This window comes from Fistularia commersonii, chromosome 31, assembly GCF_037954325.1.
Source record: "Fistularia commersonii isolate RoL2024-O1a breed Wild chromosome 31, RoL_Fcom_v1.0, whole genome shotgun sequence".
Lineage (NCBI taxonomy): Eukaryota > Metazoa > Chordata > Actinopteri > Syngnathiformes > Fistulariidae > Fistularia > Fistularia commersonii.
The window spans coordinates 4,514,838-4,659,016 of NC_141314.1; the positions used below are offsets into that span (position 1 = coordinate 4,514,838).

The 144,179-nt window shown below is 41.9% G+C and overlaps 6 protein-coding genes and 1 long non-coding RNA gene across 12 annotated transcripts in view; 4 read left to right on the plus strand and 3 right to left on the minus strand.

The window, feature by feature from the left end:
• Nucleotides 1-5,906, plus strand: part of slc25a48 (solute carrier family 25 member 48) — a 7,329-nt gene extending 1,423 nt beyond the window's left edge. Inside the window, exons 2-7 of the mRNA XM_086139310.1 lie at nucleotides 258-301; nucleotides 685-756; nucleotides 878-1,136; nucleotides 1,927-2,214; nucleotides 2,346-2,479; nucleotides 4,441-5,906. Of these exons, the coding sequence (XP_085995436.1) occupies nucleotides 258-301; nucleotides 685-756; nucleotides 878-1,136; nucleotides 1,927-2,214; nucleotides 2,346-2,479; nucleotides 4,441-4,545 (902 nt within the window). The 3' untranslated portion in view covers nucleotides 4,546-5,906. The remainder of the gene's footprint in view (nucleotides 1-257; nucleotides 302-684; nucleotides 757-877; nucleotides 1,137-1,926; nucleotides 2,215-2,345; nucleotides 2,480-4,440) is intronic.
• Nucleotides 5,907-13,401: 7,495 nt separating this feature from the next.
• Nucleotides 13,402-38,233, plus strand: cplx2b (complexin 2b). The gene is made up of 4 exons (XM_086139311.1): nucleotides 13,402-13,535; nucleotides 25,029-25,189; nucleotides 31,960-32,135; nucleotides 32,837-38,233. Exons 2-4 carry the CDS (start codon nucleotides 25,159-25,161, stop codon nucleotides 33,032-33,034), a joined length of 405 nt encoding a protein of 134 aa, XP_085995437.1. The 5' UTR covers nucleotides 13,402-13,535; nucleotides 25,029-25,158; the 3' UTR covers nucleotides 33,035-38,233.
• Nucleotides 26,304-43,038, minus strand: thoc3 (THO complex 3). 2 transcript variants are annotated; one of them, XR_015104184.1, is made up of 7 exons: nucleotides 42,853-43,038; nucleotides 41,436-41,592; nucleotides 41,046-41,250; nucleotides 40,602-40,763; nucleotides 39,990-40,090; nucleotides 39,483-39,778; nucleotides 26,304-26,426 (listed from the first exon to the last, which is right to left on the minus strand). XR_015104184.1 is itself a non-coding variant. In XM_086139309.1 (6 exons), the coding sequence occupies exons 1-6, from the start codon at nucleotides 43,030-43,032 to the stop codon at nucleotides 39,615-39,617; spliced, it is 969 nt and encodes a 322-aa protein (XP_085995435.1). In that variant the 5' UTR covers nucleotides 43,033-43,038; the 3' UTR covers nucleotides 39,434-39,614. The 2 variants fall into 2 exon arrangements, 1 of the variants encoding a protein (XP_085995435.1); XM_086139309.1 differs by lacking the exon at nucleotides 26,304-26,426 and having other exon boundaries at nucleotides 39,434-39,778.
• Nucleotides 43,039-44,046: 1,008 nt separating this feature from the next.
• shtn3 (shootin 3) lies at nucleotides 44,047-66,576 on the minus strand. 4 transcript variants are annotated; one of them, XM_086139303.1, is made up of 17 exons: nucleotides 66,233-66,576; nucleotides 61,652-61,712; nucleotides 57,794-57,888; nucleotides 56,924-57,098; nucleotides 55,007-55,104; nucleotides 54,705-54,786; nucleotides 54,533-54,627; nucleotides 53,937-54,083; nucleotides 53,632-53,785; nucleotides 51,237-51,408; nucleotides 51,001-51,071; nucleotides 50,798-50,901; nucleotides 49,919-49,933; nucleotides 49,381-49,443; nucleotides 49,139-49,268; nucleotides 47,935-48,190; nucleotides 44,047-47,137 (listed from the first exon to the last, which is right to left on the minus strand). In XM_086139303.1, the coding sequence occupies exons 1-17, from the start codon at nucleotides 66,293-66,295 to the stop codon at nucleotides 46,987-46,989; spliced, it is 1,932 nt and encodes a 643-aa protein (XP_085995429.1). In that variant the 5' UTR covers nucleotides 66,296-66,576; the 3' UTR covers nucleotides 44,047-46,986. The 4 variants fall into 4 exon arrangements, with proteins under 4 accessions (XP_085995429.1, XP_085995432.1, XP_085995430.1 ...); XM_086139306.1 differs by lacking the exon at nucleotides 66,233-66,576 and adding an exon at nucleotides 63,508-63,608; XM_086139304.1 differs by lacking the exon at nucleotides 66,233-66,576 and adding an exon at nucleotides 63,248-63,491.
• Nucleotides 66,577-67,085: 509 nt separating this feature from the next.
• On the plus strand, nucleotides 67,086-76,661 carry gm2a (ganglioside GM2 activator). Its single transcript, XM_086178917.1, has 4 exons — nucleotides 67,086-67,328; nucleotides 68,073-68,225; nucleotides 70,847-71,029; nucleotides 75,791-76,661. The coding sequence occupies exons 1-4, from the start codon at nucleotides 67,227-67,229 to the stop codon at nucleotides 75,944-75,946; spliced, it is 594 nt and encodes a 197-aa protein (XP_086035043.1). The 5' UTR covers nucleotides 67,086-67,226; the 3' UTR covers nucleotides 75,947-76,661.
• LOC147215636 (uncharacterized) lies at nucleotides 67,222-84,168 on the minus strand. Its single transcript, XR_015109249.1, has 3 exons — nucleotides 84,056-84,168; nucleotides 82,154-82,382; nucleotides 67,222-67,360 (listed from the first exon to the last, which is right to left on the minus strand). It is a non-coding gene; the product is annotated as an uncharacterized LOC147215636 (long non-coding RNA).
• Nucleotides 84,169-86,525: 2,357 nt separating this feature from the next.
• pcdh12 (protocadherin 12) lies at nucleotides 86,526-104,165 on the plus strand. Of its 2 annotated transcripts, none has more exons than XM_086139312.1 (5): nucleotides 86,526-89,578; nucleotides 92,711-92,802; nucleotides 96,780-96,931; nucleotides 100,493-100,657; nucleotides 101,242-104,165. In XM_086139312.1, the coding sequence occupies exons 1-5, from the start codon at nucleotides 86,708-86,710 to the stop codon at nucleotides 101,508-101,510; spliced, it is 3,549 nt and encodes a 1,182-aa protein (XP_085995438.1). In that variant the 5' UTR covers nucleotides 86,526-86,707; the 3' UTR covers nucleotides 101,511-104,165. The 2 variants fall into 2 exon arrangements, with proteins under 2 accessions (XP_085995438.1, XP_085995440.1); XM_086139314.1 differs by having other exon boundaries at nucleotides 86,708-89,578; nucleotides 92,714-92,802.
• Nucleotides 104,166-144,179: the final 40,014 nt, after the last annotated feature.

Consider the following 144,179-nt stretch of genomic DNA (forward strand, 5'->3'; position numbering starts at 1 on the left):
TTTTTTAATGTTTTTTATTTATTAACATTCATTATTTTGAAAAAAAAAACTCAGCACTGAGTTTTAGAAAATGTTATTTAGTAAAACCATATTTTAAAATGTCATTTCCTTCTAATGCTTGAGTTGTGAAGCAGGTGTGTGTGTTTGTTTATGTCTTTGGGGGGGTTATTGAGCTCATACCCCCCTGCACTCCTGGCACATTGAAAAACAGCGCCCCCTGCTGGCCTGAATGTTACATGACTGTCTTCTGTCCACAGGGGCATCCAGCGTGGTGGTGGGACACCCCCTGGACACCGTCAAGGTACCCTCAACTTTTCAAATACATCTCTTTAGGGACTTAAGATTTCAGCCAATTGGTTATTTTTTTTAATTCATATTTATGTTGAAAAAGTGGCAAAGTTTCATGTTTTTTTTCTATTAATTTTCCGATTTTTCTAAACACCGTTCATGAAATATCTGGTTAGGTTTAGCCTGGTTTCTGTTTTACGATGCATTTTTTTAAAATAAATCCAGTAAATCTTTTATGAAATGATATTTGATATATTACATATATATATATATATATATATATATATATATATATATTAATTCTTTTTAAAATCTGTTCAAGCAATTTTCCGTTATTGTTAGTGGTGAAAATTTGGTTGGTATCCTCTAATCGTAAGGGTTCATTTTGCCCTGTAGACGCGCCTGCAGGCTGGGAAAGGTTACAGGAACACGCTGCACTGCGTCCTGACCATCTACAAGAAGGAAACGGTAACTGACCTCCGGGGATAAACCCCCCAAACATCAACATGTTTTTGAAAATGAAAACTTTATTAAATTCAATTTTAACCCCCATCGGCTCCGTCTGATGCCGTGTCCTCTGGTCTCCTAGGCGATGGGCTTCTTTAAGGGCATGTCCTTCCCGCTGGCGAGCATCACGCTCTATAACTCGTTGGTCTTCGGCTTCTTCAGCAGCGCCCAGAGGCTGATCAGCACATATCGTTATGGCGACGGGCGCCATCCCTGCGGTCTGCTGGACGTGACGGCGGCCAGCATGCTGACGGGGCTGGTGTCGGTGGGCCTGGGGGCGCCGGTGGACCTGGTGAAGATTCGGCTGCAGATGCAGACCCAGACACAGACGCTGGTTGCCGGTGAGTGACCTCTTATTTATATCAAAAACGTTTATTCGACGTTGATGACGTAAGATGAGGTACCACTTTTTAGTTTTTAAATAAGTTTTTTTTTTTTTTTTAATAGCTTGGTCTTGTTTCCAAATATATTGAGTAACTCTTCCTGGAGGAAAATCACAGTGTTGTTTTTCATTTCTTTTTTTTTTTTTTTGAGTAGCTTCTTCAATATTTCCCAGTTGTTTGCTAATTTCTTTAGTCTTTTATCATCAAATAATTGTCACGGTTTTTAATTCTTATATGTTTTTGATTAATCAATTAATGACTAGTTTCAGGCTGAGTTTTGTAACCCAACATTTTCTAAAGAAACATTATCACATGTTTAACAATGTATTTAGTTTGACATTTATTGACTTGAGGGCTTTTCATACCAAAGTTAATCATTTCCTGATACGGAAAATTGACACAAACACACACAGACACACACACTGAATGCAGATGTAATCAGAATATGCAGAGTAAATCAAAATGTTTCTTGTTAGAAATTTCTTGTGTCCAAATAATTTTCAGGTTTTTAAATTTTTAATTAATTTCTTCTGTGATCAATAATTAATTTATGGGTATTTTTTGATAAATATTTGTTTTCTAATTCTTAAAAAAAATCCATTTGATCCATCTTTTACTACTGTTTTAACGTGTCCTTTTTTTTGGTTAATTGATTATTTTTGGGGTCGACTGTTGCTGAAGCGGAGGCCCCGAGAGGGGCCAAAAATAGAGGCGAAAAAAAATGAATGTAATTCTGCACGCCTTACAGAAAACCTCCAGCTGGCTGGGAACGTGTCCGCCGTGTCCCTGCGGCGCGTCCACCTGCAGGCCGCCCCACCCGGGCTCCCGTATCGCGGCCCCCTCCACTGCATTAGCAGCATCCTGCAGAGCCAGGGCCCCCAGGGCTTGTACCGGGGGGCGGGCGCCATGGTGCTCAGGGACGTGCCCGGGTACACGCTCTACTTCCTGCCTTACACCCTCCTCTGTGACCTCATGACCCCCGACCCCGCTTCCACCCCCCACCCCTGCTCCATTTGGTTGGCCGGGGGCCTCGCAGGTGAGAACCCCCCCCTTCATGTTTATCATTTCAAAAGATGTTGAAGTAGTTTGTCCCTGTTAACCCCCCCCCCACTGGCCGACTCCGCCCCCTTCTGACCTCACGCCTTTTGATTCCGGTCTCCAAACCAGGCTCCATCTCGTGGGTGACGGCCACGCCGGCAGACGTGGTGAAGAGCCGGATGCAGGCGGACTCACAGCTGGACAGGAAGTACAGAGGCATCATCCACTGCATCGTCCACAGCTACAGGACAGAAGGGGCCCAGGTGCACAACACACACACACACACACACAAGCTTAACGTTTTATTCCTTTTACGTCAAGAGACAAAGTCACTTGTTTTTTATTCCTATGAATTGGGACAGGTGAACCTCAGGCTCAATAACTGGAGCCTTTTTTATTTCACTGATTAATTTTTTTAAGTTTATTTTATTTTATATCTTTTTTTTTCTTTTTCAATTTTATATATTTTGTATTATATATTATTGTATTATTACATTTTCATTTACTTCATTCATTTTAATTCTAATGAAATATCAAGAAGTGTATTATTACAATGGTAATGAAGTAACTGTCAGTGTAACTTGGGTGGAGCTGGTCTTTCTGTAAACCAGCGTCTCTCACACACACACACGTTACAATCTCACACACGCACACGTGTGTACTAAGATTGCTCATCTTGATTTCGAGGATAGCTTCACTGCCCCAGAATGGCAAGCAGAAAGTGGAGGAGAAACTTTTTTAAAAACAAACATGAAAAACAATAGTTCTCTATTTCATATATATATATAAAATAAATATATCTATTAAATTTACTTTGACATCATTTATCAAACTTTAAGGACTGAAGGCAGCTTGAAAAGACACAAATGGGCATTTCTGAATAGAATTACATAGTTCCACAAATTTACAATTTCATTGTAAATTTGGATGAAATAATTTTCATCATTTTTTCACCATGTTTTGTTGACTTCAAGAAAATTCATTATTAAAAAAGGTGTTTTTTGTTTTTATCAAATTTATATAATTATTATCTATGTTACCTAACTTTTGGCTACTTTTATGTCCTTTTTAACTTTTTTTTTTACATTGGTGCCTTTGTCCAAATTAAATGAGAATAAACTTAAATAACAGTAAAATAATGCAATAAATTGAAATAGATAACGCTATAAAATGAATTTCTGAAAGATATCTGCATTAGATAAATAATCCAGAAACATCCAGCACGTGATTATACCTAGCAAAGTAAAATGTTTTTTTTTATTTAATATAATTTATAGATAGTTTTCAAGAAACAAATTAACTAATGTATTTATTTATCCCCCTTTTAAAAATATTGGTACATGGATATGTTTGTCAGAATTAAATTGAGAAAGTAAAAGCAAAACAATGCAATAAATTCAATTTTACAAGAATATTAGAAATAAAGAAACGCAACAAAATGAATATCTGAATTAGATTAAAAAAAAAAAACAGGAACAATTGTTTTAAACAGTTTTTTGGATTTAATACAATTTATTAATGTTTTTAAGTAAACAGTGACCTTACTTTTTAATTACACTTATCTCCCATGGATCATTTTTTCTGAATTAACTTAGAATGAAATAACTAAGAATAAATGTCTTCATTAGATAAATAAACCAGAAACAATCATATGATAAAACCGACCACAGTAAACATTTTTTTAATATGATTTAAACAATGTAAGTTACAAATCACCCAACTTTTAAAGACTTGTATCTCCTCTTGAAAAATATTTTCACATGGATGCATTTGTTAGAATAAACTTTAAAAGAATTAAATCAGAATAAACCTGAATAAAAGTAAAGGCAGTTTTATAAAATATTAGAAAAAAAGTAACTCTCATAAATGTCTGAGAAAAAAATCTGCATTAGATAAATAACCCAGATATAAACGAATCTGCGATTCACCGTCCCGATCGGGGGCGCACATGTTTTTCCCATTTGGCGTCGAAAGTGGACACCGACCGGGAATAGTATTCCCAGGAACGTCTTCGGGAAAGGCAGACGACCCGACCGCCTGTTTGGGAAATTCTCGGGTTTCAAACCAGGAGTAAAAGGAAAACGTCAACAGCCACGGGGTTAGGGGGGGTCGGGGGTTCCCAGACTCAGATCCGGGTCCCCACAAGCAAACCAGGCGACCTAAAATAATCCAGATAAGGAGATGTCGATCTGACCCCCCACCCCTTTCCGTTTCTGCGTCACAGGTTTTCTTCCGAGGAGCGTCAGTCAACGCCATCCGGGGGTTCCCCATGAGCGCCACCATGTTCCTCACTTACGAGCTCTCCCTGCAGTTCTTCAGGAGCCTCTAGAAGGAAGGAGCGGGGTCATGTGACTGTCTGGACGCCCTATCGTAGCCCGTCAGGCGAGAAAAACAAGGGGAGTGAGAGGAGCCGTGCTAACGCCAGATGCTAAGCTAGTTAGCGAACGAGCTTTGACCGAGAAAACTTATTTTTTTAATTTTTCTAAAATGTATTTAAAATAGAAAATAAGATAAACGTTTTATTTTTTAAAAATAGAATCAACTATTGCGCCAGTAACATGTCGCTAACATCAGCATTAACACTTAGCATTAATAATTAGCATAAACATTCGCGCAAATTTGAATTAGGAAAATTAAATAAGGGTGAAATTACAATTTTATAAAAATCTCAATTCAGTTAGCTTATGGATTTATAAAACTGTACATGATATAGCATGTGACTATTATGGGATGTAATGTCACTAATTTAAAAATGGCTGCCTGTGTGAAAAGGCGGTTTTCATTTGGACGGCGATCCCAGTGCTGGCCCCGCCTCCTCTCATGTACATAAAGAACTTATTTTGCGTTTCTTATATTAAGAAAAGAGTTTTACAAGTTACTTTTAACTTCATCTTAACGGGAAAATATGTTTTCTACATGTCTCGTCGCCGTCCTGGAGCTTTGAAGTAAATGTACATATTTTAATATAAAATGAAAACTATGTTTACATAATTTGTGTGTTTTAGCACCTTCGGGTTTTTATGTTTGTAACAAATATTTCAATCATTTATGTTGAATTTTCTTTTTTTTTATTACATTTGTTTTTTTCACCTTTACATATTCAGACATAAACACATTTAGTGGTAAAGTTACTGATAATGATCTTGAAATTTTGGATGACATTTTCATGAAAAAATGGATGGGATTATTATTAAAATGAAAAATGATTTACCTTTTGAAACTTTCCCAAAAGTCCTGAAATTTAGAAATGATCAAGTATTTTTCAAGTGTAATAACCACATAATTACATAAGCATTATTTATTAAATACCTTCAAACTTTGGAACCATCAAAAAGAATTAAAAAGACAAACTGAAATTCATCAAATTGTAATTGAAATGGAGGTTAAATTACTGATAAAGTCAATAAAGGTTGGATTCAAGGAGAGAAACCAGGGAATGGTTTGAAAGAACTATCTGGCTCCTGGCGTCTTTCCTCATCTTTGTCCCCTTCTATTTGGATGTTAACCACTTTTATTTTTATTTTTACTGCAACCCGGAATTCCAAATATGAATAAATTTAAATGGAGTTTGTATTTACTAATATATGAATTTATATCTAAAATGAGCTGTTGCATCTTGATTAAACCGGCGATCTTTCTATTCATAAACAAACAAACGAACAAGGAAATAAAGTTTGTTATTTTTACTTATCTAGTGTTTTTTGTGCTTTCTGTGTCAAAACACCAGAGCCACTTCTTTAGCCGTGTGTCCACTAGGGGGCGCTGTTTCGCACTAAGACGTCCCTTTAAATCAGGGTTTCCTGCGGATTCATTTCTAGGTCATTAGAAATAGTAGACAGTTTATTTCATTATAAAGAGAGGAGAGATCCGCAGTTAAGTTTTAATAAGATCTAAAAATCAATTATGTAAATACATCTTCATAAAATAAGCTTTGAAGTAAAATTTCAGTATACAAATACATACATTTGAAGTAATAATTGAGTATACATATATACATATGTTTATGCTTGTTTTCTGTGTGATTTTGGGGTTGCTGGGAATTTTGTGAGTCTGGTTTGTGATGAAATGAATTCTGTTTTTTTTTTTTTGTAATTAAATGGAAACAGTTGTATTGCAGGCCTTTGTGGCGTGGCTGGGGCCAACATGAGCTACTGCTCATCAAATAGACGTTTAACTGCCACCCGGGTGTTTCCCTGACTAAAACACTATAATATGTGTAAATCGTCTTTACATCTACATACATTTAAGGTGGATTTATTCCTATGATATGATCTTTATCATCATTTTATGTCGTATTTAACAGTACATGTATAAAATCTTATATTCATTATTTTTAGTATCTGGTATTTTTGTTATTTTTAAAGTTTTTTTCACAGAAGTAATACTCGTGATCGAATAATTAATTTAATATAAATATTATAGAAATATTAGAAATGAATAATACATTAAAAATAAACTTGACTAAAACTAGAACTAGAAGAAATAAGTAGAAATACATCTTAATACTATTAATTAATACTTATATATTACACCTATTATTCTTCATGGAAAAAATATCATTCAAATGGGGGAAATCAGCAGTCGAAGAGGCAATAAGTTAAAAAAGGATAAATAATAGAAAACATTAAGCGAAACAAAGCTTTTTCAAGTTAGAAAATTAAGGTATACTACATCAAAATAAAGAGAATTAGGTACGCTGTCAGGATCTCCTCTCGGCAGCCGAGAGGAGACACGGCTGGGATTAATTTGTAATCGGTGCCAGCGGCAGCAGCTGCCGCTAATCAAGAGCCCTATAAAGGGCAGCGGCACGCTATGTCTGCGGCTGGAGGATTGTGGATGTTCCAGACCACACTGGACCCCTGTCACACTGGACCCCTGTCACACTGGACCCCTGTCACACTGGACCCCTGTCACACTGGACCCCTGTCACACTGGACCCCTGTCACACTGGACCCCTGTCACACTGGACCCCTACCCCGTTACGACCGGACCCAGCCGGCCGGTGTAACATCTGACCCAGCCCGAGATCCTGCCTTGACCCAGGTGAACCACCAGACCCTGCATGTAGACCGGGACTCCCTGGTGGACCACCGGCCCTTGACCCAGCCTGAGATCCTGCCTTGACCCAGGTGAGCCACCAGACCCTGCCCTGCTTTTACCCTGCCATGACCGGACCCCTACCCCGTTACGACCGGACCCAGCCGGCCGGTGTAACATCTGACCCCGTCCTGCCATCACCCTGCCTGGGCCCCGTCCTGGTGAGATCCAGGAGTGGGCCAGGGGCTTACCAGCGACACCCTACCTGCTGTTTCAAACCAAATAAAGCGCTTTCAATCGAGATTCCTCCTCTGAGGTGTGGCTCCCTGCCCGAGTCCGCCCCCGCGCCTCGTGACATACGCAACTGGAAAACAAAACCATGACAGAAGACTAAAAAAGAGAAGAAAAAAAATGTATCTTCTTTCAACTTTTCCCTTCAGGGGTCGCCACAGCGACTCAACCTTCTTTATAGAACCCTATTCTCTATAGCCTCCTCTCTCACACCAACTACCTTCATATCCTCTCTCCCTACGTCCATAATTCTTCTCTATGGTCTTCCTCTAGACCTCTTGCCTGGCAGCTCCAATTCCAGCATCCGTCTACCAATATATTTACTATCCCTCCTCTGTCCATGATTGAACTATCTCAGTCTGGCTTCTCTGACCTTCTCTCCAAAACATCTTCTTGATCTCCACTCCCTGTAGCCTCACCATTCCACCTGGGCTCCTCTCATTCACACACTGCGACTAGCCTTCATTCCTCTACTTTCCAGAGCATACCTCTACCTCTCTAGATCCTCGACCTGTTTCCTGCTCTCACAGAAGATCACAATGTCATCTGAAAACCTCATGGTCCATAGAGATACCTCATCTGTCAGCCTGTCCATCACCACTGCAAACAAGAAAGGGCTCAGAGCTGATCTCTGGAGTCCCACATCCAACTTTAACTTCTCTCTTACCCTACAGCACACCGTACCACTGTCTCACACCTGGCATACATGTCCTGCACCAGTCTAACACTTCTCTGCCACTCCACACTACTCATACAATACCAGAGCTCCTCTCTTGAACCCTGTCATATGCTTTTTCTAGGTCCACAAAAACACAATGCAGCTCCCTCTGGCCTTCTCTGTGCTTCTCTATTAGCATTCTTAAAGCAAATACTGCATCTGAAGTACTCTTTCCAGGCATGAAGCCATACTGCTGTTCACAAACGCTGACTTCCGCTCTCACTCTAGTTTCCACTACTCTTACACTAAACTTCAGTGTATGGCTTACTAATTTTATCCCACTATAAGTTGCCACAATTCTACATATCCCCCTTATTCTTAAAAATAGGCACCATCACACTTTGTCTCCATTCTTCTGCCATCTTCTCACTCTAAGATCCAGTTGAATAATCTAGTCAGGAAATCTACCGCTGCCTCCCCGAGACACTTCCACACCTCCACAGGTACATCATCAGGACCAACTGCCTTTCCACTCTTCATCTTCTCCAACACCTTCCTCACTTCACTTTCCCTTATCTCTGCCTCTTTGTGGTCTATGATAGTCACTTCTTCTAACCTTGCCTCTCTTTCATTTTCCAAATTCATCTGCTCCTAATGTATTCTTTCCATCTTCCCATCACTCTTCTTGCATCTGTCAATACATTTCCCTCTCTATCCTTAATCACCTGGACCTGTTGTGCATCCTTTCCATCTTTATCTCTCTGTTTCTCTGACCTGTTTAAAGAAGAAACATGTATGAAAATCCCTAAAATTCAACATGGAATTGCAAAGAAAAAACAGAATAAGGTGTTTGTAAAGCATCAAACGATTAAAAAAAAGAGATAAAACATCATTAGGTTAAATCCAAAATGAGCAACCGAACAGCCTTAACATAAAGTTCCAATTCTAACCAATAAACTCTAACCAATAAAATTATGAACGAATAGATTTGAGTAGGCAGAAATTATCACTACAATTCAGCAAGATTTCATTCAGTCCTTTAAGTATTTTACAATGCTTAAAATATGACAGACCTTATAAGCTTAAAAAAAAAGGAATAAACTCCCATAAAACCATGTCCTTTTTATCATTATTATTATTATCATTATTGTTTTAATGTTTAAATTGGCTGCAGTATATCCTTTCTCCTGCTTGACAACAGTGTTTCATCACATGTGGCTGTTTGTTGGAACCTGCTGGGGTCCTAAATCTGTCTACTTCTTTTCATATTGCTTTTTCAAGTTTTTATTTTATTTTATTTTATTTTGTGGAAAGCATGACTATCTCAGTTAATAGCTATGACATCATCACGCCCGAAAGGAACTGTGGTGCCTCAATTTGTCCAGTAGAGCACAGTGTTTGTCTACAGTTGGGAAACACTGGAAACTATAAGTAAGACAGGAAAACATAAAATGCAGGGTGATAATGAAGCTATAAAAAAGTTAAAAAATGATTGGCATTTAGCAAGATATTAGATTAAAATAAAATCATAATTATCACAGGCAATTTTTTAATAAAAAGCTGCAAAGTGTGTGTGTGTGTGTGTGTGTGTGTGTGTGTGTGTGTGTGTGTGTGTGTGTGTGTGTTCATATATATATATATATATATATTTACGTCATATCGAGGCCCTTTTAAAAGACTAGTGAAACTAGTCTAGTGAAATTTAGTATTAAGTGGAATAAATGGAAACTACTACTACTAGTAATAATAATACAAACTACATAAATAAGCAAAGTATCTTTTAATGGTTTTTGATCAAATGAGATTAATTACCATCACGTTTTAACAGAGAAAATACCAGGTGAATAAAAAGGCATAAAAAAAAAATCCCTGCAAAAGACTTACTTTCAAAATAAATCCCCTAAGTATTAAACAGGAAATTCATTTGAAAAATAAACAGGAAGTGACAGAAAAATATATTTTTCAAAAAATCAGGAAAAAAATCGGACAAAAAAAAAGCTACTATACAAACTTCTGGTGTGTTATCACATAGCTTTTAACATCAGGCTTTTAATTTGAAATCCAAGCTTTTGCTGATCAGAGGCGAAACCATCAATAATCACAAACACACTGATTGACGGTCAAGTGATCCAGACCGATCAATCAGCTCCTTCCGATCCCCCTCCTTTCAGATCAGCTGTGTCTGTGTGTGTGTGTGTATGTGTGTGTGTGAAGATGATCCATTTGCTTCAGTCAGATCCAATCAGTGTTTGATCCATTAAAAGAAACTTCCAGAGGCTCTGCTTCATCAGGATTCATCCTCCTAGAGTTCAGTCACGTTTCACATACGATATATTTAACAACGCAAAGATTTGTGATCAATAACGCTATTGATTTTCATTGAAATGGCGGTAAAACTGCAGTCAGCAGAGCAGCAGGGGGAGAAGGTCAAATCAACGCGAAGTGATGAGACGGCCTGAAATACCAGGGAATATAGTGAAAAAAAGAACAACTAAAATATTTATAAAAATGAACAAATAAACATGAAAACTTAAACGTGAAATGTAATATAATAAAATCAATTTAATTTGTTTTTAATACTTTGCAACAAATATCTGTTATCACAAAATTATCATTATTATTGTTTATTTATTTATTTTATTCTAGATTTGTTTAGTTTTATTTTATTTCATTTTGTTTTAGTTTTGTTTACTCTTCCCTGATCTCTGCGAGACAGTGAACAGGTGTTTGAATAAAGGCAGTTTCTTTTTCTTGATTAACCACAGGATCATGTTTCACAAGCACACACACACACACACACACATACGCACGCACACATGCTGGACCAAAATAATAATTCAATTTGTCATTTATATCATTTTGTGTCATTTGTCTCTGTAATGTAAAAATGAATACAATAATAGGTCAGCGTGTGTGCTCTTCGTGTGTATCATGCTTTCCGTGTGTGTGTGTGTGTTGGAGTGTGTGTGTTCCATGTGGAACACCATGAGGCTGCTGTGTTTGCAATGTCATTAGTGTGACGTGGCAGCACCTGCCGTCTGTTTGCCCCCTCGGCGTGTGCATGTGTGTGTGTTTGTGCGCGTATGTGTGTGTAGCCGCGGAGCTTCTGGACTGCTGAGGACAGCTTAACAATGAAAACAATTAGCAGGGATTAAATCAGCTGGAAGCACAGGACAGAAAATAACGTCGACACCTGAACACACCACACAGAACCATTGTTTTTATTAAACGTCATCAATTCTGCTTCTTGTTTTTGGACAATTTTTTATCGAAATGGACCAAAAAAAATGTTTGACTTCCTGACCTCTGGTTTTGCGGCGGTGGAGAGTCTGGGGGCAGTTGTGTCTTCCAGAACCAACAACAAAACTGGATGTCCTCAAACAAGTAGTTGGTAATTGCTATCAGGACATAAGCATGTTGCTAAGCCCAAACTATTCTTATTAGTAAAATGTTCTTTTTGCCATAAATTAAATAGGAGCTAAAATCTATTGTTCTCACATGAGGATGCAGGGGTCATAGGTACTTCCTGTGTGGCAGTGTTGTAGCTTGTAGCTTGCATTATTGTTCTTTATTATTTTGATTAATCAACTTTATTATCATAATTTATAAGTTGTTTTTTTTTGCTTTTGTTAAATTATGAGCTTTATTTCAGTCATGTTGCTGCACGTTTTGTTCATTAGGTTGTCCTTTGTGATCTATCAGCATCTAAACAAAATATTAGGTCCTGACGTACTCAAACATGCACTTCCTGTTCACCAGTGTTGCGGCTTGAATTGTTGTGCCTTATTTTCTTTATTAATCAAAGCTATTGTCATCATTTATATTTTTTAAATTATTTCCCACTGTAAATTATAAGCCTAATTTTCTTCCTATTGAAGCATATTCGGTTTATCTGATTGTCAGACGAAATCTAGTCAGCATCAAAACAAAAACATTAAGCACAAACATTTAAATATTAATGCCCTCATATAAGTGCTTCCTGTTTAGCAATGTTGCACCATTGTGCTTTGTTATTCGACTTCATTATTAAGAATATATTTCATTACTTTCCTTAGTGAATTCATTCTTTTTTAATCATAATGATGCATGTTCATCTCATCGGGTTGTTTGTTAAGTACCAACGTCCTCAAACGGTTGCTTCCTGTTTAGTACTGCTAACTAGTATCGCTTCACATTATTTTCTTAATTAAGTTTATCATTATTATTTTTGATCTCATTTATAAAAAAAATCCTCCGTAAATTGCAAGCTTTCTTTTGTTCACATTAACTAAAATTCAAATAGATGTTTTTTTTTCCTGTGCTACATCTTCTTTGTCCATAAGATAAGATAAGATGAGATAAGATGGGCTCTCTTGATCCCGTGATGGGGAAATTCAGTTCTTACAGCAGTGTTTAAGATAATCCAAATAGCAGTAATGGAAAATAAAATTAACAAATCAATGATATTTATCTATAGATATGTATATATCTATAGATATATATCTATAGATATGAAAAAGGTTGATTCGCTGAAGGGAAAAGGAGATGTACATATTTAATATGTATACCATTTAATATATATATATATCTATATATGTATATATATATATCTATACATACAGATAGATAGATAGATAGATAGATAGATAGATAGATAGATAGATAGATAGATAGATAGATAGATAGATAGATAGATAGATAGATGGATATGAAAAAGTTTAATTCGCTTAGGGGAAAAGAAGAGGGAGATATACATATACATATTTAATATATATAGCATTTAATATATATATCTATGGATATATACATACATACATAGATAGATATATATATAAATATATATATATATAATATTAATATATACATAAATTTAATACACATATATAAATATATATATACATGTATGTATATATATATATGTATATATGCATACGTATACATAGATGTGTATATATATCATATAATAAAATAGCACAGGACCCATTGCAAAACCTGCAGAACGCAATGACAAAATAGAATATCATATCAGCTGATTTGTCTTCAGACATTTAAAATTGAAATACGAAAAAAAAACAGAATAAGGGAAAGAAAGACGGGATAGCCTCATCTTCTTCCTCCTCTTCTTCTTCCTCCTCTTCACCATATGCTCCCTCTCTCGGCGGCTGAGGTAATAAAATGCGCAGGAGGAGGTGGAGGGAGGAGGAAGCAGAGAGAGAGAGAGAGGAAAAGAGAGAGAGAGAGAGAGAGAGAGAAGGGGGAAGAGGAGGTAGAGGCTGCAGGACGGCGTTCACTCGGTGGTCGGGGCTGCAGACCGGTGGTCACCGGATCCTTCCACGCCGCTTCCGACGCATCAGGTCAGTAACGAATAACCGTAAAACAAGAAGAAAAGGAGGAGGAGGAGGGGTGGAAAAGAAGAAAAAAGAGAGAGAGAGAGAGAGAAGGGGAGTCACCGGAGCTGAAGGGGCGGATGTTGTTTCGGGGTCTTCTCCGGTGCCTGCAGGTGGATCACCGGCGACCGGTCACCTGGCGGAGGGAGGGAGGGTTGGGAGGAGAGGGGGGCGTTAACTGCGTTAACGGCATGCTTACCGTCAAAATATCACGGTTATCCCTTCCTCTCTCTCTCTCTCTCTCTCTCTCTCTGTTCCCCCTCTTCCTCTTCCTCCGCACCCCCTCCTTCCACCGGGGCGCCCCGCGCTCTCCTGCCCGCCTCCCTCGCTCCTCTCCCCGGGCAGCTCGCAGCGATGAGTCGGGAGGAGGAAGAGGAGGGGGAGGAAGATGCAGCCGCTGCGGCTGCAGGGGGGCTGTTTTTATTTTATTTTTTTTGTTTTCTTTCTCTTTTTTTTTTGTTTTCTCTACCCTCCTCCTCCTGCGGTAACCGTCGCCGAGACGGACGGTACAATCAACGGTGCCCGGTTACCGGGGGCCCCGCTACCGGGAGGGGGGGGGGGGGGTGATTATTTATAGCAGCCGTTGCATCGATCGGCTTCATGTGATGGCGCTTTGACTGACGCTGTGCGTGTGCGTGTGCATGTGTGTGCAGAGGTTGGTCGTGCTGTTGCGCGCGAAACAACATGAAAAGGGCGTGAGAGGCGAACGCGCCCGCCGCAGCAGCCAATCACATCCGGGCGGCTGCACGTTTAAAGGGGGGGGGGATTCTGCACGGAATTCTGCAGATTCTTTATTGGATTTTGTGAGTTTTTCATTTTCTAAATTGGGTTCTGCGAGTCCTGCAGGTTCTGCATTGGATTCTGTGACTTCTTCATTTTCTGAATTGGGTTCTGCGACTTCTGCATGGGGTCATGCAAGTCCTGCAGGTTCTGCTTTGGGTCTACGTTCCTCCCGTGCACCGGGCCCGAAATCCGGTTCGTTGCAGGAATCTATCAGACGAACCGAAACCCTAATCGCCGATTAATCTCGTGACGGACGTGAAATGTGGAAACTTGGCTGAGTTGTCTGGAAACGTCCGGAAACAGCAGATCCATGAGGAGGGTCAAGTGACCTCAGAGCCGACGAGGACTTGGTGACGGTTCGTTCGCGAGCTTTGCAAAGATAGTTGTGGCAAGGAGGGACTGCAGGATTTGCAGAGATATACAAGAAAGTACTTTAAAAAAATCAGCAATTATGTCATTCATTCATTCTTGCAAAAGAATTGGACAGAAAGTGATCTAAGTATTAGAAAGTGGAAGGAGAAAAAGGCAGAAAACAAAAGAAGAGGATTTTTATTAAAGGGCCCTGAAATTATCCCTAAAACTACCCTTAATCTGCTCTGAAATGACCCTTAAATGACCCCTAAATTTACTGCAAATGTTCCATAAATTACCCCTTAAAATGCCCCTTTAAATTATTCCTCAATTTTCCCTTAAACCAACCCTTAATTTACTCTTGAATCACCCTTAAGTTATTAACTTATCCCTTAATTTACCCACAATTACCCCTTAATTTACCCCTAAATTATCCAGAAGCTATCCCTTTATTAACCCTTAAATTAAGTTATCCTTTAATTTGCTGTGAAATTACCTTTAAACATAAAAAGAAGGAAGCGGCAGAGAAACACTGGTGCACTGTGGATCATTTCCCGCCAGGTTTAGGTCATCTAATGAGCGCACACACACACACACACACACCCCTTAAAATGCCCCTTAATTTGCCTTTAGATTATTCCTCAATTTTCTCTTAAACCAATCCTTAATTTACTCTTGAATCCCCCTTAAGTTATTAAACAATCCCTTTAATTTAATAATTACACACACACACACACACACACACACACACACACACACACACAGAGTAAAACCAGCAGCTGCCATGGACGGATCTGAAAGCGCTGAAGATGGAGAAAGGGGGCGGGGCTTAACCCGGACAGGTCAGCTGTCAATCAAAGAGGCCGATTCAGCCGTCTTCAGTGGGAGGGGGACAGAGAACACGCCTTCCTTTTTGAAAGAAAAATAATAATGATATAAAAATATTAGATAATATGTACATATATACTTGACCTTTTCAGGTTATAGGCCCTGTTCATTACACAAATGTCATTAGCAGGAGTGTGTGTCTATGTGTGTGTGGCTGTCGCCACGGGAACAACTGCACATCAGTGGGAATTCGAATGCTACATTATTTATATTTGAACTGCTTGGAGGGGGCGGAGCCAGGAGCTCAGAACCCTCACCGCCGTCGCCGCCGCCGCCCTGAACCGGACCAACCTGCCGTGCGCCTCTGATTTATTCATCCTCGTCCTCATTTGAGTGCGTCAGACGGCCATGAAACATTTAAGACTCCGTCTGCCGTTAAGACCGAGGGCTGCTGGGAGTCGGAGGCCGTCGAGAAACGCTCATGTCATGTGTTCGCTATTGTTCTCGCACGGATATCTGATCGGATCCGCTATGTTGCCACGGTGACGAATCGGCCCGACGTATGCCTAAAGGATCGTGGCCTTTTCGGTGTGAGACACCCGCTGTGGTGACATTAGCGCCCCTTTAGCGGCATCTTTTTTTAGTGCCTCGACTGAGAGAATCGCCTCAGGCTGCACTGATGCTAAGCTAACCAGTGCTAAGCTAACAGATGGCTAAAGCTGTTGGGGTTCAACCACATCGCCGCTGATATGGATGAACAGCTGAAATCCAACCGTGGATCGGAACAGGATGAAACGTGTGGGTTGTGGAGACACATCTGTGGAACCCAAACACACACTCACTCACACACACACATACACACACACACACACACACACACACACACACACACACAAGCTAATTAGCAGTTTGATGGCGAGGCAGAGGCTTTTGCACCTGCTGCATCAGACCCGAGGTCAGAGCCTGTTGTTCTGTACGCCCAATGGAACACACACACACACACACACACACACACACAGTGTGTGAATGCATTCTAACTCTCATGAAACGTCATGAAATTTTGAGATTGTGTTTTCTTGGCGATATTTATTAGCTAATTAAGGTAATTGTGAAGCTAATTTCTTAGCAGTTTGTTAGCATCTTTAAGATACTTATAAGGTTATTTGAATATATATATACACATATAAATATATATATATATACATACGTATATATTTGTGTGAATATATAATGTCAGTTTTTAAAACTCTTACTAAGTGAAAACGACCTTTTGGTGCCTGTTGCCGAGGGCAACGGAAGCGGAGAGGAGAAGAGGAACAGCTTGGGGATTTTTTTTCGTGATAACTTGAGATTTTTTTTTTACATGATTTAATCTATTATTGTATTAATAATTGAAATTCCTTTTATAGTTCCCTTTATATTTTTTTTAATTTCTAATGCAAAATATTGTGCTGGGGGACCTGAAATTATTTCACCACATTGTAGAGACATTAGCTCAATTAATGAATACATTTATTTTTCATAAAGTAATTAAAACAGAGCATTAACTAAAAGAAATCAGCAAATTCGATACCACCAATAAGATAGTCATAATATATAATACTTAATCATATAATGAATACACAAGAAACTGTAATTCATAACATTTTTTTAGAAAAATTATCAATTACAAATCAATTAAAACACAATTGTCAATTGTCCTGAAGGGCCATTAGAGGTTACCTTGAATTCTCCCAAAAAAAGGGAGACCGTCTTCTTACTGTCCTTTTAGAATTTAAAGCACTTTTACTACATTTCCTTGCTTTAAATTTTTGCAGTTTTTCGGACCTGATTTCAGGTCCTTCTTGCGTCTTGTAAAATGTCACTGCTTTTTCTACTGATATATATTTTATCAGGTATTACACTGTCATAGATATATATGTGTTTGTTACCATGGAGTCCACAGCTATTTGCTCCGTTGGTTTGTCGATAGTGAGCTTTAATTCATTACCCAGCTGCCCCCCCGTCCCTCCCATCCCTTTCCCCTGTGGCTTCAACAACCCTGTTATCAAATAAGCTGATAGCCTGTCAATAAATTCTAATCTGTTTCTCAAAAACATACAAGACAGTTATTGATTTTTTTTTTGATTCTATTCTCCTTGTTTGTTTATTCATCAATTTTTTGTTAAAATTTTGGCCTATTTGGGGAATTTCTGGATGGCTCTGAGTAATTTTTTTTTTTTTTTGATTTTCGCATGGATTTTTTTTCTGTTTTTTGCCAATTTTCTCTCTGAATAGATTAATAAATTGAGAAAAATCATTCACTTATCTAGTCAGTCATTCATTTTTTTTCACAGATTTTTTGATGTTTACAGTATTTATTTATCTATCTATTCATTTATCTTTTCTGTCATTCATTCATGTTTTATGATTTCTCATTTATTTAATTTTTGTGTTTTTTCCTACACATTTATTTATGATTACATACATTTATATATGTATTTATATGATAGTATGACTGAATTAGGATTCAGATTCCCACCATCTTAAGGTCCAGGTCCCGGTTCAGGTCCAGGACCTCGAGTGAAACCAAAAAGAATAGAACCGGCTGATTTCGTATAAATTTATCCCTCCGTCCTCGGCTGGTTTGTGTCCGGAGGCGTAGTTAAGGAGAAGCAGCTACGCCGAACACATCCATCAACTTCATGTCCGTTCGGGGCCGGCGGGGCGGGGGGGCGGGGGGGGTGGGTGGGTGGTGGTTTGGGGTCTCAGAGCGCCGTCAAGCCTCGGTCAGGTGACCTGTGGTCACAGCGGCGACTGCTGCAGGGCCATCCGTCCAAGTTTTACTGCATTTTGTTGCGCGTTTCATAAATACCAGTCAGGACCGTCACCATGATGACAGGAGCTTATCCAAGACTAAGATGCAGACTCCCCCCCCAAACAATATGAAAAACATCCCACCCAACCACTGTCTACCCTCCCCGCTCTCCAGACAGGCATCCAGGCTTCCTCCTAGCGTCCAAAACCAGACACGTCAATCAAATCGAGACGTTTCAGTCAAACCCAGACTCGTCAATCTGATCATGGGCGGACTCGTTGGTGCGGCGCCCTGGGTTTTGTGCGCCGCTGTTTGGAGAACCACGCTTGCAGATTCCAAGCTGATTCTTTTTTTTCTTTTTTTTTTGCAGATATTTCAATTTTTTTTCCAGATTTTTTGAATATTTTTTGCAGGTTTTTTGGGGAGACTTTTTTTTTTTGCCATAGATTCTCAGAAATGTATTAAGAATAAGAATAAGAATAAGAACAACTTTATTTATCCCGAAGGAAATTGTTGTGCCAGTTTCAAGTAAAACATAACAATAATAAATAATAGTAGGACATTTTATAAACAGTAAAAAAATAAAAAAAAGGAGGGAGAATAAGAAATACAAATAAAACTATAAAGTGTCAAAGTCAAGGCTATAAAGTGTTTTAAGGTCTTAAGTACAAGTATTGTCGATTAGTTTATGTTTTTACATGTTTTTTTGAAGGATTTTTTTGCAGAATTATTCTTGCACCTTTCTTGCCAGTTTTTATTTATTTGATTTTTGATTTTTTATTTTCTGTTGATTTCATTTGAGTTTTTTGATATTTTAGGAACTATGTGCAGATTTCTTTTGATGAGTTTTAGGATTTCTACTGTTCAAGTGTATATTTTCGGCCAAAATCAAGGTATGTTGAAAAGTCTCTATTCTTGTTTGAAAAATAACATCCCAACTGTCCGATTGAATCACTGGTGAATTTTTCTGAATTTTTTTTTTTTTTAAAAAACTGCAATAGTTTAATGTATAATAAAAAAAGAAGCTACTCTAAAAGTTAGTAAACACATTTCACAATCAATAAATTGAGAAATTGTTTGAGAATTTTGGATTTAATAAAAAAAAAAACTTAAAACAGGGTATATAAAGCCTTCTGTTCTGTTATGATTTTTTGATGCTTTTTAGTAATTTATTCGAGATTTTGTTAGAATATTTTTTGCTGATTTCATCAGCATTTTTTTGTGTGTTTTAGACACTTTTTGCAGACTTCATAAACATTTTTGTCGATGATGTTTGGGATTTGTTGATGATTTTGGAATATAATTTAAAAAAAAAACAGCAGTAATTCAATGTAAAAGAAATGAAAAATGAATTAAAAATGAGTAAATTACAAAAAATTGATTCATTTGAAAATCAGTGAATTAAGAAACCGGTTGTGTAATTGTTATTTAAAAACGTCAAGTTAAAAACGTGGAAATAAAAGCCCTAAATGTCATCTTTAATATCAGCCTTTGGTCACATTCACTCCTCCATCTCTCCTTTTCCTCCTCCACTCTTCCTCTCCTCCTCATCCCCTCCAGAACGCCACTCGCCACTTCAACCACCCAACAACACAACAAATGGGCACAGTTTTGGTGGTTTTCAGGGTTTCTTTGCAGGTTTTTTTGGAATTCAATCAGAGATTTTGGGAGAGATTTTTTTCCTAATTTAAAGGCAATTTTTTGAGTGTTTCGTTTGGAAGATGTCCGTGATTTTTTTCTGATGACTTTTGCATTATTTAACATTACATTATTTGATACATTACATTATTTGAAGACCTTTTGTGAATATTTTTGCAGACTTTTTAGGCATTATTTTAATGTTCAAGGATTTTTTTTTGTAGATTACTTAGACATTTTCTGGAAAACTTGGAAATTTTTTTTGAAACTTTTTCAGGAATGAGATTTCAGGAAATATTTTTGCTCTCTTTAATGGCGTTTTTTACTTTTTGGTGGATTTTGTTGATTTTTTTTTTTTTTAATCATTTTGAAATGTCAGTTTTTTTTGCTGATTATCAGGATATATCTTTGTAAGAAAAATTCATTTTGCTAAGTGCACAAAGCTGCTTCCACTCGGCTTTTGATTTTCAAAAAATCTGATGTTAAATATAACATATCAAGATCTAATAGGACAAAAAATCTCTCTAGATTTCATAGATATTTATTTAGATTTTTTTGTGATAGATCAACTTTCAAAAAACTAGAAATTTTAGGTGAAAAAATGTCTGTGGTTGTAAAATAAGATTTGACATAAAAGAAAGAAGAAATTTCTTGAAAAATTAGTGTATACTAATTTCTTGAAAAATTAGTATATTGTATGTTCAAGGGATTTTTTGTAGATTTCTTAGACTTATTTCAGTCATTTTTAGGCCTTTTTTGGGAGGGAATATCATTTTACAAAAATCTGCAGAAATTTTATGTCAAGTAAATGAAAAATGACTTACAAAAATATATACATTAGAAAATCAGTAAGTTATTAATTGTGTAATTGATATTTAAAAACAGCAACTTAAAAAAGTGAAAATAAAAGCCCTAAATGTCATCTTTAATATCAGCCTCTGGTCACACTCCCTCCTCCGTCTCTCTTCGTCCTCCTTTCCCTCCATCTTTCCATCCTCCCCCTCTTCAACCACCCAACCACAAAACAAATGGACAAATGCCTCTGCGGTGATATATGGCCTTCCTCCTCCTCCTCATCCATCCTCTGTGGCCTGAGGGAGGAGGAGGAGAGGGTCTGCAGCCACACACACACACCCACACACACACACATAAGTGCGCACACACATCCATGTACTGTAAGGAGTACTCTGGGTATCGGAGTGTGTACAGTAGATGGACTGGATTTATAAACGTCCCTGTCCATCCCATCAGGACGGGTGGCTTCAGTTTCCATGGCGACTGGGTCTTTCCCGTCCTCTGTGTCCGTCCCGTCCTGACGGTTCCTCATTTTCTGGGTTCTTCATGTTAATATGATCATGTGATCCATGTTCCTGTTCTTTTTTCCACATGTTTGCTATGTTTTACTGCTGCTACATTTCACTGCTACTGCTATGTTGAACAGGAAGTGTTTGTGACTGCGGATTCTGTAAATATGGTAGACATTAAAGGTGAATGTTGGCTTTACAGTGTAATAACTGCGTAATTACCATGCAGACAAACATGGAGGGGGTCAGGGGTTAAAACGCTCGTGTCAACAAAGTTGTTTGATGTCCCGGGGCCTTCGGATGTTTGTCGTGCGGACAGATGGCGGTACGTCCTGCATCTCGGAGACTAATGAGCTCCATTAGTGACATCACACGGGACCTGCAGCTCCCAGAGCGCCACCTGCCGGTCAGCAGCTCCCTCGCCAGCCTACGGCCGCCTTCCATCTCCATCCTAGGGTGGAGTCGTGAGCTGGTTTTTCCACTTTGAGCCCCCCCCCCCCTGCACATTCTCTCCCCTCTCCTCCCTCGTCCGTCCTCCTTCCTCCCTCCTGGCAGCCTGAGATGAGGGTATAATTCACTGTTGCAGGGTCATGAATAAGTAACGGTGGGGGCTGGGGGGGGCTGGGGGGGGCAGAGGGTGGCAGAGGCTCATCATTAATACATCGGAGCTCCGCCACGTTTCCATCCTCCACCTGCACCGACGTGAGGGTGAACAGGGACGGGACAACGGGGCGTTACACACAATACCAGAACACAACGGCAATGCAAAATAGTCATTTGTTTTATATGTATGGTAAATATTGTGTTTACAGCAGGGATATTTATCCCAGTACGCAGAGAGTAGTATGCTCGTACTGCTACTGCGCCCCATTTGTACTGCACTGTGATGGAATCTACACTCTAAATTTATATTTGTTAATATTATTATTATTATTAAAACATAGGTATGGAAACCCAGACATGGTTCTACAGAATGAAGGTAATTTTAAGGCTGATTTTTTTTGCAAATTTTAAGCTAAAATTTTGTTAAGTTAAGCTAAATGATTGTGATTTTTTTTTCTAATTGTATGCATTTTGTGCTAATTATGCACAAAAATTGTGCATAATTAGCAATAATTGCAATGTTAGGCTACTAGTAAGCTAAAGTTATGTTTTTTTTTAAGCCCTTTTTTGACTGATTCTAGGCAATTCTTTGTTAATTAAGGACTATTTTATGCTATTTTAGAATTTTTAGAATTTTAGCTCCTGTTTTGTTGTTTTTTTTTTAATAGATTTTCGCAAACTTTTTCCAAGTGAATTTTTAATTTGCAGGTCTTTATTAAAGTTTAACATCATGAATAAAATTCTGTCATTAAAAAGTAATTTTTTACATGAAATATTTTACACACATTTTAAGATTTATTCTCAATTCCAGATTTTTTTTCCTAAAAAAAATGTGTCTGGTTTTAGATTTTTTTCTGCGCATTTTCAGTTTGGATTAGTTAAATTTTCATTAAATATTGAGAGATTTCTAAGTGACATCTTAGTTTACTTGCGGTTCGAGAAACAACAACATCATCAGACGTGACATCACTTCCCCTTAACCCAAGTCCCGCGGCTTACAGGTTTATGTTCAGCTCTGATTGGCCATTTCCATGAAATGCCAGTGTTTCAAGTCGTTTCCTGCTGGTTTTAAGGTCATTTCCTTGCCCGTGGCTTCAGGCTCCATCCTCCTTCAGAAACCTCCCTTTCTGCCGAGCCACAACCCCCCTTCTCCCTTTGTCGAACGCCGGAGACGACTTCCAGTTAAGTGGACGGCGCCTCGGCCTGCTGCTCGCCGCCGATAACGTCCCTCTCCGCATCACGGACCCCGGCGGCAGCGGGATTAAGGCGGGGGAAGCAGGGGGACGGTGGGGGGAGCTGGAGGGCCGGGTGGTGCCGCTCGCTTGACGGCGTCTTTGTGCAAGAGGGCGGTTACGTAAGGTTTTCCGGAACCGCCATCGGTCTGCCCGGTACGATAAGCCCGTTATGTAATCCGCCGGGACCGAGTCTGGCGGCCATGATGACCGTTTTCTCCACGGTGATATCTTGGTATCACTCACATTTTTATATGTAATATTCTATACAGATTTTGAGATTAATTTACAGTTTCAGAAAACTTCCCTCCCCCCAAAAATAATTTGTTCATGCATTTTCAGTGTTTTTTTTTTTTTTTTTTTTACAGATTTTCAAGTTGTTGTTTTTTTATTTTCTGATAATTTTGAGCCTGGTTTGAATACTGCTAATCCTCGATGCTCATTGGCTCATTTTTAGCTTTACTCCAACCTTATCCAATGGGATTGTACCAACGACTTCCTGACTAGGTTGGACCAATACTTGGAAAAAATATGTTTAGACATGTGAAGATTTTGAGGATCTTTGTGTGTTTGTGTGTGTGTGTGTGTGTGTGTGTGTGTGTGTGTGTGACGGTGATTGACGTTTGTTCCTGTATGGATGTGAGTGAATGCCTTTTTGTCTGAGTATGTGTGTGAAGGTGAATGATGTGTGTGTGTGTGTGTGTGTGTGCATACATGAGTGTGTGTGTGTGTTTTGTGTGTGTGTGTGTGTGTGTGCACGCTTCTCTGACCGCGACATTTTTCCTTTATTCCATTTGTGTCCTTGAGCCTGTTTGTGTGACGATAAGAGAACCACTCAGCTGCCGCTGGCCACACACACACAAACACACGCCCACAAAGACACACACACACACACACAGACACACACATTCACACACACACACATATTGTTAATCCTCTGCTAAAACTTGTATTTGCAATAAATTGTCCGCCTTTACTCATTCACCGATTGATGTTCATGATAAACCAGATGATCCCTATTGAAATACATTTTAAATGAATAAACAAATCGATAAGAAGGCAAGAAATCGCTTAAAATGTTATAACAAAAATGATAAAAATATTATCTATAACAATGATATATTAGTATGATGATATGAATTACTGTATCATATTTAAACTTAGAGGCCATCCTGTTGTTTGGGGATCGTTTTTTTTTCTGCACTGATTTTGATGATATCTGTTGCCACGGTGACTCGGGAGGTTACAGAAAGTGGCTTACTACTGGTCTCGGTTTGGCACGCTCCTTTTTTTGGCGTGCGCACGGTGGATTCCCTCCAATAAACTTGGCAGACATAGATATAGTCCTGCTCTGCTTGACAAGCTGGTGCACAGTTCCCAGGAGGCACGGATGATGTCACTGGACAAGTATGATGTCATGTGACGTCAGGTGGCATCCCAGGACTTGTACAGTGTCCCTGGACACGTATGATGCAACTTGAGTTGTGATGTCATACAACGTGTCTGATGTCATGCAGCATGCACGATTTAGGACGAGCGTAATGTAACATGACACATGGAGTATCCTAACATTTGCACGGTATCACCAATGTATGATGTCAGTGGACAACTATGTTGTCATAATATATGTATGATGTCATAGGCAAGGTATGTCATAATACAATTATGATGTCAAAATATATGTATGACATCATAGGACGTATTCCACAGGACATGTATGATGTTATAGGACATGAATGTCGTAACATAATTATGGTGTCAAAATATATGTATAATGTCATAGAACATGTATGTCAATACATTTTGGATGTCAAAATGTATGATGTCATATGACATCTATGATGTCATGGGACATGTACAAAGACACTGAGAAAGGAATTTGTCCACCTCATTGGCTAAACAAATGCCCGTTTGTTTCCTGCAGCTAGGAGTCACCCAGGTGAAGACGAGAGGGAACAGCGAGAAGGTGCACACGTCCACAGACCAAAACCCACTGGATTCATGATCAGCCACCTTTGACTCGGAGAGGAATATTGAACATATCAGCAGGAAACATGGATTTTGTGATGAAACAAGCTTTAGGTGGTGAGTGAACGAAAAAACGTTTGTCTTTTCCTCGATAAGTGTGTAGTTTTACATGGGTGTCGATGGCAGGACAAGACCATCGCAGAGCCAGCTGGCTAGCTTAGCATAATCAGTGGCAGCCTATGGTAACTGTTAGCCTTTCACCACATGACGGCTCGTCAGCCATGTCATACGGGAGGAGCTAAATGCGGAATTGTTTCTTTGTAATTGCGACTAAACTGAGAAGAATGACGCCGAAAGTATGGCGACGTCGATTCAAATTAATTATTAAAAACTGTTGTCACTTTCGATCACATGATCACAAAGGAGAGACTCTAAAAATGTGTTTTCTGACATGAGTTTGGTTGCTCTAATAGATGCTGCTACTGCTAATAATAATAGTAATAATAGAAATAATATTGAAAATAAAAATAGAAATAAAAATGTTATTGTCTGGTTTCCAAATGGACTTTGGTTGCTTTAATAGCAATACTGCAACTACTACTACTAATAATGATAATAATAACAATAATCACAATTAAAGCTATAATGATAATAATAAATATAGGAATAACAATAATAATTAATATTAGTGATGTCAATTCATACAGATTTTTTAAAGTTGTCATTACATCCAATCACATGACCACAGAGTAGACTCTAAAAACATCTGTTTTCTGAATGGGGTTTGGTTGCCATAATAGCAATAGTACCATTACTAATGATAATAATAACAATAATGCTAAGAGTAATAATGATAAAAAAGAACAACAATAATAATAATAATGTTATTTGTACCTTTAGTTGCACTTACAAGCCTGACTGAGTGCTGTGGTCATTGGGGAGCTCCTAGGGGTCAAAGGTCAAGGTCACTTGAAACCAAACCTCTCATTGGTCTAATCAGCTGACAAGTTGAAGGCAGGAAGTAGAGATGTATTCCCCTCTCTCTCTCTCTGTTATTGTGCATCCCTCTATCCTCCACTACCACCCCAGAGGCGGCTCTATCCTCCCTCTCCGTCCGTCCCCCATCTTTCTCAGCCCTTTCACTCCATCCTCCGTCATGCTGCTTTGTCCTCCCGATCGCCAGTCTCTGACCGGTCCGTCGCTTCCCTTCTTCCCTTCATCCCTTCATCCGTCTGTCCTTTCATCGCGCCGCTCCTCCATCTCTCCCCAGTTGAAGTCATTTTACCTCTTATTGAGTTTCTGTCAATGTGACCTTTTCCCTCGCAGGATGGACGTTAATCTTATTGAGACGCAGCTGCTCCGTGGACACACACAAATGAACACACTTATACACTCATTCACACAGAGAGACACACAGAGAAAGATGCAGGCACACACACACACACACACACTTGAACACACACAAACCCTCTGCTGTAGGTACCCGTCTTTTCCACTACTCTAACAAATAAAACCATATTGAAAAATATGAAATGAAAAAATATTATTTAAGGTGGACTGTTATTTAAGGTGGTATTTTTCCACCAATATTTTTGAATCCTGGTTTTTCAATCATGATGCTGAAATGGGGAGTGGGTAGAAATCTCACCATCTCGTCTCCGTGACGCCGCCCGCCGCCTCCACCGCCCCGGTATCTAGGCATCCATCCGGTGGTTTGGACCTCCGCAGGATATCAAGGTGCCCGTGGGCCGACGGCGGCGGGCGGCGCTTCATTTCCGGTGCAGGCGGCAGGAGGACGGTGTAATAACGGCAGGTTAATTACAGCGGGGGGGGGCGTACGGCTGTCCAGGTCCTAACCCCTGGAAGAAAGAGAAGAAAACTGGCGTTCCCTTCACTGCAGCTTACCAGGTGTGTTCTTTTGTCTCATTGGAGAGACTATCAGGCAGCTTCTGTTCATGTCAGGCATATTTAATCTAATTTAATTTCATGTTATTTTATTTTGTTTTACTGTTTTTATTTTTTTCAGATTTAACCTGATTAATAGAGTTTCTGCTTTCTACATTTTTTTTTTTTCCATTTATCTATTTAACGATTCCTTTATACGTTTGAGAGCAGTAATAGCTAAGACGGGAGAAGCTGGTTTTCCATGATATACTGTGAAATGAAGCATCGTTGTCAACCAGAAGCTGGGGGACATATTTTATTTAATTTTGTTTTTATTTCCCGGGTGTCAGAGGATGTATTTTATATTATTTTATTTTATTTTTCAGGTTTAATCTGATTTAGGGATTTTGATCTTTGTGCATTTTTTATTTACCTATGTATTGATTGATCCATAGGTTTTGAAATCAAAAATTAATTGGAAGTGAGAAGCTGAATTTCTGTGAGATAGAGTAACAGGGCATCATGGAGCAGACACTGGAATTTCATTTTATTTTTTTTCATTTTATTTTATTAGATTTTTCAGGTTTAATCTGATTCTTTGTGCATCATCAATTTATGTTTCTATTTATTGATTCATTCATAGGTTTTGAAAACAATAATAGATAAGACAGGAGAAGATGACAGGTGTTGCTATCGAGCAGATAATGGCATTTCATTTTATTTACTTTATTCTATTTTATTTTTCAGGTTCAATCAGGTTTAATGTGCATTATCTATTTTTTTATCTATTTGTTGATTCATTCAGAGGTTTTGAAATCAACAATTAATCATAATAAGAAGAAGCTGATTGGCTTTCAGATTTCCAGAAATGAGGCATCATCGTCGAGGAGAAGCTGGTATTCAATTTTATTTAATTTAGTTTTATGTTATTTTTATGTTATTTTTCAGATTTGATCAGGGTTATGGATTTTTTTTTCATGTGCATTATTTATTTATTGATTCATTCATAGCTTTTGAAATCAATAATTAATCATAATAAGGAGCTGGTTCACCGTGAGATTTCCAGAAACGAGCCGTCGTCGTCGAGCAGAGGCTGGATTCAGTTTCCTCCCATCGCGTCGGTGATGGGAGACGAGGATGGAGGAGGGGATCCACAGTGTGGGGGAGGGGGCCCGCCAAGACCAGCGTGGGTTTAGAGGGAGCGGGGGTGGCGGGGGTCTCTGGGGAACAACAGCGATGGGCCCATTTCATTAACTTAGCGCAGCATTTCTCCTTCTCCTGCTCCATCCCTTCATTTCTACCGGTCACACACACACACACACACACGAGTATGTGCAGGGTCGTCTGGTAACAAAGAGGAGTGCTACAAAACGTATTAATAAAATAAAATAAGATTTAAAAAGGCGGCACAATACGGTGTCTCCATGTTCTCCTCGCATCTACGTGGGTTTCCTCTGGGTTCACCCCCCCCCCCCCCCCCCAACCCCGACTGGATAAGTGGTATAAATAAATGAATTAATGAATAAGAAAAAAAAAAAAAAAAAGAAAAACCTGGAAATGTGAGGAAAAATATCAGGAAATTATATAAAATCACCCTAAAAAAAAAAAACAAGGCAGTAACAAAAAATCAGATGAATATTTTGAAAAACTAATTACATTAAAAAAATGGCTTTCCTGGGATGGACCTCCAGAATAAAATCCTGCGTACTAATGAGATTCTTGGTCTCTATCCCAGGTGGAGGAAAGACGGTTATAGGCGGGGGGTGTTTAATGTCAATTCTGCCCCCCCTCAGACGCCCCCGCTGTGAAAACGAACCCGGCCTCACACAGTGTCGATCTGCACCGTTTAACGCGTGAAGCCTCCACAGTGGACATACTGACCTTAACCTGCTCCCGTTCCTCCTCCCCCCATCCACGGAGGAAAAACACCCTCACCCCTCACCAGCTGGGAGATAATCTGTCATCCTTGGGTTTGTTGCCACATGAAGCCGCAGGGGCAATTACCAGCCACGGCATGGGTCCGTGCAGAGTGATGGGATCGCTAACCGACCCCCCCCCCACCCGCCCAGCTACATGCACACACACACACACACACACACACACACCTGAGTCTTGCAGACCCAGCCCGGAAATTCAACCGGATTCTTAATGAATCTGGAAAAGCTTGCAAACCAGGCCATGACGACTGGAGCTGATATCAAAATGCGATTCTCCGTTTTTTTTTTTGTTTTTTTTTTCTGTCCCAATATATCGTGATCGATCAATAAATCGATAATCTGATAACAGGCTTGACACAAAGTGGTGCAAAAAAAAAAGGTAAATTGGAAAGAATTGATTTGCTCAAAAATGAAAATTCACTTGAAAATGGTAATAAAGGGTTAAATTTGGGGTCAGATATGCACCGCATTTACAAATCGTGATATAAATTATGGAATAAATATTATGATTTTGCTGCGTCAGTGTTTAAAACTGTCGTTCGTTCACCAAAGATGGCGAGGCCTCACTTCCCGCCTTCTTCACCGTCCGCGCCCTGGACGTCCCGGCGTCCTCACAGGAGGACGATCGATACGAACGCTGATGAAGTTCTCTCCCTGCCACGGCATCCATAATTCATACAACCAGGAGGTTGCGTGTTCGCCATCGATCCTGCCGCCGCGGCAACGGCTGCGAGCTGGGATGGAGGGGTGGGGGGGTGATAATCGGGCGACAGTCAGACAACGACACTGACAACACATTCGGACAGCGAACAGAAAACAGTCACACAGTGAACCGACAATGTTCCCACAAAAAATATTAAGATGGTAAAAAGACAGCGTTCACACAATGAGCTGACAACTCACAACATTAATTAGCAAATTAGCAAATTCAAACAGCAAACTGACAACATTCACACAGCGAATCCAACATTCACACGATGAACTGAAAACATTCAGACAAGCAAATAGACAGCAATCACACAGTAAATTAAACGTTTACACATAAAAAACAACACTGTCATGGCAAATAGACAGGTAAGAACCTAACAGCATTCACACAATGAGCTGGCAACAAAAACAACCAGTAAAGTGACATTCAGACAAGAAACTGACAACATTTTGACAACAAATTTAACATTCACGCAGTGAACTGACAACATTCACACGCAAAAAATGACAACATTCAGAGAAAAACCTGACAACATTCACACAGTGGACAAAAAATAATACGCAAACCACCAACATTACGACCGAACCATTCAGAAAATGAGGCGTCAAGATTCAGAAACAAACCAACGTTCAGGCGAAACAACAACATTCACACAGCAAACCAGCACTTACAACGAACCAAGTGCGATAGGAACCAGCAAAATGACAACAATCAAATGAGAACCTGACAGGATTCACACAGTGAACCAACAATAATACACAAAGCGACCAATTCAGGCAGAAAACTGATAACATTCAGACAACAAACAACATTAATGCTGTGAACCGACACAAAATATGACAACATTCAGAGAAGAACCTGACAGCATTCACACATTGAGCTGACAACTCACAACATTCACACAGTGAGCAGACATTCAGATAGCAATCGGTAAACATTCACGCAGTGAACCGACAAGACAAAAACGGACAAATTCAGACAAACCTAACGTTCTCACAAAGAACCAACAAGGTTACAAGAAAAACCTGACAACATTGAGACAAGCCAACAACATTCACACAGCACAACAATATTCAGATAAGAAATTGACAACATTCAAAGTGGAAACTTTAAGACAGAAAACAGACATTTAGAAAGCAAACCGACAACATGCTTAGTGTTACTGTTCTGTATATTTCCTGTGCATCGTGTATTTGCAAGTGTATTTGCAGTCCCTTTGTCCTCTATTGTAAGTCGCTTTGGATAAAAGCGTCTGCCAAATGCAATGTAATGTAATGTAACATTCACACAATAAACCAACATCGAAACAACAAACCAACATTGAGACGGCAAACTGACACCGTTCACGCAGTAAACTGACAATATATAGCGCGTTTTTATTGATCCAGACAAGCAGATCCTTTTCTCAGCACTTCTGTCGACAGGAACTCCGCGGTATGCTTCGTATCAGCTCGGCTCAGGGTCTGTGATGAGCAGCTCGGGGCGACACCAGGAGGGTCTGGGCGGGCAAACGGACAAACCCTCCCTCTACCTCGCATCCTCTCTGAAGCGCCTCCAGCTGGCGCCTCTTCCTCGCTCTCTTTCCAGTCCCACCCTCCCCGAGTCGCCTCGAGGAAATTCAGGGAACCCCACAGTAGTTTAAGCCTCGGAAACACTCGTTTTTTTTTTCCTTCCTGAATGAAATGTTTCTTGACTGTGTGGATTTCAATCCGAGGCGGGAGGATGTTTGATGCCGAGAAACAGGAAGTGCTTCCAGCCTCTGATTCATGTTGGAGCTTTGTGTGTGCTCAAATTCTAACGAAAACCCCTTTTATACCACTTCTGAGGGGGATTTCGGTAAAAACAAGGGGGACAAAAGGAAACGACAAACGCTTATTTTCCCTGGTGGCAAAACCTTGGAATCGCAATTACAACACAGGGGATTGAAAGGAATCCCCGAGGCATTTTGGTAAACAAGGTTATGACCGAGGTTCAGGGACATCTGTGACATTTTGAGTGTAATTGTTTAGGCTGGATTGGGAGGTACTTCCCTTGGGGGGGCGACCTGGACCTCATGCATCTAAGTTCCATAGATCAGAGAAAAAAGCTTTTATTTTGGGGGGTCTGAGGTCAACTGAATGCCCGAGTCAAACGGCAATATCAATCAGAAGGCCAAGAACTTGTCACAGACGATCCAAAGGGGATCAGTATGTCATTGTGTGACTCGGGTATCAACCAGGGAAGTGCCTTCAGCCCAAAATCCGTCATGGTCGCCATGGCGTCGATGATCAGACTGGAACCTCCCTGGGACTTGTTTGCTTTCACTTTTACCATCCCCCCCCCCCCGCTAACCTCGCCGTATTGCCACTGCTGTCCAGGTGCCACCAAAGACATGGGCAAGATGCTGGGTGGGGAGGAGGAGAAGGACCCGGACGCAGCCAAGAAGGAGGAGGAGCGGCAGGAGGCACTGAGGCAGCAGGAGGAGGAGAGGAAGGCCAAGCACACCCGCATGGAGGCGGAGAGGGAGAAAGTACGGCAGACTATCAGGGACAAGGTATGTTCCTCCGACTGAAAGACCAACGGCGGGGATCATCCAGGTCACTTGGGATTGCCCCCATCCTTTTTTGGTTATAAACAAGTCGCTCGCTCAATCTAGTGCCTTGAAAAATCCGATTGTTGACGAACACCAAACTACTTCGGGGGGAAATGGTTGATGTTCTAGTGCAAACCCTGGAAATCCCTCTATGGGATAGCATACCAGAAGAGCCTAGATCTCTTTGCCAACCCATTTCTTTTCCTGTCCATTTTTAAGGAGAACAGCTGACCAACGACCACAATGGTTTATAAATGGCGTATCTGGTAACGGACCTGGCATATGAAGTCGACTTATCACCAAGCACAGACGTCCGTAAAATATGGAACCCTAAAAAAGACCCTGCCTTGGAGCAGAACCTAAAGTGGTTCTAGAAACCCTATTTGAATGCAACAAGAAGTAGCCTAGCTCCTAAAAAAGAACTAGGGGCTATTGACAATATTTGGGGTTATTTTCTGATCATTTTTATCGGCTTTTTGAAACACGGACAAGGCTGTGACTGAATTGTTCTGCATTTCTGTCTCTGACCAGTAGGGGTCAATACATGTAGCTCTATGAAAGCCTCCACAGCAGGTAATTCCCTCCTGTCCAAATTTCTCAGCCTGCCTCTTACCCCTTGTTGTCTGTCCCTGTCCTTCGCTGCCCATGTTTTATCCTCTCAGTATGGACTGAAGAAAAAGGAGGAGAAAGAGGCGGAAGAGAAGGCAGCTATGGAGCAGGCCTGCGAGGGCTCCCTGACCCGCCCGAAGAAGGCCATCCCACGGGGCTGCGGGGACGACGACGAGGAAGACGAAGAGAGCATCCTGGACACCGTCCTCAAGTTCCTGCCGGGGCCACTGCAGGACATGTTCAAGAAGTAAAACGGGGGCGGGGGTGGAGCCGATCCAAAGGGACCCTAAATTGAGGGTCTGGTCCGGGCCAGGCTGTGGGGCAGATGGGGATCTTTGTGTTCGGGCGGAGAAAAGTGAGCGAACTTTTAGAAGCGGAGGCTCGGGGAGGCCATACATCTTGGGTGGGGGTGGGGGGTTCCGGAAGGGTGATAGCTAAGAGGCTGGGTTCTGATTGGAGGCTCGGGAAACGTTTAGATTATCAGAAGATAAACAAAATTTGGGAAGGGGACGTGGGGGTTCTTGCCAAACTGTTAAGAGGCTACACACTGCCTTTCAAAGGAATCTTTAGTCACTTTCTGTTCCTCCACTTACTCCTGCCCCTTTTTAATTTCCCGCAAATACTGTCCAACCTGACAACTAGCACATTTTGTTACAAATAGGAATTCCAGTGCCCCCCCCCCTTTTTTTTTCTTTTTTTACTACGCAGAACATTCCGATTGGTTGGTCTTCCACTGGCGACCAACTACGGCAGGTCAGTATTCTCTCGGTGAAGGGCAGTGGATGCTTCGTCCTCGTGCCACTGTGGTCTTTTCAAACGGCGCTGCCGCCATGTTTTCCAGTAGACGGAGCACATTTTTCATTCTATTTCACCGAGTGTTTTTTTCTACTTTTATGAACCGGATGTAGATCTTTATATCAGGGGGAGAAAAGAGGTGATCCTTTGTGAGGTTTTTTTAGGACTCGTGCCTTCATATCATCTCCTCTGGCAGAGGAATTGTAAATGAGGGTTTCGTTTTCAGTCAAACGACGGCCAGTGGTCAAGCATCGGTGAGGATGCGCACAAAAACAGGACACTTTTGGAATAATGTATTTGACGTGAGGTTCACCAGATGACGCTTTTTTGCCGGATTTCCAAGAGCAGACTTGAACTCCTGGAACTCCACGGTGAAGGTCTGAAGGCCTCAAGGTTAGTTACTCACAAACTTCAATGTTTCTCAGGCTGGGCAAACAACACATGGTCCTGTTTTTAGGGTAGGTTTTTTTTTGTTCCTCCCCCAAAAAATTGTGTGGTATTCAAATTTCAAAATCCCACCAAAAATATCAAGTGGTTTTCCCGGGGGATTCTCGAAAACGGCGGGCATCCCAATTCGAGATCCGAAAACTTTGTCTTTCCTGATTGGAGAGGTCCAAGCACGACGTTAGCTTGCAGCTAGCTAGAACAAAATTCTAGAAAAAAAAAATGTTTGTGATTCGTGTCACCTCAGGCACTAGAGGAGATTCCACCAAATTATGTTAGCGACTACTAGTCCTCCATTTTGACCACAGCCTTCTGGTATAAAACCAACGGCATCCTGTTTATGCCCATGGTTCTAAAACCAGTTGGGACTCAGACCACCAACCCAAGGCGGTTCTGGGAGACTGCTGTGGTTATAGACTGTTCCAGGATCTGTCGAGGCCTGGTCCCCTTAGACAATCAATTCAAATGGATGGAAACACTTCGGGTTGCCGGGGTTGTAACTTCCTGTCATCCAAATTTCATCGCGACAGCTAGTACTTTTTTTTTTGTTTTTTGCAGCTCGCGCACAAACATGAAAAAGCAAAATGTCAACGCCTGTTATTAGCGTCAACCGCAAATCCGCTTTGGGTTTTATTACCACGTGTTTGGTCTGGCTGGAGATAAAAACCTCCAGGGCGTCTTCGCCTCGTGAGGCCAAATCTTTGCGGGATTCATCGACATCAAGACCAAAGAAAGACGGGCAAGACCTCACAGATCCTTTAGTGGCTGCCAACACAAAAACGCGTGTGACGAACTTAAGTAATATTATTATTGATGCACTTGATATTACTTATATTGGCGAGGCCGGCGGTCAGGCCGGTTCAACGTGTGCATGCGTCCAGAACACCGGGTAAGAGTTTATCCCTCCCAAAGTGTTTCCATGACTAAAGTGAACTAGATAAACTAGAATGAACCCATGACTTTGTAATAAGAAAATAAACTTTATATTCTAGGTCCAACAAAAATACCAGTGATTTAACATAATAGCGTATTAGTAGGTGTACTGTAAGAACAGTCTATTTAGTAAGAACTACCTAAATATACAGGATTTATTAACAATGAAGTGAAGCATGCAAATGATCTGGTGGCTTCCAAACCGATGTACGGCGAATACATTGTTCCATGAGTTTAGGAAAAATAAAAAGGGATTAAACGAGACTAAAAGCGGCGGCGTTGTCGTTGGCACTAAGAGGAAAAAAAAAAAAAAAAGAAAACTTTGTTCTTTTTCCATTTTCTAGCTCAGATAGGACTTTTCACTAGAAAAAGCCATATTGTTTAGATTGCAATAAAACAATTAAAAGTAGAAAACGTCGAGTTAATCGTCCCATCCTTGTTCTCTGTGCGGGGAAAAAAGGTTTATTTTGAAAAAAAAAATGGCTACTCGCATATTTGTTGTATAAATCCGACATCCCTGTATCTTAAAAATGTGCGTACAGTCGTATGCGCACATAGTTGAAAAGTCCACTGTTATTAACGTGTGTACGACATGTGTTACTGTAAACGTGTGTGTGTTTGTGTGTGTCGCTATACGTGTTTCGTGTCGTGACCCCATGTCGTCGATCCATATAGTCGCGGTTTACGTCCCGTAGGCCTTTAGGCGTCTTCAAAAAATAAAATTAAATTAAAAAACAAACTAAAAAAAAAAAAAAAAAGACTTTTTTGCATCTGCCGTGCATTGGAGCAGCAAAGCGCGGTGCGGCGCCCTCCTTGTGCCGCGTCTGGCGGGGGAGGGGGGCTGGAAAAGGAGGGCTGCAGGGGGCACAACATATATATATATATATCTTAATACTTAACACATTCCTGTCAAATGTCCAGCATGCTAACGTTTGTTTAAAAGAAGAGAAACTGCGACAGAATCTGTGTTTTTCGGGGAAAGACGGGGAGGGAGCTTCGACGGGTGCCTGAGGCTGCGGTCCCAACACTGTCCGGCATCATCTTAATGCCCATCTCAAAATCGGGGTACAAACACAAAAAAAAAAAAATACTGATTAGCAAAGCACCGATTTTAACCGGTAATCAAAAGATGAAACTCAGTAAAAGGAAATCTTATAACAGGCTTTAACTTCCGATGTACGGTCAACTTGACGTGGTTTGGGACTGAACGTAGAATTATTGGAAAGCAAATACTCCCAAATGTAAGCCAGCCCTTTTAAGAATAAAAGGGGCAGGGATTGGGAGCAGATTTCAGGGAGCAGAAGAAGGAAACTTCTTGTGGGAGCAATAGCCAAATCAAAAGAATGTGGCATAAATGGTGACGACTATTCAAGAAGCCAGACAGCGGTCAAATACGGAGGTTTGGTTTTAAAGAACTCATTGTAAAAGCGATGCTCATTCAGTACTTTTCATGTAGTACTATTCGATATATACATGAGAATTAGGAAGTTCAATCTTAGAAACTGATGGCAAATAAATGAGAACATCTGGGCCATCAAATCATTTCATTGGTTTCCGTCAAGTGTTTCCCCCAATTAGAGCCGGCTGGGGTACCAGGGTCACAATATCCAAGGTACTTTTCATCTTAATTTGAACCACCGGTTGGATCGCAGCCTTGGGAACATCATTTAAAAATGAAATCGGGGCGTGCAATTGAAAAGAATTAAACACGAGATAGGGTGACTAGAACATCTGCCATTTTGGTGTGGAGCGCCGGATATTTAGGGGGTTTCTCGCCGTTGCGTTAAAATTGTCCAACTCATCGCGCAGATATGTACGTCTCTACCTGCGGAGATATATTTTACTGCGGTTTTCTTTGTTGTTGTTTCCTGTCTGAATTCTGGACTCAGCACGCCGACGCACTATCTCGGCGCGTTTTTTTTCTTTTGTTCCCTTTTTTTCGTTTGTCTGGGGGCGTCACGGTGCGTGACCCGCCTTCGAAAAGGGCTATTACATGTCATCTGTGCGTGAGGTTGGCAGGTGCCTCGTCTGTCCCCGTTTTTTTATTTTTTATTCAGTTTATTCTGGATGCATGGGATGCTTCAGTGCAGGGGGCGTGGGAGGGGGGGTGGGGAGGCTTTTACTGTTTACAGCTGAAGATAGAAAATAAATGTGTTTTGTTTCGACGGGCGAGCGCAGGGGAAGGAGGGGAGGGGGATCTCATAAATTATAATTATAATCTGGATTATCCTGGAGTCGAGGGGATTTCTAGTAGCGGGAGAGAACCGGTATCACTTTACATTGAGGGTTTATTAACATCAGTTAATGCAGAAATAAGCATTTGTGGTTATTTAATTGCAATTAAACAACATTCATGTTATCTTTACCTCACAAAGTTATTGCGTCATGGTTTACTGCAATGCAGCCATCTTTAACGTGTGATACAACAAAATAAGAATTGTGAACTAAAATGATTATAACAGGTAAACCAAACATTTGGGTTATTTTGCCAGGTTAGTATTGTTAGCACTAGTTAGCGCTGTAGTTTCAATTGATGATTAGCATTATTTGGTTTTATTTGTTATATGTCTTAAGAAACTTAGCAACTACATTAATACAATTATTTACCAATATAATTCATTGGTCTTCAATAGTTTAATTACCACTCAAGACAGTCATTGCTGTTACTTAAAGATTTTGAACACATTAAGTCATGTTAATGGTCATACCATTATTGTAATGTGATACCGTTTCAACCTTAACAAATGCGCAATTTGGAGAGGGTGGGGGAAGAACCTTCAGCGTCCTTCTGAACTTTATCGTTGGGGTTTGCCAAACAGGGCGGGGCTTCGTGTTGCCCGCAGCGACGCCACAAAATTTGTCTCACTGCTGTCCAGACCTCACTTAGGACCAAGTTGAGGCGGTTGCATACCAAGTTTTTGTTACCGAAGCTACATCAACACAAGTGTTCTACCAACATATGCTTACCAGCAGGTTGGTTGCCTTTGACGAATCACAATACGCACCTCGCTGAAACCCTCATGCGAGTAGATTGTTGTGAGGCCAATGTTACCTGTTAGCACAACCATGTAGAGAAATACTCAAGTACATTCCAGTCCTTTATCCATTTTTGCACTCGTTAAAACACTTTTTCGGGACAAACATTGTGGTGACTCTTTGCCAAAATGATAAAGTTGAGAAGGGGTTTAGCGTGACGGGGATGGGATCAAGTACCCGGCAGTAGTCCCTTTAGCTTGGTTGGTCTTTCCAATCAATTAAAAAAAAAAAAAAAAAAAAAACAACTATGTTTACAGTTCTGCAGACGATGCAACGCTGTTCTGAGGCGTCGGCTAGCCAGCTGAAATGTCACGGGACGCGGTGCACGGCTACCAAATAATTTGCCAAGAAATTGAGATGAGCATTTGGAGCATCTTGGGAGGAAAAGAAAAGGTTTTAATTACTAAGAACATTGATTATTTTTTAGGTTCCTGACACCGAATGGAGAGGGAGTTCTTTTCTTTTAATTCAGGGTACAAATCATTTCAGGGTTCAGAGGTCAAGAATGTAAAGTACAACTTCTTATGCTACTTCTTTCCTGAATTGCATGTCATTTTCTCTGTGTGGAGCCCACATCCCTGTAGAGCTGTCTCATCTCTAGGAACCGAACGGTTCTTTTTTTGGGAGGGGGGGGAATTACACTAGCAAAATAAACAAAAAAATAAAAAAAAATAAAAGCTTCCTGTGCTTTTTGCTTGTGTTTCCTTGGAATTCAATTGGGTTTTTGTATTATAAATATGAATTAATTTCTTGTACTCGCAATGAATTTCCCTTTCATTTCCAGGTAATTTCTTTTCAACACCATTGGCTTCATGAGAAGGTAAAAGGGGGATTTCTTACGTGCATTCTTGGCTGACTGACTTGCTAAGGAAGAGGAGAAATAAGGGACATAATTAATGAGGAACCACATTCCAAAGTGTAAATGTAATATTGAGAAATTGTTTTTTTTTTTCCCAAATCACAAGCAACTTCCCTTACCATCATGTCTTTTTAAAGCCATTGAGATTCATATGTTGGTTTGTTGGCGGCTGGTGTGAGGAAACCTGTGTGTGGGTGTATTCGCAAGCTGCTGCTGTTGTTCCCAGACCTGCCTCTTCTATTTATGTATCAATAGCAGCGGGCAAGCAGCAATGGTTCAAGGTCCAGAGTAATTAAATACAGTGAGCGTGTTTTTCATTGCTCTGGCCTGCACGCCACCCTTCTCGCCTCAAGAGACACTCCGTGGGCATCACGCCCGACTCAAACTGAACCCGTGAGCCGTTTTATCCATTCAAGGATCTGACCTCCGTGAGCCAAAACCAGAATTAACATCCCACGCAATGTAGCCTGTCGGTTTGTAAAACAGTTAATTAGCCCTTTCAAAAAAAAAAAAAAAAAGTATCTCTTAAAAAATTTAATTGAAAGAGACAACAAAAACCTTTAGTGATGAACCGTGTCACACATTTTTTTTTTTTTTACAAAAAGACAGATTTAATATCAAAGAATGGATACCTGACAGAAATATAACACTATATTACAGCACACGGCCTGTTTGGATGCACTTTTCTCAGACTGTTAGCAGCGGCGCCCCCTGGTGGCGACAAAGTACACTGGACCACCCTGGTTGGGCTCTGACCTGAGCCCTCAGGAGTCGTTGGGGAGGCCGAAGAGCTTGACGGTGCCGGCCTCGCGGTTGCTGTCGTATTTGCCCTCCTTGTCGTCGCAGGCGTACGCCAGCAGGGGTCTCTTTGGGTGCCAAGCCACCGTAAAGGTGGGTGAGTCGCACTGAACTTCCCACAGCTTGCCACCTGTACACACACACACACACACACACACGCGCACATAAATTCTAGTGGAAAAATACCAATGACAACGAACCCAATACAAAAACCAGACTGCAGATTTAGAAAATGGGCACGAATTTTAGTCGGCATATCACTTCCTGGCTGCACCTGATTTGTGACATCACCTGCCTGTAACCTCCCCCTTTCCCAGCGCTATTGACTGAGTTTTCTCTACCTGTTTCCACCTCGGCGATGTCGATGAAGTGGTCCTCCGATGCCGAAGCCAGCATCTTCCCGTCATGGCTGAAGCTCAGCGTCCGCACTGGCCAGTCCAGCCTGACCACGTGCAAGCAAACGCAAATAATTTGAAACATTTCATTTACACCCCAAACACACATACACTGCAGTAAATACATGCACAGTAGGGTAAGTCTCCAAACAGGGCGACATTTTTGATTAATTATTAATTTCCCTCAAACTTCCTGCTTCATAAGAGCAAACCTCTTTCATGTGCATTTGTCAGTCATTTTATTGTCTTTTATTTCTACATATTTTTCATTTTGTTTTGTTTTTTTTCCCAAGTGAAGACCATCCCCCCTTGTGTTCCCAGAGGAGGAGGGGCAAGACACAGCACAAGCTGGGCCGTGATTGACAGCTGCTCCAGATCTAGCTTTTAAACTGTTTTATTTTAATACTATAAAAAAAAAACTCCATCAGGATTCAAGGATGCATTTAATCCTCCTCCCGGAGGAGCATTTTATGCAGTTATTCATCAGAAAAATAAACAAAAGGGGATTCTTTGTTTTTGTTTTTAAGTGAATTAAAACACTGACGACGAAGCACTCACCTGGAGAAGCAGCGCACGCACACCAGCTCGTCCACGTCCCACAGGCTGACCAGGGCGTCGGCGCTCCCCGTGGCAAAGTACTTCCCCGTCGGGTCGAACTTGATGCAGATGCAGTTGGAGGGGTGGGCGTTGATGGACTGGATGGGCTTCAGCTCAGGGTAACTGGGCGCAGAGCGAGGGCCATGTTACTTTCTGGAAACTCCCACCTCTGACTGTTTCCGGTTAATTTAATTTGGTTTTTTTTGGGAAACATCTCACTGCTCTGACAACTCAGGGGTTCATTGTCAGGAGATGACACCTCTCCATTTGTTTACATATTCCTGGTGAATTTCTTGCTAATTTCAGTCAAACGGTGAATTTCTAGTCGTTGAATTCTTATCAGTGATTCTGTGGATATTTCCATGTCAGATCAGGCGGCTGAACCAGCACATTAGTGCGTCACACCTCAGAATGTTGATGCAGCCGTTGCCGTTGGTGAGGAAGAACATGTCGTTGTCGTTGTTCCAGGAGATCTCGTTCACCTCGAACTTGAACTGCTCCTCGGCCTTGGAGCGGTGCGTCTTGGCGTCGATGAAGGTCACAATGTCGTCCTTGTTGCCCACGGCGATGGTCTGGCCGTCGGGGCTCCAGCAGATGTTGATGTTCTCACCTTTGAGGAATGAGGATGACCGATCTTTCCTTAGCGAGGACCATGGTTGATAATTACCTGCCCCTACCTCCGCACCAAAACCACTCAGCAGAGTGAAGATTGAATTGTCCGTAGGTTTTCGATTGACCTCCTACTTTACTAGTTTGACACAGCCCCAATGTGCTTTGCTCGAGCAAAAAGCCTACCTTTGGTGTTGACGGTGGCGATGCATTTGGTGGTCCGGACGTCCCATATCCGGATGGTTTTGTCGCCGGACGCTGTGACGAAGAGGTCTGGGTTGGTCGGGTGCCAGCAGAGCTGGTCCACGCTGTCGCCATGGCCACGGTAGTTGTTCTCCTTCACCTGCCAGGAGACGAGAGGTGGCGTCAACAGATCTTTCTTGGAGGAGCAGGGGGGAAGCCGCGTCTGTTCACAGCAAACTAATAAACTGAGAGAGTTCTGAGGTAAACAACAACTGTTGCGGTATGTAAACATACACAAGTCTCCCATATGACCATCATCACACAGCTGGATCAACGAATACTGACCGGGTACCTTCGATGAACAATTGCAGTCCCTTCACTTCCTTAAAATGGACTTGTATATCATTTTCTTGATATCTTGAATATCAAAATTCAATATCTTGAATCTTCAAATCTTTGTAGTTACAGTTAACAGTTAAGACAATTTATATTTCATTGTATTTCTTATTCTTCCTCCTTTCTACTATTATACTATTATCTATTACTGTTATGTTTTAATTTGAAACTCTGGCACAATAATTTCCTTCGGGATACATAAAGTTGTTCTCATCTCATTTTCTTGCAAGTAGCACATCATTGTCTATCAAAGTCGGACAATTTAAAAAGAAGCTCTTTTAAGGGTGAGATATGAACTTACTCATATTCCTTTAAAACTCTATCTATACTCATATTTGTTTCCCTTTTGTTGTCATAACTGCTGCTGTGACAAAGGAATTTCCCCTGTGGGAATCAATAAAGTTTATCCAATTTTTAGTGCAGTCACAAGATGGTCTTAACAGACATGATAGTCCTTCACCTCCATGGCCCTTTACCTGTCATTTTGGTTGTTATATTTTGACCATTCTGCCACTTTTATTATTTTTATTGGTCTTTTTTCAATGTGCATTTAATGTAAATATATATACTGGTGGTGTCCTTGTGTGCTGAGTTAGGCACATTCAAATAAAATATGAATATTATCAGTATTATAATAGTCACACAGTGGGGAAATTCACAATAAGGACATATTTGTTAACATCTTTTAAGATTACACCTCTACAATACTGAATTTTGTTTAACTGGGGACCAACCGTTGACGCCAAACCGTTAATTAGCCATTTATTGAACCGAGTTTGGTGGTTATCGACACCCTACGATGCACTCTTAAGCCGAGGGCGGACATGGCTAAACTTTACGATTTGGTTATAAATTATAAAAAAATATGTATATCTGGATAAATAAGCACATAAAACCGAATTTTCACATCAAACACAACACTCAAGAAAAAATGAAGTCTCTCAGGATGTCAAAATTCACGCATCCATTCAATCCTTGAATTAGCGAGGCTAATGCTAACATGCAGGCAGAGCGACGGACACACCAAACGGTCTTTTTCCAGGACGAAAACGCTGGCCGTCTTGTCGAAGGAGCCGGACGCGAGTCTCCGACCGTCACAGCTCCAGGCGACCGAGTGAACTTTGGCCGTGTGAGCCGGGAACTCGCGGCTTTTGCTGTTATTTTTGAAGCTGTCCTGCATCTCTTGATAGTACTTCGTCGCCATCTTGACGGCGGCGCAGGCGCAGTTGAAGAGGCGCTTTGCCGTCGACCCACGGGCGCGCTAGCGCCACCTAGCGGCTCGGGGTGGAACCGCAAGCTCCCGTCTTTACTTTCAAACCTGTAGTTATCAGAGCTTTATTGTAAATTTGGCGTTAATAATAATAATAATGATAATAATCTAACCTTCCAGTCTTTTTGCCTGTTATTAAAATGCCAAATATGATTGTTTTGTTCCAGACCTTTTTCGTGAGTATGAGTAATATATATGATGATAATCATGCTGTGTCTGTTTTACGACTGCAAGCTGGATGTCAGTAACTGACCCCTGACCTCATTGTTATTAAAAATACATTCATTCATTAACTATGCTGCTTATCCTGCATCAGAGCCAATCCCGGACATCATTAGGCGAGAGGCAGGGATAATCCTAGACCAGTCACCAGATGATCACAGGGCATTCACCCTCTCATTCACATGTCTGTCAGGACAATTCAGGTTCTCCAATGAACCTCCTGCATGATTTTGGACTCTGGGAGGAATCCGTAAAAACCCAGGGGAACCCTACGCAGACACGGGGGAGACCATGGAGACTCCACTCAAACAGGCCTCCCTGACGGGATCCATCCAGGGACCTCCCTGTTGAGAGGCGAGAGCACTAACCATGACCATCATGCAAAAAATCTGAAAAAAGTAATGTAAGATAAAACAAGACATATCACAAATTTCAGTTTTACTCGAAAATTGTGCACCGCCACGAAAAAAAACAATCCATTTCATTTTGAAATGCGGGACGTCATTTCCCTAAAAGTGCAATAAAGTCACCAAACCAGTCATTTAAATTACCTAAAAAGGATTTTTTTGTTTTAACCAAGCAAATTTTTTGGAATGATCTGGAATCCACCTTAAAAGTCCTAAAATCGTAAATAAAATATCTGAAGAAATAGAATGAAATAATGAAAAAAAGAAATGTTTTATTTGAAAACAATAAAATTGAAAGAAAGGAAACCACAACAAATTGTTCCAATTTGACTTGCAATTTATTTCAAGTGAAGGTTAAATGAAAATCCATGTTTTATTTAATCGTCATACTTAAAAAAAACTTTAAACAATTCATTTACACCCCAAACACACACACACACACACACACACACACACACACACGGACAGACACACACACAAACCGCCTTTATTGCAGGGCCTTTAAAGGCCCCCGGCTGTCGATATGCATCATTTTCATGCCCGCTTAGGTTTTTTTTTTTTTTTACAGCCGTTTTTCGGGTTTTACCGACGGATGGAGATAAAAAAGGTGTGTGCGGAGAAGGTGTGTGTGTGGAGGGAGACCGGCCAGGCGTGAGTGTGTCGTGCAAACGTGCGCAGTCTTGTTGCATACTTTTTGAGAAAAAAAAACAGGAACAACAAAAACAAAACAAAAAAAAAAAAAAAAAACACAACACCACCGTTGCATCAGGAAGGCGCCGGTTACATGAACGGGAAGGGACGCTCTGGGTTTGGGGGTCACCTCGTGGGGGACGGGGCCGCAGACACGGTGCAGCTGATTTGCAGAGAGGTAGACGAAGGTAGGCAAAACATTTTAAACCATTCTAATGTTTTATCATTTCTTGTTTTTTAGTAAATATCTAGCCATCCTGGACTGCTCTAATGCGTGAATATTCATCCAATTGTTTGGATCCCATAACCCCGACCTTTTTTTGGTTTTGGAAAAGACCAATCCAAATGGTTAGTGATGTTCACGTGTCATATTCATGTTCAAAAAAATAATATTTTAACCAACGAAATTGCAGTATTTTCTGAATCGAAACTTTAACAGAAAATATAGTGGGCCTAATACAGATCCTGGAATTCACTGAATAAATCGTATTGCTTATAAAGCCTTTAGCGGATCTGGTTTTTCCAAGGCTTCCAGGAAGTTGAAGCGCTTTCGAGATACGAATTCAGGGTCTCTGGAAATTTGAATCGGGAGCAGAGACAGGAGTGTGGTGACGATCATTCAAATAACAGATTAAAAAAATGGGAGAGAAAATCTAAGCTAACAATGTTCTGTGGGTGCATAGCAAGTGGATATCACCTGCATCAGCCCTCCTGTTCGGTTTCGCACATTCGTCAAACTCCTGGCGTTTCCACGGTAACACCTGCAGCCTTTAAAAGCAACAACGGATGGCCTAATTTTGTCAAGGCTACACAAATGAAACAAGCGTTCGTCACGTGTGCTGGCGTCCCCTGGATTTGCAGCTCTATCTCCAGCACAAAACCAAACAAAAAAAATTAAATGAAATTAAATTAAAAAAAATAATAAATCGAAATCAATAAAATAAAATAAAATAGGAATTGTTAACACCTCGCTCCCCAACCAAGAAATACAAAATGAAACCCTTTTTGTTCCAGATCACAATTCATGTTTGGTGTGAAATGGCTTTTTAAAGAGTAAAATCCCCAGTGTTTTTACCTCATCGCAACATCAAACCTGCAACTGCAAATGCCTCGGAATTACACTAAAACAACATCCCATAGAGCAGAGCAGCCCTCTGTACACGTATGGCTGCGAGGAGGAAGAGGAAGAGGAGGAAGAAGACACTGGATTAACAGGGTACAGCGCTTTCCTTCTGATGACACGTTCTGTGCATCAGGTGGAAAATCAAAACATCAGTCACAAGCGTTCAAGAAGAACAACTGAGGTTCTGTGCAAAAACAGAGAAGTGCAACTTTTCCTCGTACAGTTCAGTCCGTTCCAACATCCAGGATCCGCGGGGTTCCTGCTCTGAAACCTTCCCCGAGAGAACGGTCCGGCTAACGTTTCCGGTTATTAGAAAACAGCCATTGTGGGGAACACGCCGTGGCGTTTAGGATTATTTTGTCTCGTACAAATGTGAATAAAAAGACCTTTTAAAATAAATGGCTGCGTCTATGGGGCTTGTTTAAGGCTAGCTAGTCAGATATGTTGAGCTAACTCAAAGTCTAAATTCTAATTATATCATTTCAGGAACACGAAAAACAGTCATCGCCTTCTCACTAATCTAGGGCTAGTGAGTGACAGGGCTGAGCTAAAGAGGCTTAAGCCAAAAAAGTATAAACATTTGTTGCTAAATGCTGAAGCTATTTAGAGTCATTTATCTTTCTGTCTCCAATGCACCTGGTTTTCAGCTCCTGGTAGGAAATGTTGAACGTTGAAATAGAAAGGAAAAAGAAGCTACAGTCTGCTTAGCAAAAGGCTAACTATTTAGCTAGCTCTGGCTGTTGATGTTTTGTTTTCTACTCTGACATTACAGTATCGAAGCGGATTAAAATGAGCACAGATTGCACAAAAACAAAAAACAAACAAAAACATGCCATTATTGAAAACCTAGCATTAGTGACTTCTAGCAATCCCGCATTCGCTTTACAGATAATCTCATTCAGATTCATGTGTGCATTTTTTTTTTACTTATCAGCATTACTTTCAGTTTTCATAAGCATCCTTAAATATAAGCAGAATTTTTTTTCTATTTATTTCATATTCAAAACATTAGAATGATTCTTTTATTATTTTCTTTTAATTATTTTCATTCGCTTATTAGTAGGATACTTGGTTTACCTGCAAGCATTGGAAAAGGAGTATATATTGTACTGACTAAAAAATGTAATATTTTCTCTCCAGTTTGAAATTGGAAACGCATGGTGGCGTCTACATTGGCTGCCCAACTTCTGGCTTCCTCACACCAAGCTTGTGAATGAGTGAATGAAAAAGCTACGCGTTAGTCAGAATTATCTTCACAGGGCCACGGTGATTTACTCCTCAATAAATCCAGAATATTCCCAAACTCATATCCTATAATGTATGTATTAATTTTTCCACCTGAACCGTCCTGATGTTAACAGCGCCCCCTTGTGGTGTGATTATTATTACCGATAAACGTTCTCATCAGGTAACAGAAACAAGACCGGGATCCACAAACTCCATCCTTCAGCACTCGCCATCGCTGCTGCCGTTGACAACGATGACGACAGGGGCGACGGCAGGGCAGATGTCTCGTTGGTCGGCTCCCGGCTCGCTGTGGTCAATGCCGTTCGAGTGCACAGATGTCTTGACCGTGTCTCGATCGTCCTCCACGACGCTGTGAAGGCAGAAACATGGGCAGCCGGTTTACACAAACGGCGTGGAGACATTGTGTGTGACCATAATTCACAAATCCATGGACGAAACCATGCAATAATCACTTTGAAATTCACCTTGCTTTGCAAAACTAACAATAACATGAAAAGTGAATCCCAAATTTGTTGATTCACTTGACTTATTTAAGGGTTGCTAGCTAGACATGCTAAGCTAAAGCCACTCCAACATGTAGCATGATGATAATAAATAAGAAGTGGTTTCTGATGACTGCCTGAAACTTCATGCTAAATAAAGACGCATTAATAAACAATGCAGAAGGGGTCAGTACATAGTTAATAATATAGTGTACCAACAAAAAAATCATCAAATGAATTATTTGTGACTATATACTTAGATTAAAATAAAATATGATAAAAAATCTGTTTTGCTCTTTCATAATCATATTTGTCCACATGCACTTTTTTAAATTCAATATTTCAATATTTTACATTTACCATTAATTTTATTGTTTCTTTAAAATCTATATGTTGTGTATATGTATATGTCAGTATGGTGCCCTTAAGTGTTGAGTAACAAGCCTTAACTAAAATATATTATTAATATTATTATTATTATTGATATTCGATATAAAAAGTGTCAGAAAATCTAAAATTGAACAATTATTGTATTATCAATCTTTGTACTTTATCGTGAAGTGGTCATTAAATCTTGTTGCTTTTGCTGATGATCAAAAATTTGTCATTGGTGTTAAATGTAAATGAAGGGATAGAGATGCTACAGCTGCTGTGACGACCCCACCCGTCCACGCAGCCGTTTCCTACGGGGGTCCCAACGGAGTCGTTCTCAGACAAGGAGCTGCAGGACCTCCTTTCCTGCCAGGACCGGCCCGTGTCCGAGCTCTTCCTCCTGGCCACCGCGGGGGCCGGCGGCCTCTCGGAGCCAGCCCTGGACGGGGCCCCCGGCCCCTCGGGGTCCCTGCCGGAGTCACTGCTGGCGCGGCGTCCACTTAGGCTGTCCGAGGAAGACACATGGCTCATCTGGCCCTCCCGTTCGTCTGTGCAGAAAAGTACGGTTTGCTTTGTTAGTTTATTTGTTCATCCAGCAGGGGGCGCCAGAGACGAGCCCAGAAGACACCGGGGTGAGAGGCGGGGCTTAACTGGGACCGGTCAGCTGTCAATCACGGCTTCCAACCATTCACCCTCTTATTCAATGAATTTACTGTTTTTTGAACATTAGGAGGACGACAGATGACGCGGGGAAAACCCAGGAAAACAAGCGTATTCAGAGCTCGAGTAGGTCCTTCGGTCCGAAGTCTGTCGGTGGATTCGGTTCAAAAGTTTTGCAGACGAGGTCAATCAATCACGGAAAAAACGATAGATCTATGACAGCGACGCTGTGACCTCTTTTAACTGTGTGTGTGTGTGTGTGTGTGTTAACGCCGCCGCCGGCTGCCCTCTTCTGTACAAACAGTGACACGACACATCAGATTGGTATCCCTCCAAAGCGCGACATGGTTTGACAGCAGCCTCAACTTGTCTGTGTGTGTGTGTTTAGTGTGTGTGTGTGTGTGTTTGTCTGTGTGATTATACAACCTCTGACCTCGTCAGTGTTGAAGCCACATGTTGTATAATTTTGCTGACGCGATAATTGAGGCCCGGAGCGCCAGGGTCACGGGGGGACTGAAGCGTCCGAGCAGAATTAAAAATCAGGCTGTCAAAACGAGTAGGTTCCAGGCTCCGATCCAACCGGGTTCTCCATGCGTGGGTTCTCCGTGCATAGAGTAGGCTCTCTCCAGGTTCTCCTCGTTCTCTGCACGTTCTCCATCGTGCATCCAAAAGTCAGTAAGTTCACTGAAGTTCACCCGATTGTCCGCAGGCTTGAATGAGAGTGAATGGTTGGATGTTTCTATATGAAGCACTTTGATTGACAGCCGATCTCATGATTGACAGGCCCTGGATCTGAAGTTCCCTTTTTATTTCGGGGGTTGGCACTTCCTGTTTACCTCCGGATCCAGATTCCCCCGCCTTATTACGCCGGCGCCTCAGGATGACCTCCAGCTCGCTGTCCTTCTTGCCCGGCGGCGACGGCCCAGATTCCTGGGAGCCTCGGCTTGGGCTTCGCTTCACCGTCTCCTGGTGAGGTGGAGGAGGTGAGGCAAATGACCATCACTTAACTCCCTTCAGAAAAAACCCTATGACCTTCCGACATCCTTAAAATGTATGTTTATTTGTTTTTTTTTCTTACCAGGATGCCCTTAAGTTCGTCCATGGCGCTCTCCTGCTGCTTCTCCTCGCTCGCTGTGGGCTGCTGGGAACGTAGGAGAAGATTTAACCTCCATGATGCTCTGTGTCTCTTATGCTTTGGTCACATGGTATGAAAGGTGGGGCTTAACGTCAATTTTGTACCAAAAAAGGGGAGAAGATTTGGGAAGTGGCGTCCCTCACGGCTCGATTTTAGATCCTCTTCTATTTTTATTCATGTACGATTATTTGTATATTTGTTTATGTTCACTTGAAAGCGTCATGGTGGCCCTCCGTCTCATCCCTGTCACCTCACGCAAAGAAGGCCATCACATGATGGAATTTTAAAATGAGTATCTCTGTTAACTGACCTGACTTGCTGCAATAAAAGACTGGTAAATCCAGTGACGGTGAAGCACGTCTGTGTGTGTGTGTTTGTGTGTGTGTGTGTGTGTGTCCAGGGAGCGGAGGAAAAGCCCTCTGTTCACCCCCGGAGAGCGGCGATGAGATCACATGACAAGATCGACGGTCGATATACTCACTTTCACTGTGATCCTCTGCGGCACAGAAGGCAGGAGGAAACAATCAGCCAGAGAAGAAGAAGAGGAGGAGGAGGGGAAAGAAAAAGAACAAGAGGAGGAAAAAGAAGAAGGGAGGGTTGAGAAGGATGATCAAATCAAAGAGAACATAACATGCATTCTATCAATACATAATATATACGATGGATCTACAAAAATATTTAAAATAAACAGATATTCAACTTCTGTTTCATTGCTTTCATTTTGAATTTTCATCGATGTCATCCATGTCTTTTAATCGATTTCCGTCCATGTATAAAAATGTCTTCCTCTGCTGTTTTCCTTGCTGACCTTTGACCTGCACTGCAGCCGCCTGACAACAGAAAGATAGATGGACAGACAGCTAGTCTATCTATCTATCTATCTATCTATCTATCTATCTATCTATCTATCTATCTATCTATCTATCTATCTATCTATCTATCTATCTATCTATCTATCTATCTATCTATCTATCCATCTATCCATCCATCCATCCATCCATCCATCCATCCATCCATCCATCTATCTAGCTAGCTAGGTATCTAGCTAGCTAGCTATCTATCACAATGCAACCTCTGACCACAATGACTATAATTGCTTCCTTCATCTTCTCTCTTGAATTTTAATTGAAATGTGCATATTTTTTAAAAAACTTCCGCACTTGGGGCAAAATTTCTTGCTTATTAGCATTTATAAAATACATATGTATAATCTTACATCACACAAAGTATAATAGAATAACATAGTTCACATGTTTTTCATATGGTAATTTTTTTTGCGTCTTCTGTAGACGAAGACGTCCACAGACGGAGAGAAAGAAAGAAGGCGGTCCGACCCCCTACATCCACAGCGTGGCCTAACCTTGCTGTCCTGACTCTTGACAGGACGCAGGACGACGCCATGCTTGATCCTTTCCATCATCTCGTTCACTGCTTTCACCTTCACGTCGTCCACGCCTTCAGCCGCTGCAGGGGGGGCGGGGACGATGGGTGGGAGGGTTAGGGAACTGCGGGAAACTCCAATCAATGCGGTGGATGTTCAAAGAGGTCAGAGGTCAACCTCACCTGGCGGCGGCTCCACCTTGGCGGCGGCTTTGGAGCTTTTGGAGGATTTCCTCATGATGGCGATCAGAGAGCTGTGATAGAGATTTTCCAGGAGGTTAAAATCCCAGCACCATTTTTCAATAAAAATATTCCAATCAAATGCGACATGGAAGTCATTCCGGGTCTCCCAGACATGGAAGAGTTAACATTAAATAATAAATGAATAATAAAAACGGAAAGAGGCGGCCGACACTTACCTAAGGGGGTTGCACCTGGAGGGTGGCGGCGGGGGCGGGGGTGGCGGCGGAGGGGGCGGCGGGGGAGGCGGCTGTGGAGGAGGGACCGGCGGCGGGGCCACCCCGGGATCGGGAGGCGGCGTCACCACCCCGGGCGTCACCGCTGCCTTCTGGCTCTGCTGCAGCTCTTCCACTGAGGACAGGAAGTGAAAATAAAATAGTACATAATCTCTATATATTCACATTCAGATACACTGTTTTTGCTTTCCTTCTATTTTAATGTAATTTCTCTGAATTTGATTGTGACTTCGACCAGGAGGCGCCCCAGAGCCCAAAAAGCCCAGCAAATGTGAACTAGCCTACAATAAGCAATCTGTTCCTGACCTGCAAATAACAAAAGTTTCTTTTACCCTTTTTTAAAGTCCTTCTATGTCATTAAAGCTGAGAAAACTTCTTTTCTATGCTGATGACTCTCTGCTCAGTAATGGCGAATACCCGCTCCCTTTTATTGCCGATGCTTTCACCATAACATCCCGCAAAGCAAGCTCGGAAACACCTCTATCCTGGTTGATACCCCTGCAATAGAAAATCTTTGGAGGGAGCTGAAAAGTCCATATTGCCCAGCCAATGGCCCCGAAATCTGAAGGATCTGGAGAAGATCTGTACGGAGGAGTGGGCCAAAATCCCTGCTGCAGTATCTGCAAACCTGGTCAAGAACTACAGGAAACATCTGATCTCTGTAATTGCCTACAAGGGTTTCTGTTCCAAATATTAAGTTATGTTTTTCTGATGTATCAAATACTTATGTCATGCAATAAAATGCAAATTAATTACTTAAAAATCATACAATGTGATTTTCTGGATTTTAGTTTTACAGTCAGTCACTCACAGTTGAAGAGTACCTGTGATAAAAATGACAAACCTCTACATGCTTTGTAAGTGGGAAAAGTGTATCACATACTTATATGTACACATTACACACATTTGGGCCATAAAAAAATGACTGAATCTAAATTAGTTAATGTGCAGGATTAATTTAATTAACAATTTGAACGGCTCAAAATTGCACAATCCCACTCGCCGGCACGCATTGGTGCCCCAATGCTACCCGGTGGCTGAACTGTATTCAAGATAAAACTGAATTTAAGTCATTGAATGAATATTTAGGACTTGTGTTAAAGTCAGCAGCTGAGAAAGAAGGCCAAGATCCGCATCACCGTCACTAACTGCAGTATTATGGGATGCGCCAGGTGTCCAGCAGCTCCCTGCTATTTATTCCCCACGGTTCAGCTCCACGTTTGGACACAACGCTGTGAAAGAGCCTCTGTTGGTCTTTTGAACAGACGCCGCTGGTGCTCGGGTCACGTGACCCGGCCAGAACGGCAGGCAGATGTCAACTGAATCCGCCGGAAGCAGATGGTCAACTGTCACACACATACACACACACTCACACACACACACAACTGTCACACAAATATACAAACATAAATACAAACAGGTGTTGCACAAATATTGATGCAACGGTCGTTCGACAACACACAACTGTTGCAAAAATAAATACAGAGCAGTCAAAGTACAAAAATGTGACACACACACACACACGTACATGAACACACACATAAGTCACGAAAACAAACACAAACACAACTGTTACAGAAATAAACAGAAAGCAGTCGCAAAAACACAAACACACACACAAACACAACCATTGCACAACTAAACACACTACAGTAACACACACACACAAAACACATACAGTACATAAGTCACTAAAACACACACAAAAATACACAATCACACATATAAGTCACGAAAACACACACAAACACAATTGTTGCATAAATAAACACAAAGTGGTCGCAAAACCAGAAACACACACACAACCAAACACACAACAGTAACACACACACCCATACACAAAAACACATACATAAGTCATGGAAACACACACATAAGTCACAAAAACACACGCAAACACAACTGTTGCAAGAATAAACACCAAGCAGTTGCAAAAACACACAAACACACACATATATAACAGTTGCACAAATAAACACACAACATTCACAAAAGCCCTCGCGCACAACTGTTGCACAAATAAACAACAGTCACAAAAACACACACACACACACACAACACAGACAATGGCAAATAAAAACAACACTAACACAAAAAAACAACCATCGCACAAATCTCTCTGTGTGAGGACCACGCTCTGTTGCTATGGTAACCGTCAGTGTTGATGTAGAGTTTTGACTTGCTTTCGTTGGATCCATAAATAGAAACTGCATTTATGGACTCACGTTTATTGTTTTTTTTTCCAAACAAGTGTGTGTCTATGTATGTGTGTGTGTGTGCACATGTGTGTTTGTGTGTGTGTGTGTGTGTGCGCGCGCACACGTGTTCTTCCACCCACCTCTGACTTCCAGCTCCCGGTTCCTCCTCTCCGTCTGATCCAGCCGTCCCTCCACCTCCTTCTTCTCCACCTCCAGGAGCTCCAGCTGCCTCTGAAGGGCCTCCAGCTGCTGCTTCACACAGGCCTGGTCCAGCTGAGCCTCCAGGCTCTTCAGCTACACACACACACACACACACACACACACACACACACAAACATACAAAGGCAACCGTGACTTGAAGCTGTTATTGATTTTGATGTTCTGATATGATTCAAATATGGCAGCGGTCTCACATTGGAGATAGAGATGCTCTACATGGGTTTACCTCCTGCTGGTGGCGCCGCCGCTCGTCCTCCAGGGTCTTGGTGACGGCAGCCACGTCCTCCAGGGCCTTGAGCAGCTGGACGTCGGGCTCGGAGCTCTGCAGCAGCAGGACGCTCCGCCGGTTGGCCTCTTTCTGCTTTACCAGCATCTGCAGCGGCAGGTAGACGGACCTGAGATTAATTCATTCATTCATTATCTATACCGCTTACCCTGCGATCTGGGCCGTGATGTGATTGGTCGAGATGGGCGGGGTTCGCCCTTTCCCAAACATTCACCCTTTTTTCACGCGTCCGGGCAATTTTGGGTTATTTTTACAACAAATGATGTCCATTTAAAGAATAGTAACTGAAACCTTGGATGCAGAATATATGTGGAAAAAAATAAACATGGAGTAGTATTTTGTTGGTATATTTTACTCAAAGTTTCCAATTACCATATGTAGAAAAAATTTTTTGGGGGGCTGAAAAATGGGAAAAATAACAATGAAAATACTTTTAAAAATACAATAATAATCATGGAAAATATAGATGAATCAAATAGGTACAAAAAAATCAACAAACCGATAAATAAAAATAATAAATAGGTGTGTTCCTTTACCTCATGAGCGTAGCTCTCAGCCTTGACCCGCAGACTTTGCTCCAAGTCCAGCTGCTCCTTCATCCCCTCATACTCCTGCGTCGCCATCAGGGACACTGGACAGCGAATCATACACACACTTTTTTCAGAAAAATGCACAGACCAGCCTCATTGGGAGTGGCCTGGGACTCACCTCTGTTGAACCTTTTGATGGTTTTGCTTTGCTTCTCCACCGTTTCGCGAAGCTCCATCACCTCCTTCCGATCCCTCTCCGACTGCAAGCGGCGAAAAATAAAAATAAATATAAAAAACTACAATATATAAATATCATTATAAATTTTATAGAAATATAGAAATTATTATGTTATCCTAGTGAGATCAACTTCACTTTTCATAATCATTAATGAATTTTTCTGTGTTTTTTTTCCACTTATTTGACAAATTCCCTGCATTTCTCTGAAAACATATACGATATTTTTTATTCTTAGTTGTCACCTGCACCGTCAGCTCCTCTATCTGCCGCTGCTGGTCATGGATCTGACACACGAACGTCTTCTTCTCCTCCAGCAAGGAGTTGACCGTCTCCCTCAATTCTGAGACAAAGCAGACCATCACTCATACCAGGAATGCATTTTTATGTTGCTAGTTAGCTATCTAAGCATTCGCTAACATCCACAATGTAAACATACCTTATATATCCCGTGCATTTTTAAATAATAGAACTTTTTGTGCATGTTCTGACATGCCATGTTTGAATTTGAATCTACAAAAAAGTTGTTTTTTTTTTGGGGGGGGGGCGCATATATTTTAGCATTAACTCTTTTCTGAATGGGAATTAGCAAAATACTAGCCAGCTTTGGTGGAAACTGCCGGTCGTGACATCAGGTCACCAAAACTGCTCAATCAAGCTGTTGTATATACGGCGTCAAAATTTAGACCAGGGGAAAATTGACCAATCAGAAACCAAATATAGTTGGGATTAAACTCCATTAGCATTGTTAGCCATGGTCCGAAACATAAACAATTAAAAAGTCAGCAGTTCATGCAGTCAACCACATACCAAAAATAGCGTACAACCGAATGTCAACAAAGCCGTCTTCCTGATGTAGCGCCACGTGATGACTTATTTGTCTGCTCCGCACGCTGACTAGCTCCCACATGAAATTTGTTCTATTGTTGCAAATGGGGTACGTTGGAACAAGACTTGTTGGATAAATTTGTGGGTCATGGCGACGTAATCGCAGATACTATCGGCCGAGGACGTCATAAACCGAGGACTGGCAAAAGATGAAGCCGCTGGCTGTCTAATGCTACCTATACATCTAAAGATTTTCTTAAACCTACTCACATCTAAAGACCAATTTTTCGATTTTTCGACAGCTCCACTGTCATTCACATACAGCCGACAAATACCGATCTAGCAATTGTTTATCTACCGGGTTTCCTTTTTCCGGTTTCATCGGAGCTCATCTCTTGGTCGTTGATTGGGTTACATTGCTGTAGAGAACAAAGGACTTGCGATAACACATTTGTATTGATCTAAACCAGGGGTCCCCAAACTTTTTCCTGCGAGGGCCAAATAACTTTTCCCTTCTCCGACGGGGGGCCGGGCCAGTTTGTAACAAAAGTGTGACGATCGCAGGGGTGTCTAAACATAAAAATTTATTGTTTTCCAGAAAGCCACACATAATCAAATATTAACCCTTTCTGGGATATTAACAGGAAAAAAAATAGAAAATAAATAATAACATTATTAATAAATAATGTCTTTGTCTCATCTCAAACAGCCTTTTCTTTGAATTGAACAAAAAAAATAATCCTTTGTCCACTGCAGGTTAAACACCCTGCATTCTGAATCTATTTTTCTCTTACCTGATCTTTTTGCCATTATTCCATGTTATTTGACAGTGGTGTGTCCAGAATTTTTTTTTTTTTTTTTTGTGAGCAAGGTTTCAGATGAGGCACAAACTGCAGCAGGGTGGAATAGAAGGTTACGTTCTATGCATGTACAAGTCACGATTACGTGGCCAAAATGAAAACCCCAAAAAATTATGATGCATCTCTGGTATTGTTCAGGGGCCGGGCAAAATGTGGAGGCGGGCCGTATCCGGCCCCCGGTCCGTAGTTTGGGCACCGCTGATCTAAACCCAAGACTACGAATAGACCGATCTAACACTGCTTAGATTATCATCTTATACTTTACAACCGAGATGGCGGGAGCGTGCTGTGACTCCAGTAGGACTCCTAAAATTTCCTCTCAACTTTCAGTTTTAACTCTGCGACCATGAGAATCATAAGGTGTGAGCCCAGCTGCAGTAAAGTTATCCCAATCGGCGAAGACGCCGGAAACATCTGGTTCCCTGCATGTTGTAACTCATCCAAACACATTATCATCCTGATGATAAACGCTACCTTTGACCTGCTGCTGGTACTGCGTGAAGTTGTCGGGGCTGACGTCTGCGCCGTCGGCCTCGGCCTCGGCGTCAGACTCCAGCGGGATGCAGTCCGAGATGCTGGGGAGCAGCTCCTCCAGACATGGCCGTGAGGACAAGCTCAGGTACTTCAACTTCCTGTTCTCACAGTTTAACTAAGGGGGGCGGAAAGGAGGGGCAGAGACAAACATCTTGACACCTGGATTTGAAGATTCAGGCTCAAACCATCATGGTGGATATCAAATTTTATAAATATACAGGAAGTTCTAAGACCAAATCTGACAAATGAAGAAATCCAACAGGAAAAATTTTTAATTTCTCTTGGTAGTTAGGTAAGGTTATTTTCATTTATTTATTTTTTTAATGAAAAGAGAAAAAAAAAACTTTACATCTGGAATCGTTTCCAATTAAAAGTTAATTAGCAAATCAAAAGGATTAAAAATGACTGAAAAATGATGAAATTATTAACCTGACATCCCCTGATCAACTGCAAAACAACAAGTGCGCAAAATAAACCCTGACAATCAGATATGAGTAATAATTCCCCCATCAATTCTCAGCAAATTGTAAAAATTAACCCGATAGAGCGATTATTTATCCAGTCATGAACAAAATATTTTAAATGATGATGAAAATTGTATTTTGATTTGAAAATTGTGAAAAAAAATTGTGATTTGATCTTTAATTATGAGGGGAAAAAATACATATAAAGATGCAGATGTAGGATTTCCCCCTCTGAGAGAATACACATACTGACACACACACACACACACAAACACACACACACACACACACACACACGCAGATATGCACACACACACACATATTGATCAGTGACGCTGAATCCAACCTTGGTTGCCAGAGCCTCAGCATTCTCCCTACACGACTTCTCTATCTCCAACTGGGTCTGCAGGACGCTCACCTCCTCGATCACCATCTGGGACACTGACACACACACACACACACACACACACACACACACACAAACACACACATTCATTACATCATAAACAGATCTGGGACATGTTCCAGCACCCGGCCTGAGACACTGCCGTTAAACTGCCGTTATTACTGTGTTATCACAGAATTTTCATTATTAGTACATTGTTGTGTGTGTATGTATGTATGTGTATGTGTATGTGTGTGTGTGTGTGTGTGTGTGTGTGTGTCTGTGTGTGTGTGTGTGTGTGTGTGTGTGTTCGTGCATGCCTGCATGTGTGCGTTTTGTCAGCCTTGTTCATCAAGCACAAATAGCTGAATAAATTATGCCTCATCCTTTTCATACAGGGTTTTAAACAGCGTTCCGCAATTACACACACACACACACACACACACACACAAACACACGCATGCACACAAAGTACTTATGATGTCATGTGCTGTTGCTCAAACTGAGAAAATTCAGGAAACAAAGGAACTGCAGGTGATACTTGCTGTTGTTCTTTGTGTGTGTGTGTGTGTGTGTGTGTGTGTGTGTGTGTGTATGTGTGTGTGTGTGTGTGTGTGTGTTTGTGTATGATGGGATGTTGGTTAGTCGCCACCATGAGACGTGCTGGTTATTTTTATAAAAAAAACTAAAATCAAAAACGACCTAGATATGGCGAGTTTTCACTGTCGTCGACTTAAAAATACAGACGGGCTCTTTCCACGTAATTACCGTGGAATAACACCCACCCTTCACTATCACACACTGTTCGGATCACTTCATTATTTTGGTGTAATTCATAAAAATAAATAACTAAATTACTAAAAAATAAAATGGAAGTCATACATACAAGTCAAAACTTTTTTTTTTTTTCACTAATTTTGTCATGATTACTAAAACGTATTAAAACGTATTATAACGTAACGACTGCAGTGGTATTATAAATCAAAAGCATCTGAACAAGCCTGAGATAGTGAAAGAAATCTTGGAGATACAAGGACATGAAAAGAAATAAATGACCAGAAAATATGTTGAAAAAAAGGTAAAAATGAGTGATATCAACATTCTGCATGTACCAAATCTGGGTTTTAACAAACAGATCCAGGTCCAGTTAGCCTAAAATTTTCCTGGTGAAAACAAAAACTTCACAATCAGTCAGATTGTGATCGATGTGTTATCGAGGCTGAAGGCGTCTTCATCCCCCTGACAGACAGGAAGTGGCCGCCCCCACCCGTCCATTAGCGGCGACCGGCAGGATCTAAAATCAGATTAAACCTGACTTCAGCTCCGCTCCTCACAACATCTGGATCCCAGAACGTTTTCCTCCTCTCCCCTTTTCCCCTTTTAGATCTGGATCATTTTTAAATAATTTTTTAAAATATTTTTTTAACCAAAAAGCATTTTATTTATTTAAAAAGCTGTTTTTTTAATTTATTTATTCAGCAATATTTGATTTTTCTGCTTGTTAGCTTGATAGCTTTTTAACAAATGTGTAATTCCTGGTATTATTACATATTTTCAAGATAAAAGCCCAGAAGAAAAATAATAAGCATAATAATAAAAACAATAGATAAAGTGTGACCCAGTTCAGAGGTGTCCTCTCTACTGGCCACCGTCGCCATGGCGACCGGCATGACCAGCTGACCTGCATGTGTGTCAGTGAGGCCTTCGGGCTCAGGTTGCCCCCCACCCATGAAGTCTCAGGTGAACACAACACTCTGACACACACACACACACACACACACACACACACACACACACACACACACACACACACTACACTGCATACACACACACAAAGATGCATTAGATGCTTTTAGAGCAGGGTTTCCTGGAGGTACAGGAGTTATTGGTGGAGGTGGGGGGGTCAGCCATTAGATGAGGCCTGCAGGATATTAGTTTAAAAAAAAAAAGTAGAAAGCATAAGAAAAAATCCTCAAAAAACCTAGGAAAATAAAACAAACATACCAAAATATTCCAGAAAAAAACTGGGAAAAATAATGTAAAAACATTCCCCAACAACAAAAAGAAAATAACTAGACAATAATGAAAAATAATAATGATAATAATGTACAATATAATAATAATGAACATTTTAGCATTGTTAGCATTAAACACGATAGGTTGTATTTAGGGTCTTGGTCTTGTTATCAATGAGCTTCAGGATTAACACGCTGATTTCACTTAATCCGGTTCGAACCCAGGATTCCGGAGCTTGTTTTCCCTCCCGGCTTATTAGGATTACCTAACTGTAAATCAGCCGGATTAAAGTAAACCATTAACTAATCCCACAACTAATCCCACGGGTTAAATGTGGGAGTGAGAAACCTTTGTGAGATATCGGATGGATCCACACAAGTCTATGATTTTCCAGGTTTACCAGGACGTGTGTGAACCCTGGAAATGAAATAGCATACGCGCCAGCTGGTGTTTAACGGGATTAGCTCCGCCCCCTCCCTCCTCCATTGTTCTCGCCCGCTGAATTATTCAATTACACGTGAATAATTGACAGTTGTCACGTGGTCGGCGGGCCGCCGTGAGCGCCAAGGCTTCGCGCTGAATTCGGGCGACGAAACAATGACGACAACAACCCAATGGAAGCGGCTAATTACAGGAAACAAATGACCCAGATGGAAGAAAAACAAGACTTTTCTGGAGAGAAAAGTTCTAAGATCTGGAACCACCCTTGGATCTTTTCATTACTCCATGAAAGACCAACAATTAATGATGAAATTACCCCAAATTTCAAAACAAATGACATTAAGGCATCGACTAAATTCCCTGAAAAAAGCAATGATGAAAGATCAAAATTGAGACATGTTATATGGGAAAAATCCACTCCCCCCCACCAAAAAAATTCAGAAATGACCAAAAATTGGATGCAAAATTCTCTCTATTGCGGTCTTCACATTAAGTAAAAAAATAATAGGACTAATAGATGAGTAATCACCTCGTCCTGTGAGTCAGAAATTATTGGAAACTTCATAAAAACATGATTGAAATTAAAATACATTCATGTATTAATTTAAAATTTGTAATAATTTCTTGAAAACCATGGAAGTTTATTTTCAGATTTTATTTTTGAGGCTTTTAGATCCTTTTTTTATACATTTAGTTTGTGTTGGGGGGTCTTTTCTGAATATTTCCGTGTCATTGTCTTTTCTAATTTATTTTATTTATCTATTTCAGATATATATTCATATTAAGAATTATAAAACTGATTTTGAGTAACTATTTATTGTTTATTTTTCAATCGAATTTGCTGTCAAGATTGCTCGCAGAAAAAAAAAAAACACAACCTAAATTCATTATATTCAAAATTTTCATTTTAATCATTTAGCGTAAAACAAAAGTCTTTCTTTTACAGAAAAATGAAAAAATTAAACCTTCCTTGTTAGAAAATCTCTCTTGTTTTGAAAAGTAAAACCACTTCCTGCTTCTGCGTCACTCAATGCTCTCCAGTCTTTCACAATAAAAGCCCGAATAAAGACATTTCATCTGAAATAAAAGCGGCGACGGGTCTTACCTCCGAGGACCGTCATGACTTACATCCATACACACTAACACAGACACACACACATACAGTCACACCGCTGACCCCACTATTGCCATGGTAACGGGGAAACCCTGCCCTCGCCGGCATTCAGAAGGCGAGGTGTCGAGTTGTCAAGTCGACCAGGATATGGAGGTGTCAACTGTCTAGCGTGTGTGTGTGTGTGTGTGTGTGTGTGTGTGTGCGTGCGTGTGTGTGTGTGTGTGTGTGCGTGCATGCCTCACACTCACCTCTCTTGATGTGTTTGAGTTGTCTCTCAGCCTCGTCTCTCTCCTCCGTGAGCCTGGTGCACTGAGGAACACAGTAAATACTCCGTTACTACAAACACAGGATGGCCATTAACACACACAGAGGGAATCGAGTGATGGAGGGATGGATGGAAGGAATGATGAATTGGGGAACGACTCCATAATAGATGGATGGATAAAGAAATGGATAAAATGATGGAGGAATGGGATGTATGAATGGATGGATGGAAGGATGGTAAGATGATGGATGGATGGATGTGTGAATGACTTGAAGAAATAAAAGGTAGGATGGATGCATGCGTGGGTGCAAGAAATGAATGGAAAGATGAATGAATGAATGACCCTAAATGGATGGATGGATGGATGGATGGATGGATGGATGGATGGATGAAAGGTAGATGATGGATGCATGCATTGGTCCAAGAATGGAAAGATGAATGAATGAATGACCCTGAGATGGAATAATGGATGGATGGATGGATGGATGGATGGATGGATGGATGGATGGATGGATGGATGGATGGATGGATGGAGTGATGAATGACTACACGGTGAATGAATGGAATGTCTGCTGAATAAATCAATGGACGGATGGATGGATGGATGGATGGACGGATGGATGGATGGATGGATGGATGGATGGATGGATGGATGGATGGATGAAGTGGTGAATGACTACACGGTGAATGAATGGAATGACTGCTGAATAAATCAATGGACGGATGGATGGATGGATGGATGGACGGATGGATGGATGGATGGATGGATGGATGGATGGATGGATGGATGGATGAAGTGGTGAATGACTACACGGTGAATGAATGGAATGACTGCTGAATAAATCAATGGACGGATGGATGGATGATGGATGGATGGATGGATGGATGGATGGATGTGTGAATGACTTGAAGGAATAAAAGGTAGATGATGGATGCACGAGAAGGTGCAAGAAATGAATGGGAAGATGAATGAATGAATGAACCTAAGATGGAATAATGGATGGATGGATGGATGGATGAAGTGATGAATGACTACACGGTGAATGAATGGAATGACTGCTGAATAATCAATGGATGGATGGATGGATGGATGGATGGATGGATGATGTGATGAATGACTCCCTGGTGAATGGATGGAATGACATAAATCAATGGATGGATGAAATTATTATTGGATGGATGGATGGATGATGGATAGATGAATGAGCGAATAACCTCAAGATGGAATAATAGATAGAATGGATGGATAGACATAATGGTGAAGGAGTTGATGCAATGCAAAAGGAATGAATGATTTCCTGACGGATGGATGAATGGATGGAGTGATGAATGGGTGAATGACTCCATGATAGATGGATGGATAGAAGTACTGATGATACAGGATGCACGTCGGCCATGTTCCATCTCTCCCTCCGACTCTGTCTCTCTTGCTTCCCCCCCTCTATCTCTCCACTCCTCCCCTCCCTGTCTCACGTCAAGCTAAATTTAGCATCAGCTAAACCCCAAATTTTGGGGTCAGCCGGTGCACGGCGCGAAAAGACACATTCAAGGACAGACGGAGAAAAACGGAAAAACCCACATCAGGCTGTGAAAAAACAAATATCCTCTATTGCGTTGCTTCAAGCTACCAGCCAGCTGCATCACGGCTAGCTGGCGTCGCTTCCTGCCCTGCTGGGAGCGTTGACCCGGAATCTGAAGATCTTTAATCCCGATTCCAATCCCTGAAATCACCTCCTGAGATGGAGCTCTTCTGTCCAGGTGCACTCAGAGGAGGGCATCCCGTGGTCAGATGATCACATTTTTCCGACCAACGTCTAATCAGCTGTGTCAGAGACGCACCGTGCCCTCCGAGGAGACGGCAGCCCAGAATAATCACATAATAATTGGCAAGTTGGACGTCTTGAAGAAAAGAAGAAAAAAAAAAACAAGGGGCGGCAAACAAAGACGAATGTCGTTTCCCCGGCAACGGGAGACTGAAGACGGAGCCTACCCAAGGTAAACGCTGGGGTAGGGGGCGGGGCTTAACTTGCAGGGATAAACTGTCAATCACAGACATCCAAGCATTCTAGAGTCTTCATTGGTTCTCCTGACAGTATTTGGGTTGCAGGAGGAGGATGGAGAACCTGGACAGAAACCAGGAAGGAGAAGATGGATGGAGAGCCCGGAGCGGACAACCCAGTCCATCAGTCCAGAACCTGATTTTCAAGACTTTACTTTGATTTCTATTTAAATCATGAATTTTTTCCTGATTTTCATTAAAAAAATCTGAGCATTTTGGTCAAAATTCTTGAGGATTTCAGTCAAATTTCATCTGAAAAATCACAAATAATAATAATTATTTTCAGACTAATAATTCAATTTTCTGATTTTAATCTAAACATTTGGAAACAGGGTCAAAGGCCACTGGAGGATGAACACCCCCACCACCACCTCCACTCAGGACTAAGAGGTTGTTCTCTCTCTGTCTCCGTTGTGATGTATCCGGTGGGGTTTCCACGACAACGTTACATTTCGTTTTCAAAATGTTGCGATCTTTCCGAAACACAACAAATACGCTGTAGCACACCCACCAGGCCAGCTGTGATTTTTGCCATGAGCCAAAACATATGCGTAAGAGACACTTCCTGTCTCTGCGTAATAAAAAAATACATAGGTATTACAGCAAGCGTAAACACTATCAACAGCAAGTAATCGAGTATTGGTACAGAAGTGATGGTACTACCCCCGAAAAAATAAGAATATATGTATTGGGAGTGTATATACATATGTGTATGTATATATGTGTGTATATATATATGTATACATGTATGTATATACATATATATATATATGTATATATATATATATATATGTATATATATATATATATGTATATTCTATTGTAAGTCGCTTTGGATAAAAGCGTCTGCCAAACGCAATGTAATGTAATATACATATACATACATATACATATATATGTATATATGCATATATGTATATACATATATATGTATATACATATGCATTTGTATTCATATGCATATACATATGCATACATGTTTATACATATACATACATATACATACATATGTATATATGTATGTATACATATATACATACATACGTATATATGTATGTATACATACATATGTATATATGTATGTATATATATGTGTGCATATGTGTCCGTTTTTTTACATAGATATATTTATCTATGAAAAGAATCAATAATAGTAGTAGTAATAATAATGTAGCGAGTCGCAAATGTTGGGGTTTATGTTGATGCTTGTTTTCTGTGTGATTTTGGGGCTGCTGGGAATTTTGTGGATGTGGTTTGCGGTGCAATGAATTCTGTTTTTTTTTCACCTGGAATTGAGCGGGAACAGTTAGTTGTATTGCAGGCTTGAGTGGCTTGGCTGTGGCTGTGGCAAACAACATCTATTCCTCATTAAACTGACATTTTACCATCACACAGGTGTTTCACCGCCGAAATCGCTACAATAATAATAATAATAATAAATAAGAAGAAGAAGAAGAAGAAGAAGAAGAAGAAGAAGAAGAAGAAGAAGAAGAAGAAGAAGAATGGGCATCACTTCTGCCTCGCAGCAAGAAGGTCCCTGGTTCAATTCCCATCAGAAGTATGTGGAGTCTCCATGTCCCCCATGTGTCTATGTGGGGTTTGCGCCGGGTTCCTCCTACAGTCCAAAAAAAGATTCAGGAGCTTTATCGCAAACCCTGAATTGTCCAGATGTGTGAATGAGAGGGTGAGTGGTTGTTAGTCTTTGAATGTGACCCTGCGATCGACTGGTGAACCCTGCCTCTCGCCCAATGACAGTACAGATGCCCATGCAGGATGCAGGATAAGCTGTGGATTATGAATTAATGGATGAATGAATAAGAATGATCATGATAATTATTCTTATTCAGTGTTTTCAGGACATCTCTACGTGTGCAGCGTATATCCTGTTAAGGGGGTTTGGTGCACAAACACATACAAAGAGAGAAGCGAAAAACAGAAAGTACACAAATGCATACAATATGTGGCGTGGCACAAGACCACACACACACACATACACACACACACACACACACACCTGCACAAAGCACGTTCTGTTCCCTCCCCTCTCCAACCCGGACCCCTCCATCCGCGTCCTCCGACCCCCGGAGGGTCCGGGCGCCCCGCTTTACACCCCCCCGCCCCCTCCGCCATAAACCCTGACACAATCAGCGCCTTCATCCCCCCCTTTTTTACCCAACAAAAAGAAGAATGAAAGAAAAATGGTTGAAAATCCGTGTAAATCCGCGGTGTGAAAATACCGGAAGGGCGTAAAATAAAAACCGGAGACCACCCCCCCCATCCTCCACACACACACACACACACACACACCGCCACCACCACCCCGTCCGGTGCACCGGCGAGTTTAGGGAGGGGTCCGCTCTTTGATGCGCCGGTAGAAGCCGGCCGGTGAAACACACAGGTGGAAACAAACACACACACATGCACACCGGAACCGACACCAAGCTGCAGGACGGTTCGATGAATAAAAACCCGGTGATTGACGTTTCCCTCCATCCGGTGTTTTACCTGCGCCTCTCTCTCCTCCTCCTCGGCTCCCTCCATATGCACCGATGACAAACTGGGGAGCATTCCCTTTCCTTTCCTTCCCCTTCTCGAAAAAAAAAACCCAAGCAGAAAAGAAGAAAAGAGTGATGATCCCCCGCTACTTTCCTCTCCTTGGAACCGGAACTTGGGTTCGGGCAGGTTCGGTCAGCACGTGTCCGGATGGGAGGCCATTATTTCTCTCCCGAACACATGGGATGAAGCCCCGGTGATGATGACGATGATGCTGATGACGATGCTGCCGCTGCTTGCCGGTGGACAGGACCCTCCCCACCCTCCTCTTCCTCCTCTCTGCGCCCCCCAACCCCCGTCAGTGTCAGCATCAGCTGCACCCCCTCCCCCTCTTCCTCCAGTCTCCAGGCTGCGCGGCAGGCAGAGTCGGGCCAAACCATTTGAAAGGAGGGGAGGGGGTGGGGGGAGGTTGGAAGGGACCACACACAATCACATATCGGGAGGTAAAAAAAAAAAACATCTATTTTGTTCGTTTGTGAAAATATTTCTCATTAAATCGAGGTGATCTATGTATTTTTAATCTTTGAGAAAATTTATGTTAATCTATGTTCGGTGTTTTTGTGGCTGATTCGAAGAAAAAAAGGATTTTTTTTAATGATTTGTTGTAGATTGAATTTGACTTTTTTGTTTGCAGAAATAAAAAACTAAATGAGTAAAAAAACATATTTCACCCACGTTCGGGTTAAAACAGTTGGCCCACACTGACATCTAGTGGCAATTTCTACTGTCAGATGATAGAGGACGACAACAACCTCCACAAGTGCGTCGATTGGCCGGTTTCAGACCACGTGGTGTCATCAGGTGACTGAGCAAACACGGAAGCAAAACACCCGGCGGTGGCTTTGGAGGCGCTTCGCCCGTCGTTAGCGCTTTGGTTTCCTGGCGGCGGGCGGATCGCTCGTTTCCCGGTGTTCTCACCGTCTCCTCCAAACGCCGACGGGCCAGGATGGAAGCGTGGATCCTGCTGGCGGTGACACTGAGTATCACGGGAGTTGTGACCCCGGTGGACGGCGGCTTCTCCGAGCGGCGGAGGATCACGAAGGCGAAGGTGGGTTCGACATCCAGGAGCCGCCGGCGCCCCTGTAATCAAAGTATATGAAAGACAAATAAACACGCCAAATAAAAATAACATTGAAAAGAACTAACAATGTCAATATATACTCACTATTAATACACAGGACGCTCAGTAGGACGCTGCTACTATCCCTTGTGCCAAAATCCTAGGTAAACCAGGTTATATAAAGAAGTACAACAGCGAGCAAGCCAACAAAAAATATAAAATACAGTTTTCAAGTTGAAATATTATGCTATTTTTCTCAGAATTTATTTTATTTTTTCACATTTTTCCTTCCCATCTTTTATTTCCAAATGCTTATAAAAGAAATACAAATGGAATAAGTATCAGGAAATATGTTTGAAAAAATGTAGTTATAGAATTAATATGATCTATATACTCTGCGAGTGTTCAATCTCCAGAAAGGAGCTCAGGTGTGAATTAGCATTTTAAAACTCAGCAAATGATGTGTAATAACAATATCTTGTTTTTCTCATGAACTGTTTGGGTTTTGACTTAGTTTGAGTCCTTTTGAATCCCCTGAAAGTTTATTATAAACTGGTACTTATATAAATAAATTGTCCGCATGTTGCTATCAAACAAAGTTGTCAATGAAGGTATGAGCCAGCAGGTTTTCCTGGTTTCCACCTTTTCTTAATAGTAATAGACTTCCTGAAATTTGCCTGGTACGGCAGCATTCCTCCACCTCAGATGGTTAATGGCCACCCTTGTCAGCAGGTTGTTGGTTTTGCGTGGCAGAACTGTGGGCATCCCGACGCCCCGGCCGTCCTGAAGGACCTCGGCGTGTCCCCGGATCCCATCATCATCCCCGGCGAGCTGACTGTTTCTGCCTCTGGGTCCACCGCCGTGGAGCTGAGCGCCCCCCTGTCTGTGAGTCCGACACACTCCGCACACCTCCTTTCCCAGAAGTCAATTAGTATACATAAAGCCACATTTCTAAGGTAGCTGTTTATACCTACAAGCACCAGCGGATAAAATCTATCTGCATGGGGAATACACTCATTTTAGCATAATTCATTGAGCACATACAGATTGCAACATTGTGTGTTGTGATGGCAACACCTTTTGATGGTCCATAAATAAGAAAACCTCATTTCAATATTTAGGAGGAGGTGACACAGGGATGGACAATAGGTTCAAATTTTGCTAATTTTAATGACTGAAGGAGAGTATGACAGTGAGGAGCAACTTCGCCAGATCAAGAAGGTCCCACACTTTTTTCATTCATTCATTCTTTCCTTCCTTCCTTCATTAATTCATTCATGCTAGTAACATGACCATTGACACTAGTCGTAGTACACAGATATGACTCCCTGCTAGCTGCCAGGTAATCTCCTGAATATGAATGCATCTGATTAAAAATATCAACAACTGTCCTTTCATTCCCTTTAAAAGCTGCAGCAAAGCTGTCAATACAATTTAGAACATGGGTTGTATTTAAACATCCAATATTCGTTGTCCATACCGTATAGCCTGCTCTCAGGATCGAAGGAGGCCTGCTGTCATTGGGCGTGAAGCGGGGTTTACTCTGGGCTGATTGCCACATGCCCACATATAGACATAAAACCATTCACCTCTCATTCACACATCATAGAGACATAAACCCTTCACCCTTATTCATGCGTCACACATACAACCATTCATCTGCATACACAATTCATAGAGACACACAACCATTCACTCATTCACACATCACAGAGACACAACATTCACCCTGTCATTCATATGTCGCATGGAGAGACATAAAACCACTCACTCATCGTCAGCTATTAACCCTCTCATTCACATCATGGAGACACAACGTTCACACTTTCATTCATAAATCATATAGAGATGCAACCGTTCTATCTCATTCCCGAAGCATATAGACATAAATATTCACCCTCTCATTCACACATCATAAAGAGATATACAATCATTCACCCTCTCAGTCAATTGTCATATGGAGACAACATTCACCCTGTCACTCATGTCGTATAGACATACAACCATTCAGTCATTCACACATCAGATACAACACGTGTCAAACTCACGTGGGCCAAATGTGGTCCACCACACCATTTTATTTGGCCTGCAAGAACATCTTAAAATGTCTGATTGGCTTAAAATAAAGAAGTCAAAAGCGTACATTGACCATGATCTTCATCTCCCATAATATATGCCGATCATGTTACCCACGACATCCCGCTATTAGATTGGAGTGTATCCACATCAGTGGATACGCTCAAGTGGAATACAGAAATACAAATGACCCCGAAATGTCCAGGAAGAGAAAAGTTGATGCAGATGCACGGCTGTTTCAAGATTGATTGGAAGGCAAATAGATGTTTGTGCTTCAAGGAGAAAAAGCGATGTGTCTTTTGTGTTATGTGGCAGCGTCGTTTGTCAGAGAGTACAATCTACTTTTGACACCAAACACAGAGGTAAGTATGCCAAAGTTAGCCTTCCAGAAAGAAACAACAAATTGTCCAAGAATTAAAAGCCAAACTACGATGGCAACAGAATGTGTTCAGGAAAGACGCCTCCAAAAACACTGCAGCAGTGAAAGCTGGCTTTGTAACAGAGCAACAAGGAAATTTTATCTTTTTTTTTTTCTATGCATATGTATCATTTTGGATGAACAGGAGTAATAAAGTAGCAATAGATTGGAGTAATTCAGTTATTTTACATTAAGGAGTAGTCGAATTTATTTTACAGTAAATTTGTTTACATTTAGTTACATTTATACTGTTAACCGTTACATGTGGCCCTTTTAGATTCACCATTATGCTGATGTGGCCCTCAGTGAAAATGAGTTAGACACCCCTGGTCTAGAGACATACAATCATTCACCCTATCATTCATTTGTCATATGGAGACACAGCATTCACCCTGTCATTCGTGTCAACCTCTTTACACTCCTTTCCCGTGTGGGAGTAGTACTGCAGTACTGGCCACGGTTATATTTGTCAAATACTGTCAGTCCTGTAAACAGAAGAATGTCCTGTTCGTCTTCGGCTCAGTCGCTCTGTGGTTTGTCTGGAGACGTTTGACTCGATGCGGCGTTCCGTTTTGAAAAATTGAATTATGCAACGTGAAGCTGTGAGAGCTGGACCTCACCGCAGAGGACTGAAGTTTGGACCCCGGAAACTGTGTGGGATTTTTTTTCCAGATTCCAATCACGTTTTTCATTGGAAAACAAAGCAGCTTTGAACGTTTCTTTGAATGCATTTTCTCCTGCCTGGGTTCTCTCCAGGTTCTCCTTCCTCTGGTTCTCTCCATCCTCTCCTTCTTGGGTTTTGTCCATCTTCTCCTTCATGGGTTTTCCGCCCTCTTCCAGAAGTCCAAAAACCAGTCCGTAGGTGCGAATGAGAGAGAGAGAGTGGTTGGACGTTTGTGATTTACAGCTGACTCGTCCAGATTAAGCCTCGCCTCTTTCCCAGTTCCATCTGGGATCACACCATTTCCTCCATGATGAATGATGGATGACCGAATGATCCTCCTTCTCCCAGCTGAACGTGACCCTGGAGAAGGAGGTGGCCGGCTTCTGGGTGAAGATCCCCTGCCTGGACGATATCGGCAGCTGCCACTACCGGGACGCCTGCGACGTCATCGCACAGCTGATGCCACCGGGGCAAGACTGCCCTGAGCCGCTGCACACCTACGGGCTGCCCTGCCGCTGCCCCTTCAGTGCCGTGAGTGCACACACATACATGCACGCACACACATCCATTAGAAGTACCACACAGTTCCTGTTTGTACATCACACTGCAGAACCATCCTGACGACTACTACTACTAGTAATATTAGAAGTATTGTATGCTACTTCTTCTTCTTTTTTCGGCTTTTCCCGTCAGGGGTCGCCACAGCGAGTCAACTTTCTCCATCTAACCCTATTCTCTGTATCTTCCTCTCTCACACCAACTACCTTCATATCCTCTCTCACTACGTCCATAAATCTTCTCTTTGGTCTTCCTCGAGACCTCTTGCCTGGCAGCTCCAATTCCAGCATCCGTCTACCAATATATTCACTATCTCTTCTCTGTACATGACCGAACCATCTCAGTCTGGCTTCTCTGACCTTCTCTCCAAAACATCGAACATGTGCCGTCCCTCTGATAGACTCATTCCTGATCCTTTCCATCTTGGTCACTCCCAAAGAGAACCTCAACATCTTCATCTCTGCAACCTCTAGTTCTGCCTGCTGTCTTTTGGTCATTGGAACAGTTTCTAGTCCATACGTCATCGCTGGTCTCACCACTGTCTTGTACACCTTTCCTTTTATTCTGGCTGAAAGTCTTCTATCACATAGTACCCCTGACACTTTTCTCCACCCATTCCAACCTGCTTGGACCCGTCTCTTCACCTCTTTTCCACACTCTCCGTTGCTCTGGACTGTTGACCCTAAGTACCTGAAATCCTCCAGCTTCTTGATCTCCACTCCCTGTAGCCTCACCGCTCCACCCGAGTTCCTCTCATTCACACACATATATTCTGTCTTGCTGCGACTAACTTTCATTCCTCTCCTTTCCAGAGCATACCTCCACCTCTCTAGATTTTCCTCTACCTGTTTTCTGCTCTCACTACAGATCACAATGTCATCCGCAAACATCATGGTCCTTGGGGATTCCTGTCTAACCTCATCTGTCAGCCTATCCATCACCATTGCGAACAAGAAGGGGCTCAGAGCTGATCCCTGATGGAGTCCCACCTCCACCTTGAACTTCTCTGTTACCCCTACAGCACACCGTACCAGTGTCTCACAGCTAGCATACATGTCCTGCACCAGTCTAACATACTTCTCTGCCACTCCAGACTTCCTCATACAATACCAGAGCTCCTCTCTTGGCACCCTGTCATATGCGTTTTCTAGGTCTACAAAAACGCAATGCAACTCCCTCTGGCCTTCTCTGTACTTTTCTATTAGCATTCTCAACGCAAATACTGCATCTGTAGTACTCTTTCTAGGCATGAAGCCATACTGCTGTTCACAAATGATGACTTCTGCTCTCAGTCTAGTTTCCACTACTCTTTCCCATAACTTCATTGTATGGCTCATTAACTTAATCCCTCTATAGTTTCCACAATTCTGCACATCCCCTTTATTCTTAAAAATAGGCACCATCACACTTTGTCTCCATTCTTCAGGCATCTTCTCACTCTCTAAGATCCTGTTGAATAATCTAGTCAGGAAATCTACCGCTGCCTCTCCTAGGCACTTCCACACCTCCACAGGTATATCATCAGGACCAACTGCTTTTCCACTCTTCATCCTCTTCAATGCCTTCCTCACTTCACTTTTACTAATTTTTGCTACTTTGTGGTCTACAATAGTCACCTCTTCTACCCTTGCCTCTCTTTCATTTTCCACATTCATCAGCTCTTCAAAGTACTCTTTCCATCTTCCCGTCACTCTTCTAGCATCTGTCAATACATTCCCCTCTCTGTCCTTAATCACCCGGACCTGTTGTACATCCTTTCCATCTTTATCTCTCTGTTTCGCCAACCTGTATAGATCATTCTCACCCTCCTTACAATCCAACCGAGCATACAAGTCATCATAAGCCCTTTGTTTTGCCTTTGCTACCTCTATCTTTACCTTTCGCCGCACCTCCCTGAACTCCTGTCTGTTCTCTTCAGTCCTCTCAGTATCCCACTTCTTCTTCGCTAACCGCTTTCTCTGTATACACTCCTGCACTTCCTCATTCCACCACCAAGTCTCCTTATCTACTTTCCTTCCAGATGACACACCAAGTACTCTTCTACCTGTCTCCCTGATAACACTAGCTGTTGTTGTCCAATCATCTGGAAGCTCACCCTGGCCACCCAGACCCTTTCTCAACTCCTCCCTGAAAACCATGCAACACTCCTCCCTTTTCAGCTTCCACCATTTTGTCCTTTGTTCTGCCTTTGTCCTCTTCATCTTCCTTGTCACCAGAGTCATCCTACAAACCACCATCCTATGCTGTCTGGCTACACTCTCACCTACAACTACTTTGCAGTCACTGATCTCTTTCAGGTTACCCCGTCTATACAAGATGTAGTCTACCTGCGTGCTCCTACCTCCGCTCTTATAAGTTACCCTATGTTCCTGTTTTTTCTGGAAAAAGGTATTCACTACAGCCATTTCCATCCTTTTTGCAAAATCTACCACCATCTGTCCCTCTGCATTCCTATCCTGGATACCAAATCTGCCCATCACTTCTTCATCCCCTCTATTGCCTTCACCAACATGTCCATTGAAGTCTGCACCAATGACCACTCTCTCATTTCTGGGAATATTCTGCATCACTTCATCTAACTCATTCCAGAACTTCTCCTTCTCTTCAGATTCACATCCCACCTGCGGGGCATAGCCGCTAACAACATTGAGCATCACAACTTCAATTTCCAGTTTCAGACTCATAAGTCTATCTGACATTCTTTTCACCTCGAGGACGCTCCTAACAAACTCCTCCTTCAAGATAACTCCTACTCCATTTCTCTTCTTGTCAGTACCATAATAGTACAACTTAAAGCCTGCTCCTAAGCTTCTAGCCTTACTACCTTTCCACCTGGTCTCCTGGACACACAGTATACCCACCTTCCTTCTCTGCATCATGTCCACCAACTCTCTACCTTTTCCTGTCATAGTCCCAATATTCAAAGTCCCTACTCTCAGTCCCAGACTCTTTCCTTTCCTCCTCTCTCTCTGCTTCCGAACACGCACTCCTCCTCTTCTTCTTGTTCTTGTTCTTGTTCTTCGACCCACAGTAGCCCAATTTCCATTAGTACCCTGTAGGTCATCAGTACCAATGGCGGTCGTTGTTAACCCGGTCCGCGACCGATCCGGTATGGTATAGTTTTGGTTGACTCGCATATTTGGTTTTGGCAAAAGTTTTACGCCGGATGCCCTTCCTGACGCAACCCTCTGCATTTATCCGGGCTTGGGACCGGCACAGGGAGACACTGCTCCGTGCCCCCCCAAGGCAGGCTTGGAGAGGCACGGGCCAGTGCCGCCCTGAGGCTGCATTAGAAGTATTGTATGCTACTAAGAAGAAGAAATGTCTCTATCACATACAGTGACACATAAAGCACAACATAAGTGAAATTTGACCACTGCATTTAAATTTAACCCATCGTGGATGAACCATGAGCAGAAGGCAGCTGAGGAACAGTACCAGGGGAGCAGTTACAAGTTAGGTGTCTTGCTCAACAACACTTTGACTGCCAAGGAGGAGCCATGGTAGTGTTGCTCTAACCCTCTGCGCCAAGCCTGCCCCCAGTGGCAGTTCTGCTACTACTATTAGCAGATACTCCTGCTACCATAAAATACTCTGTTAAGTGACCATCCAGCATCTTCATTTGTACTTTATGCTAATACTGCTAGGACTGCTGCTAATACATCTACTCCTACTTTTAGTGTTGCTACTGCAGCACTTTTTTATCATTCTGCTACTGGACTACTAGCACTACGAGAGGTAGTAGTACTGTTGCTGCAATAAAATACTCAGTCAAGTTGTCTGACAGCATATTAATTTGTACTTTATGCCAACGCCGCTAGGACTACTGCTACATGTACTCTTCTTACTGGTGTTGCTACTGCAGCACTTTGGTATCATTCTTCCTCGGGTACTACTGTCATACTACTTGTAGTAGTTGTAGTACTGCTGCTTCCATAAAATACTAAGTCAAGTGGTCCTATAGCATTTTAATTTGTACTTTAAACTTATACTATTTGGACTGCCACTACTACATGTACTTCTAATACGAGTGTTGCTACTATTGCCAGTATTAGTTCTGCTTCAGCTACTGGTTGTACTACTAATACCATTACTGCTATTATACCCACCGCACAGTTACACCTGCTACGTAAAGTATTGCTGCTACTTTTACTGCTACAGTTTGTACTATGAATACAAGTACTGCTACTGCCACAATTACTCTGCTCTATTGCTAGGAGAATTACTACTGCTACTATCGCTGCGACTTCTATTGTTTGCACTACAAGTACTGCTACTGTTACCTTAACTACTGTAACAGTTACACCTGCTACAAGTACTGTTACTGCTAAGGCTGCTGCTATAACCAGTACTTTTACTAGTACTTCTAATATTACTTGGGGTTAATGGGGAAAATAACTAGCAATCGGCAATAAAATTTCCAAAATTGGAAATAAAAATCCTAGACTTTGTCACAAAACAAGAAAATCTGAGAAAAAAAATGACCGAAAACCTGCCCTAAAACCTGGGCAAAAATATCGTTCTGCAAAAAGGCAGAAATTCAGAAGAAAAACGTACATTTGAATACAGTGACCTTGGAACCCAAAAACAATGAACAGAATAAAAGGAATTAGAAAAACCATAAGGGGTCGTACGAAAGAGGGTGAAAACATCTGGTAATAACATGTTTACAACAGGGGTTGACCAAAACCAGTCTGGTGGGTGCATGCTAACGTGCTAACGTTGTCTCCTTAGGGCTCGTATTTCCTTCCCCGCTCCGACTTCGACCTGCCCTACATCCGGCTCCCCTACTGGCTCACCAACGGCGAATACCGGGCGCAGGGCGTCCTGGGGGGCGCAGAGGGCGAGCTGGGCTGCCTGAAGGTGGCGCTCTCCCTTCGCTCGGACTGAGGGCTGATGGGCAGTTTTCGGTCATGTCACCAAGAATACTTTCTTTTTATTTTGTCAGGCGGGTCAGGCTGCAACCCGACAAAATAAAAGCGGCCCTTGCTGTAACGCAGCATTCAGCACCACGAACGTTCTGCCTTATTTCTAGTCTTTCCTTAAATTTCCTTTCCTTTTAATTTGAAATAACTGTGTAGATGATTTTCATAAAAATAAATAATCATAAATATTCAAATATTCATAAAAAATAACTCACATTCTAGGTTTAGGACAATTAATTTTTTAATTTTTTTTTTTGAGTGATTTCCAAATGTTTATGTGACTTCCTGCTCATTTTTATGGTTTTCTCATTTAACTCATTTAGACAATCATGTTTCTGATATTTGGGTTGATTTTAGATTTTTATTTTCTTTTTAATGTTTACAGAATGATCAGTATTATTAAGCTGCTTTTCTTAAAAGTTTTTTTGGTAACTCTTCATTTGTGCCAGAAAGAAATGTGTGGATTGAATTAGCTTGAGATGGAAATGTTTTGTAAATTAAAAAAAATGGATTTAAAAAAAAATAAAATGGCACAAATAAGACGCGATGCTATTTCTTTAGTTCTGAAATGAACTTTGTCTATAATCTGGTGTTTTTTTTTAAGATTATACAGATATTGATAATGATAAACATAAATGATATCAAAAGCTTTTCAAAATGAAATAAAAACGATAAAATTGTTTTTTTTTGGTCACCTAGTTTTATTTTTCTGCTTTTTTTTAAATTAATTTAATGTTTATATATTTTAGATGTAACAACCTTCATTCATTCTCATTGGCATTTCTGTGCATTCACTTATAATGAAATTATTTATTACTTAGAATTAATAATTCAATTATCCATGCATCCTGACCAGATGTCCGAGCCACTTCTTAAGGCTCCTCTCTATGCGGAGATAAATACCAAATTTGGATGACCAAATTTCGCACCGTATCTCTGAGGGAGAGTCCGGCCACTCCGCCGAGGAAACTCATTTCAGCTCCTTATATCTGCCATCTTGTTCTTTCACTCACTACCCACAGCTCATCAACATAAGTGAGGGTTAGATTCAATTAAATTATTATTTTCTAAATTCTGACCTGTGGTAGTCTTGACCTGGTAAAAGTAATTTTTGTTCTATACACATTTTTCAATATATGGTTTAATAAACCATAGATTTATGTAAGAGCTTTGAAAATAAAGGAAGGAAAACCACCTGGGGCATAAAGTAGTGTAAAGTTCCCTACCTGTACAGTACCCGGAGTACTACTTGTCATTAGTAAGTATATTATAGTGAAAATGAAACACATAAATATGTAGAATATATCTCATGAACACAGACATTATAAAAACACTTGAAAATTCCTCCTTTTATAATTAATTTGCAAATATTGAGGTGTTAGAAACTCACCCCGGTACTGTTGCTGTTCTCGCTTTATCCACCAGATGGCGACATTTCACTCTAAAGAAGCTTTCACTGGCAGAGGAAGAGAAAATCACATTGAACTGGAACATTAAATAAAGAAACAAACTTCCCTGAGCTGGGGAGCCGCCCCTGTTGTTGTGATGTTATTTTATATACATATATATTATTTTCTGGGGACATTTTAAGGGTAATGAAAAAGTAAGTGTGACAGAGTTTCCACCAAAAAGTGTAACCTTTGACTTGATCTATCCAAAAAAGTAGAACTTGGATTAATGCTCCGCGTTTGCGGCTCTTTGTGCCAGGGATTCATTTTATTAACTGCCTCTTTTATCCTGACGGAGTAAACAGGAAACATTGACCTGCTTCTCCGAGTGGTCAAAGTGGGAAAGGACCATGCGTGAGGTTGCTGCAGACCTCCAGACAGCAGTTTCTATCCAGACCTGGGCATTTTACGGCCCGCGGCCCACATCAGGCCCGTTTTGCATTTTTGTCCGTCCTGCCAAACAATTTTCTTTGAATATTTTAACATGTATTTTAAATCAATATTGAATTTAGAAACTTGTTTTCCTCCTATTTATTTTTTTAACCTTTTTTTTTTTTTTCGTCAACATGCCAGTTGGTACATTTACATCATTATTAATGATTTTAAAATTGAGATAAAATGACAAAAAAATTGCAATTTTTAGATATTCATTTTGTTAACCTTGTTGGCCCATGCATAAAAATTAAATAAGAAATGACAGCCAAAATAATTGCTCACTCCTGTTCTGGACTCCACCCATCATAGGTCTGTTTTATTGGTCCTCCAGGCCACCAGGGGCGCTGTTGTCGGAAACATGGCCTTTAATTTCTGTTTTTGGATGTTTGTGTTGCCTTGAGATGTCAGAGAGGGATTGACATCCAGGCTCGCCACGACACACAACGACACACTGTCATACACACTGACACACACTAATACACACACTAGTACACACTGGTGCATGCAGACACAGTGATACAAACTAACATACTCAAACATACTGACACACAGACAAACACCGATACACGGACACACACTAACACACACATACATACAAACAAACTGATACACAAAAACAAACACAAGTTCACACACACTGATAAACACACACAGACACACTGGCACATGCTAATACACAAAGACACACACTAACACACACTGACACACATTCAGACATACAGACGCACCCTGATACGCACAAACATGAACGCACACTAGTACACACAGACACACACTAATGCATTTAACGCACACATACATGCTGACACACACTAAGCCAGCCAGACACACACTGATACATACTAACAAACTGATACACAAAGACACACAGACAAAAACTGACACACACTGACAGACACATGCTATCACATGCGTATTAGCATGTGATACACTGATACAAAAAGACACACAAACACAAACATACACAAATTAACACACACAGTTACACACTGAAAGACACTAACCCACTGATGCATGCTGTTACTACCAGTCATACTGACACACAAACACTGAAACACACACACACACACACACACACACACACACACACACACAGAGGTTTGAGCAGAGATATTTCTATTGATTGACTGTTGATTGATCAACAGGGAAACACTGCTAAACCCAGAGGGTGGGTAGTGTGTGTGTGTGTGTGTGTGTGTGTGTGTGTGTGTGTGTGTGTGTGTGCGTGTGTGTGTGTGTGTGTATAACAGCTGCAGACCACTTGCACCCGGTCTAATCATTGGCAGGAAGTTCACAGCTCAACCGCAGAGCTAATGAGGCTTTGGTTAGTGAGCATATGGACACACACACACACAGATACAGCAAAGATACACACACACACACACACACACACACACACACACACGGGCATAGTGCACAAAGAAACGTAGTGCACCACACACACACACACGCGGGCACACAAACATGATACACTAACACACACATTGTAGGATGTGTGTCAAAATCAGACAGGCAATTGTAACAATTGTGTGATAATCAATAACCCTTTTCATCCCGATACAGGACGGGCGGGTTTTGGGATCGTTAATATTTTTCTCTAATTTAAGAGTGAAAACCCGAGTTGTGTTTTCAAAAGGCGTTTTTCACCCCAAATGAGGTCAGAATTCCAGCCGTTCTTTATCGAGGCCAAAAATAACCGCGGTGAGAAATTCAATTTCCGCGGTCACGTGACTTCCCTTTCTCTTCTCCTCTGATAATTCGATCACCCCCCCCCCCCCCCCCCCCCCACCCGACAGTCTGAGAATCAAATTCAAGTTCCTCGGGTTTTCGGCTCAGATGGATGAAATTTCAAGAATTCCACTTTTTTTTTCGCCTCGGATACTGTTTTTTTTATCTTTGGCGCCGGGTTTCAGAAAGGATCGATTAGTTTCAGGTCCGTCCTCTGATGAACTCATTCAGTCATTTCAATTATGAAGTTTTTTATGTGTTGTTTTTCCATCACTCCCCCCCTTTTTTGGAGTTGATTTATGTCTAACAAAGTTATTCATTCGTTCAGTTTTTTTTATTTATTTATTGTTCTTTTCCTTGCATTTTTTTTATTCATCTTGAAGTGTGTGCTTTTGGCTAATTCTAGGACATTTTTAATTTTATTTTTTGCCCAATTTTTTTCATGATTTATTATTATTACTATTATTATTATTTCAAATTTCAGGTTATCTATTTCTGTAAAATCACATCCATTTTTAAATGTTTTTTTTTTTAAAACATTTACTCAATTTCATATTGAGTTTCAGTAATTTTGTTTTTGTGTCTCAGAATCTGAAAGTGTGTGATGTTTGTATGTTTGTGTATGTATACAATATTTTGTTTGTGTGAGTGCAAGTGTACGTGTCTATGTATGTGTTTACATACACTATTCTCTATTCTTGAGTGTGTGTGTGTGTGTGTGTGTGTGAATGTGCATAGTTGCAATGAATGAAAATCTGCGAAGAAGCGACCTCATTTTTATTTTATCATTTATATATATTTTTAAACAGGGGTGGGCAATTATTTTGGCCGACGGGCCACATTTCTTGTTCATTTTTTATGCACGGGCCAACTAGGTGTAATGGACATTGAACAAAATGAAAATTGTACTTTAGATATTTTAATTTTTTGGTATTTTATTTCAACTTTAAAATCATTCATGGTCATATAAATGTGCCGACATTATTTCGCTTGTAATCATCCATACAAAATTAAACAAAAGGAAAAAATAAGGAGTTCCTAAATTCAATATTGATTGAAAATACCTATTAAAATATTCAAAGAAAATACTTTGGCGGGCCAGATAAAAAAGCAAATGGGCCGGATGTGGCCCGCAGGGCCGTAAAATGCCCAGGTCTGTTTTAAAGCTTTATGACCCAAGTAGCGATTGCACTTTGATGTGAGACAGACACGGCGAGATGCAGAGAATGACGCTACGTTTGCTGAGCCAATCAGAACACAGGATACAGAACACCATGCCCTGGTTGGTCGCCACTCTGGCAGTTATCGGAATTTTAAAATTTTATTAAAATTTGTTTATGCTGCAAAACATGTGGTATAGCAGAAAATACGCGATATAAAGTGAAATCAAAAAAAGAAAAAAATATCCCGATGCAGGGATATTGTCATTCTCCTGGAGTCTGGTTGTTGTTTTCTGATGTTTGGTTGTTGTTACCTGAAGTTTAATAGATAAAAAAGTTTAAAAAACAATGATACAGTAAGACGATGAAAGTTGAACCACAAGAGTGAAGGTCAACTGTACACATCTTTATCTGTCTGCACGTGTGTTTGTGTATGTGTGTGTGTGGATATCTGCAATAACAGGAAGAAACAGCGGCCCCTGCGCGCACACATGCACATACACACACACTGTGTCCTCAGACTAGAACATGGTTTTAATGTGTAGAAACAGCAGATAGCTTGGATGGATAGTTGCTTCCTGTAGGTCACAGGAAGTTTCTCCAAACAAACAGGAAACGCATCATCGGAGCAGGAAAGGCTGGGTTTCATTCATGAGAAAGTGGGCGAGGAAGTGAAACGCTGAGTGGAGGCGACTGTTTTAACACACACACATATATAGAGGTGCCAGACAGAAACACCAGACACACACACACACACACACACACACACACACACACACACACACACAAAATGAAACAAATTTCACAACAACCAAATGGTTCACAGATACACATATAGAATATGACACACACACACACACACAGATACACAGACACACATGTGCATGCGTGCGCGCACACACACACACACACACACAAAGTGGAAGAATTTTCACACGGAAGCATGTAGTTCAAAGATACCCACATACTGGATGAGATACACACAGGCAGTACGTGCACTATATGCATGTGTGTCTTTGTACTGACACACACACACGCATGCACGCACACACGCATGCATGCGCACACACACGCGCAGGCAAAGACCCATGAACGCAAAGACATAAAACGCTTTCGAGTCTGCTGGGAATCATTAAATTGATAGTGTATGTTACATTAAACAATGCACTCACACACACACAAGCTTACACACATGCTCACACACACACACACACACTCAAAATGGAGCAATGCAGATGTCACAGCAGCTGTGAAAAACACGAGCGTTAAGGAAACGCAGACTCGCAATCAAGCGGAGTTTACACAGTTTATAAAGATATGTTAGAGCCTCTGATGACCAAGACACACACACCAGCACACACACACACGCACACTTGTTTACTTAGAGTGCAGGTGACAGACCTGACGGATGGACCAAGAAGCTGCTTTCACTGCTCATGGTAAAGCTGTAGTTCCAAAGTTGACCAGAGGGCGGAGACCCTTTTCCTCTCCTCGTCTCCTCAGCCGTCCAGGAAGTGGTGGTTCCTGCTGCAGGAAGTCGGTTTCACGGATGTAGTGATGGAGGAGGCGGAGGCAGGATGGAGGTGAGGACGAGCAGCCAGGAGGAAAGTCTGCAGGGGGTGGAGGTGGGCTGGGTGGTGGTGGTGGGAGGGCGCAAAGGTCGGAGGTCGACAAACAAACATTTGAACAATGGAGCTGAGGTGAACGGGTTCGACGGCATCTTCCATTGGCCGGCGGCCAGGCGTCACCTGTTGTCAACAAGGATCGACCAATCGGATTGCGGCGTTGGTCATTTTTTTTTCCCCCCACGGCTGTATTTTTCTACATCGATTCACATTTTCTCCCCCGATGTTAAACAGGTCACTTCTTTCATTCGTTTCATTTAGTTCAATTTTACTCTATTTCTTATTTTTTTCTGTCTTAGATAATTCAGGGAAATCCAATTGGTCAAATGGCTCTGTCCGTACAAAACCAGCCTTTTCATTTTATCATGTTTTTGCCAAAAATTTGCCAATCACGAGCAGCTGTCCTGTAAAGGGGGCGGGCTCAACATGGGCGGCAGACGCTCAGTGACCCCGTTATCTGATTGGTCACTCAGGTCAGGGGTTACTTCTGTTCGGACTGTTCCGATTGGTTGTTCAACACTTGTGCCTTGGAATGTGATAAGATAGAAAACACATTTAAAAAAAATCAGATTCATAACAAATAATATGATCAGGAAAAATATACGTATAAAAATCAGAAAAATGAACAATGTCAAATCAAACTTAATTTTCTAAATATTAACGTTAGAATTGAGAAATACTGGAACTTATAGAAGTTTCTCCTCAGTCTGGCTTCTGTTTCTGCTCATCAGATCTCAAGAGAAAAACACTCATCAAACACGCATTCATCCAGGTCACTGAGGCGATATGAAACGTGAAGGAAATGAAAACACACACATACACACACACACACACAAAGAGAATGTGCTATTTGTCTTCTCTGATTCTTATCCGGCAACATGTGGGTCAGCAGATCTGCTACATCCTGCTTTTAAAAACACACAAATATGCACATACATTAACACACACACACACACACACACACGGCTGCTTTCTGCGAGTCTTTAGGCAAAACAAAAGGTGATTTCTACTGTTGACAACATGACTAATGGCTGCTAATGGGGGTCTTATATGTATACACACACACACACACACACACAGGTGAATTGCTGACATTCTCTTTCTTCACACAGTGACGGCTGATGATAGGAGGAAAGGTGGTTCAAACAAAGTGCACCAAATTATATATATTTTTTAAAAAGATGTATCATTAAACTAAATACTTCTTCGAAACACCCTTATTTTTTTTACAAAAAACCTATGTATCAAATTTTTTCTGGTTTTGTTTAAATAAAGTTTGAGGTTTATAACAGGGTTTTTTTTTCTCCCCAGTCTTTGTATTGTTTTCTTCTTGGTTTAAAGGGACCAAACTCCATTTACAAAAAAGCCACTTAGAAAATTATTTGTTCCTCATCCGAGTGTCCGACCATAGGAACGCAGGAACCCCCAGGTAGATATAACCAGAATTGCCGCGTTGTTATTTCGGCGTCGTTTTCGTCTACTTGTGGGAACCAAAGCCCAGTGGAACCCCAAGTTTTTATTACCACAGAACCACACTATTAGACGTACAAATCTGCTGTCTATTTATTGATGGATGTCTTTTGCTAACTTTTGTCTATTTATATTTATTGACACCTCAACTGTTACTCTGCTTTGACAAATGAATTTCCTCTATGGGGATCAATAAAGTATATCTTACCTTAATTTTGGTCAACTCACAACATGTGAAGGCGGAGTGTGTTCTCCGACCCGTGTAGCCTCTCTCTGTGTTCTCGAGCATGGTTCTTTCAAGGTTCTCCTGCCAAGGTTCTCAGTCTTCCTTCCACAGCTGAAAAACAGTCAGCAGGTTCATTGTAGGTTCTTAATTATCTATTGGAGTGAATGACAGTGGAGGGTCGGGCATTTTGTGATTGACAGCTTACCTTTCCAGGTTAGCCCCGCCTCTTAACCAATGAGAGCAGGGATTAGCTGCACCCCTGTTTATTATTTAAATTGCATTTATAATAATTTCTTTATCAAATCACATTATTTTTCAGGTAATTATGCACAGATCCAGTGACTGATACATTTATTATGTGTGTGTGTGTGTGTGTGTGTGTGTGTGTGTGTGTGTAAAAAGACACTCAGGCACACATTCACAGAAGAAATGCCAAAATCCCAAAAGCAAACCTTCATACAGGTGGTAAACTAATCTGAGACAGATTAGTCTGAAGAGCGTGTGTGTGTGTCAGTGTGTGCATGTGTGTGTGTGTGTGTGTGTGTGTCCACGGGAGAAATGACATTCCCAGTTCATCAAATTGCACAAGGCGACTGTCTACTTTGCAAACACAGACACACACACACACACATACAGACACACACACACACATACAGACACACACACACACACACACATTCACTCCTGCTTCCCCTCCCCAGTGGTCCATCCCCTAGCGTGAGGGCTGGGGGTCTCCAGCACGAGGAGAACATGGTCCTGTGAATCCGAGCCGGGAGGAAGGTGATACCCTTGAAGGTTCCTCTGGGCCCTCAGGGAAGTTCTGCACCAGAAAACACTGCAGTGCAGGAGATGTGTGTGTTTGTTGTATGTGTGTGTATGAGCAACTGTGTGTATGTGTGTGTTAAAATAAAAGTATAACCTACTGTGTAGTCACTCTGATGTTCTCCAGACGTTGTTGGTGTTCTCCCAATGTGTAGTTGTCGTTCTCCAGGCGTCTAGTTGTTGTTTTTAGTTTAGTTGCATATTTTTTCCCAATGTTTAGTTGTTAGTTGTTCTGCCATTGTTCCCTTGTTGTTCTGTTAATGTTATATCATTGTGCTCCAGATATTTCGTTGTCATTCTCTCAATTTTTAGTTGAGAAATATTACAATATTTTGTTGTTGTTGTTCTCTCCACGCTATCCGTCCTCCTCCCACACTGGTTGGGTTCTTTGAAGGCACCTGTGATTGACAGCTGACCCTTGCAGGCTAAGCTCCGCCCCCTGAGACAGCTAGGTTTGGCCCCGCCCCCTCCGAGGAGAAGTCATGTCAATTATAGAAACAATAAAATTAAACATTCAGAATCTGGTTTTCTAATAAAAATCTAAAGCCTCTTTTGTTTTCTCCGACTTTTTATTCGTTTGTTTTTTAAATTAGCCGGCTTCTGTCATGTTTCCTTTTTTTTTTTCGCAACTCCATCTGTGTTTCATTCACCTTCTCCAGGAGGCCCAAGGGCTGGAGGCCGAGGAGTGACGGAGGGGGATCTGGAGGAGGAGGTCGGTGTCGAGTTTCTTTAAAAGCACTCCAGAGGTATGCTGCGTTTCCTCGGGACAGGAGGAGGAGGAAAAGGAGGAGGGGGATTTTTTTTTCTGCACGCCGCGCTCCTCCTCCTCCCGCGCTCCGATTGGCCGAGGCTCGGTGGCCATGTGGGGAAGCTTGCATCCGAAGTTCCTCAGTCGGAGGAGAACTCCGCTGCGGTGAAGAAGAGGAGGAGTAGGAGGAGGTGGAGGAGGAGGAGGAGGAGGAGGAGGAGGATGAAGTGAGAGGACGAACGGGTCTGATCGTCTCCGGAGCAAAAGAAACCTTTCACCTCACAGGTTCGGACCATTTTATGTTTCCTTTTACCTCTAAGAAGAAAATAATCCCTTCATCCGAACTGAATGTAACTCACTAAATGCATCAAATTCTTTCTCTAAAAAGGTAATTCAGACCTCAAAAAGTTGATAACTTTATTGAATTCACCTTGAATTCAAATTCAAAATTTTTCAAATTAAAACTTTGTAATTCAAAAAAAAAAGTTCTCTTGGACTACTGTTTAAGGGTCAATCACAATAAAGTAAAAATGATTTCCTCTTCAATCTTAAAAGGGTATTATTTTTTATTTAATTTGCTTAAATACGTACAAAGTAAATTTTCAAACAACAAACTAACACTTTGTACTTTTTTTTAAATTCTAATTTTCTTTTTTTTTTATTTTAACTTGTTTTAAGGGACCATTTACAATGAAGGCATTTAAAGAATTATATTTTGTTGTGGTTCTCCTCTGAGCCATAGTAAAGCATCACCAAACAAACAAGTCAAAAACAATGACATCTATTGTTTGGTTTTAAAATCCCACTTTAGATGTCAGAAAACTATTTTTTTCTTAATTCACTTGAAAATTGAGGTGTTTTTACTTATTTTGTTTGGTATCCTGTTAAAATCCTGCAGAAAAACCAACCTTTTTTTTGTCGTTTGTTTTCCAGGAAGTGTTTTTTTTTTTTGCCCTCTTCGGATTATTTGTCCTCTGCTTTGAAGAAAACCTCTCGCTCCTGTTGATGGTTTTCCTGCCAGCGGGGGCATTTGTTTAGCCGACAGGCCGGTCCCCCTCCTCGCCATGTCGCCGTCGTCCCTGATCCTGGTCCTGGTCCTGGTCCTGAGCCCGGGCTCGTGGACTCTCGCCCCTGAGCCCTCGTCAATCACCGTCCAGTATCGGGTCCGGGAGCAGCAGCCCCTCGGGACTCGGGTCGGCCGTCTGTCCGACGACCTCTGGCAGCGGGACGAAGGTGGCGCCCTGGAGAACTTCCAGGTTGTCGAGCAAGGGAAGGCCCTTCCCTTCTCCGTCAGCGCCCGGGACGGCGTGGTCTCCACCCAGAGCCAGCTGGACCGGGAGGAACTGTGTCGCGGCTCGGACCCATGTGAGGTGGCCTTCAGCGTCCTCTACAGGAAGAGCGGAGCGGTGAACTGCCTGCGAGTGCGGGTGGAGGTGGTGGACATCAACGACCACAGCCCCACCTTCCCCGCCGCCCTGCAGGAGGTGGAGATCTCGGAGACGGCCAGCCTGAATATGCGGATCCCCTTGGACCGTGCCGTGGATCCAGACGCCGGTCCCAACGGCCTGCAGACTTACCTGCTGTCCGTCAACCAGCACTTCAAGCTGGACGTCTCCGGGGGTCCGGGCGGGAACAAGCAGCCGGAGTTGATCGTCATCAAGGAGCTGGACCGGGAGGCGCAGGCGACCTTCAACCTCACGCTGACCGCCTGGGACAAAGGGAATCCGCCTCGGTCTGGGACCACACTGGTCCGCGTCAACATCCTGGACTCCAACGACAACAGCCCCGCCTTTGAGGACGCCGCGCCCGTCGTGGAGCTCGGCGAGGACACGGCTCGCGGGACGACCGTCATCACGCTCAAGGCCACCGATCCCGACCAGGGTGCCAATGGCGAGGTGGAGTACTCACTCAGCAAACACAACCGTCCCGAAGTCCAGCGGCTCTTTTTTGTGGACCCGCGAACTGGTGAAGTGAGTCTGCGGTCCCCACTGGACTACGAGGCCCAGCCGTCTTATGAGGTGATCATCCGTGCGCGGGACCGCGGGCCCAACGCCATCCCCTCACACTGCAAGCTCCACGTCAAGCTGCGGGACATTAACGACAACGCACCCAGGATACACACCACCTGGACGCCTCCAACGGCGCCGGCAGCCAATGTCCTCGAGGGGGCGCCTGTGGACACCTTCCTTGCCCTGGTCATGGTGTCTGACGCAGATTCGGGGGAGAACGGCCGAGTGTCGGCCACCATCCAGGACGACTCCGGGCCTTTTCGGCTGAAACGGATCCACGGGGACAACTACATGATCGTAACCGCCGGCAACCTGGATCGGGAAAGGGTCATGGAGTACAACGTCACCATCGTGGCACGCGACCACGGGGACCCGCCTCTGTCTTGCGTCAAGCACATTCCCGTCAGCGTTTTGGACGAGAACGACAACGCACCCGTCTTCTCCTCGGCGGTCTACGAAGCCTCCTTCCAGGAGAACAACGTTGCAGGTTACCGCGCGCTGAAAGTCCAGGCGCACGACATGGACCTGGAGCTCAGCGGCAGGGTGTCCTACTCCATCTACAACTCCAGCCACCACTCGGAGGCCCTTGTGCAGCCCTTCGCCATTCACCCCACTAGTGGCGTCATCAGCGTTCAGCAGCCGCTGGACTTTGAGGAGTCCCGTGCCTACTCCTTCCTGGTGGAGGCGGTGGACCAGGGACACCCGCCGCTCTCCACCACTGCCACTGTGCGAATCCAGATCCAGGACGTCAACGACAACCACCCTGTCATCAAGGAGCCCAAACCCAGGAAGGGACGGGCGCAGCTGAGCGTCCCGGTCAACGCAGACCAAGGAGAGATTGTGAGCGAGATCGGAAACGAGATGAATGAGGGTTCCACTGTCCTGCCCACCAACCGCTTGGCACGAGGCGGGTCCAATTTCTTCCTGGCGTCCACCATCGAGGCTGAAGACCCAGACTCGGGTTTGAATGGGCAGCTCCGGTACCAGATCACCGATGGCAACCCCTCCGGACTCTTCTGGTTGGACGAGTCTACCGGACGGCTCTTCGTCAACACCACCAACGCCACGGAGCTCATTGGGAAAACTGTGGCGTTGGAGGTCTCCGTGTCAGACATGGGAACGCCAAGCCTCACCTCTAAGGCCACCCTGGAGGTGACCTTCATAAACCTCAGGGATCATCTGAAAAACTCGTCGCCCAGCAACCGCGGACAGCTGAGCTTCACCATGATGCTTGCGATTTGCCTGGGCGCCACCTGCCTGCTCCTTCTGCTGGCCATCGGTTTGGTGACGACCTTTTGTCGCCCCGAGAAACGGGACAACCGAGCATACAACTGCAGGCATGCCGAGTCCACCTACACCCGCCATCCGCGACGCCCTCAGAAGAATATTCGGAAGTCCGACATCCAGCTGATTCCCGTCATCAGGGGGCGTAAAGAGGACCCTCCCGGGGACGACGGAGAAACCCAACCCTTGGCCCCGCCCCCAGAGATGTCAGAGGACCAGCAGGCCCAAAGCCAGTATGACTTCACGCCGTCGTTGATCAACGCCAGCTTTCACTCCCAGTCCCACCTGGACGGAGACCATCCCGCTGCCCACCGTGGGAAAACGCTCCGGAAGCCGGGGAGCATAGAGCTGGACGGGACGCTGACACCGGCAACGTCGCAGCGGACCCTCCGCAAGTCCCGCAACTCGTCGTCCTCCACGGCGTCGCACTCCAGCACCCTGAGGCGCCAGCGCGACAAGGAGGCGGTGGCGCCGGACGCCGTGTCGTCGGGCTCCCAGGCGACCCTGAGGAGGCCGAGGGCCTCGGAGGGCCGCGGGGGGCCGGACGCAGAAAGGCGCCAGATGCTGCGCAACTTGGTCCGCCTGTCGATGGCCGCCTTCGCCGACTCCATCGAGCTGTCGGCGGCGTCCCCGGAGGTGCAGGTAAGCAGTGGGTCACGGGTTCCACCAGGAGAGTACTTCAGAATACCTCAAATACCTCAAGTACTCTGAGCAGGTACTCTAAACAACATGAGTACTCGACACGTTTGTTTGTTTTACCCAATGGATCGATTACATCATGGAGCTACAAAACAACCAATAATCACTAGATCAGAAAGATAATGATTTATTTACCTTACTCGATTCAATTTTGATTTAACATTAATTTATTGTTTCATTTAATTTCCTTCTATTTTCAGGTAATTTCTTCTGATTGGTGGTTTAATTCCTCGTTTCAAAGAATGTTTTCAGGTTGTTTAAGGGGAATTTCAGTTCCTTAAATTTTAATTGCAAAGTTTTAGGACACTTTAACCGGGTTCATTTTCTGCTGATAAAAGAAAGAACCCCATTTCCTGAAGTTCCCCGAGGAACCTTGAGGTTCTCCGAGGTTCCCCGGACCGGAGAACCTCTGAGTTTTGTGTCCATTAGAGAGAACACCTTCCTTGAATCTTTTTTTCCCCACTTCTCACTGCCCGAAAACATTAATGTGGGCCACCGTCATTTTACTTCCATCGGGAAAAAAAAGCACTCGCGTGCACGTGTATGTGTGTGTGTGTGTGTGTGTCCGTGTGTCCATGCGTCTACGTCTGTAAGTGTGTGTGTGTGTGTGTGTGAGATCACATTCAATCCAACATGTGCTTACAGTTACTGCGGGGTAATTAACTGCCCCTCCCCCCCCGGGCTTTGAGATTGATTTGAAGTGAAGTCCATTAGAGAGTAAAACACACACATGCACACACACACACACACACACACACACACACACACACACACACACACACACACACTCACACACACAGTGGCTTCCATTACATTTTCCCAGCAGCCTTCTGTCCTGTATGATGACTTACTCAGACACGCCAAGGGCTGCCGTCTGTGCGCGCATGCATGCGTGTGCACGTGTGTGTGTGTGTATGTGTGCACGTGTATGTGTGTCTACGCCTGGATGACTGATGACTCTGGAAGCTGTGAGCAGCCAGTTTATTCAGGTGCTCGTATGTCACACACTGTAATCCGCCCGGAGAAACTCTGACAGATGTGTGTTTTTTTTTTTTTTTTTGTAAATATCACATATCACTTTCAGATTGGTGCCGGGGGGGTCGGGGGTCGGGGGTGGTGGGGGTCCGAGAAGGCCGGGGGGGGCGGCGGCGATGTGTTTGTGGTGTAACGGGACACCGTCGCTCTCTAATGAGCCCGAGGAGCCCTTTGCACTCTTTGGCTGGGGGGGGAGGGGTCAAAGCGATTGACAGCAAATCTGACCAATCACAGACCAGGATTTCATTCATGCAGTTCATTAAAGTTGCTTAAATAAGATAAGGTAAGATAGAGTTGACTGATTCCATCGCGGGGAATTTTTTTCTGCAGACAAATATCTCTTACAAAAAAAAGGAAATAAAAGACAAAATAAAATGAAAGAAAATAACTTGAGCAGAAGATAAAAATAAATGAAAGCTAATGACTTGTGCACAGTTATAGTAGGTGGGTGGGTAAAAAAAAGGAAACAAAAATGATAGAAAAGAAAATAAGAATGAAGACTGGTGATAAATTGAGCCAAAAAGTTCAATTTAACTAAAAAAAGGTAGTGTTGCATTAGATTCAATGACCCTCCTCCAGAAAATGGCAGGCAGAAAAAAATGGCCTTAAATTAGGTGTGAAATCAAGAAGACCCCTTAAGTCTGTGGAGGTTCTCAGTCATCCATGTCACGGTAAATTCTTGTGAAAATCTTCTTGTCGTGGCAACTGAACTTGATTTTCTTCAAGTCCAGTTGCCACGACAATAAGATTTTGACAAGAACCCTTAAGAATTGGCTGGGAAATCAAGAGGAAAAGAGGCAGAAAGGGTTAAAGGCGGGAGGAGACGGCAGAAAGTGAGGAGGACAAAGAGCTCGCTGCCGACCCGCGCCGTCACGTGAAGTTATTTTTCACCTCCCCGTCTCACACACACACACACACACACGCACACACACACACACACACACACACACACACACAACCCTCCCCTCCCGGCCGGCCCAGTTGGCACGGCAAGGCCTTTGGACGCTTCACTCCTCCCTTGAGGGTTCAGAGAGGAAGAGGCCTGATGGATGGGAGGGGGGATTTACCATTCACCTACACACACACACATACACACATACACACACACACACACACACACACACACACATGCGCATGCATGAGCACGCACATCCATATTTCTACGTCCATCCTGGAAGGAAACAAGCTAGAGAAGAATAGACCGTTTCCTGCACATGCGCAAATACACATACACACCAACGCTAAAACAAGGTCAAATATTAGTCTGTGAGCATTCAAGCACACACACACACACACACATGCTCGCACTTGCACACACACATGCACAGGTCTGATGTGAGATGGACAGAGCCAGCTGGTTCTCACACAAAGAGAAAAATGTTTATCACTTTCTACCAGCGAAACTCACACACACACACACACACACACACACACACACACACACACACACACACACACACACACACACACACACACACACACACACACACACACACACACACTCTTTATGAAATGGTCGCGGATCATGAAACTGGAACGTTTCATGAGTCTCAAGTCAAATGGACTGGACTCCAATACAGAGTTAGAGCTGACAAGGAGGTCTGCATTAATAAATAAGAAATAATAATAAATGGAAGAAAATAAGATTAAGATAGACAGTTTATAATCCGTGTATTCAGTGATTCATTATCACAGGTTTCATAGGGTGAGAGGAGGGATTCGCCCCAGAGCAGTCATAGGTGCACATATATAGACATACATCCACTCACTCATTCATCATGTCATAAATAATAAACAACAATTCACTCTTTCATTCACAAGTTATAGGGGAATATTGCTATTCACCCTCTCATTTACTCGTCATATAGACACACAACCATTCACTCATTCAGAGATAACCAGGATCTCAAATTTCATCCAATTAATCCAAAGAGAAATAAATCCTGATGTATTTTTTTCCTGATTTACTTTGACTTTCCTTCTTTTCAGTGATTCATCTAATCAAGGTTTTGTCCTCCTCCCTGTTCTTCCTCCCTGCAGCAGATCTCCCAGCTCCTCTCCCTCCTCCGACAGGGTCAGCTCCAACCACGGCCCAACTTCCGAGGAAACAAATACTCTCACCGGACGGGCAGGTTAGTCCTTACTCCTCATTCTTTTCCTTGTCTTCCTCTTCCTCACACAGATCAAGGAAACATACATGAGGCACCACCCAATGCATGATAGCATATAGCTATGTTAGCTGCTGGTTGCTCTGCACCTGTAAATTAAAACAGCAACAACAACAACTGTTGTTATAGATGCTGTTTTGATGGTCAAAGTAGTGTTTATCACATGGTAAGCTAACTGTCAAGAAGCTAACCGTCATGAAGTGATGACAGAGACTGAACCAATGGCCACCCTAGCCGCTGGGCGCTCTGCACGCGTAAATGTAAACAACATCAACAACTATTATTATTGCCACTGTATTGATTATTAAAGTGTTACATATCACAGAGTAAGCTAACCATCAGCTAGCTAACCATAGACTAGCTGAACGTCAGCTGTCTGGTCATTAGCAAACAATGAACCAGCAATTAAAATGTGGTGCAATGACAGAGATTCAACCAATAGCCACCCCATGAATGATAGCAAATAGTAAATTTAAACAACAACTATTATTATTATTGACACTGCTTTGATTATTAAAGTCTTTCATATCACAGAGTTAGTTAACCACCAGCTCTCTGGCTAGCTGAACATCAGCTATGTGACCCTTAGCGAAACATGAGCCAGAGACAACGTAGTTTTGTGACGTCAGAGATTCAACAGATGGCCACTCTATGCATGATAGCATGTAGCTATGTTAGCTGCTGGTCGCTCTGCACCTGTAGACAACAAGTATCGACACTGTTTTGACGGTTAAAGTTTTGTTTATCACACAGTATCATCATCTAGCTAACTAGCTAGCTGAACATCCTCAATTAGACCAACAGCTAACCATGATGATGCGATGTCGGATATTCTACCGCCGGATGCCGTTTTCCCAACATCACTGGCCCACAGGCTCCGGCGGCCATCTTGAATGTATTTTCATACACAACCCTGCTGGGACGCGCTTCGGCGGGCCCTCGTAACGTCACCCTGAATACGTGCGCCACGCCAGCCTCCTGACCCAGTGACCAGCGCTTCCAGAAATAACTCAAGAGCCAGAGCAGGTTGAAGCACCTCCATCATGATTCACGGGAAGCGTCGTCATGACGACGGGATTACCCCCCACACACACCCTCTCCTGCCTGATACAAACCAGGCCATTGTTCCCGAGGCGGATCTGTGTCATCTCCCGAATCGCCTCCGGTAAAACATTCAGGAAACCGAGGACGAGACGCTGACGTGCCTCCGCGAACCTGACGCCGACGTGGACGACGTGCTGCGGGTAGAAAAAGAAAAAAAAAAACGCTATCTGCTCGCTGTTGATGCGGCGCCTCAAGCAGGAAGTGAAAGGAAAACTCTTTCCTGCAGAGCGTGATGACAACCCGCCTCAGGTTATTTTAGTCTCATGGTTCCCTCTAAGAGATGTGGTAAACAGAGTCGGCCATCTTGGTGGAGTCGACGCTCTCACCAGGTGGAATAATAGGATTTTAAGTCATCAATCAAATCAATTGTGCAACCTAATCAATCTAGATGACCTCTGACCAACATCTTCTATTCTTATTTCCTGTTTGTCGCTGCTTTTCGTCCCCTTGGCACTGATTGCTTTTGGATCGTTTAATTGGATGCCCCCCGTGCGGTTTCCAAAAAACGGGCCAATCAGAAGCCGGATCTCTTTTTCGTCTTGTTATTATTTTTTTAGCAGCTTGATCAGCATCAGATGGCAAAGTGTGTGTGTGTGTGTGTGTGTGTGTGTGTGTGTGTGTGTGTCGTGGTCGAGTTTTGCTTCCTTTGTAGTTTAATGATCCGCAACCATTTAATGAAGTGTGTGTGTGTATGTGTGTGTGTGCACCCGGTTGTGTGTGTCTGCACATTGTTATGTGTGTGTAACACATCTGTTAGCCTGCTTGTGTGTGTGTGTCTTTGTATTTTCGTGAATGTTTCTGTATGTGTGTGTCTATGTCTCAAGTGTGTGTGTGTTTGTTCGTCTGTTTCTCTCCATGTGTGTCTATGTATATTTCCATGTGTGTGTGTCTTAACTGTATATGAGACTATGTCTTTCCATATGTGTGAGTGTGTGTGTGTGTGTGTGTGTGTGTGTGTGTGCCTTTTGTGTGGATACTGCAATACATGTGTGTCTTTGTGTGTGTGTGTGTCTATGTGAACATGATTCTCCTCATATGTGTGTGTGTGTGTGTGTGTGTGTGTGTGTGTGTGTGTGTGTGTATGTATCTTTGTATCTGTGTGAATCTATCGTTACGTGTATGTGTCTGAAAGTGTGCAAAAATGTCTTTCCATATGTGTGTGTTTATGTGAGTGCACATATGTGTGTGTGTGGGGGGGTTTGTGTGTGTGTGTGTGAATCTTTGTATCTTTGTGAATGTTCCTGTTCGTGCCTTAGTGTCTCAAGTGGGTGTGAGAGTGAATGTCTTTCTGTGTGTGTGTGTGTGTGTGTGTGTGTTTGTGAATGTGCTTCCTCCATATGTATTTTTTGAATGCCTGTGCATGTCTTTTTTTATGCTTGTGTGTTTCTGTACATATGTGTGTCTTAAGTGTGTGTGTCTCTCTCCACATGTATATGTGCAATTTTGCATGTGTGTGCAATTTTGTGTTTTTCCATGTGTGTGTATGTGTGTGTGTGTATGTGTGTGAATGTGCATGTTTTGTGAGTATTTCTGTACGTTGTTGTGCGTCTCAAGTATGTGTGTGCGCCTTTGCGACTGTGGTTCTTCCCATGTGTGTCTACATGAATGTGCATGTGTGCGACCTTTTCATGTGTGTGAATATTTCTGTATGTGGTTGTGTGTCTATGTGATAGTGCATTTGCGTGTTTCTACATCTGTGTGAATGTTTCTGTACGCGTGTTCGTGTGTGTGTGTGTGTGTGTGTGTGTGTGTGTGTGTGTGTGCACGTCTGTTTGCTCCCGACTGATTATCTGTCACCTTAATCTGTCTACCACTTCCTGTCGGAGCCTGTGGTCTGATACCATGGATATGTGGTGTGTGTGTGTGTGTGTGTGTGTGTGTGTGGTGTGTGTGTGTGTGTGTGTTATCAATGGATTAGCAGCCTGAGATCTCTGGTATTTTATCAGCGGTCGATCGGCTGTGTCTTCGCCCTGGTTTCTGTCTCAGCGTTGTTTTTATCTTTCTTTTTTTTTTTTTTTCTCCTTCTGAAAGATATTTGAAGCCTCCAAGGAGGAGATTCTGGAAACAAATCCTACCAGAATCCTGTCTTTGACACTTTGCAGCAGGAAAACAAGTTTTATAACTTGGCATTAATCACGTGCAAATTTGAGAGAGATAAATAAAAATTCCCGAAAATCGGGAAATCGTGACATTAAAACGTGCGAAATCAAAATCTGCAAGAGAAAAGAGAGCAAAGAAATCCCTAAATTACAGCAATGCTAAAAAATGAGGAAATTAAAATGAGAGTTCTTTAAAAATTGCGTTAGAAAAAAAAAAAAGCGGAAAATAAAAATATTTTAAAAATATCAAGTCTGCATGAATTTAGCTGGAAAACGGGGGTGACTGGGACTCAAGACCCACAATGATGATCAAAAAACAAATGAGCAATCAATCAGTATAAAAATTAATAAAAAAAACATACTTTACACTATTTTGAGGTGGGAATTTCACATGTTACTAAGAAAAAAATGTATCAAATTTAATTAAATAACAGCTAAATCAAATCTGAATATCATTTTGGCTTGAAATATGTGTGATTACTATGTTATAATTCTTGATTTGTGTTTTGTTTTTGCGTGTGTGTAAATATATCATTTAAAAATGAAGAAAAAAAAACAAACGTCACACTATTTTCAAGCTAGAAATTTCACACAATCGCTAAAAAAAAAAATCAAATGATATGAAATAATAGCAAAATGAAATGAAATGATGTATATCATTTGAGCAAGAATTGTGTATGATTACTTTGTTATAATTCTTGATTTGTGTTTTGTGTGTGTGTGTGTGCGTATGTGCAGATACACAGGCCAGGATTGCTCAGACTGGCAGAGTACCAAGGACAGCGGACATGGGGAGAGCGAGGCCGGGGACGTGGACTGGGACCCGGGGAGGGACTCGCCCATTGACCCCCAGCTGGAGGAGGGGCTGAACAACCTGCTCAACAACCCTGGTACCCCCCACACACACACACACACACACACACACACATTGCAAACTCACACACTTGCATAGATAGCATGCACACAAGCATACACGCAATAACTGATACACAAGTGCAAACATAAATACACATGTGTAAACAAGCACACACACACACACACACACACACAGACACACACTCACGAGAGCAAACCTGCACACGACTGACATTTCTTAAACACACAAACACATCAAGATGCGAAGATACATACAAATCGTATGTAGATATACACACATACAGTATGAAAAACACCCACATTGCAAATTTACATTCACATGAACACAGATATCATCATCCACACACACACACACACACACACACACACACACACATACACACACACCCATACGAAATTCTTGCTCTACTTCGGTGGCGACGCGACAGTGGGGTCTGTCGGTGCTAAGTCTTTGATTCCAAGCGCGACCTTTGACCCCTGGATTTGTGACAATGGAGGGTCCAAAACAGGAAATAACAGACGGCAGGTCAAACATCCTGTCATACACACACACACACACACACACACACACACACACACTCCTCCGCACCGTGCAAAAGCTTTTCATCAGACCCACAGCTGCCATTATTATTACTGCTATTGACATTTGAAGCCGATTTTTGGAAAGTTTAGGTGATTTGTTTTGGAGTTAAGGTGATTTTTTTTCCTTTTCTATGCTTTTATCACTTTCGGTCGGTTATTTATTATTTGTTTGTAGATCCGTCAGGCAGGTTTGAAACGACTCCCTGGATCGCGTCTTTTTTTTTTTTCTGTCCGTCACCTTTGACCTTTAAGGTATTTCTGTCCTTATCTTTATCATGGCAGCCATTACCAATAATTGATGGCAGAATTTTTCAAGTCGTCTCCTGCGGTATTTCGAGGTCATTTTTCCGACTCTTGATTCTATAAATCAATCTCTTATCAATGTAGACATCAATAATAACAGCAGCAATAGGAGTAATAATGATAATAAAAATAACGATTAATTAAACACCGACTTTCTGGTGAAATGGAAGAACAAAAGTCAAACTATACGTCAAAAGTGTTAATTTGCGGAAAATGAGGTTAAAAAGTGGCAACGATTGTTGTAAAGTTGGGGCCTTTATAAGCAGAAACGGGGAGAAAAAGGAGCGGCGCCTCTTTCATCCTTCACTTAACGATATCCAGATGCGGGGGCATTAACCCCCGGCTTCAACACACACACACACACACACACACACACACACACACTGCTCCCCCCAGACCTCCCATAGACCCCCAGCCCATCCCCTCCCCTTCCTCCCTTTGTTCAGGCTGTAGATCCACCTTAAAACACCGGAATCCTCCTTAAAAGTCAGGAGGGCATCGGGTTTCACGGATGAAACAATCGGCAATTTAACTTGAGAGAATGGGTGATTTGGCGCCACCTAGTGGACAGATTTGTTACTAAAAACATTTATGTTTATGATCGCCTCGGATTTGTTGGGATTATGTCATTGGTTACTAAATAATTTATTTGCATTTTTAATTTTTTAGGTAAATGCTACGCAATTTCTCATTAGAATTACAGTTTAATTTTTTCTTGTTTTTTGTCATTCATTATTATTATGATTATTTTTTATGATCAACATGTCAGCTATTTTTTTTCTAATAATTTCAAGACCAAGAGTAAATAATCCAAAGTGATTTCTTGTGAGTTTCCTGATCTTTTTGGAGGCCGTCTCCATCAGTGGAATTCTCGACGACTTCTGTCCGGTTGTTCTGTCCTTTTTGTTTCAGGTTTGGCAATTCTTGATAACCGACCTGTTCGTTTCTCACCAGCTTTGGTTTGATTTTTTTTTTTTTTTTCTTGTTTCAGTTTTTTAAACGTAAAATGTACAAAGAAGCTGACACTAACCTGCAGCGTTAGTTGTCTAACTGTTAGTGCTGAGAAAAGACCCCCCTGGGTTTCCTCTGTTTGTTGACTGTTGAATTAAAACCATCTCTTACAGATTATAATCCTGAGAGCAAGTTATCCGATTCTGTTACTTTGCTAAACCCCAGCTCACCACAAAAACAATAAATAACTACAAAATAAAAGAAGCAAAAAGGAAAATGGACAGGTTTTTTTTTGGATTTTTCTTCTTTTATATCTCCCTTTTTTGCTAATAATTTGAATTCAACCATATTTAAAGAGACTTATCCGACATCTGACCCCTGCTGTCCTAATAGACCAATCACGTCAGAGCCCTTTTAGGTGCTGGCTCCAAATTATGGTTTGTGTGTGTGTGTGTCTATGTGTGTGTGTGTGTGTGTGTATGTTTGTCACCGGATGCCAGGAATGAACATCAGTTTAAAACTCACAAACACACTCCTGGGCAAACATCAGGCTTCAGTGATTCATCTACAACCGTGGGCTGAGGCGGGGGCGGGGGTTTACCGCGAAAACACAATCCAAGTACCAACACACACTCACAATATCTGTTGTCACACAGGTGTGAGTTACATGATCATTGACCCTGCAGGCACGCACACACACACACGCACGAACACACACAGAAACATAAACACACACACACAAACGTACGAACACACACAGAAACATAAACACACACACAAACCCACTCACTCCTCAGTCATCAAGCGAAGTTGTAAAGCCGTCGGCTCCACTAACACAATGGCAGGAACACACACACCTTCTGTAAACACACACACCAACTGTGCAGGGACAAACACACACGCACACACACACACACACACACACACACACACACACACACACACACACACACACACACACACACACATACACACACATATTAACTTTAGAGAGCTGCCGTGCGTAGATTTACACACAACTATTGCATACAAAATGTTCAGAAACACACATGTGCGCGCACACACACACACACACACACACACACACACACACACACACACACGCACGCACACACAAACACGCACACACACACACAGTCATTTTCTGTCATCGATCATTTCTACTTACGAGAAACCCTTGAATTTCCAGAGGATTTTCTCACGGCTTAAATTAAATCCCTTTTAAATCACAAAACTTTATTTTCTTAATAAAAAAATTATGAACACATTGTCATGATTATCACATTATTATTTTCAGGATTTTTTTTTAATCTGCATTTAATTTACCGGATTTCTTTCATAGTTTTAATGTACTATATTAAGAAAATGTGTTATTCATATTATTTTTACATAACATGATATTATTATTATAAATCAATGGGGAATAAAAAAAGACAACTTGCATCTTTCAAGATAAATAATAGATTTTTTTTTCATTTTGAATGACCTTATGTAACTATGATCGTTTTTCATTCATTTTTCTCATTTCTTTTGTCTGGTGGATCAGGATGCATTTGGCGCCTGCCCCGCCTGCAGCTGCGACACTGCAAATTTACATATTTCAAATCAGCAAAGGACATATTTACACATGGAAACACGGAGAAGCGTCCGCGCTGCAGTCGGAGACATTCACTCAAAGATTTAAAATTGAAACTGTAATTGAAACCGAAATCGAAACTCGGTCTCTGTCGCTCTTGCAGAGGACGTGTTCTCAGACGTCCAGGACCCGGCCTGGATGGCCCGCCTCTCCCTCCCGCTCACCTGTGATTACCACGACAACGTCTTCATCCCCAACGGGCCGCCGTCCCCCGACGACGAGCTGCATCCGCGGGACGCCTTGGACTCTTCGTCCTTCTCCACTTTCGGTAAAAAAAAAGCTACCGCTGTCCTGAAAAATGTATTTCCGTTTCAGCAGATAAATCTACAAATCAACAACTAAAAATCGTCCAAAATAGATGTAGCTTAAAAGCGATGACTGCTGATGTTCGAATTCGGTACTGTAACGAATCTATTTGAGGGAAAAATGTTCCTCTGTTTGCGAAAGAAATTCAATTAAATTTCTTTTAATTTTTCAATTTCTTATTTAACTTTAAGCTTTGAGACAACTAAAATAAGCTTGAACAACTTAAAAAAAAAATGATATATCTGACAAATCGGTGCTGTTGACCACATCTGGGGCTTTTTCTTTGCCATTTTATTTTGGCCAGATGATAAATGCTATTATTATTAGCATTAATGATGCTAACTGTTAGCGAGCTCTGCCCTAAAGGATCCACGTTAGTTGTAATCAAAGTTACTCCATAGCAGAATTCAGGAGGAATCCATATATTTAGTTTTCACTAATGACTCTTCAAGTTTTGTTCAAAAAATTTAGCATTTTGGAGGGAAAATTTTAATTTGAAAAGGGTCCAAGATCCTCCTACCAGTGAAAGCTTTCCATATCCCCCAGGTAAAACTCCAGAGAAGGACGGCGCGCTTGGCGGTGCCCTGCTGTCCGAGGTTAGCACGCTGTTTGAGATGCTGATGACGCAGAAGGCCGACACCCATCCGGGCCCCCGGCCAGATGTTCTGTACCGACTCTCCGCCGCATACCGCCGTTCTCTGGGCCTGGATGCCGCCGCCAGCGCCACCGCCTCGACTCCTGCTGCTGCCAATGTGTCAAGGAGCTCTGCGGGCACAGACAAGTTGGGTTTCACTCCGACACCCGGACTTTATTGAGACAAAAAATGGGATGCAGAAAGAATCTGAGCTACATTGCAGGGACTTCACAGAAACTATTGTTGGTTTCTATGATTGAGGTGCCGGTTTGAACTTTAGGGGCATTATGTGAAAAAAATCCGAGCATATTCCTTTAAACATGTTTTAAGTGGGTGCAACTGTAAAAAAAAAAATCAAACTGGATTTATTGATATGGAAGCAGAATCTTAAAGACTTCAGCCTTGATGACTATTGAGGCTATGAAAACGAAAATCATGACGGTGTCTCAGAAGTCAAACAAAAAAGGCTCTCTTTACTGGGAGAAACTTGGAAAAAAAAAAGGGCCTGCGACAGTAAAAGCCTCCGGTGGTGATCATCTGAACAGCATATTAGCATACAGATAAACATGCAGTTTATGACAGTTATATGTAGATGATTTTTACACCACGGACAAAAAACATACACTCAGGAAATAAGGTTATGGGACGCAGTAAAGATAAACAGCTATCATTAACACTGTGTAAAGGTGTTTGTTTGTAGCATTAGCCGCTAACTGCAGGCCATGCTCTGACTGTTGCGTTTTAGCTGACAGCCCACATGACCTAACTACTGAAATGTGACTCGGGCTATAACTGCCATGCGCCAGAGGCTCAGACAAAAGCTAAAAATGCAAAACTATAAGAACGGCTAACACTTTCGGTCGCTTCTCAGCTTGTGTTTAAAGATAGATTCCAGATATGAAAATCTCTAAATTTTGCTAAAACTGCTTACAAAACATGCTATGTTAACAGCTAATTTCAGCATGCAAGTTTGCTTCTCCGCCAACAAGCTCTAGCATGGGGCCTTGCTTAAAATAACATTGAACAACTTTATCTTTAAAATAACTTTTCAAGTTAATACTTAACTATTTCACCTACATGGGCTTTGGAGATTTGAAAATGCACACACAGTTTCAGGCTAATGTTAGCTGCAAACTGTCAAAAGTACTAGTTTGCCAGCTCAGCTTTAGCAAGTGTTGCTAATTAGTTGACAGGAAAGCTGTGTTATAGTGGCTGTAGAGGCTAAGATAAGTTCTACAGAGGCTGCAGATACCTTGTATGCCATGCACTGCACTGGAAGCTAAAATGTAACAAAACAAAACAAAAAAAAAAAAACAAACAAACAACTAACAAATGCTAGCAGGTAACCACCCCTACAGAGGTGTATAAACAGTTTTTGAAGCCATAGTTCTCATCTACTCCCAGTGCAATCATTATTGCGTTAGCCAAAATATCAAAATAACATTGTTAAAAAGTCCAGTTAGCCTGAAAGGTAAAAGCTAAAGACCAAGCATTAAATTAGTATCTACACCTTTTTTAGCATATAGATATAGCAAAGTCAGCCGATATCCTGAGATATTATTGTCAAATTGTTTGAGCAGCTTATATCCACCTGAAGTGCCTTAGCCTATGTTTTATTGAATATATATGTCCATATATATGGATATATATATATATTGTATTGTTAGTAGTCAGGGAGAACACCAGGGTGACAATAGAATGTCTGTTTAATGACAATAGCTATTGTTGGCCACAGCCACACCACTCAAACCTACAACACAACACTTGTTTGCGTTCAATTCCAGGTAAATTCCCCCAGAATTCCTTGCACCCCCAAAGCACATCGACATAATTACACAGAAAATAAGCATTTACATAACATTAACATTGGTAACTGGCTACAATATATATGCAAGCAATATGTCAAATGAAAACAAGACACACTGGGGTCGGGAGCTTATAGCTTTGAAAGCTAGCGGCCAGCTGAAGCTTGCTAGCTTGTTCATAAATTAATACAAAATCTACGGTCTGACGGGTGAAGCCCTGAATGGGAGTGCCTTCTTTAAAACATCCAGTTGGTGGCGCGACATCGCTGAAATAGACTGCAGGAGGTCAACGGGAAGTTGAGCCTGTTCTTTTACCTCAGCTGATAATTTTCCTGACTACTTTATGGTCTGATTTCCAATTTCCGGTTACAGTTTGACGCAGGAGTGCATGTGGAGACGACAACATTAAAATCAAAGCATCGTTTTCCCATCTCCTTTTTTTATTTAACTGTTTTTGTGACGCCAGATGTGGGAGAGAATGTGCGGAAAACGCACACAGATGCTGTGTTTTTGTTTTTGGTTTGTTTGTTTTTTGATGCTCTTAATGTGAAGGGGAGGGGAGTTTGAGGGCAAACAGGAAGTGCGGTAAAGAATTTGCCGGTGAACGTTGAGTTCAGAGCGCAGGTATTTTTGAATCTGAAAACGAAGGAAGTGTGTGGCGGAGATCAGAGGGCAGAGCGGCGAGCGGGATGACAGATGAAACGGTCGAAGCAGCGGGGATTATTTTTACAGACTTCAGAGTCTGGAATTTCCCGTCTGAATTGAAACCCTCCGAATGCAACGTCTCCAGACAGAAAATCACTGTTTAATGACAAGTTTTTAAGATATTGGTTCAAATTATGAACCAAAAGTTTTTTTTAATTTCTTTTTAATTCTCTACTGTATGTTCCGAATGAGAAGAAGCACTTTGTAAATAGTTTTTTGTATGGGAGAGGGAAAAAGCTTTTTGTTAAATGTTTTTTTCACCGTAATTAAAAAAAAGACAACCTTTGTAACTTTTTTCAATAAATCAACTTTTGTTGGAATAAAAATGATCACTTTTTAGCCTCTGAATTATTATTTATTAAGATTTTGTTTTTTCTCTCCTCTCTATTTTACTGCCTGGGCGGCCTCGATGCAGAGAATTCAATGCATATAATTACACAAAAAAGTTAGCTATATAAAATTGTGTTTGCCAAGTCACATCATTTCTAAATCTCTAAATCAATTTAGTGAAAAACAATAAGGTGATTTATTATCCACAAAGAAAAGACTTCAAGGTAAAAAAGTGAAATAAAAAGACAACAAAAAGAACTACCAGATTGTTTTCTGGGCTTTGCTTGTTTGTTTTTCATCCGCTGTTGCCATGGTAACCTCCCGGTCAGCTAGAAGGGGGCGGGTAGGTACCAAGTCACCTGCTGAAATCACAAACGTGGGGTCAAAGTGAACGGTCAAGTGACCAGAACTGAGTCAGAACACTTGGAAAGGCTGCCGGAGTGAGAACTGGCGTCCTCTAGTGTTTAACAGGCAGCATTACATCCAGGAGGACGAAGTGCCAACAATGTCAACAACAGCGATATCTAGCGTCCAAATTTAATTGGAAGTGAGCTGCAGGTGAAGATGTAAAAAAAATTGAAGCAAAAGTATTTTGTATCATTTCATGAAAATAATTAATAATTAATAATATATAAATAATTAATAAATAAATAATAAATCAGAATAAAGCAGCAATATCTGTAATCAACACTAAGGTATAGTTGTTTGAAAATTAGAATTAATAGCACCTTTAAATCTGAAAGGAATTAAGTTAAAAGTGAGAGGGGGGATAGCTATAATGAGGAGGAGTTTAGTGGAAGAAAATGAATTTCGTAAAAAAATTAAAAAATTGCTGTAAAATGTACAAAATAATTTTCTAAAAAAAAAAGATGAGTTTACACAATTAAACTACCTTTTACAAAATGATTTTACATATAGATGCTAAAAATCTGCAAGAAGAACCAATAACTGACATCTATTAATTTTTAGCTCAACAAAATCAACAGTAATTCATAAATGAACCTTCAGGAAATTCAGTATTTGTAGTGACCAGTCGGAACTCAGATGAGAACAATGATGACTGCAACATTTACAAAACTAAAAGGATTTAAAGAAGAAAGAAGATACATGGATAAAACCACTCAACTGAAATATCAACAAGTTAATCCACAGTATATTTACCGAATATATTTATGAATATTTTTTCATTTTTTTTGAAAGTATCCAAAGCCTGGAAAAAAACAAACAATAACTTTGTAAACAAATCAACAATCATCAACATGATGATTTGAAAAACCCATGAAAAAATTGAAAACTTGGGAAAATAAAGCAAGAATTTGGATTTTAAAAAAATATATATATACGTCCGGTGGGAGCTGGAGATCACAGCCTGATGAAGCCAACAGAATCACATCATCTGCAAAAAGCAGAGATTGGATCCTGCGGCCACCAAACCGGATCCCCTCGACACCCTGGCTGCGCCTAGACATTCTGTCCGACCCTCTTCTCCAGCATCACTGAATAGACCTTACCAGTTAAATAAACAATAAATCCCCTTAAAAAGCAAATAAACCCCTTACTTTTCTTAATACTAGAGGTTTAAAACTTCCGTTCGTAGATACAAACTGCCTTCTACCTTTGCTTTTCGCCGACGCTTCACTTCCTGCTTCCTCTGCTTAGACTCCGCCCCCTGGGAGTGGAGAGGGGCCTCGCTTCTTTTTTTTTTTCCCCTCCTGAGATTTTCCTTTTTACATATTTATTTAATTTTTATCTTTTTTTTTTTTTTTTTGCTCATTTAAAAAGACAAATGACTCCATTTGCAACATCTTCAGCCCTGGATAAAGAGAGAAGAAAAAAAAAGAAAGACAAAAGAGCCAAACAAACACTTTCGGCGGGGAAACAGATGTAGACGCTGCATCCTATTAAATCCTTGAGAGGAAGTTTAAGGGAGAATAAAAAAATAAAAAAAAGAAGAGAAATCCAATAAAAAGTTGATTAAACCGGCGGCAGCAGTTTATTGGCGGCGGCCAATAAGAAGGGCCCGGGAGCGCCGCGGCGAGGATCCCCGGGAGGAAGGAGGCGGATTCACCCGCCACCGACGACCACCAGGAAATATGTAAAGAAAGTGGAAACAACAGGTGGTTAATTTTGCGGCTGTCAGCGAGGAAGATGAAGGAGCCCGAATATCATTTCCAAGAGTTCGCATTCAAACAAAAGTGCAATAAAAGGAGAAAAGTCCCCCCTTTTCTTTCCTCTTTTCCCTTCTTCTCTTCTTTTCTCTCTATTTCTGCCTCCGCTCTGGTCCCCCAAAGAGTTTCCCGGCGTCTGGAATGAATTAGCGGCCAAACGTTTCCATCCCAGAACCGATTCACCGCTGGGGCTTGGGCCCCGGCTGGTTTTCCTCCAGAATTAATATCGATTTTCTTTTCCTTGATAAAAAAAAACCTGTTCTAATTTTACGGTGTTATTTTATTATATTTTTCTGTATTTACTCAGCATAGAAGCCATTTCTGCTCATTATTATTATTATTATTACTATTATTACCCCTTGTTGTTATTAAATGGAATAATAAATATTTCTTTATAAATATTATTATCATCATGTTTGTCAATATTATTATTAATAAGCTTTTTAATATAATACGTAACTAATAATTGCATTATTATTATCAGGATATTATTATTATTCATTATTTAAAATGTATTGTTATTGATATAATAATGTCATTATATTATATTATACATGTCAATTATTCACATTGAGCTATTTATCATTATCATTATTATTATTATTATTATTGTTATTATTATTATGATTATTGCTAAAATAATCATTATAATGTTAGAATTTATTGTTTTACTGACTCAGTTATGTTCAGACAAATTTATCGCTCTTTGGGATTTTAAAAAAATATATTTTTAACATGTATTTTATTTTTGTCAACATTTTCAGTATTTCTTTAGTTGCAGTTAATTAGTCATTTTTGGCAACATAACTGTTTAATCTTGTGAAACTCTACCCTCATTTTTGCACCAATATTTCGGACTTTTTTTGTCCCAGCGATTAGTTTTCTTTTTCTTTTTTCACTTCCATTCATACTTTGTTTGCTGCAAATTTCAGTTTGCAATATCTTCTTTTTACAAAAGGCGCCATTCTTTTGCCTGGAATCAAAAAAAAGAGTGGTGCAGTGAATTTAATATTAATTCATTTAACTCATTTAGTATTTTATTTATTATGAGTTATATGTATATGTTATATGTTATATTTTACACGTTTTGAAATATTTTTGTAATGTTATTTCAAATCATAAAAAATAAATATTCAAATAAAAATCCATATAGTTGAATAAAGATAATGAAAGGGGAAGTTAAACAGTTCTTAAAATAATAATAATAATGATAATAATAATAATAATAACACAGTTCAATTCTATTATTTAAAAAATGTATCTCATATTTGTTTTTATTAGTTTAATGTTTCAAAGCTGGATAAACCATCATTGATTTCTTGTTGATTGATTTGAAAATGAAATCGCAGCTGTAGCAGGAACCACTGGGAGGCACCAACATCCCACGGCTGGAACGCGCGCGCACACACACACACACACACACACACACACACACACACACACACACACACACACACACACACACACACACATACACACTTGGAACAACTTCTCGCATACAGACGCAGATTAGTGCGTTCAGCTTTATTTTCTTCTCCATCTATACAGGAAGCAGAAAGTGCCGGGATGTTCGACGGCGGCCTTTTCAAAATAAAACCATAATAGAACCGGACTTACACACACCATTTTAAAATTAGGATATTTAAATTAGAGAATAAAATTAGGAATTTTAGGATATTACGGGGAATTTCCTTGTGTGCTTGCAATTTAATTCAGGGTAAATTAAAGTAACTGAAGGCAAGTTTTCTTTTAAAAAATGCTCTGGCCTTTTTTATTTTCAGTATTTGAAGTTTATTTTGTATGTATTGTATTTTTCAGGGATTTTTTTTCCTATTTCATTTCAGCATTTTTATTGTACTTTACAGAGATGTATTGATGTTTCTTTATCAGCAATGTTTTTATAACAATTTAATTGCATTACCTTCGTTGTACATTTTTGCAGGAAATTCTTTAAGACTGCACTGTTTTGTGCAATTTTTTAGCTGATTTTTGGCAAAAAAAAATTAGCAGCATGTTTTTGTAAGATTTATTGATATTTGGCAACAATTTTTGCCTTTATTTTTAGCAACTATAAGTGGATTAGTGGATATTTTGCTGATTTTTTTCCACACATTTCTTAGGGAATTGTTTTGCCTTGCAGCAATGAATTGCAATTCTTTTCACGGTAATTGTTATTTTTTGAAGATTTTTTTTTGCAGCTTTCTTAGCTGATTCATTTTATCTTATTATTCATAATTGATAGACGCACTTAAAACAAACAGGTTCTAAACATCAGCTGTAAAAACTGTCATGATTCAGTTTTCTCACAAATACTGCTGCAATTACACACACACACACACACACACACACACACACACACACACACACACACACACACACACACACACCCACGCACACACACACACACACTACACCAAAATCAATGATGAATAACCATCATATTTTTAAATTTTCAATCAGTCCCCTAAATATTAATGACAAATTGAGCTCAAGTCTTCTTTTAGAAAATGTAAAAAAATAATATTTGAAGAAAACGTACTTTTTTCTTTATGGGAAAGTTATTTCTCCATCCGTTAAATGTTTCTGTTCAGCAGCCTCGGCCCCCGTCCTTGCAGAGAGGGACAGGACTGGGTACAAGTGTTGCCACGGCAACAGGACGGGCAACAGCTGGAGGGCTGCAAAATACCAACAAACAAGAAAAAAACAAACATAAGGCACTCTTTTGGTCATTCAGGGAAAAAAAAACAACAATTTTTTGCATTTACTTGGGTCAGTTCTGATTATTTTGTTTGTTAATTCATGGTAATTTATTTTTATTTTACAGTAATTATCTGTTTTTTGAATGATACTTTGTAACAGTTTATTGCTGTTTTGCAGTTCTTATTGTTATTCTGCAGCAATTTGTTGTTATTTTACTTTGCTGTTACTGTGCATTAGTGTTACGCTATTTTGCAATAATTGATTGCTATTTAGAAGTAATTTCCTCCAATTTTGCAGCAGTGTTTTGTTATTTTGCAGTTATTGTGCAGAACTTTATTGTTCTTTTGAAATACTGAATTGCTATTAAGCTGGAATCTCCTTTGATTTTGCATTAGTCCTTCGTAACTTTGCAGTTATTTATTGTTATTTTGCGGTCGCTTATGGTTACTTTGCATGAACAATATTATTATATTACAGTACTTTGACGTTAATTTATGGTTGATCTGAAGTAGTTTGTCATTATCTTGCGGTATTCTGCGGCCGACGGTTCAGCGATTCCTTGGCTATTTTTGCATCTTTTCTCTTTGCTTGTCATTTCAAGGCCATATTTCCTCCTTTTTTCTTCCTACTGTTCTATAGAAATGTATTTATGTATAAAAACTGTATATGTCCCTGTAAATCCCAGTGTAGTTCTGATGTGCCCAACCCGAAGCTTCCATAGGCTCCGCCCCCCTGACCCCGTCAGCCAATTCCTTTTCCCAGCGTCGCTCCCGAAATTTGTTCCGCGGTTTCAGAGCCCATGAAGATCTGGGCAGTTACAGTTCCTTGGTTCTGTATCGGGGGGTTACTTCCGATTTATTAAATTCATGATATTTACTTTATTGACTCTATAAATTTCCAAGGGTCCTGACGTGGAAACATGCGTTGCAGGTTCAACGCCGGCGTTCTCTTTGGGTGTTACGTCTTCCTTTCCTTGCAATCTGAAAAACGACAGACCCTCAGTCGCCAATGGATTGATTGTCAACTGATGATTGACAGCCGACAGGTTAAGCCCCGCCTCTTGTCCCAGCGGCTGATGTGATTGGCTGCCAGCAGAGGCACAGGTCACAGATCAATAACTGTATCTGTACATCAAATACACTTGAATGATTTCGATCTGCGGTAATGACAAATATGAACATTTCATAGACATCAAGTAGGCATTCCGCATAAATTATACGTAAATCTAATTAGATTTATTATTTCACTTTGACAACTAATAAAACAGAGTAAAGAATTGCAGCCTCTTTTCATTTCAAGTTTGTAAGATTATTATTATTTTTCTTGCCATTGTTACTATAATCATATTAACAATTATAAGCAGTAGTATCATTATATTTTTGACCAAAATTTCATTGTTACTCTATCATTTAATGGTGCATGGAATAGAAATTCAGCAATAAATCGATAAAACATTGAAAAATTATATACTTGAATACACAAACACACATATCCATCCATCATCCTAAACAACCATTCACTCACTCATTCATTCAGGGATATTTTTCCCATTTTTTTCCTATTAATCTGCATATATAATTATGTTATATACAACAATAATAAACCATTTTTTAAGGTACCTTACTCTGCACTCAAAGACATATATACATTTTATGTATAAATATAAGTATATACATGAAAGAAACACATTGCATATAGATTTAAACATGGAAAAATATGTGGGATTGATGAAATATAAAATAGATGAAATGATTGGAAGGTGAAACAAACAGATGGACACAGAAACTGGTGAAACAATGAATGAATGAATGAATGAAAGGTTTTCACCGGGTTCAGATCAGTGTGTGTCGGCTCTCCGTGCCCGGATGGTGAAGACGGATTGAACCCCATGTTTAGACCGAATACAAGATCGGGACACGTGAGCCGCCGCCGCCGCCACCACCGCCGCCGCCACCGACTCGCTCCTATTGGTTCAATCAAGGCCATGAGGCGGGGGGGGGAGATGGCCGGCGAGATGAAGGAAAATGAAGGCAGCCGTGAGAGACGGATAGATGGAGAGATTCCTCGACCATATGAAAAGACAAAGAGCGATGAGGAGGAGGAGGAGCAGGAGGCCCGCAGCAGGAGATTATTGTTTCTATTTTTCATTTATTTCCTTTGTCTCAACCTGATTTTCTGTTTAGACGCTCGCCGTTCTCATACCTTCATACCGCCTTTTATTAAATCTCAGCCCGCCGCTGTTATTTATGGAGGCCGGCGTCACGTGGCCAATTAACCCCCCGGACCCCGGGGCCACGGCGCCGCATCGTGTTTAAAGGATAATAATAGGGAAGGTGAAAAAAAGAAAAGAAAAGAAAACTGCAGCCTTTATTGCAGCCGCAACCCGAGCGCGATCCATCTATTCTACAAGGGGCTTCAATAACGGCAGCACAGAGGCAGTTAGCATCAGTAAACGTTAGCCGTGTGGAGTCTCTCGACGTCGAAAAATTCTCAGCAGCTTCACCGAAGGCTCCAAATTGTCCGTGTGTGTGAATGCGTGGGCGCCCGTGATTGACGGCTGACCCTGTTCTAGTTAAGCCCCGCCCCTCAGCCCATTGTAAACAGAGAAACCAGTCAATTTTAATTAATTTTTAATTTTTTTTACATTATTTTATTTCATTTATTTTGTCGTAAATTAGGAAATAATTTCTACTTCAATACTTTAAACTGTAATTTCCAGTTAATTACCTTTTAAAAAACGTTTATACTGTTTTTTCTGTTTATACTGTTAACACATCCTACTGGTTTATATATACTGTTATCCCTATTTTTTTATTTTCAGTTTTCTATTTTTGATAACTTTTCTTGCACTGCTCACTTTCTACTGTAAGTGGCTGAAATTTCCCCAATATGGGAAAATTAAAAGAATATTCTATTCTATTCTGTTAACTGCTAATAACTAGCCAGCCAACTTGAGGACAGCTGCTATTCTGCTATTATTATTGTTGGTTTTGTAATTATTATTATAATTAATAATCATAATAATAGTCACAATAATAGAAATAATATGTCAGATTTGTATTGCGCTTTTGGGGACACTTGAAAAAAATGCATGAAACTAAAATAAGCTCAAATAAAATAAAATGAAATAAAATAAGATAAAATTAAAACTATGTGCCAGTTTGAGCAGTTTTGAGTCGGGCTTTGACGTTTGGTAAAGAGTCTGAACCGCAACAAAATGCTAAGCCCCCCCTCTTCTGGTCCTGGTTCTGTTGACGTCCAAGCAGTTAATCTTGGACGTCCGTCCAGGTTTTGATGTTGGTTAGTGGTGCAGTGATCACACTGCCATGATTGGCCCCAAATGTTCCCAAACTGGACACCTTCCAGAAAATGATTGACCTATATCATCCAGAGAGCGGCAGAGGTTTGACTTCGACCTGCTTTATTAGCGCCGACAATCAGCTGGACTCTCGCCCGTGGCTTTAGCTTCCGCTGCCAAATCGGCCGAGGGCCCAAACGTATACCAGTGCTTTTTTTAATCTGCCCAGAAACCAGCGATGACATTCCAACGCCGCTATTTACCCAGTTAGCATTGATGCTATCGGGCGGTAGCTCGGACGCGAGGAAGGGACTCGATACCGGCAAGCCTGTGGCCTCTGGAGCGGCAAGGACTGAGTGGGAGCGCTGAGACGGAAAAGACCAAAAAAAAAAAAAGAAACACAGCCAAAGGTAATGTGTGTGCAAGTGTAAATGGTGTGTGTGTGTGTGTGTGTGTGTAGGGAGAAATCTATCTTTCTGGTTGGCTGGTCGAGACGCCAACAGCATCAGATTGATGCCAGAGAATGTTGGATTGGAGGTTCGTATCTGGACTGAAAATGAAGCGCCCGCAGATGCATGTTGACGAGACGGCCCTGGGTGTTAGAGACCTGATTATATCTCTGCGCGTGTGTGTGTGTGTGTGTATGTGCATACGTGTGTGTCTGTGGATGTGTGTGTGTGTGCATGCACGTGGGTGTCTACCTGATGTGAAAATCTAAAATCACCCCACACTGTTGTTATGCTAACGAACTGCTGTCACACTAACAAGCTTGTGATTACTTTCTTTGTTTTGCGGTGTTGCATTAACATGTTTGTGTGTGTTTGCGTGTGTGTGTGTGTGTCACATTCAGCGAAAACAAGGACAGCAGACTGGACGAGCGACAGGAAAAAAATAAATGAATAAAATTAGGCATTTAAGAAATGACCATAAATTAACTCAACAATTAGGATATTTATGAAAATCAGAAAAAAAAACTGATTCATTTATTTTGCGCTGAACAGTAACAGACGCCCCCTGTGTTTAAAATAAATGGAGATTATTATGGGATTATCCTGGTTTTATAACCTGTGCATCATTTTGTTTACGTCATCTGGCGGGGGGGGGATTTTCTTGCAGGGTGTCTGAGATCTGTTGGGCAAATGATCGGAAATTTGAAGTGGGCGTGGTTAATGCGGAAAACTAGAGGCGTTGTCATGGTGATGGATGGTTTTGAGGAGGAAAGGGTAAAAGGATAAGGTATAAAAAGCTTCGCAAGACATCACGTAAGGTTTATAGAGACATGCTAATGGATAGCCATCAGATGTTAGCGTCAGCGGAGGACGTCTGGAGCAGAAAATGACCATGCATTTCGTCACAAACTCCAAAAGGCTAACCAGGGGGCAGAAGTTGCAAAGATGGGCCTGTCAGGACTCCAAAGTGTTCCTGGGTAAGACACTGAACCCCTGCCGTTGCTCCAGATAGTCTAGTTAACGTCTTGCATGGCTGCTCTGCTAAATCACTGACAACCATTGCATGAACCCGTTCAGGATGCACCGTGGCTGCATTGTAGTTGGAACTACTTTGTTCCTGTACTTGCAGTTGTCATGTGGAGTTCGAAGAGGCCTTTAGCCCAGAAGGGGGGTCGGAGCCGGTTTGGTCACATTTTATACAATGGATTTCCCCAACTGGTGGTGGGGAAAACTGGAGTTTGCATGCCCCCATGATTCTGCGGGCCCTATCGCCCCCTGGTGGGATCTCCAATGGTGAACTTTTCCTTGATCAAGGAAAGGAAAGGAAAAGGAAGAATCAAAGAAAAATTCAAGGAACCCTGAAGTTTGACGACAACAGAAGCCACCAAAGAACCCCCCCGGGATGATCTGGTGCCCCCACCTGGTGGGGCCTAAGAGAGGGCTGGTGAGTGCACCCCTCAGCCCCTTTTGCCCTGGATAGAAAAAAAGGGTTGGGCTTACCGCTCAAAGCGGGGGGACATCAGGGTTGGGTACTGTGGATTGCAGTCAAAACAGGCGGGCGATCGGGGAAGGAGCCTCCGGTTAGAGATGTTCCAAGCTCGTCCACTAGGAGGCGTCTTGGTCAACCCAGAACGTCATAGTTCAGTCAGCTTCACTGTCAGTTTCTCCCCATGTGCCGGACATACAGAGGAATCGGCAAGACTTTTCTCACAATCCCACGGTGACATGAAATTAACAAAATAATAATAATAATCAAGTGCAAATTAGCAGGAGTATTTACTGATACATTAAACAGTAAATATTGAACTAAATGGTATGAAGTATAACGTGCACACAGATACAGACTGATATTTGACGGCACGAGAGAGTAGCAGCAGATGTTTTTTTGTGTACAGTTTAGTGCAAAGGTCAGTAGGTAGTGCCATAATGATATATGGTGCAATAGCAGCATGATGGCTTTCTCGGTGCAAAGTAGCAGTAGTGCAAAAAAGTGGCAATGTTTTGACACATTATCAGAGTCCAGTACAGAGTGGGTGGAGAGATTGGTGTCCAGGGTGTGAGGATGGGGAGGGGGTGAAGAGAGAGAGAGTTCAGGATCTTGGTAGTGGGGCAGAATGTAGGGAATGGGATAGTGGGAAGAGAGTTCAGCATCCTAACTGCCTGGTATATGAAGATGTTGGTGAGTCTGGCCCCGAGGCTCCGTTACCTTCTCCCTGAAGGCAGGAGGCTGAACAGGTTGTGTGCAGAGTGGCTGGCATCACTTCCAACTGAGAACGCTGTATGGGTGAGGCGGGTGGGGTGTATGGGAGGGGAGTGGGGCACCGATGATCCTTCCAGTTGTGTACACGATGCGCTGCAGAGCTTACCTGTTGTAGTCCATGCAGCTCCTGCCCCACACAGTGCTACAGCTGCTCAGGATGCTCTTGATAGTGCCCTGGTAGAAGGTGTGCATGGTAGGCGTGGGGGCTTTCGCTTGCTAGAGTTTGCAAAGGAATTAGAGGCGCCACCTTGGTGGTCCAGGAGAGGTCCTCACTGGTGTGCAACCCCAGGAATTTGGGGCTGCTCACTCTCCACAGCAGTGCCATTGAGCCATGGAGGGATTGTAGATCTTTCTGTGGCTGTAAAACTTTATTTAAACCAATGAAGAGACAGCAGAGATGGATGGACCAACACTGGCTGGCCGGTTTCTTGGTCTGGACATGTATGCCTCTCGTATGACGCCATCTTGAAGACAGCTTTGTCCCGGCAAGCAGCTGGATCATAATTCCTAATTCGTCATTGATAACCTCCTAGGGCAAATGTTCCGTTCTCCTTTGGACCCTTCCGGTGTTTTCCACACCAAATGTAGCCGTGGGAAAGATGGGCTTGAGCTGCTACCAATCAGAGGAAAGGAGCCACGGAGCGACCCGTGGGGTTTTCCCATTGGAGGAGGTGGGGCTCTTTTTGGAACACAAAGTGTCCATTTTGATCTTTTGAGCATACAAGTCAAGCGGTCGACTCGATCACATCAATTAGCTTTTTTTTTGTTTATTAATCTGGTGATAAAGGGTTAGGAAAAACATGTTGTGTAATAACCATCTCCTCCTCCACGCTGCCCGTCTTCGTTCCCGTCGCCCGCAGGGGAAGTCGGATTCAGATGCCGGCGCTCCTCCAAAGAACAACCAGGCCTTCGGATTCTGCCGCCTCTCGGCTCGCGGAGGCGACTGTTTTCAAGACCTTCCAACCTCTTGGCATTCTCCTCGCCTCTCGGCCGCTCGCAGACTATTAGAGCGTTTATATGCTGCGGGTGTGTTGTGTGTGTGCCTGTTTCTGTGTGTGTGTGTGTGTGTGTTTGTGTGTGTTGGGGGGGGTCGGCTGCCGAACTCATTTCACAGGTTAATTAGAACAAAAGGATCAGCCTCTCACCAAGCTGGAGGCTTTTCGATTATTGAAAAGGTTGTGTGGCTGCCTACTACCCGCCCCCTCCCCGCCGAGCCTCGGGGGTGAGCGGAGCCGAGCTGAGCGTACCGCGGGCTCCGTCGTGGCTAAATGCCACCTATCAATCACCCGATTGCGCCCTCGCCGGCGTCATTAGCATGGCGTGATTGAGAAGCGAGCTTCCATAATCATCCGGCGGGCGAGCGGCGGGTGACAACATTAATACGAAGCGCAGCGACGTGACAAAACGGGTGGGGTCAGGGACGAGGCGGGGGAACGGGCGGGAGTTGGAGCGCTGATGGACGGACGCGGGGAGGGAGGTCACCACCCCATTTGCTGTAATAACGCCGCCGCCGCTCCTCGCAATCTGCCTGCTTACGGATCCGCATCTGGGCGATCCCGGCTCCGTTTTAATTTAATCTTAGATTATTTTCACCCCGGCGAGAAAAACTCCTTTGGATAACTCGGCTGGAGGGATCCGTGCGGCGAGGACATTTCACCGCGAAAGCGCGCTTTGGTTCACAGGAATTAATAAAATAGTTATGACAGCTAACACACCTGTAGCAGCACAACACACACACCCATGCCTGTACAACACACACACCTGTGTTACAACACACATGGCCCTACATCACGATATGTACCTGTACTGAAACACAACTTTACTGCAATACTTACCTGCTCCAAGACACACTTCCATGTGCAACAATACACACATCTGTTCCAGCATAACACACACATAACCGAACTACAGCACACACACACCTGTACCAGTACAACACACATCTACACTATAACAAATACCTGTACTGGAGTACATAACTGTACTACAACACACACCTGTGCTACAATACATACTTGTATTATAACACACACTTGTACTTCAACCCACACCTGTACAAGTACAACACACATCTATACTACAACAAATACCTGTATTGGAGTACATAACTGTACAACAACACACATACCTGTACAAGTACAACACACACACCTATACTACAACACACCCCTGTACTACAACACATACAGGTGTAGTACAATGCTCACCTATACTACAACACATACCCGTACTACAATACACACACCTGCACTAAGACACACCCCTGTCCTACAACACACACTTGTAAACACATACATGTTTGATGGTGCAGAAATCCTTAGGATAGTAGAGACACTTGCATGATGATGGACACGCCTGTATAATGGTACCGGTACTTGTATGATGGTATAGACACCTGTATGTTAGTACTACACACACTTGTACAAGGGCGTAGAACTCCTCGAGGTGAAGTACAGTCCTTCTAATTGATCCAAATACCTTCCTCTTGTGTTGTTTTTATTCAACTTCCTTGCTCCTACCCTAGTTTGCTGTGTTTTTAACCTTCTTATTTTATTTAGAAGTCCCCCCTTGCAGTGTGACCTGTTTATATTTACCTGCCGCCATTGAGTTCTTTGATTGGTTCTCCGGTTCACCCGGTCCCAGACCCGCAGCAGAGACCCTGAAAAAAGGAAACTTGAGTTTTTTGTTGTTAATTTCCATATTTGTTTGCCTTCTACTTCCTGTTTTATGTTGTGGTATCTCTCACCTGGTGTTGGTGCTTCTTGTTTCACCCACCCTCCACTTCCTTCTCTGCACTCCGAGCGGCAACTAGTCCTTGTCCTCAGACAGAAGCGTGGCGGTTTCTCCTGTCGTGGTTTGAAAGACAGGTCATCGAAGTGTCACTGGACGTTTCTTTCCAAAAAAACTCCGTTGTTTTCAAGCTAAGCTAGTCAATCTGTTTGTTTGTTTTTATTTTTTCCAGTCGCCTTCTGACTGCGGGTGTTCCACGGGAGGAACCCAACCTAAAAATCCCCGTTCCTGAGCTTGTTATCGGACCCTGTCCAACCACCTGCCAAGAGATTTAGCATGAAGGCCGAAGAAGAAGACACCTCCTGGACCTCCCATCAATCATGGAAGGTTCAGGTGGTCGATCTCAGAGTCGATGCCCATTTCGGACCGGATCGCTGCCCGGGTAAGACCTGGACTACTCCTGGTCTCAGCAAGAACAGCAAAATACCGTCGTATAGTGACCCCTTAAGATACGAATCACTTTATAGACAAATTTTTTAAGATACAAAGCTCGAGTGGAGCAAATTTTATCCTTGAAATACGAAAAAAAATCATAATACGAGGGCGAGAAAACCAAATTCGAAATTTCTAAGGTATGTGCCAAGCGAGCTTCCACAACTCGAATAAGCTTCACGACGCTGCCGCATCTTCTGAATTGGCGCCAATTGCTACTCTCACCTTGAAGAGCGCCTCACAGCTTTGTTCATGTTCCGATCTCTTGCGTGGCATCATTTTATATCTTTGTGCTTATTTTGTGTATCTTTTTTAATTATCATCACGGGCCCAAAGAATTCAAGTGGTAAACCCAGAAAGAAGACGCTTTCTATGGAAATTACTCAGGAAATAACAGCGACGCAAGAATGTGGTGCACACGTGGATATAATTGCAATGTGAGTTTTTTTTTTTTTTGGGGGGGGGGTGGATTGGAATGATTTAATTTGGTTTTGTGTTATTTCAAATAGGGAAAACTCATTTAAGATGCGAAAAAAAATCAACATACGAACCAACTTCTGGAACAAATTAAATTTGTATCTTGAGGGACCACAGTAACTTCTTTTGCACAGGTCTTTGGGAACTAGTCAACACTTGAGCACTTCATGACAAGATTCCAAGACTCCATTATCTCATCTCTGTTGCCGTGGAGCCAAATTGTATGCTCAGAGGAAGCTTCCAGAGCTCTCGCTGGACCCAGAACCCTGAACAACGGGGGCATGGACGTTTAATTTCCATCATGTGATCCCGAGCAGCTCTTCGTAAAAGCATACCTAAGCTCGGCCACCCTTGACTCTGTATCCGGTTCAATTCTCTGTATCCGGCTCTATGTAGGAGGACAGGAATGCTGAATTTGGGACGGCGGTGATGATCTCCCTCCGTCATCTGCACCGAGTTGTTACTCGACTTCATCTAACCGCACTCCTTTGATTGATGGCAAATCGGAAACCGTTACAGATGCGAACCGGCGTGATCTCCCCCCCCTCGGTCCCTCCGCAGCCGGATGTTTCTCTCTTCATTCACTCTGGCTGGTTGATCCCGTAAATATCCGACGGCTCCGCCGTGTTTCGCTGACATTTTCGCACTTCTGAGTGTTTCTGATTATTTGAGCCGGCTGTGATTTAAATGCCGGTGTTTGTTTTCCTTTTTAAAGCGGCGGCGGCGGCGGCGGTGGAGGTGGCGGCGGCAGCGGAGGCAGAGTTACAGGGCAGTGAACTAGAAAATGACATTTTAAAATCATCTGCTGCTTCTGTGGAGTGTTGTGCCCTTTCCTCAGCGGGGTAAATATTAACGCCGCGGTTGCTTTTCTCTCCTCGGAGGAGACGAACGGGCGCGGCGGCGCTGCAGCGGGAGGATCGATGGCTGCCATTGATTGGTGGAATATTTACAGAAATGTTTGTGTGGACTTCGTTTTTAATGTGCTTTGAAAAACATGACAGGTTTGCAAACTTTCCCATGTTCTGAACCCGCGGGTCGACTCCTAATGAGCCACAGGCTCTTATTTTGAAAGGGGGACCCCCGTTTCTACAGATAATTATGGTTTTATGGTTAGTGCAAGAAAACAAATCTCAACAAGCTTCTGGCATAAATATGAATTTGATCTAATTTTGGTAGTTTCTCCCTCCTGAGATCCTCAGAACTCAAACTGGGTTAATTTTACTGAGGCGTTGATTTGATTGGAGAAATTACCCCACTGAATGGCCGGGGATGTATATTAAAAAAAGAGATGCAAAATTGATATATAATATATAATAGGACGAAAGCCAAAACACAAGTGACCTAGTGATCAGAATTAAATCGGAAAATACCGCAAATTGTGAACTAGCGTTTCTGGCGCTTAATGCTAGATAGCATTCACCCATTGACACAATGATAGCGGCACAGCTGCGAGGCGCTAACTGGACCCATCAGAGGGGGAGGGTGTTGGTGCCTTGCTCAAGGACATGCCATCATACAGCCAGGAGTCAGGAATCGAACCATCAACTCTTTCGATTTAGAGGACCAACTGAGCCTCAGTTGCCCGGATGGTCGCCTCACTGCACAGAGAGGCGCCAGATGGTTTGCAACATGTAGCCTAAATGAGAAGCTACAAACGGACGCCGGTGCAGGTGATGTGGTAGATTACTGGACTCTGGGATGTCAGAAGAATGTCAGAACAACCAGATGAGCACTAACAATAACACCCGGATCCGATCGTCTTGAGGAGTTGGATCACAATGAAGGTCTTGCAAAGGCAAGGTCCTTTCTAAGGACAGACGGCAAGGTGCTGGACTGAGTTCTCCAAGTTCTCCTGTCTGGGTTCCTTCAAGGTTCTCCATCTTCCTCTCATAATCCAAACACAGTTGACAGGTTTGGATGAAGACTCTAAATAATCCCTAGTTGAGGATGAGAGGGTGAACGGCTGAATGCCCATGATTGACAGCTGACCCCATCCATGTGAATAAACCCCACCTCTCAACTAATCTCAGCTACTCTTGGTTCCAACCCTCCCCTAACCCAATGAGTGATGAAGAATAGGAATGGATGAATGAATGAATGAATGAATTAATTAATTAATTAATTAATGAAGGCAATTTAGTTACGAAATCGCGGGGGATGTTTTCGGCCTCTAGATCAGCCGATGTCGTTTGTCGACTTCCTCCTGAAAAAAGTACAAAAATGGGCCGGGTCCAAAGATGGCGGAACCCCAAGATCAGGTGACATTGCATCCTGCTGACGAAAGCACCATCCCTGCAAGCGCACACACGCACACACACACACACACACAATATGTCAATTCGACACGACCTGTGTTTTAAGCAGTGACATTTGATTGGATATCAGCTCCACCCAGTGGTGCGCTTGATTTGTATCATCTTCATTGCCTCCCCCCTCCCTCTGCCGTCTCAGTATGGCGTCTCGCGTGCGCGTCGTTTTGTGCCACGTAATTGTCCTGTCGTCGCGTTCGCCGCCTCGCCCCTGAAAAAACAACCCTGATGCGAAGAGACCGCCGCGCTTAGAACGTAAAAGGTCACGGGAACGACTTCAGGCAAATGACAGCGGACAGGTGTCGCCGTCCCCGCGCGTTTAGGCGTTGCGTTGCACGTGGCGGAGGGGGGGAGCCAAAAAAAAAAAAGAAAAAACAAACGAAGGAGAAAATCGCTCATTTGTCCCGTCCTTCTGCAAAGACGATAGAGGTGGCGGCGGCGGCGGCGGTGGTGGTGGGTGGGGGACGTGACTCGAAAACAGCTGCTGCTCGTCTGATTGGCGCTGGAGGTCATGACGTGCGCGATTCGACTCCATTAAAAACAAAACGCTTTCTCATTTCCAGCCTTAAAAAGTCAATTTGGCGATGGCGGGCGGGGGTGGCGGGTGGGGTTTGGGGGGGATGAGGGGGAAGGGGTTCCTCGTTTTTCTGGGCGGGACATCCTTGTCTCGACCTCCCGATTCCCATCCTCCATCTGTCCGTCAGACGCCGACGCCCCCTCTCCTCCGATTCGTCCCCCAGTCGGACGAACACGTGCGCAAGTACCCGGCGGCGACGGCAGTCAGATGATCGGGATTTGGGGCTCATCTCCGCAGGGACCTCCTCGTCCTTTGTATTCCAAAATAAAAATCTCATTTACATTCATGGCTAAATATTTTTTTTTAAATGACTTCCTGTACATATTTCCCCAAGAAAAAGCCCCACCCCTTAAAAGCCTGGGCTTTTATTTTTATTTTATTTAATACTTTTATTTTTACATTTTATTATATTATATTGATCTTATATATATTTTTTTTATTTTATCTTAATTTTATTTTTTTCTTAAATCCCCAAAACTCACCTGGCCATCATTTGGGATAAGCCTTTTTCACGTCCACTTAAGGATAAAATATTTGTAAAGTTCATTATCGTTATTTTTAAGAAAATAAGAAAGATTTTTTTTAAATCAGAAACTTATTGATTATCTACAACCTGATCAGTTTGGTTTCTCTCAGCTCAGACTCAAACCAACGCGGTTCTTCCTGACTGCTCCTCAAAACCGACGAGTCAAAGTGGTGCCCACTTATATTTTCGGGAGTCTGACTGATAGCCATGCATGAGCATGCACATGTGAGTGGTGTGCGCGCACGCAATTAAAGCCCGAGATAGCGAGCGGCTGCGGCGCCGGTCGACTCTGGCCATCGGCGTGGAAGAGCCTCATCATCTCCACATTGGGCCAAAATGAGCCCCAGAGACTCCGCCCCCTCCACCTACATCCTTCCTATACCTCCTACGCCTCCATCCTTCCTTTACCTCCTACGCCTCCTTCCCCCCGTCCCTTCGATGCCCCCCAGAGTCTCTCGGCAGACTTAATTTAACAGAGTTAAAATCAATTCCTCAAACCCCCGAGGTCAAATTAACTGTCTCCTTCTATGAAGAAGCAACCAGCTGCTTGACAGCTCGCCTTCCCCCGTCTGTCTGCACCTCCATCCATCCATCCATCCATCCATCCATCCATCCATCCATCCAAACCCTGACATCTGTCCATAACGGCATCTGATTATCAATTCGCTCCTCGCTAGCCATTCATCTCTCTCTCTGATCATCCATCCATCCCTCCATCATCCTTCCATTCAAACTTTGTTTCTGTCCGTCCCTCTATCCAATCATCCATCCATCCAAACGCCATCTTCTATTCATTGAATCATTCATCCATCCCTCCATCTATCCTTCTGTCAATCGCCAACTATGAGGCAGAAGTGCCCACATGTATAAAACCATTAAAAATTATCTTAAAAGTCATTTTTAGATTTTCCGTCTGATTAATTAAGCGACATCCCCTTTTTTGAAACTGGAATTCATTGAAAAGATGAATTCCTCACTTGTCAACTAAATGAAAATTTTGGCAAATTTTTTTTGAATTTGCATAACATTTTTTTTACATAAAATTTTTATTTCCAAAAAATTGACACAAAATTTGATGGAATTGTTTCCAAAATTTGAGCTGAAGTTTTAATTAAATATGATAGAAAGGACATTCACAGTCACTTAAAAAATTGTAACAAAGTTTAATGGAATTGTTTCCCTAATTTGATTGGAAATTTTCATTATATATGATAGAAATTACATTCACAAAATTTGATGTCTTTTTGTAGAAAATTTGACAGAAATGTTATATTAAAAATGTGATGGGCATTTTCAACAAGACTTGATTTTCAAAAAACCACAAAGTTTTTTTTGTGACATAAAATATAATGAAAATAATTTTATGAAAATTTGATGGACATTTTTCAGAAAAGTTGATGGAATTTTTTTTTGTAAAATTTGATAGAGGACTTTGCATGGGACTTGATGGAAAATTTTCCACAAAATTTCACAAAATTTGATTGACATTTTTCAAAAAAGGTGGTGTCTTTTTTGCAGAAAATTTGACATAAAAAATGTGATGGGCATTTTTAACAAGACTTGATTTTCAAAAAAACACAAAGTTTTTTTTTATTACATAAAATATAATGAAAATAATTTTATGAAAATTTGATGGACATTTTTCAGAAGAGTTGATGGAATTTTTTTTGGTAAAAATTGATAGAGGACTTTGCATGGGACTTGATGGAAAATTTTCCACAAAATTTCACAAAATTTGATGGGAATTTTACATAAAAACCACTGGCAATTTTTTCCATAGAATATCATGGAAATTATTTGACAACATTTTATTGGAATCTTTAACAAAATTTGATTTTCTCACAAGAGTTGTCTGTGGAAATAAATGTTTTTTTTTGGTTTTATGACCGCAAACGGCCCGCATTGAACATGCTCGTGTCCCCCGCTCTGAGCAGCAGCTGCCACCATGACGCCCCCGCCAACCTCCACCGCCGCCCCCCCACCCTGTCATCAGCGCCTCATGAATAATCCTATTAAATGAAAAAAGGGGGAAAGATGACTACAGGCCTCCATAATAGTTTCGCCAAAAAATCTCGTTTTGAGACATTGAACCTCGCTATTTATCGGGGCGTCGGCGGCGTCGTGAGCCCACTGATGCGGCGGATTTAATTTATGGCGCGTTATTAGACATTATCAGGACGCCGCCGCTGAATAGGAAATAACAGCTGTCCCCCCCACCACCACCACCAGCTTTCCCTCGTTTTTTTTCCCCCTCTTCTGCACACCGATGCCTCACCGGACCGGACTGCGACTGATAATACAACCCCCCCCCCAAACTCCCCGCCGGCGCCACATTGTCATTTAAGGGGGTGCCATTTTCCTAATTTATTTCTTTTGTCGCTGCCGCCGACATGTTGGGTCTGAGGGATGTGGATGTTTTTTTTGGGCGCGGTGGGGATTTTCAAATTAAGAGAGGCGTTATTCTCCCGCCAAGTGTTTATCTCTCCCAGCTGATGGAACCTGAGTGGCGCCGGTGACTTCCTCCTCCTCTTCCTCTTCTTGTTTACAAAAAAAAATCTTTGAATAGAAACAATAAGGGACGCCAATGTGCTGTTGGCTCTTTGTTGAATGAACGAAACATCATTGATTCGCTGATTCGTTCATTCATTCTCTCATCCCTGCTGTCATTTGGCAAAAGGCGGGAGGCGGGGTTCACCCTGGAACCACATATGGGGAAACAAAAAAGAAATCACTCTCTCATATAGACACAATAATTCATCCATTCATTCCCACATCATATAGAGACATACAACCATTCACACATTATAGTGACATAAAACAATTCACTCACACGTACATTACATAGAGACATACAACATTCACCCTCTCATCCATATATCACGTGGAGACACAATCATTCACTAATTTATTCACACATCATATACAGCACTGTCTCAGAAAATTAGAATATTGTGATAAAGTTCTTTATCTTCTGTAATGCAATTACAAAAACAAAAATGTCATACGTTCTGGATTCGTTATAAATCAACTGAAATATTGCAAGCCTTTTATTATTTTAACATTGCTGATTATGGCTTACATCTTAAGAAAACTCAAGAATCCAATCTCAAAATATTAGAATATCATGAAAAAGTACTTTGTATTGCATTACAGAAGATAAAGAACTTTATCACAATATTCTAATTTTCTGAGACAGTCCTGTAGACATGCAACCGTTCACCCACTCATTCACGCGTCCTACAGAGACAGAAAACATTCATCCTGTCATTCGAACATCACAGAGACATAAAAACATTCACTCTTTCACTCACATGTCACAGACAGAATCATTCACCCTCTTGCTCTTTAACTGATATGTCATAGACATACAACATTCATCCTCTCATTCATATGCAATATAGAGACATACAACATTCACTTATTCATTCACACAGCATAAAGACACAAGCATCCACTGTCTACTTCAGATGTTATGTAGAAACATACAACTATTCATTCCCACATCATATAGAAGGTACAACTATTCACTCATTTATTCACCTTTTACATATAAACATACAATCGTTCACCCTGTAATAGAGACAAACAACCATTCACTCATTCATTCACAAATCCTATGGAACGTATAGTGACATGCGGTAAGGTTCATGGCTGGTGAGGCATTGACGTCGTCACAGTCAGATCCACAAACATATGAACCCTAAAGATTAGCTTATTCACCATTTTATTGGCAGCACTTGAAGTGTTTTGTTTAAAATATCATATCAGCATTCTTTACATAACAAACTGTAGCATGGAAAAAAGCACATGTAAAAAAAACATTATTATCTCTTACCTTTACTTACAAATGAAGTCCATGCGTTGCTCCTTCTGAAGCATCGATAACTTGCTTGTAGAAGTCTTCCTTATCTTTCTTTGCTGCCAGTGCAGACGGTTGCCCTTGATCGATCCTGTTCCGACTGGATGTTTTGACTCTTTTCCTTGCCGAGAATGAACGCAGTGCCGATGCTGACGTAGCCGGAACGGTGACCACTGGCTGGAGCAACTATGTCGCCTCAGGAACAGTTTGAATGAGATCCTTTTGGGCCAAAAAAGTTGAGAAGCTGCCCAGGAGATTTACATTCATCCCTCACTGTTTGTGAGCTACACAGCCCGATGAGATCGGGAAAAAAATAGTTGGATGGCTGCACTTGACTTGCTAACTGTTTACTGTAGCTTGCTATTGCTAATTCTATTATTCTGTAGCCAAGTAGTAAGAGGGACCCCTGGGATCAGCGGCGGCTGCTCCCATGAGGCACCGTCACTGCGTGCCTCACTTGATGTCTCTTCGCAGTTGTTTTATAATTACAAGAAACACGAGAAACACATTACAGTTGTTGATAAAAAAACAATAGACACATCAGCTAAACTATGGAAATTTAGTTCATATATTAGAAGTGTTTTTAAATAGTGACATCCACAGAGACAGCACTATGGTCTCAGTGCATAGCATGCTAGCACAGTTAGCCAAATCATTGCGCAATCCGTAGTGGGCTCAGATGGTTGCCGCGCCACCGCACGTCTCTTCTTTATATTTGAATGGTAAAAGTGAATATTTTTAGCAATCTTGAAAAAGAATAACTAAAAATGGTGAAGCTACATGGAAAACAACTTTATAGTAAAAATCACTGAATAAATATAACCATTTCATCTATTTTTTTCATTTTGCATTTTTTTTCTTTCCATGATGACAGGTGAGGCCTGGCCTCCCCCTGCCTCTACTGACTGCACATCACTGGGAACATACAACCATTCACCCTCTCATATTCAACATATAGAAACATAAAAGCATTCCCTCACTTATTCATCATATAGAGACATCCAACACTCACTCACCCTCTCATTCACACGTCCTATCGAGACATGCAGCCATTCACTCACACAGCATATGGACATGCAATCGTTCACCCTGTCATTCTTACATTCGGACAATTCAGGGTGTCTGAAGAAGCTCCTCATGTTTCTGGACTGAGGGAGGAACCCGGAGAACCCGGAGCAGAGAGGCAACGCCCCGTGGGAATCAACCAACCAACCAGGGACCTTCTTGCTGTGCGGTGGAGGCGCTAACCGTCGCGCCGCCTGGAGGATTTACAAACGGAAAGCATTTGCAGTTGAAATGTATCGATCGGAAAAATTAAAGCAGAAGGTCCTCTGCCGGAGAAGACCTTGCCGCAGAAGGTTCCTGGGCGGAGGGTTCTCTGGTGAAGACGGTTCTGCTCCAGGAGGTTCTTAAGTTCTCAAACTCAGATGGTTCTCAAATTCAGATGGTTCTTCTGCAGACGGTCCCTTGACTATCTGCTGTAGAAGGTTCTTAGCCTCCCTGCTGCAGGAAGGCTCCTGGGCTCCCTTCTTCAGATGGTTCTTCTTCAGGAGGCTCCTTGGTTTTCTGTTGTAGGAGGTTCCTGTTTTCCCTGATGACTCTGCTGCAGAAGGTTTCGGGTTCCCTGCTGCAAAACTACACTGAGAACAAACCAATTTTTTATTTTTTTTTTATCATAGTTTCATACCGAGACCGATTCAATGGCTCGTGAGCTACATTTACTCTGGGAGCACTCCACCGGCCATATGTGGGCCCCTCCACCCCCCCCCCCCCTCCGCCTCTCACACGCACGTGCACGCTGAGGGGTGGGGGTGGAGTCGTAGGTCAGGATAAATGGCCGACTGTATCAGTGGATGATGATAAAAGCTTTGAACGGCTGCAGCTGAAGTGGCTTTTTACACAAAAAAAAAGAAGAAAAAAAAAAATAGAAAAATGACCCCTCCTGACCTCCACCTGCTCCCCCCGCCACACTCGCCCGCCACCCCCCCTCGCCGCCCTGCTGCCCCCCCCCGTGTGATGACGGGCGTCAGCAATCATGATAATGTGTTTCCACAGGGCCGGATTACAGGCGGCGGGGGCCCCGGGGCAGAGGGTCGGGGGGCCCCTGTCGGAAATTGTGTGTGTCTTCGTTTGCGTGAAATACGGTTGCTTGTCTGCTTTGGTGTGTGTTACCTGCCTGCTTCTCTACCCTCCCTCCTACTTCCTGCCGGCGTTCTGCGCAGGTTCCCTTCTGAGCGAAAACAGACAGAAAACAGACTGCTTTTATACATATTTAATATAATTATGTATGGTCTTATTAGAAAGAGAATAAAATTAAGACAATTAAATAAGATAAAGCAATTTAAATAACTGCAGGTTTTTGATCAAATCAACTTTGGAAACATATTTTCCATTGATTTTTATCATTCTCTCAACCTCTCCACACATATATATATATGTACATGCATATATACATATAGATGGAAAGTGGAAAAGCAAAATTAATGCTGAAAAAGACAACATGTACTTCCTTGTTTCGCCACAGGGGGCGCCAGTCCTTGATTTAAATGCTTTTCTGATGGTTGTGTAAGTCAGGAAGTGACACTAAATCATTAGGTGCTGCTAGCTCAGCTAGCTGTTAGCGCAGTGGGGGGATCACGCATGTGTGTGTGTGTGTGTGTGTGTGTGTGTGTGTGTGAGTGTGTGTTTGTGTATGAGAGAGAGAGGGGTTTAATACTGAGTTGGCCGGCAGTCCTGCTAATGAAGTGAGCAGCAGTGTGTCCTGACAGCCACACACACACACACACACACACACACACACACACACACACACACACAGGCATCAATTATTCAACTTCCATTCAAATGGATAACATAATGGATCATTTCTGTATGTGTGTGTGTGTGTGTTCACCTACACAAGTGGTTTCTTATTATGGCTAGTTAAGTTGGCTTATTAAAGTCACTTCCATGCACTTAGCAGTACATAAAATAAAATAAAATGTAATTAAATCCAAAAAATAAAATAAAATGTAATTAAATTAAGGTAAATACTTAACAGATACAAAGCAGAAAAAATATACATTTAAACATGCACACACACACACACACACATACATATATATATATATATATATGTATATAATTCTGATAAGTTTGCAAGAAATTCTCATTAATTATTGTTGTGTTAATTTTTCGGGATGAAATTTTAAATAATAATTTTTAAATAGTATTTCTTCATGACGGGTTTGTTTCATATAGTTTATTTTTTTTCATAATTTTGTTGATTTTTGTTATAAAATCCTGTCATTTCACTTATAAATGTTTTATTTCATTTATATATTGTTTTTCTGTTCTTCCTCCCATCTCACATCCCCCCTTCTCACGTCCTGGCCATTTACATCTAGAGTATGATGTGATTTGATTTTTAGGTGGAAAACAACCCCCTTAAAACACACACACACACAATATACACACACACACACACACACACACACACACATACACAGAGAGTAGTAATGGCCTCTGTCGCATCTATAAATAGTCTGAAGCCGAGCGTGAAATGAAAAGCGGGAGAAACGGCGTGAAATGGGACCAAAGTTTGGGGAAAATGGACGTATTTATCCTTTTATTTATTTATTTTTTTCGAAGTAAGGAGGGAAATAATGGCGCTTTTCTTTTATTTTTATTTATTTATTTATTTACTTTTTTAACATAAAGCCTGGCAATCTTCACAAACACTCCTGATACGGGCGGCTGTTTGGACGTGCCGTTTTCTTGATTTACCTGCCGGAGGAATGAATCAGATGGCGGGGGGGTGGGTGAGTAGCGGGAGGGGGGTGAACAAACTCTTTTACATCTTTTTCTCGCTCGGTCGCCGGGGTGACCGAGGTCGCCGAGGTTTACGGTCTGTGACGCCGTTTCGAACTGTTTGTTTTTAAAAGCGAGCCTGCAGGGACGGGCTCGTCAATACTTCGGTACGGATACTTCAATACATTTGAACATTTGGAGTCGATGCTTTTTCGACTTTTTCGATACTATTACGCAAATATAAAAGATCGATTTTTTTTCATCGACCTTCTTAGAGTTGAAAGCGGTGAACTTGTGTGCGTTTCAGACGGGCCCTCGTGCAACATGGCCTTGGCGGCCTAGAGAGGAAATGCTAATTTCAACCAGTGACTAAAGCAATGTAACAAAGTGGCGACATCAGCGACCTCTTCGACACCAAATGGTAAACAAACTCCATTTATATTGCGCTTTTTAGTCATTAACCAGATAGCATTTAGCCAGTCACTTACTGATGGCAGTGTGGCTGCTGCGGAAGGAGCTTGTAACTGAATTATGATTATTATCATGAATATTATAATTATTCTATAGGCAACCAAAATATTGACAATAACAAAATTTCAATTACCAGAAATGCAACAACCAAATTTTCTCAAAGAAAAGTCCCTTGAACATATTTTTGCAAGTAAAAAAGAAAAAAAAATCACATATCTTCATTAAGCGTCATCTTAACTCAAACCATTGGGGTCAAATTTACCTGCATACAGAAGGCGCTTTTTCAAGGTGCGTCCTTCAACTTTTTAGCCTCCCTTGGACTGATCAATTTCAGAAACAGTTATCTATAATGTAGTGTTTATTTTACCTTATATTGCTAACTTGATTTGACAGGGATAAAAGGAAAGTTTGTCAATGTTTACAAGCAGGAGATTAGCCTGGAAGCTAGCTGAGATGGTCTAAAGCAGGGGTATCAACTCATTTTGGTCCGGGGGTCACACACGGCCTAATTTGATGTCAAAGGGGTCGGACCAATAAAATCATTACCTAGAAGTAATACTAAGTCCAATTTTTTTCTTTGTTTTAGTGTAAAGGAGGTAAACAGGTAAATAATAAAAATCTTTATATGTCATGAACTGTTCCTCTAAAAAATACATAACGAATTAATATTACAGGTGATTCTTAAATAAGAATTGACGAAATTACAAAATAACACCCTAAAAATATTGTTGAGTTAAAAGAGAAAATCTTTTCACTGTAGGGAAAATTTGCCACTAGAATTTATGAGAAAATTGATTGGTAGCCTGGGTTTTTTTTTTACTATCGTTTTTGGGTTTGTTACAGAAATAAGAAAAGATGTTTTCACAATGTCACTAGATGTTTTCTTAGCAAAAAAATAATTTTGTTTTTTACATTTTGATGCAAAAAATACATTGCAAAGTTACTTTTTCATTTTTTGCCAGTTTTTTTCAAACCCACTGTATAAAACAGCCGGATGCGTGAGAACAGACGTGTGGGCCGCACTTACACAAAGATTTGATTTCAGGCAAGCGGCCAGAAAATATTGTTCCGAGGGCCGCGAGTCTGAGACCCCTGGTCTAAAGTAATTGAGACTTCAACTTAACCTTAAAAGTCTAACTAAAATAAACCAAACCTTTCGAAAATCTCCAAAGTCAACTAAATGAGCAATAAGTAAACCAAACAAAACTATTAAATCGAACCGATTTAAAAAAGCAAACAAAACATAAGCCAACTGGAAATAACCAAAGTGAATATTAGTGAATATTTAAACAAATCAAATCTCATTAAACTTAACTGAATGTTGCGAAGATAAACTAAATCAAACTAACCTAAACCAGCCTTCTACGGGAGAACCGGTCCGACTGTCTTCCCTCCGAGGTCTCCGAGTCGGCCCGTCTGATTGGTTCCCGCCCACGTGTCGAAGCAGGTCGACCTTTGACCCTGGCCGCCAGACATCTCATTTCATAAGAAGTCAGGAGGAGATTGGGAAGCAATCGGGACATTAAAATTCCGAGGCAACTTCCCGGTGAAAAGCGTTACTTCCGTAAAAGCTGGCGGCGAGGAGGAGGTCGGCGGCGCGAAGGGGCTGCCGGGTACGAAGGGCGAGCGCCGAGCCGCCTTCTGTCTGGAGCTTCTCACGACGGCGGCGCAGGAAGCCGGAGGAGACGGAGGCGGGAAAAGGGCAAACGCTCAGCAGGTGACGTTCATCAGCGCCAGCCGGAAAAGGTCAGGCCTCGTCTCTCCACGTCCCGCCCCGAACCCTCGGGCCTGTTTACTCCCCCGCCCCCTCGCTGGGACCCCCCGCCTCCACCCTCTATTACCCCCCAGGGGGTCGGAGGTCGGGGTGGGGGGGCGGGGGGGCTCTGAAGCCGCTGTTAATCACGGCATCGTGTTCTTTTCCTGCTCCAGGAGCTTCATCGATGAGTACCGATGATTTTCAATCACGGGGTCCCGGGTCGGCCGACTCGACCAAACCCGACTTAAATAAAACGAACTTAACTAATCCGGACTGATAGAAATCAAACCAGATCCAATTACATTAACCAGACCAAATTACATTAGACAGAAATGTGCAAAATTAAACTTACATAGGCAAAAATAAAAGTCCCTGAACCCACACGTACACATATGTATGTAATTCATTCTGAAAAGTTTGCAAGAATTTCTCTTGAATTAATGTTGTGTTTATTTACGGAGGGAAATTTTAAATAATATTTTTTCATGACAGCTTTTTTTCATATAGTTCAGTTTTTTTTTCATAATTTTGTTGATTTTTTTTTAATAAAACCCTATCATTTCACTTCTTATAAGTGTTTCATTTATGTGTTTTTCTGTTCTTCCTCCCTTCTCGTACCTTCAGGTTCGGCCCCTTCTCACATCCTGGCCATTTACATCCAGAGTTTGATGTCATTTGACTTAGATGGAAAACGACCCCCTTAAAACACACACAGCTGTGGGCACAAACACACACACACACACACACACACACACACACACACACACACACACACACACACGTACACTGGACGCAAAAAACTCGACTGGTCACAAACACTGGAATTAACCAGATCAACAAACAAATCCAAGCTTAGAATGATGTTAAACAGAATGATAAAAACTAGATGAATAACTAAATTGCAAATCTAAATCCATCCCTCTTATCCTTCAGTCAGGGTTGGCGGGGGGAGGGGGGGGGGGGGGGGGGGGGCTATCTCAGCTGTGATTGGTCGATCATAGGGACCCACAGAGAGACGTACAACCACTTATCCTCTCATTTATTCATCATACAGACATACAACGTTCACCCTCCCATTGACAAGTCATACAGTGTCATACAACCGTTGACGTGTTCATCTGTGTCATACAACCATTCACGTGTTCATCCACATGTCATATAGACATACAACCATTCACGTGTTCATTCACGTCATACACTGTCATACAACTATTCATGTGTTCATCCACATCATATAGTGTCATACAACCATTTACATGTTAATACATGTCATACAGTGTCATACAACCATTCACGTGTTCATCCACTTCATCAAGTGTCATAAAACCATTATCGTGTTCGTTCACGTCACACAGTATCATCCAACTATTCACATGTTTATCCGTGTCATACAATGTCATACAACCATTCACATGTTTATCCACATGTCATATAGACATACAACCATTCACATGTTGATCCACATCATGAAGTGTCATACAACCATTCACGTGTTCATCCATGTCATCCAACCATTCACATGTTCATCTGTGTCATATAGTGTCATAAAACCATTTACGTGTTCATCCACATGTCATTTAGAGAAATACAACCATTCATGTGTTCATCCACATGTCATATAGTGTCTTAAAGCAATTCACCCTCTCATTCACACAGCATAGACCCGTATAAATCCCGCATAAATACCCGTATATACCCGTATAAATCCAGCGAAACTCAGCTTAAATAAACCCAAACCTCAATGGAAGGACTGAATCCGAACCTGTGTCTGAATATCATCATCCTGCCGCTGCCCTTTCAAAGTAAAACACAATTCAGCTGTAATGAATGGTGGTGGGAGGAAGTGACCTGGTGTGTTGACGGCTGCCGCGGACTCGCCGCTGCTTCGCTCTGTATTTTTAAACATGTAGGCCGCTGTCACGCTGTGATGTAGCACCCAGCTGAGTGTGTGTGTGTGTGTATGTGTGTGTGTGTCTGGAACTGCTGGATCAGCTGATCCTTCCTCTTGGCCTCCTTTTTCCTGCCGCCTCAGCAGGCCTCCGATGCCGCCGCCGTCGCTACGACAACATCCGACGCCCTCGACACCATATTGGTGGTGAGATGGATGGTGAGGAACATTTCACCTGGAAGATCGTGGAAAATGGAAAATAAATGAAATCGACATTTTTTTTGATAAAACAAGTTAAAAGGAAATTGACTTAGGAAAGAAAGTTAAAAATATACAGTTTCTGCAAACATTTCTAAATGTTCCCTAAAAGCTGTCCAGTGAATGGTGGTCTGAAAATATTTTGAAGGGAATTCCTTTTATCATTCGGGTCTATTTTAAGCCTTTTTCTGAGGGGATTACTTTATTTCTCTGCTTCATTTTCGGTTTTAAGGTGTTTTTGTTGATTGGATTATCTTAATTGTTGAAATTTTTGTTATGTTGTCATCAGGCCAAAAAATTATAATGATAATAAAAAATCCATGTCATATTTTTTGCTATTATCAATTAAAATTAATTACCAATTTTATCATGATTATCAATATCATCATTGATTTAAAAATCAATAATTTACTAATAATTTATCCAGCGGGAAAGCACCAGCAACATTAAGCTTCGGCGCAATATAACAATCAAGTCCCAGCCTGTTTTTAATATTATCATCATTATTATCATTATTATTATTAAAATAATAATAATAATAATAATAATAAAACCGCTCAGGTGACAGGCAGACATATCACTAAATTTCCTCCCCCTTTGGATCTGGGAGCCAATTTATAAAGATCTTAGAAAAAGTGACAAACAAAACTAAACAAAACAGAATATATAAAATAAATCAAAATTAGCCTCAAATAAATGGTTGAAAATAAAAAATCAAAATAAAAAATACACATACTAAATATTTTAATTTCAGAAGCAAAGTGACAAATTGGGCACAAATTGGGCACAAAATTGTTCAATAATTATTGAGGATTTCAAAATCACTGAAAATATCCCTGCCCTGAAAATGTATTTGTTAAATAAAAAATGATGAAACGAATGAAACAGGGTTGTGAAGGTCTCGCCCCGAAGGATCCCATGAAAAAAAAGGAAAAAAAAAATCCTGCTTGTTTGTTTTCGGGCTGCGGAGCGAAACTGATGTCGGAGTCCCACCGCAAACATCCGTCGCTCGTTTGTCACGCTCACAAACACACTCACACACACACACACACACACACAGATGAAAAGCCCTGCAGGAAACAGCATGGATCATCATCCTGAAGGGTCACATTTGGCAAACAGACTGAAAGCAGCCGATGGAGCCGCTTTATGAACGAGACCCCGACGGCCGCCATTAATCAGGTCTTCCACCGCCGCATGTTTGTTTGTCTGTTTGTTTATTTATTTGTTTACTGTGTTTGGATCCCGTCACTTCCTGTGTGTGCTCAGATTCACAGTTTTCCCTAATTTCCCTTCACAATATTGTGCATTACCGCTATCGGCCACCGTGTGGCGAAAAGCATATCTCCATGGCAACGAGCTGGAGGCGGCTGGAAGCCAGCATATGAGGACCGAGGATTGCTATTCGCTACATGCGGCTAACGTTAGCGTTAGCACCCTGCGTTTCGTCTCGCCAGAATGCTGACTGTTTTATTGCTAGTATGTAATCGTGTCATTCCACAGGTGCACTAGGATGATCCAGATTTTCTGCTGCCTTTTACAGTAGGGACCCCCCGCTGCCGCAATAATGGAGCGTTCCATGCCTAAGGAAAATCTGTCTGCGCCGGCGTTGGTCGTTCCTGAAAACAACTGGGGTCAGCGTTTCCTGTCTGACAACAACAACGGGAGGGGTGGGGGGCATGACCTCTGACCCCGGGCCCAGCTGTAGAACTCTTCACGCTCTGGTTCCGCCGCTTTTATCGGCGGCTCTCCGGGGGGAAAGCGCCAGGCCCATTCCATCGCTTTTAATTACCCGCGCGAGCAGACGGCGAGCGTCGGCGCGATTTGTCAATCAAATCCCAGCCTGCTTTTTTAGCGCCCCCCCCCACCCCTGCCCAGCTGGAGGAGGTTCTGGAGGAGAACGCCTCAGCTGGAACACACACACACACACACACACACACACACACACACACACACACACTCCCATGCACACACACATTCCTCCCCACGGGTTTATAGTTGATCAGCACCTCAGAGAACGCGCTCGCCCCACAGGACGCCATCTTTCCTAGGATGGTGAAGGAAGGAGGAAGCCCATGTGACCACAGCTGCTTCTTCTTCTTCTTCTTCTCCCCCCCCCCAACCGCTTCCGAACCGCCGAACGCTAATTAGTTATTAATCAAATTAGAGAACCCATTGCTCGTCCCCGGGATCCGACTCCCAGCGGGCGTCGCACCTCATCTGGCGCCCGAGCAAACCTGACAAAGTGGGTGTGCGTTACCATGGCAGCGGTGGCAGTCTCTGGGGGGGGGGGTTCACCTGCAGATGCTTTCTGTCTCTTTAGACAAAATCTTTCTTTTAACTCCTTCCTGGTGGAAATGTAGTTTCATCGTCTCTTAATGAGTTTAGGTGCTTTTTAAGTGTCTTTTTTGAGGTTTTTAGGAGAAAGTCTTGATCATTTAAATTCCCAATTATGGCTCAGTTCAATGGTTTTTCATACACTTTACTAGGGTTTGTGACTAAAGTTTGTTGTGAAAATTATTTTTTACACTTCCTTCTGTTTCACTTGATTCATGACTTTTCTGGGAGAGATTAAGTCAATTAAGACTTCTTATTATTGATATTTTGGTGGTGTTGCTTTATAATAATTATTAACTTAATAATAATAATAATTATAATAATAACAATAATAATAATAAGGGAATTTTAGGGAAATTCCCTTTAATGGCTGAATTTATGGGAGTTTTCAGACACTTTTTTAAGATTCTAGTCTTAAATATTTTGCTAGTTAGAATGTCTTTTATTGTTGCTATTGTGGTTGTGATGCTACATAATAATATAATAATAACTGGGGGATTTTTGGGAAAAATCTCAATATTGGCTGAGTTAAAGGAGGTTTTCAGATAGTTTGATAAGATTCTGGTTTTAATGTGTTTTTGCAAATGTGAACATATTTTACTGTTGATATTTTGGTTATCTAAATAAAACAACAATAATAATGATAATGATATAGTGTTTAATTGGTTTGACTTTTATCATTGATGTTAACTGTGCTTATTTAATTATCAATCATGTTGAAAATGCAAATAACAAAAACCAGGTTAGCTGACAGACTGATTTTCAGCCCTGATGCTCCTTCCGACGAGTTTGTTGACACCGACAGATATCAGAAAAAAAACAGATTAAAAATGGCAGAAAATAGATAACAAAATGAAATAATCTAAAAACTCGAATAATAATCACACTGAAAGTTTTGAAAACACAGTCAAAAAACTCAAACCATCAAAATAATGAAAAAAAGTGACCTGAAATCAGGAGCTGTGAAAAGGGCAAAGGTTACAGCTTCATCTCAAGGAGACAAAGAAAGAAAGAAAGAAAGAAAGAAAGAAAGAAAGAAAGAAAGAAAGAAAAGGGAGGAAAAAAGAGCCATCGTCTGCTGGCTCTGAGTGTGTGAAGGAAAACACACACATTTATCAAAAATACGCCGCTTCATCCAGGACATAAAGACACCATGTCCTTGGAAACCATCCCAGTCACATACACACACACACACACACACACACACACACACACACACACAAACACACACACACACACACGACAAACACATGTATGCCCGCACACAGATCCGCACGTACACACACACACACACACATACAGACACACACCAAGGTTAAATTCCCTTGAAGGTTGAATGACTGACAGGATGAAAAGATTCACTTTGCCTCGTTTGAAGCCGTTTTCATTTGGAAGACGAGGGTCTGCTAACGACCTCAGCATCCATCACATCCGCTCCCCCCGGAACTCCCCCGACTCCCCATATTCTGAGGAAAATCAGAAATAAATTTTCAAAAAAACACCCGGGATCCCTGTTCTTTGATCACCGAAAAAAATTAATAATAAATACAAAATAAAAAAAAGAGTGAATGAACTTAATTAATAATAGTAATAATGGAAATTCTATTTTAATAATAAGAAAATAGATAATAGTCGTAGTGATACTACTATATAATTCTTATATATATATATATTTTTTTTATGTGTCAAAAATTGTTTTGCAAACATTCCCAGGGGTTCCTTATTTTCAGGTCATAAACAACTTTTATGTTATGTTTTCAAATCACAAATCTCAGATATTAAAAAAAAAAATTCTCTTTCTCAAAATCTGGAAATACGAATTAAAGTGATTAGCAAAACAAAACTTGGATTTTTGGCTAAACTTACTAACTAAATAAATATAAGTCTGAACACCAAAAAAAAAAAAAAAAAGAAAATTAAAAAAAGAATCAAAACTAGTATATAAAAAAAAAAAATCAATGAGGAAATTCCCAAATGCAGATAAAAAAAAAAAAAATCAACTTTCAAATTAAATCTGTTGAACACCTGGATTTTTTCCAGGAAGAAGTCATATCGATTGAAAAAAAAATCAAACACTTCGCCGGCGATAAAAGCACGGGATGTTTGTTTGAACCGACCCTGCAGCAACCGTCCTGCTCCCCCTCCCCGGCTGACCTCACCCTCTCCCAGGTGAGAGAGGAGGCTGTAATTATCCTCCTTTTGTGTCTCCTCACCTTTTCATTCCCTTTTAACAAGAGTTTTTCTTTCAGTGAGAGAAAAAAAAAGAAAAAAAAAAAAACAAGAAGAGGCCGATAACGGGGGTGGGGGGGAGCACCTCCTCCTCCTCCTTCCCCCTTCCTTTCTCTCCCCATCTCTCCCTCTCTACCCTCCTCTTCCTCCCCCCTTCTTTCTTCACTCCTCCGTCTTTATCTCCCAGGACACAATTAGCTGCTCTATCGCTCCTCGCCATCCCCGCCGCCGCCGCCGCCGCCTCTCCTTCCCGCCGCATTTAAAAAGCCGCCGTCCCTTTTGTCGCCACTCGCTCTCGAGAAGTTAAAAGAGGTGTGTGTGTGTGTGTGTGTGTGTGTGTGTGTGTGTGTGTGTGTGAGAAGGTCTCCTCTAACTGCTTTGTTCCGATCTGGAAGAGCACATGGTGTGAAAATGAAAAACAAAAAAAAAACTTTTCAAATGTTATTTCTTTCCTTTCTTCACTGGAGTTCCTCATCCTTCTCCTCCTCCTCCTCTTCTTCTTCTTCTTCTTCACCCCCGTGTTGTTCTGCCGTCCTTCCTCTCTGGCTTTCTGGACGTTCAGATGGAAATCAGACATCCTGATGATTATTTTTGCCATCGGATTCCACAATATTCTTCCATTACTCTGCAGAGGCCTCACAGCCTAACACATTTTACAGCAACTTCCTGTTTACACACAGTCTTTCCTGTTTACAATTCTTACTTCCTGTTTACCCTCAGTACTTCCTGTATGCACCCCTTTATTCTTGTTCACGCTTTTATGTTTACATTCAGTCCATTCTTGTTTACACTCCCTTCCTCTTGTTTATATCTCTTCTTTCCTCTTTAGCCTGTGTGCTTCCTGTTTACTCCTTCCATCTTTTCTAGCTCCATACTTCCTGTTTACAGTCAGTCCTTCCTGTTTACAATTCTCACTACCTGTTTACACTCTTTCACATTTACATTCAGTCCATTCTTCGTCACAGTAATTCTTGTTTAAAAAGTCTTGGTGCTGTTTACATTCCATCCTTCCTTTTTGCTCTTTACTTCCTGTTAACTTTCCTTCCAGTTTACACCCCTTCCTTTTTACGCTTTGTGCTTCCTTCCTGTCTAGCTGCATACTTCCTGTTTACAGTCAACTCTTCCTGTTTACATTTCCTCCTTCCTGTTTACATTTCTTCCTTTCTCTGTCCTTCCAGTTTACACGCTTTACTTCCTGTTTACATTTCCTCCTTCCTGTTTACATTCTGCCCCTCCTGTTTACACTCTTTCTTGTTGACATTTTTTTTTACGCTTATCCCTCTTTATTTTAAATATTAAAAAAATAAACCTCACCCCGACAGCTGCCTGCTTCCTCGCTCCAGTGCTTCCTCCTCCTCCTCCTCCTCCTTTTCGTCATCAGCTCCACCAATTCCAGAATCAAAGGATCCATTTAGTCCCAGATGACGGCCGGGTGTGAAGACAACCTCCAAACACCACATCCCATAATAACTGGATCACTCTCACGGTCCCTTTTTTCTGAGTTTCACAATCAATGTTGGTTTAAAAAAAAAATAAAAATAAAAATTGAGAAATGATTTTGAGATGATTAAAAACAAAAAAATGATTAAGGAATCAATCCTTTTTTATTTAAAATAAGTTAATAAATCAAATTAATTAACATTTCTAATATACAATCTTTTTTTAGAAATTAATTTAGAAATTTAAAAAAAAGTTTTTACATTTTTAAAATGTATAAAGAAGGCCAGCAGAGTGTTGCAACAGTTAGCTCCCTCCCATCTCAGCAGAAGGGTCCTCGGTTGTATCCATGTTCTCCCCGTGTCTGCAGGACGTTCAGTGGAAACCCTGAACTGTCCAGACGTGTGAATGAGCGAATGGTTGCAAATCTCTATATGACATGAAAGAGAGGGGAAATTTGTATCTCCACATATGACATGAGCGAATGGTTGTATGTCTCTATATAGGATGTATATATAGGGTTAAAGGTTTAACGTCTCTATTTCACGTGTGAATAAGAGGGTGAATGGTTGTATCTCCATCTGAAATGTGAATGAATAAGGGAATATTTATATGTCCCTATTTGAGAGGGTGAATGATTGTATTTCTATACAAGAAGTGAATGGGGTGAAAGGTTTAACGTCTATATGACGTGAATAAAAGAGTGACTGGTTGCAAGTGATGTGAATGACTGAGTGAATGACTTAATGTCTCTAGATGACATACGAAAGACAGAGTGAATATTTTTTGTGTCTATATGATGTGTGAATGAAAGAATGGATGCAGGTCTCTGTGAATGACAGGGTGAATATTTGTATGTCCCTATTTGAGAGGTGAATGGTCGTATGTCTCCATATGACATTTGAACGACAGGGTGAATATTTACATTTATCTCTACTAGAGTGAATGGTTGTCTTTCTACATGCCATGTGAATGGGAGTGTGATTGGCTGTATGTCTATATGGGGCCCTGTGATTGGCTGACAGCAGGTCCAGGGTGAACCGCTTCTTGCCCCATGAGTCCCTGACTACATGATAAGAGGTGTAGATAATGAATGAATGAATATCAATATGTGATTAAAAGATAATACGCCCACAAAAACAAACAGCTGTGGCTCAACCGTGTGACTGTCCATCATCCTACCATCCTTTGGTCACCAGAACCCGGCGTGCCGTCCATCCCCCACGCTGGCTTCCCCTCCAGGCTCCGCCTCCTCAGCCGGGGAGCGCCGAGGCCTCTCCGCGCTTCGCAGCATCAGCGCCGAGGCCGGCGCATCTTTGACAGGCGTTCAGGGTCCTCGCCGCATAGAACATTTCTCCTTCCTGGCTCTGTGCGCTTTTGAAAATATGTTGTCAATAGAGCGTAACTCTGAACGCCGCTGTCGCCGCCGCCGCCACAGCTGCGGCTGCCGCCTGAGGAGGGCGAAAAAAAAAAAAAGCCTCAATGCCACCTCGTCTCCGCTTCTCTTTCAAGAGCGCGGCGAACAACACGGCTGAATGCGAGCGAAGTCAACAGTTTGTCACCTCAGGAAACTTGAATGTTAATTAACAGACGCCGCCGAGGCTCATTACTTTCGCAAACTTGCGGAAACTACTTCAGGAAGTACACAAAAAAAAAGTTCCCTTTCGACGGCGTTCTCGTTCGCTTCTCCCGACGTTCCCGGACCGAAAAAGCGAGGCGTTCCAGAACTTGCGTTTCCCTGGAGACCCATTGAAGTCAGAGCAGGCGCTTTGTTAATGTGAGGCCGATTAGCGCGAGGCTAACGAAGCTTCGCGGTGATGTAGCTTCATGCTAACATCTCATGGAGGCGGCGGGAGGAGGACCAAGCATGTGATGGACTGGGTTCTCCATAGTGCCTGCACTGCTTGTCATCATGTTCCCCAAATTGGTTCTCACCAGTTTTTCTCTGTTAAAAGTTCTCAACAGGTCCTCTCTGCGTTGTTTCTCTCTTGGTTTGGTTCTTCTTGTAGGCTCTCCCAAGTTGGTTGTCTCTGCACTGGTTCTCACCATGTTCTCTCTGCAATGGTCCTCTTTGCATTGGTTATTTTTATAGGTTCTTTCCATGTTGGCTCTAACCAGGTTCTCACTGGGCTGTTCCTCGTTCACCGTCCCTCGTTGACTTTCTCGACGTAAAGCTGCTCCACATTTGTCCAAGAGTCTACCTCAGGTGCCCTATTGGGAGTTCCCGGGGTTTGAGCCCTAAGAAGGGTGAGGAGCCTGGAGAACCTGGGGGACTGAGGTTGTTGACACGCCTTGTCATGGCGATGGATGCCAAACATATCAATATTTACGATTTTGTCAATTGCCTACAAAGCGAGCCGAGGCTCCCGGTCCACTAGCTTCCCCTTTGTCTTTCTTTGAAAGCCTGATGTGCCGACAGGTTCCTGGCTGTCGCATCTGAACGTTCCAGCTAATTTCCCGGGATGAGGCTCCGTCGGACTCAAGGCCGCCGCCGCCGCCGCCGCCGCCGAGGGTTCATTCTGAACTGATTGAAATTACTTCTGACGGCGCTTTTGTTTCCTGTCAGCCGGCTCTTCGGGTCCCTCGGAGAAGGTGCAGCCTCCATCCTGCAGGAGGCGGCAAGCGCCGCCGCCTGACAGCCGTCGCATTGTCAGCGCGATCCTTCGGAGGTGGCTCCTCTTCCTCCTCCTTGGTGGTGTTGTTGTTGTTGTGGCGCAGCTGAGGAACATCAACCCAGCGGAGGCGCGGCGGGCCGAGGGCAGAGCGCCAGAGAAGCCGTGGAGAATTCTCGAAAATTAGAATTCAAGGAAATTTAAAAAAAAAAGACGAAAAAATAGGATGTTTTTGAGAAAATAATATGAATTTGAATTTTAAAGAAAATTACATCAAATTAAGATAAACAAACTGATGAATGAATGATGCATTAAACATATCTTTGTGGCGTCTCCATGAGCCCTAAATTGTCAAGATGTGTGAATGACAAGGTGAAAAAAAAAAAAAAATCAACTTCCTGTGAAACTTTTACTGAGAACTCCTACAAACTAGTTTCAAAATCTCATGTCATACGTCAGTAAAAAAAAAAAAAGAAAGAAAAATATAATAAATGAATATAATTCTTAATATAATATATAGTATAATAGACACGAATATTTGATCAACAGGATTATGCAAGACCATTTTTAAATGGATGATTCCTTTTCTTGATTTGTTTGTTCATTCTGGACTTTTAAAATAAAACATCTGAAACACAAAATTTCTATTTGTAAACTTCGTTCTCGAAACTCTGCTTTTGAAATCTTTGTGATTCGTTGACGTCTATAAAAACAATGAGGTTTCCTCCTCTGACAGCCTCCGTCGGCTTTTCTCTCCTTTTCACCAGTTTCGTTCTCTCCCTCTTCATTTCATCACTGGGCGAGGATCAATCTGTTGCCGTGGTGACAGCCCGAGACCCAATCCGTTTGCACTCTGTACACTCAAGAGGCCGAGATAGCCGCCCCGCCCTCCGTCCTTCCCTCCCTCCTCCTTTCCTTCCTTCCTTTCCTTCTTTCCTCCTCCCTCTCAGAATGAAATCACCGCAGATAAAGAAACAGATTTGCTCACTTCTCCTCCTCCTCCAGCGTCCTGATCCTCCTCCCTCTCTCTTCTCCCCCCACCATCTATTCTCCAGAGAGATGGAGCAACAGCTTTCACCCCCACCTCCCTCCTCATCCTCATCCTCCCATTCCCTCTTTCTAACCCGCAGACACATTAATCCCCCGAGACACAATAGAACCCAAAGAATTGGACTTGAGATAATTGTGTTGCCGTCCCATTTCATCTGGAGTGGACTCACACGCACACACACCAACACACACACACACACTTACACTTATTACCTGCAGACTTAGAAGTCCTCTCTGGCCGGCGCCGCCTGAAATGTGATCCAGGGGTCGAAAAAGCGGAAAATCCGAAACGTTTCCCGGGCCGGCGGCAGTGGCGGCGCTTGACTCTGGGACCCTCC

Bases quoted from the DNA above. Each gene is read 5' to 3' on its own strand.
- shtn3 (XM_086139303.1), bottom strand. From the start codon at position 66,295: ATGCTCCCCAGTTTGTCATCGGTGCATATGGAGGGAGCCGAGGAGGAG. The intron at 57,889-61,651 runs GTGAGTGTGAGG...TGTGTGTGTCAG, and splicing joins ACTCAAACACATCAAGAGAG to TGTCCCAGATGGTGATCGAG. The intron at 54,628-54,704 runs GTGAGTCCCAGG...TTCGCTGTCCAG, and splicing joins CATCAAAAGGTTCAACAGAG to TGTCCCTGATGGCGACGCAG.
- gm2a (XM_086178917.1), top strand. From the start codon at position 67,227: ATGGAAGCGTGGATCCTGCTGGCGGTGACACTGAGTATCACGGGAGTT. The intron at 68,226-70,846 runs GTGAGTCCGACA...TCCTTCTCCCAG, and splicing joins AGCTGAGCGCCCCCCTGTCT to CTGAACGTGACCCTGGAGAA. The intron at 71,030-75,790 runs GTGAGTGCACAC...TTGTCTCCTTAG, and splicing joins GCCGCTGCCCCTTCAGTGCC to GGCTCGTATTTCCTTCCCCG.
- cplx2b (XM_086139311.1), top strand. From the start codon at position 25,159: ATGGATTTTGTGATGAAACAAGCTTTAGGTG. The intron at 25,190-31,959 runs GTGAGTGAACGA...ACTGCTGTCCAG, and splicing joins GATGAAACAAGCTTTAGGTG to GTGCCACCAAAGACATGGGC. The intron at 32,136-32,836 runs GTATGTTCCTCC...TTATCCTCTCAG, and splicing joins GGCAGACTATCAGGGACAAG to TATGGACTGAAGAAAAAGGA.
- pcdh12 (XM_086139312.1), top strand. From the start codon at position 86,708: ATGTCGCCGTCGTCCCTGATCCTGGTCCTGGTCCTGGTCCTGAGCCCG. The intron at 92,803-96,779 runs GTTAGTCCTTAC...GCGTATGTGCAG, and splicing joins TACTCTCACCGGACGGGCAG to ATACACAGGCCAGGATTGCT. The intron at 100,658-101,241 runs GTAAAAAAAAAG...CATATCCCCCAG, and splicing joins TTCGTCCTTCTCCACTTTCG to GTAAAACTCCAGAGAAGGAC.
- thoc3 (XM_086139309.1), bottom strand. From the start codon at position 43,032: ATGGCGACGAAGTACTATCAAGAGATGCAGGACAGCTTCAAAAATAAC. The intron at 41,593-42,852 runs GTGTGTCCGTCG...GTCTCCTGGCAG, and splicing joins TCCTGGAAAAAGACCGTTTG to GTGAAGGAGAACAACTACCG. The intron at 39,779-39,989 runs GTAGAGAAAACT...GTGTGTGTACAG, and splicing joins CATCGCCGAGGTGGAAACAG to GTGGCAAGCTGTGGGAAGTT.